A 140,363-nucleotide genomic window follows, 5' to 3' on the forward strand; every position below is an offset into this window, starting at 1 on the left:
AGGGTGTCCACTCTCACCCCTTCTTTTCGCCCTGGCAATCGAACCATTAGCAGAACAAATCAGACAAGATATAAAAATTGATGGCATCCGCCTACATGGCACTATCCACAAAATTGCACTCTTTGCAGACGACATCACAATATTCTCATCAGACCCCCTATCTTCATTCCCGAGACTGATAGAAATCTTAGACTCCTTTGGAGACATGTCACATTACAAGTTAAATCTAGATAAAACAGAAATCTTTACTTGGGGAATTCCACAGAACACAGTTGACACCCTCAGAGTCCGATATAGAGTCCACTGCGTCAATAATTTTATCTCCCATTTAGGCGTTAAGATATCGAATAACATCCCTCAGATGATCAAAGACAACTACCTGCCCCTTTTAACCGAACTGCGCACCCTGAAAGACAAATGGGACTACACTTATATCTCATGGATAGGTAGGTTAACAGCCCTTAAAATGTCTTTTCTACCTAAAATTACTTATTTATTTAGATGTCTACCTCTTCGTATCCCGGGATATCTCCTTCGCCAATTTCAGAGTGAATTTACAAAATATATATGGCAACACAAACCCCCCAGAGTGGCGCATAAAATCCTTCAAAGCCCCCTTAGCAGAGGAGGTAGCCTCCCCATCAATAACTAGGTACTATGAAGGAGCCATGCTCACCCATATCTCGCAATGGGGTGCGAAAGATTCCCCTAGCAAATGGAAAACCATAGAACAAGCCTCCCTCCCAAGCCATATATTTTTACCCGATTTAATTTGGATCCCTGCCCATCTAAGACGTACCTCAGACATTAGCAATAACATAATACGAGAATGCCTCACCACATGGGATAAGCTAAGACACTACCCACACATCGCCCCACATCCTTCACCTATTACCCCCTTGACAGGTCTCCTACGAGGCTTACCTGACTCTCATCCTAATACTTGGACAAGAATTGGATTACAAACAGTAGCTGACCTCTGGGTTACTTCACCTTCCCCGCACTTCGTGGCACTCTCAGAAATAAAAGCTAGCTCCAACTTACCCAGGTACATGACATATGAATACACAAGACTAAAGAGCTTCCTTATTAGCTGGGGATTCCGACCTGAGTTACACCGACCCCGTACACTCTGGGAAACGACTTGGCAACAAGGTAACAAACTTCACAGACCATTGTCAATGCATTATACCTTAATAGGAAACACAGACTCTGAGAATAAACTTCCTCACTTGCTCGCATGGGAATCAGTGCTGAACTTGACCCTGTCCCCACAAATATGGCATCATGTCATTTCCCTCACTAAAAAAGCACTACACTGTGTCACACTCTTCGAAACATACTACAAACTCTTAACGAACTGGTACCTTACCCCTGCGAGACTTAACAAAATGTTCGTCTCTACCTCACCTTTATGCTGGCGTAATTGTGGCAAAAAAGGAGACTCTCTACACATATGGTGGGAATGCCCCAGGTTAAAACCCTTATGGAGTACCTGCTTCCGTACACTAGGGAGATTAGGCATAACACTTCCTATAACCCCTTCTAGTGCCCTCCTACACATAGGCATTACTAAACTACCTAAACATCAAGCATACCTAACAATCTATTTGCTAACAGCTATTAAAGCGACAATAGCCAAGGCTTGGAAAACCGAGACGCCCCCAAAATGGTCATGCATCCTAAACTATATGGCATATATTTACAATATGGAGAAACCTATTTTTTACTCTCTAAATAATTCAGACCTATTTGAACTAGTGTGGGCAGACTGGCAATCTAATCACTCCATTACTTGGACCCCGAACTCCAGAGTAAACGCACACTAGGCAACCTTCTCCATGTATCATTTGCATATAAGCTAAACCTCTGCCTCTCATAACAACCCCTCCTTTCCTCCCTCCCCAGTCCCTCCCCCCACCCCAGTCAACTCACCTCATCTGACTCGAACTATATTTCGTTTACTTTCCTCATTTTATGAACACATTCTGATCTGGCACATTTTTAGTGTATCATTTTTTCTGTTCATACTTTCTGTAGGAGCCTGCGAGCTCCAAATTGTTTATTATGTCACTATCATATTTGAGAAATCTTTACTAATAAAAATTTTGAAACTTAAAAAAAAAAAAAAAAAAAAAAAAAGAGGTATTGATTAAAGGGAGGAAAGCATAATTCTGTCATTATATAAAGCCCTGGTAAGACCTCACCTTGAGTTTGGAGTGCAGTTCTGGGGACCAATTGCTAAAAAAGATATTGCAGAACTAGAAAAAGTTCAGAGAAGGGCCACAAAGCTAATAAGGGGATTGGAGAAATTAACCTATGAGGAGAGGCTAGCCAAACTGGGTCTGTTTTCTTTAGAAAAAAGGCGCTTTAGAGGTGACATGATTACTTTATATAAATATATTCAAGGCCCATATACAGAGATGGCAGAAGCTCTGTTTATTCCAAGAAAAATGTTTCTGACAAGAGGTCATAATTTAAGGTTGGAGGAAAGGAGATTTAATCTCCTGCAACGGAAACGTTTTTTCACTGTGAGAGCAATAAAATTGTGGAACTCATTACCAAAGGAGGTAGTGAATGCCAATACCATAGATACATTTAAAAATAGTCTGGATAAGTTTCTGTATACTAACAAAATTCATGGATATGATTGCTAGTATTAAATGGGTCACATTTTAATGGGGTTATTTAAGCTTAACTGGAGCTTTTTGTAAGTATTTTAGATTTGTATAGGTTGAACTCGATGGACTTCAGTCTTTTTTTCAACCTTATCTACTATGTAACTATGTAACTAAGGATTTCAGACAAACATCTTCCTTGTTTGTTATCTATTCTGGTAAGAGGAGAGGTCAGAAAGCGACTGCTACCTCTTTTTCCTTTTGGCTGAAAAGCATCATCCGTTTGGCCTATGAGACTGCTGGCCAGCAACCTCCTGAAACAATTACTGCTCATTCTACCAGAGCAGTGGCTTCCACATGGGCTTTTAAAAATGAGGCTTCTGTTGAACAGATTTGTAAGGCAGCGACTTGGTCTTCACTGCATACTTTTTCCAAATTTTACAAATTCGATACTTTTACTTCTTCGGAGGCTATTTTTGGGAGAAAGGTTTTACAAGCAGTGGTGCCTTCCGCTTAAGGTACCTGTCTTGTTCCCTCCCTTCATCCGTGTCCAAAAGCTTTGGTATCCCACAAGTAAAGGATGAATCCGTGGACTGGATACACCTTACAAGAGAAAACAGAATTTATGCTTACCTGATAAATGACTTTCTCTTGTGGTGTATCCAGTCCACGGCCCGCCCTGGCAATTAAGTCAGGTAATATTTTTTGTTTAAACTAGTCACCACTGCACCCTATGGTTTCTCCTTTTTCTTCCTAAACTTCAATCGAATGACTGGGGGGTGGAGCTAGAGGGGGAGCTATATGGACAGCTCTGCTGTGTGCTCTCTTTGCCACTTCCTGTAGGGAAGGAGAATATCCCACAAGTAAAGGATGAATCCGTGGACTGGATACACCACAAGAGAAAGTAATTTATCAGGTAAGCATAAATTCTGTTTTTTTCCTTTCATATCTTGACCAATGACTTTGTTGTAATCCTTAGATTTGTGTGTATGTTCACAACAAACACCATTTCTCCTGTAACACTTAAAAAAAAAAAAACGTCAGGGTAGCAGAGTGTATAAGACCCTTACTCACTTCCTTCTTCTCCTGCCTGATAATACTATTTCTTCTGAAAATCACTTCTGTTTTTTCCCAATTTTTTCTTTCAGAAGGGGATCTCTCATTAGTATTTCCCAATTAGTGTTATTGCTATATTCACTTTATTGCGGTGGGCTGGAACCGAACCTGCAATATATCCGAGGTACAGGTGTGTGTGTGTGTCATCAATTCACATAGAATAGAGGAAAATTATATAATCTTAAAAAAAACAGAATTTATGCTTACCTGATAAATTACTTTCTCCAACGGTGTGTCCGGTCCACGGCGTCATCCATTACTTGTGGGAATATTCTCTTCCCCAACAGGAAATGGCAAAGAGCACAGCAAAAGCTGCCCATATAGCCCCTCCTCAGGCTCCGCCCCCCAGTCATTCGACCGACGGTTAGGAGAAAAAAAGGAGAAACTATAGGGTGCCGTGGTGACTGTAGTGTATAGAGAAAGAAATTTTTCAAACCTGATTAAAAAACCAGGGCGGGCCGTGGACCGGACACACCGTTGGAGAAAGTAATTTATCAGGTAAGAATAAATTCTGCTTTCTCCAACATTGGTGTGTCCGGTCCACGGCGTCATCCATTACTTGTGGGAACCAATACCAAAGCTTTAGGACACGGATGAAGGGAGGGAGCAAATTAGGTTACCTAAACGGAAGGCACCACGGCTTGCAAAACCTTTCTCCCAAAAATAGCCTACGAAGAAGCATAAGTATCAAATTTGTAGAATTTGGCAAAAGTGTGCAGAGAAGACCAAGTCGCTGCCTTACATATCTGATCAACAGAAGCCTCGTTCTTGAAGGCCCATGTGGAAGCCACAGCCCTAGTAGAGTGAGCTGTGATTCTTTCAGGAGGCTGCCGTCCAGCAGTCTCATAAGCCAATTGGAAAATGCTTTTCAGCCAGAAAGAAAGAGAGGTAGCAGTAGCTTTTTGCCCTCTCCTCTTACCAGAGTAAACGACAAACAAAGATGAGGTTTGTCTAAAATCCTTTGTTGCTTCTAAATAGAACTTTAAAGCACGAACTACATCTAAATTGTGTAACAAACGTTCCTTCTTTGAAACTGGATTCGGACACAGAGAAGGAACAACTATTACCTGGTTAATATTCTTGTTGGAAACAACTTTTGGAAGAAAACCAGGTTTAGTACGCAAAACGACCTTATCTGAATGGAACACCAGATAGGGTGGATCACACTGCAAAGCAGATAATTCAGAAACTCTACTAGCTGATGAAATAGCAACCAAAAACAAAACTTTCCAAGATAGTAACTTAATATCTATGGAATGTAAAGGTTCAAACAGAACCCCTTGAAGAACTGTAAGAACTAAATTTAGACTCCAAGGAGGAGTCATGGGTCTGTAAACAGGCTTGATTCTGACCAAAGCCTGTACAAAAGCTTGTACATCTGGCACAGCTGCCAGTCGTTTGTGTAACAAGACAGATAAAGCAGAAATCTGTCCTTTTAGAGAACTCGCTGACAACCCTTTATCCAAACCTTCTTGGAGAAAGGAGAGAATCTTAGGAATTTTAATCTTACTCCAGGAGAATCCCTTGGATTCACACCAGCAGATATATTTTTTCCATATTTTATGGTAAATCTTTCTAGTCACAGGTTTTCTGGCTTGAACCAGAATATCTATCACTGAATTTGAAAACCCACGCTTGGATAAAAATCAAGCGTTCAATTTCCAAGCAGTCAGCTGCAGAGAGACTAGATTTGGATGTTCGAATGGACCTTGTACTAGAAGATCCTGTCTCAAAGGTAGCTTCCATGGTGGAGCCGATGACATATTCACCAGGTCTGCATACCAAGTCCTGCGCGGCCACGCAGGAGCTATCAGAATCACCGAGGCCTTCTCCTGTTTGATCCTGGCTACGAGCATGGGAAGGAGAGGGAACGGTGGAAACGCATAAGCTAGGTTGAACGACCAAGGCGCCACTAATGCATCCACTAGAGTCGCCTTGGGATCCCTGGATCTGGACCCGTAGCAAGCAACCTTGAAGTTCTGACGAGACGCCATCAGATCCATGTCTGGAATGCCCCATAATTGAGTCAACTGGGCAAAAACCTCCGGGTGGAGTTCCCACTCCCCCGGATGGAAAGTCTGACGACTCAGATAATCCGCCTCCCAGTTGTCTACTCCTGGGATGTGAATTGCAGATAGATGGCAGGAGTGATCCTCCGCCCATTTGATGATCTTGGATACCTCTCTCATCGCCAAGGAACTCTTTGTTCCTCCCTGATGGTTGATGTAAGCTACAGTCGTCATGTTGTCTGACTGGAATCTTATGAATCCGGCCTTCGCTAGTTGAGGCCAAGCCCGGAGAGCATTGAATATCGCTCTCAGTTCCAGGATGTTTATCGGGAGAAGAGATTCTTCCCGAGACCATAGACACTGAGCTTTCAGGGAATCCCAGACCGCGCCCCAGCCTAATAGACTGGCGTCGGTCGTGACAATGACCCACTCTGGTCTGTGGAAACTCATTCCCTGAGACAGGTGATCCTGGGTCAACCACCAACGGAGTGAGTCTCTGGTCATCTGGTCTACTTGAATCTGTGGAGACAAGTCTGCATAGTCCCCATTCCACTGATTGAGCATGCACAGTTGTAATGGTCTTAGATGAATTCGAGCAAAAGGAACTATGTCCATTGCTGCAACCATCAATCCTACTACTTCCATGCACTGAGCTATGGAAGGCTGCAGAATAGAGTGAAGAACTTGACAAGCGTTTAGAAGCTTTGACTTTCTGACTTCTGTCAGGAAGATCTTCATTTCTAAAGAATCTATTATTGTTCCCAAAAAGGGAACTCTTGTTGACGGAGACAGGGAACTCTTTTCTTCGTTCACCTTCCACCCGTGAGATCTGAGAAAGGCTAGAACAATGTCTGTATGAGCCTTTGCCTTGGAAAGGGACAACGCTTGAATTAGAATGTCGTCTAGATAAGGTGCCACTGCAATGCCCCTTGGTCTTAGAACCGCCAGAAGGGACCCTAGCACCTTTGTGAAAATTCTGGGAGCAGTGGCTAACCCGAAGGGAAGAGCCACAAACTGGTAATGCTTGTCCAGAAAAGCGAACCTGAGAAACTGGTGATGATCTTTGTGGATAGGAATGTGTAGGTATGCACCCTTTAGATCCAAGGTAGTCATATATTGACCCTCCTGGATTGTAGGTAAAATTGTTCGAATGGTTTCCATTTTGAACGATGGAACTCTGAGAAATTTGTTTAGAATCTTTAAATCCAGAATTGGTCTGAAAGTTCCCTCTTTTTTGGGAACTACAAACAGGTTTGAGTAAAACCCCTGACCTTGTTCCACAGTTGGAACTGAGTGTATCACTCCCATCTTTAACAGGTCTTCTACACAATGTAAGAATGCCTGTCTCTTTATTTGGTCTGAAGATAAGCGAGACATGTGGAACCTTCCCCTTGGGGGCAGTTCCTTGAATTCTAGAAGATAACCCTGAGAGACTATTTCTAGTGCCCAGGGACCCGGAACATCTCTTGCCCAAGCCTGAGCAAAGAGAGAGAGTTTGCCCCCTACTAGATTCGATCCCGGATCGGGGGCTACCCCTTCATGCTGTCTTGGTAGCAGCAGCAGGCTTCTTGGTCTGTTTACCCTTGTTCCAGCCTTGTATTGGTTTCCAAGCTGGTTTAGCCTGGGAAGCGTTACCCTCTTGTCTAGAGGCTGCAGAATTAGAAGCCGGTCCGTTCCTGAAGTTGCGAAAGGAACGAAAATTGTACTTATTCTTAGCCTTGAAAGGCCTATCCTGTGGGTGGGCATGGCCCTTCCCCCCAGTGATGTCTGAAATAATTTCTTTCAATTCTGGCCCAAAAAGGGTCTTACCTTTGAAAGGTATATTAAGCAATTTTGTCTTGGAAGATCCGCCGACCAAGACTTTAGCCAGAGCGCTCTGCGCGCCACAATTGCAAACCCTGAATTTTTCGCCGCTAATCTCGCTAATTGCAAAGCGGCATCTAAAATAAAGGAATTAGCTAACTTAAGTGCGTGAATTCTGTCCATGACTTCCTCATATGGAGTCTCCATATTAAGCGACTTTTCTAGTTCATCGAACCAGAAACACGCCGCCGTAGTGACAGGAATAATGCACGAAATTGGTTGGAGGAGGTAACCTTGCTGAACAAAAATCTTTTTAAGCAAACCCTCCAATTTTTTATCCATAGGATCTTTGAAAGCACAATTGTCCTCAATGGGAATAGTCGTGTGTTTGGCTAGGGTAGAAACTGCCCCCTCAACCTTAGGGACTGTTTGCCATGTGTCCTTCCTTGGGTCGACCATGGGGAACAATTTCTTAAATATGGGAGGTGGGACAAAGGGTATGCCTGGTTTCTCCCACTCCTTATTCACTATGTCCACCACCCTTTTAGGGATCGGAAAGGCATCAGGGTGCACCGGAACCTCTAAGAATTTGTCCATCTTGCACAATTTTTCTGGAATGACCAAAGAGTCACAATCATCCAGAGTAGATAACACCTCCTTAAGTAATGCGTGGAGATGCTCTAACTTAAATTTAAACGTCACAACATCAGGTTCTGCCTTTTGAGAAATTCTTCCTGAATCTGAAAGTTCTCCCTCCGACAAACCCTCCCTCACTGCCACTTCTGACTGGTGTGAGGGTATGACAGATAAACTATCGTCAGCGCCTTCTTGCTCCACTGTATTTAAAACTGAGCAATCACGCTTTCTCTGAAATGCTGGCATTTTGGATAAAATATTAGTTATGGAATTATCCATTACTGCCGTTAATTGTTGCATAGTAACAAGCATTGGTGCGCTAGATGTACTAGGGGTCACCTGCGCGGGCATAACTGGTGTTGACACAGAAAGAGAGGATGATGAACTATCCCCACTACCTTCATTTGAGGAATCATCTTGGGCAACCTTATTAAATGTGACAGTACTGTCCTTACTTTGTCTGGACGCCATGGCACAATTATCACATACATTTGAAGGGGGGACCACCTTGGCCTCCATACATACAGAACATGTTCTATCTGAAGGTACAGACATGTTAGACAGGCTTAAACAGGCTAATAATGCAAAAAAAATGTTTTAAAACAAAACCGTTACTGTCTCTTTAAATGTTAAACAGCGCACACTTTATTTCTGAATGTGTGAAAAAACTATAAAGGTAATATCCAATCTTTACCAAATTTGCACCACAGTGTCTTAATGCTTTAAAAGTATTGCACCCCAAGCTTTTAACCCCTTAAATGAGGAAACCGGAGCCGTTTATTCAAATAACAATTTTTAACCCCACTACAGTCCCAGCCACAGCGTTTGCTGCGACTTCACCTGTCCTTAGGAGTTATACGATACCAAATTAAGCCTTCCAGGAACGTTTTCAATGATCACCAGACCCTCTCATATGCAGCTGCAGGCACTGCATCCAAAAGAAACTGCGCAATTATGGCACAAAAATGAGGCTCTGCTTACAATAGTGAAAGGCCCTTCCTGACTGGAAAGGTGTCTAAAAAACTGCCTGGTGCCTAAAAACGTTCCCCCACAATAAAAGTTTTATAAATCACCTCAGATTTCATAAAAAAACTTAAATAAAGCAATCGATTTAGCCCACAAGAGTGTCAACCAGTGTATAGCCCATAATAAGCCTTCATTCTGTTAAGAGTCTAAGAAAATAGCTTACCGATTCCCAAGAGGGAAAATGACAGTCTTCTAGCATTACACAGTCTTGTTAGAAAATGGACTAGTCATACCTTGAGCAGAAAAGTCTGCTAACTATTCCCCCCAACTGAAGTTCTCTGGGCTCAACAGTCCTGCGTGGGAACAGCAATTGATTTTAGTTACTGCTGCTAAAATCATACTCCTCTTTTAAACAGAACTCTTCATTCTTTCTGTTTTAGAGTAAATAGTACAAACCGGCACTATTTTAAAATAACAAACTCTTGATAGCAGAATAAAAAACTACAACTAAACACCACATACTCTTCACCATCTCCGTGGAGATGCTACTTGTTCAGAGCGGCAAAGAGAATGACTGGGGGGCGGAGCCTGAGGAGGGGCTATATGGGCAGTTTTTGCTGTGCTCTTTGCCATTTCCTGTTGGGGAAAAGAATATTCCCACAAGTAATGGATGACGCCGTGGACCGGACACACCAATGTTGGAGAAAACAGTCAGACCATAAAGTACTCCATTTTGTTCCAAAACTGAAGCACACTGTATGCATCGTTAAATTATACATAGATGTCACACTGTGTGCATAGCTCAGTTATACATAGGTGTCACACTGTGTGCATAGCTCAGTTATACATAGGTGTCACACTGTGTGCATAGCTCAGTTATACATAGGTGTCACACTGTGTGCATAGCTCAGTTATACATAGGTGTCACACCGTGTGCATAGCTGAGTTATACATAGGTGTCACACCGTGTGCATAGCTCAGTTATACATAGGTGTCACACCGTGTGCATAGCTGAGTTATACATAGGTGTCACACCGTGTGCATAGCTCAGTTATACATAGGTGTCGCACTGTGTGCATAGCACAGTTATACATAGGTGTCGCACTGTGTGCATAGCTCAGTTATACATAAGTGACACACTGTGTGCATAGCTCAGTTATACATAGGTGTCACACTGTGTGTATAGCTCAGTAATACATAGGTGTCACACTGTGTGTATAGCTCAGTAATACATAGGTGTCACAACTGTGTGCATAGCTCAGTTATACATAGGTGTCACAACTGTGTGCATAGCTCAGTTATACATAGGTGTCACACTGTGTGCATAGCTCAGTTATACATAAGTGACACACTGTGCATAGCTCAGTTATACATAGGTGTCACACTGTGTGTATAGCTCAGTAATACATAGGTGTCACAACTGTGTGCATAGCTCAGTTATACATAGGTGTCACACTGTGTGCATAGCTCAGTTACACATAGGTGTCACACTGTGTGCATAGCTCAGTTACACATAGGTGTCACACTGTGTGCATAGCTCAGTTACACATAGGTGTCACACTGTGTGCATAGCTCAGTTATACATAGGTGTCACACTGTGTGCATAGCTCAGTAATACATAGGTGTCACACTGTGTGCATAGCTCAGTTATACATAGGTGTCACACTGTGTGCATAGCTCAGTTATACATAGGTGTCACACTGTGTGCATAGCTCAGTTATACATAGGTGTCACACCGTGTGCATAGCTCAGTTATACATAGGTGTCACACCGTGTGCATAGCTCAGTTATACATAGGTGTCACACCGTGTGCATAGCTCAGTTATACATAGGTGTCACACCGTGTGCATAGCTCAGTTATACATAGGTGTCACACCGTGTGCATAGCTCAGTTATACATAGGTGTCACACCGTGTGCATAGCTGAGTTATACATAGGTGTCGCACCGTGTGCATAGCTGAGTTATACATAGGTGTCGCACCGTGTGCATAGCTCAGTTATACATAGGTGTCGCACTGTGTGCATAGCACAGTTATACATAGGTGTCGCACTGTGTGCATAGCTCAGTTATACATAAGTGACACACTGTGTGCATAGCTCAGTTATACATAGGTGTCACACTGTGTGTATAGCTCAGTAATACATAGGTGTCACAACTGTGTGCATAGCTCAGTTATACATAGGTGTCACAACTGTGTGCATAGCTCAGTTATACATAGGTGTCACAACTGTGTGCATAGCTCAGTTATACATAGGTGTCACAACTGTGTGCATAGCTCAGTTATACATAGGTGTCACACTGTGTGCATAGCTCAGTTACACATAGGTGTCACACTGTGTGCATAGCTCAGTTACACATAGGTGTCACACTGTGTGCATAGCTCAGTTACACATAGGTGTCACACTGTGTGCATAGCTCAGTTATACATAGGTGTCACACTGTGTGCATAGCTCAGTAATACATAGGTGTCACACTGTGTGCATAGCTCAGTTATACATAGGTGTCACACTGTGTGCATAGCTCAGTTATACATAGGTGTCACACTGTGTGCATAGCTCAGTTATACATAGGTGTCACACTGTGTGCATAGCTCAGTTATACATAGGTGTCACACTGTGTGCATAGCTCAGTTATACATAGGTGTCACACTGTGTGCATAGCTCAGTTATACATAGGTGTCACACTGTGTGCATAGCTCAGTTATACATAGGTGTCACACTGTGTGCATAGCTCAGTTATACATAGGTGTCACACTGTGTGCATAGCACAGATATATATATATATATATATATATATATATATATATATATATATATAGGTCATAATGAGTTTCTAAAGGTTATTCTTACCCACCACAGCACACAATATAAAAAGAAGCCAGTGAGCTGTGACAAGGCAACAAGGTCTCTGGTTCTGAATGATGTACACATAAGGAAAACATGTTATTTTTGCCATAGAACTAGAATGGCTTTTTCCACCTGTGGGACATAATTACAAATATTTTACTCCACTGAACTAAAACAGAACTGTTTGGTTTGATCCTTTAGTTGCTAAAAGAGGGCGTCCATATTCTCCTCATTACAGTGGTTATTACATCTGTGGATCTAAATAGATAAATTCCTATAGATTAAAGGTCTTTGTTCTGCAGTTACACATTAAACACAGTCTAACTGCATAATCAGCAAATATATCATTAAAGTGACATAAAAAAAAATGTATTTTGTGATATAAATAGAGCATGTAGTTTTAAGCAATTTTACAAATTAATTATCTAATTTGCTCCATTCTTTTAATATTTTTTGTAGAATCTGCAGGAATGCACTACTGGGAGCTAGCTGAACACACTAAGTGAGCCAACCATAAGAATATAAGTGCAGCCACCAATCACAGTAGTGTGTTGTTGCTCCTGTGCCTACCTAGGTATCTCTTTTCAGCAAAGGATACTAAGAGAACAAAGGAAATTAGCTTATAAATGTAACTTGGAAACTTTTTTTAAAACTGTGCTAGATCTGAATCATGAAACAAAATGTTTGGGTTTTATATCACTTTAAATATCAATGCAATAATACTTACAGTAGTTTTTTTCTTGACAAATGTTGAAGGTTTCTTTTATTTCCCTACTCCTTGTATCATGTGGCAGCCATTAGCCAATCACAGACATATAGATGTATATACTGTCTTGCACATGCTCAGTAGAAACTGATGCCTCAAAAAGTGTGCACATTCCCTTATCTTATTACATGTGCTAAGGACAAGATAGATCACGTATGGTGCAAAATGAGGCTGTGTGCAGCCCTAAAGTAACTATTTAACAGGGATTTAAGGCTCTATTATTTTATAGACATTGTTTACACATTTTATCTGTCCATAAATATCCTCAGCAGAAGAGATTAGATAAGAAATACATCAGTTTATCTGTCCATAATTATCCTCAGCAGAAGATATTAGATAAGAGAGACATCAGTTTTAACATGTGAGCTGCCAATAGGGGGCAGAATAAATATAGTATATTGCGAAGTAGTTTAATACACATATTGAAACAATATTAAAAAGTGTTTAATGTTTATTCAACCCTTTAGCTGTTGTATCATATCACAACTCTGTGCAGTTGTTGAGTTTTTAGAGGCTGCTCACATTTAAGCACAACTGGAAGAGAAACCCACACAAACTATATTCAGCAGACCTAGCAGTTTAAACCTATAGTATTATTTTATGTATATATCCTACAGTGAGAAAGCTACAACAAAAGTGTGAAAAAATATTTTATTACAATTTTAAAAACAAGGTTGTATACAATACAGTAAGTTTTTTCCTCAGTTATAAAGTCAAATGTTTTGTGGTTCTATAATTATATTAAGTAGCCTTAATAATAAACAAACATTTGAGAATAATTTGATATTTTTAATAGAAATTAATAGAAATTAGCTAATGAAAATCAAAAGTAAAAAAAATAAAAAATGTATTTGTTATATTTTACCACAATGCACGTCAAGCAGCCCAGGGGACTATCCTAATACAGATAAAAGCATTTGGAGGCCTTTTACACTTATGTCCTCAACAATACCTACATTTCAAAAAAGGGTTTAGGTTTATTTATATAACTTTAATCTGTATATAGGGGCTCCCTCTCATGAAACTCTACTCAAATAAAGGCATATTTTGTGATTCTGGATGATTGCTTGGCTATTCTAAACTATATGAGGACCTCAGATCCCCTAGGAATGACACAAACACTAGGTAACAGCTTGTGGTGCAGACTAGGCTTTAAACAACTCTAAAAAGTGCAGCCCCCAGAGGATGACATGAAGTCATCATCAGCACTCTAGGTATTGTACGGATGACAACTAAGTGTTGCCCTCTGCACTTAACAGGTTAAGCTCCGATTCCGTTTTTTATGAATTTCCTAATGATAAATAAGACTTGAATTCTGAGTAAAACATTTCCCACTTTCAAAACATGAAAATTCTCTCTCTCCTGTATGAATTTTCTGGTGAGTAATATTTGATTTTAGAGTAAAACATTTCCCACAGTCAGAAAAATGAAAATGGTTTCTCTCCTTTTCAAATTTTCTGATGCTTAATAAGATGTGATTTCCAAGTAAAACATTTCCCAGTCAGAACATGAAAATTATCTCTTTCATGTGTATGCATTGTCAGATCACTAAAAATGTGATGTTTAAAACAAATTTTCCACGTTACTTTTTTGATATTGATGAAGATTGAAAGAAGAATCTGTAGTCTGACCATGACTAGGATTACTGTAGTTTGTAAATTCACCTGTTGATAAGAAATACAATGGGAGTAATGTTATTTATTAAATATATAATATTTTGAAACCATTTTAACTGTTAAAAATTCTTGTCAACTAAAAGCGGAGGGGACCGGCTATGACTGCAATACCTTTCCCCAACTTCCAAGCTAAAGCCTTAAAAGGGGCCGTCTACATCTTATTCATCTTACATTAGATTAAGCTGCAAATAGCCTCCTGCACCTCTTCTATATCATGCAGCAGGTATGGTAAAAAAGTTATTTTAAAATTAATATTGTTTCTGCCCACTTTGAAATGGCTGCCAAGCTCAGCCCACTGATGACATCACAATCTGGATAGCATATGGCATCCAATCACAAAATTTTCACTAGTTGGATTCAATAGAATGTTAATGTTATTCAGCAGAGTGCCTAGATGCAGCCCAGATCATGATGTCATCAGTGGGCTGACTTTGGCAGCCATTTCAAAGTGGCCAGAATCAATATTAATTTTAAAATAACTTTTTTTACCATACCTGCAGCATGATATAGAACGAGTGCAGGAGGCTATTTGCAGCTTCATCTAAGGTAAAACTTTAAGGTGACCAAGGTGTAGACTGTTCCTTTAACGGAGGCTAGCACATATTTTTAAGGGCTCACCAGAATCATTTATTTGTAAAAAATTAAAAAAAAAAAATCGAAATTAATACAGTTGTTTTTTTACATATATTCTTTGAAAATTTACAGTATTTTAGAGCTTTTGAAACTGTGTTCATAGACAATTTGAGTAATTCAATTATTTTAGTTCCAAAACTACTCTTTATAACTATTACTTGTGTGCACAAAGCATTCTGTTTTAATTTTTTGTATAATGTTGCATTAATATCAAATGTTCTTTACCTGTAATACTTTTTTCACATCTGATTACTATTACATATTTTAAAAAAAATGTTGTGTAATGTATAAAATAACTATGTATAAAATATATGCAAATAAATATTTCTGGAATTCAGTTTTTGTAATGTAATTTAAAAAGTAGCGCTTCTAAAATAGTGTTCACATAATATATCAGCATTAAAATTACAGCTACACTTTATAATTATTAATAAAAAACACACCAGCGCTAAATACCATCACATAAAAATATTCTTCTTAAACTAGAATGTGTGTAAATATTTTTTCATTATTAAAAAGGGTGGGGACTATGTGAACGCTCACACCCATGAAATAAATGAATTTATCAGATAAGCATAAATTATATTTTCTACCATACAGATGGTGAGAGTCCACAATTCATTATTTCTGGGAAACTAATACCCAAGCAGAGAAGTACATGAGTAATGAGGGTGGGACAAGCATAATATATAGAGAGAAATCTAGATATCATATTTAAATCTATTTTCTTTCTTTTTTTTGCTTTTTTCACAATACTTTTGTTTATGATAAAGTAATTTTTATTATTTTTGTAATAAAGGCATAATAAAAAAAAAAAAAAAAAGGGGGATAAAGAAACAGTCCATAATAACATGAATCTTGGTTTCCAAAAGTTACATGGTAAGTGGTGTAGAAAGGATTACAAAATACAAGATCAACAAATACCGTAAATTGTGAGTCCTCTTCAACATAGGAAGCCTATACACATCAACCGTTATAATAAAGGAATCAATGTAATAAAAAACTGGCATGAGTATAAATATTTAGTATTGCTAAACACAATAGATCACACTTTGACCCAGCAAAACAACATATTTCCAAGAAGAGGAACAACATAATAAAGGACTAACAGAAGGAAAAGAAATGGAAGTAAAGTAAAGAGGGGGAAACAAGATACAGAGAAGGGATTATCTCCTGACCACATCACTCCGAACATGATGTGTATTCTCCTGTCACAACGGAGGGCCAAATACGCATGAGGGAAAGGTGCCCTGTGGGAAGGACTCTGTTGACCTAGAATGGTATGTTAGGCCATATTGTGTAAAACCCAATAATACCAAACCTTCTGGAAGGTTTCTTGGGTGTCTAGGGTAAATGCTGCCTGTGCTGACATATTGTAGTAAAATTTGATCTTGAGTATGATTTCCTCCCAAGAAGGGGCACCCTCCTTCCAATGACGAGCTATACATACCCTTGTGGCTGTGCATGTTATCTTAATGAACAAGTTAATGTGTTTATTAAATTTCCTAAGTCTAAAGTGAAGTAAGGCTTGCTCCATGGATAAATTAAAATAAAACTTAGAAACCAAGATAGTTGGTTCCAGACTCTATGTGTGTGGGGGCAGTCCCACCACATGTGTTTATAATCCCCTTCCTCTCCGCAATCTCTATAACAAAGTCTGGATCTATTTCTAGAGGTGTGTGAGGTTATCTGTGGTGTAAGATACCAACGAAAGTTGGTTTTAATGCAGTTTTCCAGCATGTCTGCACTCAGTAATCCTTTCCCCGCATTATATAGAATTATGTGCCATTCCTGAATCTCTATTTCCTTATTAATATCCTTTTCCCATTTAGTCTGCAGAGTGGATTTAGAGTTTCCTGTGACGGATTGGATTGCGTGGTAAAGCCTTGAAATAGTGCTCTTTGGTCTAGATGTGACACTACACATATTCTCTAATATGGAGGGAGGGTTTTTAGCTATGGTTGGTAAGAGAGGTTGAATGATAGAGGTGAGCTTAGATACAAGAACCATTCTAGTTTAATTGGCTGTAATTTATCTTGTAACTGGGAGTAGCTCATCACTTTACCCCTTTCCAGGAGGTCTGCTATTCTATAGAGTCCTCTATTTTCCCATTTCTTTAAAATCGAGACCAGTTCCTGTCTGACTATGCATGTGAGTGGAGTTTTAATGGAGTGTTGGGGAAGTAGAGCCAAAGAGGTGGTCAACTTGGACCATTGTTTAATCATAAAATCTATAACAGGGAATTTGTGGAATTTTCTATTAAAGCACCTCTTTAGGTCCCAGAGAATCAGATTGCGTGGTACAAACCCCGCAATATCCGATTCAAGTTGTGTCCATACAATGTCCTCATCAGGGTCGTTGAGAAGGGCTGTCTGTGCCAGTCTAGCTGCTTGGTAGTAGTGTTTGAAGTTTGGTGCCCCCACCCCACCCAATTTTCTATTCCTATTGAGGATTGCCGTGGGAATTCTAGCTTTTTTGTTTCCCCTTATAAAACTATTTATACGTTTTTGGAGGTCATCTAGGTCTGGGGTTGGGATTCCTATCGGTAAGGTGCGGAACAGGTATAAAATCCTTAGTAACACCATCATTTTGACTGCCGATAGTCTACCAAACCACGAGAATCTTAGTTTACTCCAATTATTTAAATCTTGTTTTATAGATTTGTACATGGGGGGTAGTTGGCATGATATAATTCTGTAATTTTATTTTTTAACATGCAAAAAAGTAAATTTATGCTTACCTGATAAATTAATTTATTCTATGGTACGACGAGTCATCCTTTACTTGTGGGATATTATCCTCCTGCTAACAGGAAGTGGCAAAGAGGACCACAGCAGAGCTGTCTATATAGCTCCTCCCTTAGCTCCACCCCCCAGTCATTCGACCGAAGTTACAGGAAGAAAAAGGAGAAACTAAAAGGTGCAGAGGTGACTGAGGTTTAAAATAAAAAATTATAATCTGTCTAAAAATGACAGGGCGGGTTGTGGACTCGTCGCACCACAGAAGAAAACAGAATTTATGCTTACCTGATAAATTACTTTGTCCAACGGTGTGTCCGGTCCACGGCGTCATCCATTACTTGTGGGATATTCTCCTCCCCTACAGGGAATGGCAAGGAGAGCACACAGCAAGAGCTGTCCATATAGTCCCTCCCAGGCTCCGCCCCCCCAGTCATTCGACCGACGGTTAGGAGAAAAAAAGGAGAAACTATAGGGTGCCCTGGTGACTGTAGTGTATAGAGAAAGAAATTTTTCAAACCTGATTAAAAAACCAGGGCGGGCCGTGGACCGGACACACCGTTGGAGAAAGTAATTTATCAGGTAAGCATAAATTCTGTTTTCTCCAACATTGGTGTGTCCGGTCCACGGCGTCATCCATTACTTGTGGGAACCAATACCAAAGCTTTAGGACACAGATGAAGGGAGGGAGCAAATCAGGTTACCTAAACAGAAGGCACCACGGCTTGCAAAACCTTTCTCCCAAAAATAGCCTCCGAAGAAGCAAAAGTATCAAATTTGTAGAATTTGGCAAAAGTGTGCAGAGAAAACCAAGTCGCTGCCTTACATATCTGATCAACAGAAGCCTCTTCTTGAAGGCCCATGTGGAAGCCACAGCCCTAGTAGAGTGAGCTGTGATTCGTTCAGGAGGCTGCCGTCCGGCAGTCTCATAAGCCAATCGGATAATGCTTTTCAGCCAGAAAGAAAGAGAGGTAGCAGTAGCTTTTTGTCCTCTCCTCTTACCAGAATAAACGACAAACAAAGAAGAAGTTTGTCTGAAATCCTTTGTTGCTTCTAAATAGAACTTTAAGCACGGACTACATCTAAATTGTGTAACAAACGTTCCTTCTTTGAAACTGGATTCGGACACAAAGAAGGAACAACTATTTCCTGGTTAACATTCTTGTTGGAAACAACTTTTGGAAGAAAACCAGGCTTGGTACGCAAAACAACCTTATCTGAATGGAACACCAGATAGGGTGGAACACACTGCAAAGCAGATAATTCAGAAACTCTTCTAGCAGAAGAAATAGCAACCAAAAACAGAACTTTCCAAGATAGTAACTTGATATCTATGGAATGTAAGGGTTCAAACGGAACCCCTTGAAGAACTGAAATAACTAAATTTAGACTCCAGGGAGGAGTCAAAGGTCTGTAAACAGGCTTGATTCTGACCAAAGCCTGTACAAAAGCTTGTACATCTGGCACAGCTGCCAGTCGTTTGTGTAACAAGACAGATAAAGCAGAAATCTGTCCTTTTAGAGAACTCGCTGACAATCCCTTATCCAAACCTTCTTGGAGAAAGGAGAGTATCCTGGGAATTTTAATCTTACTCCATGAGAATCCCTTGGATTCACACCAACAGATATATCTTTTCCATATTTTATGGTAAATCCTTCTAGTCACAGGTTTTCTGGCTTGGACCAGAGTATCTATCACTGAATCTGAAAACCCACGCTTGGATAAAATCAAGCGTTCAATTTCCAAGCAGTCAGCTGGAGAGAAACTAGATTTGGATGTTCGAATGGACCTTGTACTAGAAGATCCTGTCTCAAAGGTAGCTTCCATGGTGGAGCCGATGACATATTCACCAGGTCTGCATACCAAGTCCTGCGTGGCCACGCAGGAGCTATCAGAATCACTGAGGCCTTCTCCTGTTAGATCCTGGCTACAAGCCTGGGAAGGAGAGGGAACGGTGGAAACGCATAAGCTAGGTTGAACGACCAAGGCGCCACTAATGCATCCACTAGAGTCGCCTTGGGATCCCTGGATCTGGACCCGTAGCAAGGAACCTTGAAGTTCTGACGAGACGCCATCAGATCCATGTCTGGAATGCCCCATAATTGAGTCAACTGGGCAAACACCTCCGGGTGAAGTTCCCACTCCCCCGGATGAAAAGTCTGACGACTCAGATAATCCGCCTCCCAGTTGTCTACTCCTGGGATGTGGATTGCTGTCTGACTGGAATCTTATGAATCCGGCCTTCGCTAGTTGAGGCCAAGCCCGGAGAGTATTGAATATCGCTCTCAGTTCCAGAATGTTTATCGGGAGAAGAGACTCTTCCCGAGACCATAGACCCTGAGCTTTCAGAGAATCCCAGACCGCGCCCCAGCCTAATAGACTGGCGTCGGTCGTGACAATGACCCACTCTGGTCTGCGGAAACTCATTCCCTGGGACAGGTGATCCTGGGTCAACCACCAACTGAGTGAGTCTCTGGTCATCTGGTCTACTTGAATCATTGGAGACAAGTCTGTATAGTCCCCATTCCACTGCTTGAGCATGCACAGTTGTAATGGTCTTAGATGAATTTGAGCAAAAGGAACTATGTCCATTGCTGCAACCATCAGCCCTACTACTTCCATGCACTGAGCTATGGAAGGCTGCAGAATAGAGTGAAGAACTTGACAAGCGTTTAGAAGCTTTGACTTTCTGACTTCTGTCAGGAAGATCTTCATTTTTAAAGAATCTATTATCGTTCCCAAGAAGGGAACGGAACTCTTGTCGACGGAGACAGGGAACTCTTTTCTACGTTCACCTTCCACCCGTGAGATCTGAGAAAGGCTAGAACAATGTCTGTATGAGCCTTTGCTTTGGAAAGAGACGACGTTTGGATTGGAATGTCGTCCAGATAAGGTGCCACTGCAATACCCCTTGGTCTTAGAACCGCTAGAAGGGACCCTAGCACCTTTGTGAAAATCCTTGGAGCAGGGGCTAGCCCGAATGGGAGAGCCACAAACTGGTAATGCTTGTCCAGAAAGGCGAACCTTAGGAACTGATGATGATTTTTGTGGATAGGAATATGTAGATACGCATCCTTTAAATCCACGGTAGTCATAAATTGACCCTCCTGGATTGTAGGTAAAATTGTTCGAATGGTTTCCATTTTGAACGATGGAACTCTGAGAAATTTGTTTAGAATTTTTTAAATCCAGAATTGGTCTGAAAGTTCCCTCTTTTTTTGGGAACTACAAACAGATTTGAGTAAAACCCCTGACCTTGTTCCACAGTTGGAACTGGGTGTATCACTCCCCTCTTTAACAGGTCTTCTACACAATGTAAGAATGCCTGTCTCTTTATTTGGTTTGAAGATAAGTGAGACATGTGGAACCTTCCCCTTGGGGGTAGTTCCTTGAATTCCAGAAGATAACCCTGAGAGACTATTTCTAGTGCCCAGGGATCCTGAACATCTCTTGCCCAAGCCTGAGCGAAGAGAGAGAGTCTGCCCCCTACAAGATCCGGTCCCGGATCGGGGGCTACCCCTTCATGCTGTTTTGGTAGCAGCAGCAGGCTTCTTGGCCTGCTTACCCTTGTTCCAGCCTTGCATTAGTTTCCAAGCTGGTTTAGTCTGGGAAGCGTTACCCTCTTGTCTAGAGGCTGCCGAGTTGGAAGCCGGTCCGTTCCTGAAATTGCGAAAGGAACGAAAATTGGACTTATTCTTAGCCTTGAAAGGTTTATCTTGTGGGAGGGCATGGCCCTTTCCCCCAGTGATGTCTGAAATAATCTCTTTCAATTCTGGCCCAAAAAGGGTCTTACCTTTGAAAGGGATATTAAGCAAATTTTTTTTTTTTTTACAATAATTTTTTTTTTTTTATTGAGAATTAAACATTACAACAGATGTCACAACGCAGGTGACTAACAGGTTTACATAGATATAAGTATTATGTCGTTATAATAACACAGTAGACATTGCTATTAATGAAAATGCTAAGCACATAATTCAGGTATGTCAAATATGAAATAAGATATCTATCATATAAACCTCTCTTTCAATTAATATGAACAAAAAAAATATTCACTATGGAAACCTCATTTTTGAACAGTATGTACAGGCTTTAAATACAAGGACTGAGTAATACTTCAGTCCTATATATTGACTCAACTTTTCTAGGGACTTCGTGAAGTCAGCCTAGGGATACTTGACCGTATACTTCATTTAGTAATTGCAGTGCGCATTTCCAGGCGGGGGAGGCCTGTTAAGGGAAGAGGGGGGGGGGGGGGGAGAGGAGGAGGCTGAGCTTCCTTATTATAGGAAGGGGGGGGGAGGGCAAGAGACAAAGAGGGGGGGGGAGGGGATCAGTTGGGTTTAGAAGTGGAATTATGATAATGGGAGTGGCCAGAACCATCAGTTCGGCCATAAATTTAGCTTTGATCTCCCTGATGGTTAAACCAGGTCTCCCAGATCCGCCAGTACAGCTCTTCCTTGTCCATATTGGAGTAGAAACTTTGTTCCATTTTGGCATAAACCCGCATTATGGATGTAACAGCTGTAATATCTGGGGGTTGGGTTTGTTTCCAGGCTCTTGCTATCGCTAGTTTTGTGGCCGCTAGGACAAAGATGACCAATTTAGAAACGTGGGATGGAATGTTCCTCAGGAAAATGTGTAGAAGGGCAATTGCGGGAGTGAGTGGAACAGAGAGCCCAAGGTTAGTACAGAGGGTTTTTACCTGAGTCCAGAGGGGTGTCAGCTTTGGGCAGTCCCACCAAACATGCATATCTGTGCCTCTTTGCAAGCAATCTCTCCAGCATAAAGGGGACGATGTAGGAAACATCTGGGACAGCCTCGTGGGAGTATAGTACCATTTCAGGAATAATTTCATGTAGGCCTCTAATGTATTTGCACAGTGTACCGTTTTTTTAGTTAACGTCATAGCTGTACATAGGTCTTTATCTGAAATAGGTCTGGATAAATCACCCTCCCAAGCCCTTAGCTGCCAGGGTCTGTCTTTGTTAGTGGACATCTGCAAGAGATCATAGTGGAACGATATGAGTCTAGGAGTCTTAATAGGAAGTTGCCATAGCTTTTCCCAGTTAGTCAGGGGCCTGTTTAGGGCTTTGGTGAAACCCCAAGATGTCATAAAAGCGTAAAGCCTCGAGTATTCAAAAGAGGCCCACGGGGGGGGGGGGGGGGCTCTGGGAGAATTGTACTTAAATTATGGGGTGTGATCAGGATGCCCGAGAGGTATATGTGCGAGACCACCTTCAGGTCCCATTCACTCCACTGTTGTATGTGCGTGTCGGGGAGGGCTGCCAGTAAGGCTGGTATGGAATGAATGGGGGACGGATGTGGGGCAATGTCGCGCAGATTCCTAAGGTTGTACCAAATTTTCAGATTATCTCTGATAATAACATTTTGTAGTCCCAGGCTGTCAAAGCAATGACTAGGGATCCAGGGTAAGTCTGCCAACTTTAGGCCCAGAGGGAGGGTCAATGCTTCTATGCATTTCCAACCCTGTTGTTCCCCTTTGTCTGCCCACGCTGTGATATGAGAAAGCCTGGCTGCCTCATAGTATCCACGTATGCAAGGCATTGCAACCCCTCCACGTTCATATCGTTTTTGAAGTATTTTCGCAGCTACTCGGGGCCTGGACTTATTCCAAATATAACGTTGCCCAAGAGATTGGAGCTTATCTATTAAAGCGTTGGGTACATTGAGAGGGATACATCGAAAGCAGTACAGAATTTTTGGCAAGATCGTCATTTTGAAGGAGACGATACGGCCCAGCCATGAAATTTCTTTAAGACTCCATGAGGAGGTAAGCTCAGTTACCTCTCTAATAAGATTTGTGTAGTTAACGGAAATAACTAATTTCGGGTCAGGGCCAAGTTGGACCCCTAGATGTCGAAGGGTGGTTCGCGACCATTGGAAGGAGTACGATGTTTGTAGGATATCCAGTTCAAATGTTGGGATGTATACTGGTAGAGCCTCCGTTTTAGTGACATTTACCTTGTAGTAACTATGAGCTCCGAACTCAGTGATAATATCAAAGAGCGCTGGTAGGGAGCCTATTGGGTTTGTTAAAAAGAGCGTAACATCGTCTGCGTACAGTGCGATCTTCGCAGTCGCTCCTCCAAGTTGGACCCCTCTCACTATATGTGATTGCCTAATAGCCTGGGCTAGGGGTTCAATAGCCATGGAAAAAATTAAGGGTGACAGGGGGCATCCTTGTCTGGTGCCATTGGTGATACATATTTCTGGAGAGGCAAACCCCATCCCCTTAACCACTGCAGTGGGGCAGGAATACAGGGCGCGGATTGCCTTAATCACGTCCTCTGGTATGCCAAATTGAGCAAGCGTGTGCCATAAGTATTCCCACCTGACCCTGTCAAACGCTTTTTCTGCGTCCAGTGACAGGGCCAGCATGGGCAATCTCAAACGGGAGGCTTCTGTAAGTATGTTCAACATTTTTCGGGAATTGTCTGGGCCTTCTCTACCAAACGTAAAACCGACCTGGTCCGTATGTATCACCTTCGGGAGTAGGCTATTAAGGCGGTTAGCCCATAGCTTTGCGTATAGTTTTACGTCACCGTTGATCAAGGAGATCGGTCTGTAACTCGTACATAGTGAGGGATCTTTGTTTGGTTTAGGAATGGGCAGAATTACTGCTTGTAAAAATTCTTTATGGAATGATCCTGCCTCTCGGGCTTCAGAAAAGACTCAGAGGAGGATCCTATGCAATTCCGGTTTGAACAATTTATAGAAGGCTGTCGGGTACCCATCTGGACCTGGAGCCTTGTTATTCTGAGTATGTTTAATGGCTAAATTAAGCTCATTTAGGGAAAATGGAGCTTTGAGTGCATCTCCATCTTCATCTGGGAGGGTTGGCAAACCCAGCGTCTGTAAGAAGTGTACTACCTCACGTGAGGAGGACTCATTGGTAGCCATCAAGGGCTTAAGATGGTACAGGTCAGAGTAATAATCCGCGAACGTCTCTCCAATTTCTTTAGGTGAGTAGACCGACATATTGCCTCTCTGGAGGGATAAGATCCTAGCTGCCGCTGTCCTGCTCCTTAATTTATGGGCAAGTAGGGTTGAGGCCTTATTACCTTGGCAGTACATCAGCTTCTTGAATCTAGCATAAGAGTCTTTAACTCTCTGCAGATCTCTATCCGCCAATTGCATTCGCAGTTCCTTAATTTTATCGGCTACGCATGTAGTTGGAGAGTTTTTATTCTCCTGTTCTACAGCACGAAGCTCGGCCATAAGGAGGCCCAAGGGCAGACCTGCTTGACGTTGTAGCATTGCTTGTCTTCGAATGCATATCCCTCTTACATACGCCTTCAAAGCAGCCCATACTGTTTGGGAGGACATATCCGGGGTTTCGTTTATTCTCAGAAACTCTACAATAGAGGCTTGTAAGGAGGTTCTGAATGTTTTATCTTGGAACATTTGTTTTGGAAATTTCCAGCTAGGTCTAGATTCTGTAGTTAAATCAGTAGAGAGAGTGAACATCAGAATATCATGATCCGACCATGGACAGACCCTGATGTGTGATGTGAGGACTCTGTTAAGTGTCCATGAGTCAGTGAAGAAATGGTCGAGCCTCGAGTAGGAATTATGGGGTCTAGAAAAATATGTATAGTCTCTGTCATTGTGGTGCAATGCCCTCCAGATGTCATACAGATTATGTTGGATAATGCATTGCCGGAATTTGTTAGCAGTAGTTATAGAGTATGTGTCTATTGTTTTCCCACTCTGAACCTTCTTGTCTAGCAGGGGGTCCCATATCATGTTAAAGTCACCCCCTAGTATGGTCGTCCCCGCTTTGTGTTTCTCAATTTTTGACAGTGCTTCTTTCAGGAACTTAGACTGCAATTGGTTTGGGGCGTATATGTTCACTAGAGTGAATAGTATACCGTTTAGTTTACAATTGAGTAGTAGGAACTGCCCCTGGTTATCTTTCACAGCGTGAATACGTTCAAAATGCATGGATTTGTGTATGGCAATCGCTACCCCTCTAGATTTCTCAGTATGAGAAGATAGGACTACTACAGGATATTCCAAGGTCCTATAGGGGGCCTGGGTGGACGCCAACCAATGTGTCTCTTGTAAAAACATAGCTTGTACTTTCAGAGACTTCATGGTATTGGTAAGCATACTTCTCTTTTCCTGTGAGTTAAGTCCTTTGACATTTAATGTTGCAAAGGAAATGTTATTAGGGGTTGATGCCATGTTGAGTTTGGAGGGGGGGGGGGTATTGGATAGGGAAAGGGAAGTTAGAGGGAAGGGTTTTGGTGGTAGACTCACCCCGCCTGGATCTGCGCACCGAAGTGTGGCCCTCGTCCCAACTTGTAAATCGTATTAACGATCAAGAGGGACCACTAGGGATTATTTCCTGTATGGAGCTTAATTTTACCTAGAGAATGATGAAAAAGGCATATATTGAATAAGTGAACAAAAGACACAACTATTCAGTTCAGAAAATATAATAAATGTCTTATAAATTTAAACCAAGTGTATCGATGTTAGTAAGTGAGGTTTTAAATACTTTATCAGGTATGGTGAACCGCTGGATCACCAAAGGGAGAAGCGTGTCTAGATACTAAACTGACTTCTCCAGTCCCCGTAAGAGGGGATAACACAAATAGAATTTGCGTATATGGGGGGGGGGGGAAGTGGTACAAGTATTTAACTTGTATGTAGAGATTGACTGTCATTGGGGGAGTGTGAATAAAAGGAATATACCAATGTTTTTCCATTAAACTAAATAAAGCAACACAATTCTGCAAACATAGTAACACGTAAGGTCAGTAATATAAAATATGTTAGAAACTTTAGTATTACACTAAACATTTTAGGTCATCAACATATAGGTGCCTGAGGGAGATTAAACCAACTGTGGGACTGAAAAGGAATGGGGAGACCCCGTAAGTCCCAACAGAGACAAATGGTTACTGAGGGAGTAGAGCAGGTGCTGCTGGGCAAGCGCCCGTTCTCCTATGGGAGGTTGCAGGTCTCCTCATATCCCTTTCATGGTAGATAGCTAATATCTAGGAAATACATTTAACAATACATACATTTTTTCTTTTTTTTTCTTCTTCTCTTTCCCTTTTTTGTATTATTAGCTATAGACCAAAACTGTTTATTTATCATTTGGTAATCTATACACCAGTGTATTCTTCTTAAAACTAAATAAAACATCACGTTTCTGTGAGCACAGTCATATTTAACATTAGTGGTAGATAATACGCTTTAACTCCATTAACTCTCAGAACAATTTAGTACTATAACCTGTGTATGACTAAGGGAGATCAAGCAACCTATAAAGCTAGAAGAAGAGGGGGGATCCCACGAGTCCCATCCAAAAAAAAATAAAAATGGTGGTTAGTGAGGGAATAGAGCGGGTATCGCTGGGCATGTGCCCATTTCCCTATGGGAGATCGTAGGCTTCCCCCTCTCCTTTGGGGAATACTTAACTAACACATGATAAATACATTTAACAGTATATACATGTTTTACTAGCCTCAGACCAGAGCTCTTTGTTTATCATTTGGTAGGCTTTTGTAGCCTAGGGGTAAAATCTGGGGCGCCCGCCCGTATTTCAGTGGTAAGAGGAACGTCCTTTACATTCGATCTTTGTAACGGTTGGGTCATATCCGTAATATCCGACCGGTCCCTAGAGAGCAAAGAGTCAGTGTCCTTCCGGGGTTTAGGAGGAGCCAGGCCCCAGTCCTGTAACAGGTCGAAACCTTCTTTAGGGGTAAAAATCGTGTGAGTCTCACCATTTTTAGAAACTATAAGCCTTGTCGGATATCCCCATCTGTATCTGATATTTTCCATTCTCAAAATTTGGGTGATGGCTCTGAAGGAACGTCTCTTTTGCAAAGTGTAGCTGGAAATGTCCGGGAACACCGCAATTTGTTGAAACTTATCAGGAAGTTGGGGTTTGTTAACCAGTTCTCTCATTATCTTCTCCTTGTGGGTAAAGAAATGGATCCTAGCTAGGACATCTCTAGGCTTTTCTTGAGAGACAGATCTGGGTCGGGCTACTCTGTGGACTCTGTCGAGTAGGAGACCAGGCGTCTCCGCAGTGGACAGTAAGATATTACAGAACTCCAGAACATAAGACTCCAGGTCTTGAGGGGCAACCTCTTCAGGTATTCCGCAGAATCTCAGATTGTTCCGTCGGGAGCGATCTTCCATGTCGGCTAGTTTTAGTTCTAGGTCAGATATTTGAATTGCTAAGTTTTGGGAATAGGCTTGTAGATGGGCATGGTCTACAGCTAGATCTTCTTGCTTACGCTCCAAAGTTTCGGTGCGTTCTCCCAATGCACTAATTTCTCTACGGAGCTCAGCTGTGGAACCCTTAATTTCCTTTGTCAGTGTCTCTTGAAGGAGGTTCATTCGCCTGGTTAAAACATCCACAATGTTTGCAGATAGAGTATCTGGTATAGGAGATTGGGAGTCTATACTGCCTTCAGATTCACTACCCTCCAATGCAGAGGTGGATTCCCTGTACATTTGGGCTTTTCCAGTATGATGGTTTTTAAAATGATCTGCAACTGTTTTTCCGGGAGGGTGAGACGGTTTAGTTTTCCTTTTGGAAGTTTGGGACATGGTTTCAAGCTTGTTCCTTCTGCCAAATCAGGTGTTGGAACCCTAGCTCTGTAGTGTAGAATATGTTAAAATAGAACAATGGTGAGGAGAGTGATACTAAAGTCCCCCTGACGTCAATCTTGGTTTAAGTAGCCATATTTAGCAGTGGTCTGATAGCCAAAGTGAAATTCTGCTGCTCCTCCCTTGGTATTATCAAATCTTGGTCAGTTCTCCTTACGGGTGGGTAAAGTGGGAATCTCAATAGACACCCTCTCCAGGGAAGCTGCCCTCACCTGGCCAGGACGGGAAAAGGAAATGAGGATATGACCTGCTGTCTCTTCGTACAGCAGGAAATGAATGGAGAGAGTGTCAGAGGCTATCAGAGGAGTTAGGCACTAATCTATAGTACCTGCTGAGTAGCAGCGCATCCAGGGGTTTGTGCTACTGTAGTATCCTAGAAATTGGGTAGTTCAGTTGCACTCTTAAATTATGGATAAACAGTCTTTTATACAAAAGTATCTCGCTCTGAATCTAATACACAAGGACAGACAAATGCAGCCTTTTAAATGACCAACCTGTAACTTGTAGATATTGGAAATATTATAGTAGGTAGGCCCTGTAGGTAAAAATAAGTGATAGACAGATATAGTAAGTAAATAACACTCCACTCTGGGCTGAGAGCTCAGAGACACATAGGCTGACGCAGCAGCAATAATATAACACAGTAATGCTGCAGGTTATTGTGAGAATATAATTTCCACAGTCTGAGGCTGTGCTGCATATATGTAACCACTGATAGAGGGCAGCTTCAGGCAAAGCGATTGGTGATGCCCCTGAGAGATACCAATTGGGGAATATTTGGATACCTAGAGCTCCTCTCTTAGATGGTACACTGAGGAGCCTCTAATTGCTCGTACTTTAAGGTGCTGCTCCCAGGGTCACTGGCAATATCAAGGTATGTGAGATGAAAATGTCCCAGAGAAGTACACTCTAAGTGCTTAGGTGGCTAATAGGATGCCTTTCAAACTTTCCCCCTTCTACTGCTCCTTCTTGTTTTGTTTGGGGGGTAATGGACCCTATGAGTGTTTTAATTTACGTTGGGGTTAAAATTGTAAGAGTGGCTTCACGGTAAATACCAATCCAATAGTTACGTGGGTAAACCTCTATATATATGTCCTAAGGGTATTCTCTCCCCTTTAGCACTGTGATAGAGCTCTATAGTTTCTCCATATAGTACAAGATGTTGCACAACACATGAACACAGTAGTTTACATATACATATATAGAAAATATTAATTGCAGCTGCAGTTTATAATGAGATTAGTGAGAGCAATATCCAGAACACAACAGTAGTAATATAACTTTATCAGGCTAAAACCTGTAAGAGACCTGTGAACAAGAGAATTGTTATTGTTAATGCAGGGTGTGAGATGAGACTACACCTCAGGTAGCAAACCTAAGGACTGTAACGCTGGTGCAGCAGCTCAAGTTTCTGATGTGAAATCTGGGTAGAAACCCACCGCTGCAGGGGGTGGATGTATATCTGGAATTGTTATGTCGCAGATAGTCTTTGCACTATGGTATCAGTAGTATCAGGCTCCGTGGGCCCATATATGGGAACAGCCCATGAACAAATGTAAGTTTAAGTATAAGTCACCTCAGGTTGGTAATGTATACCGTTGACTTAATGGGGCCTCCTGATAGTGGCAAGTTATATCTCTGGTGTGGCTCGAAAAACCCAGCTGTGGGACTAGTGGGAGAAGGATAGGGGGGAGTGTCTAGTAAGCTGGAAGGGTGTCTTCAAAGATGTGAAGCAAAGTGGCAAGGTGTAGGTTTAGAACTTTATAAGGTCAATACCTGTATGTCCGCGTGGGCCCAGCTATTATATCCAGGTCTTGTAGGCACAGGGTCTCACCGTTACTGTCTGGAGGCTACTTTCATAGGCCGGTCTGTTAGGCACCCGTGGGGGTGAGGAACTAGCTATCTTCGGTCGTCTGGTAACGACAGCAGCGCTCCTCCAGATAGACTCTATTCGGGCCAAGTCAGAGCTAAGTGAGGAAGCAAGGCCCCAAGATGGCGCAGGTTCGCGCCTTTTCCAGAAGACTGCGCAACAGGTAGGCCTGGCTACTATTTCTGTGGGAACCGGGAGCCTCGGCCTCTATATTTCCCTCTCCAATCAGGAAAGTGGTTGTCCTCTTGTTGATGTGCTGATCTTCAGAGTCCTTCAGCTACGGCAGGTTAGGATATCCAGTACCGACCTCTTCTAGACAGGTGTCCCGGCCTCTGGGTGCGCGCTCCGGAGCGGATCCCCGACCCTCCGGAGCAGAGTGACAGACAGCTGGGTAGTAGCTGGTGATAGCAGGGGGAAGTAGTTTCTGAGTCTCCGGAGCGGAGCCCCGACCCTCCGGAGATAAGGACTCGCAGTAGGTAGCAGCGAAGAGTGGCCTCAGTGTCCGCCTCACCTCCGGCGGCTCTTCTCCCGCAATCAAGCAGGGTTCTCTAGGGAATAGTAGGTGCACAGTTAATAGATTCTCCGGAGCGGAGCCCCGACCCTCCGGAGAACTGGCTCCCTTGTCAGTGTCGTCCGCAGCCTCTTTTAGGTAGGTCCCGCTGTAAGCAAATGCAGGGATAGTAGGAAACTGGCTGATTTTATAAGGTTAGTCTCATCAATCTCCAAATGCAAGGGAGAGTCCAGCTTAGCTTTAAAGTAGTGCTTGGGCTGATATTTCAGCAGTAGATTCACTATTAAACACTGTTTTGTCAGTATTTCAGAGCAGAGCTCCTCTCAGACATGCTGCTCAGTTCAGCGGTTAGCTCCGCCCCCGATATTAAGAAATTTTGTCTTGGAAGATACATCCGCCGACCAAGACTTTAGCCAGAGCGCTCTGCGCGCCACAATTGCAAACCCTGAATTTTTCGCCGCTAACCTCGCTAACTGCAAAGCGGCGTCTAAAATAAAGGAATTAGCTAACTTAAGTGCGTGAATTCTGTCCATGACTTCCTCATACGGAGTCTCCCTACTGAGCGACTTTTCCAGTTCCTCGAACCAGAACCACGCCGCTGTAGTGACAGGAATAATGCACAAAATAGGTTGAATGAGGTAACCTTGCTGTACAAAAATCTTTTTAAGCAAACCCTCCAATTTTTTATCCATAGGATCTTTGAAAGCACAATTGTCCTCAATAGGAATGGTCGTGCGCTTGGCTAGAGTAGAAACCGCCCCCTCGACCTTAGGGACTGTTTGCCATGTGTCCTTCCTGGGGTCGACCATAGGGAACAATTTCTTAAATATAGGAGGAGGGACAAAAGGTATGCCTCACCATCCCCGTGGAGATGCTACTTGTTCAGAGCGGCAAGGAGAATGACTGGGGGGGCGGAGCCTGGGAGGGACTATATGGACAGCTCTTGCTGTGTGCTCTCCTTGCCATTCCCTGTAGGGGAGGAGAATATCCCACAAGTAATGGATGACGCCGTGGACCGGACACACCAATGTTGGAGAAATTAATTTATCAGGTAAGCATAGATTTACTTTTCTTCTATAAGGTACGACGAGTCCACGGATTCATCCTTTACTTGTGGCTTTTCTCCCAAAAATAGCCTCCGAAGAAGCAAAAGTATCAAATTTGGAAAATTTGGAAAAGGTATGAAGCCAAGACCAAGTCGCAGCCTTACAAATCTGTTCAACAGAAGCATCATTTTTAAAAGCCCATGTGGAAGCCATCGCTCTAGTAGAGTGAGCTGTAATCCTTTCAGGAGGCTGCTGTCCAGCAGTCTCGTATGCCAAACGGATTATGCTTTTCAGCCTAAAAGAAAGAGGTAGCCGTAGCTTTTTGACCTCTACGTTTTCCAGAATAGACAACAAACAAAGAAGATGTTTGACGGAAACCTTTGGTTGCTTGCAAGTAAAACATCAAAGCACGAACCACGTCCAAGTTGTGCAACAGACGCTCCTTCTTAGAGGAAGGATTAGGACACAGAGAAGAAACAACAATTTCCTGATTGATATTCCTATTAGTAACAACCTTAGGAAGGAATCCAGGTATGGTACGCAAAACCACCTTATCAGCATGGAAAACAAGATAAGGCGAGTCGCATTGCAATGCAGACAGTTCAGAAACTCTTTGAGCCGAAGAGATAGCAACTAAAAACAGAACTTTCCAAGATAGAAGCTTAATATCTATGGAATGCATAGGTTCAAACGGAACCCCTTGAAGAACTTTAAGAACTAAATTCAAACTCCATGGCGGAGCAACAGATTTAAACACAGGCTTGATTCTAACTAAAGCCTGACAGAACGACTGAACTTCTGGAACATCTGCCAGACGCTTGTGCAGTAGAATTGATAAAGCAGATATATGTCCCTTTAAGGAACTCGCTGCTAGTCCCTTCTCTAATCCTTCTTGGAGAAAGGACAAAATCCTAGGAATCCTGATCTTACTCCATGAGTCGCCTTTGGATTCGCACCAATAAACTTTTTTCTATGTTCACTTTCCACCCGTGAGATCTGAGAAAGGCTAGGACAATGTCCGTATGAGCCTTTGCTTTTGACAGAGACGACGCTTGAATCAGTATGTCGTCCAAGTAAGGTACTACTGCAATGCCCCTTGGTCTTAGCACCGCTAGAAGGGACCCTAGTACCTTTGTGAAAATCCTTGGAGCAGTGGCTAATCCGAATGGAAGTGCCACAAACTGGTAATGCTTGTCCAGAAAGGCGAACCTTAGGAACCGATGATGTTCCTTGTGGATAGGAATATGTAGATACGCATCCTTTAAATCCACCGTGGTCATGAATTGACCTTCCTGGATGGTAGGAAGAATTGTTCGAATGGTTTCCATTTTGAACGATGGAATCCTGAGAAATTTGTTTAGAATCTTGAGATCTAAAATCGGTCTGAATGTTCCTTCTTTTTTGGGAACTATGAACAGATTGGAGTAAAACCCCATCCCTTGTTCTGCTAATGGAACAGGATGAATCACTCCCATTCTTAACAGGTCTTCTACACAATGTAAGAATGCCTGTCTTTTTATTTGGTTTGAAGACAATTGAGACCTGTGGAACCTCCCCCTTGGGGGTAGATCCTTGAATTCCAGGAGATAACCTTGAGAAACTATTTCTAGCGCCCAAGGATCCTGAACATCTCTTGCCCAAGCCTGAGCAAAGAGAGAGAGTCTGCCCCCCACCAGATCCGGTCCCGGATCGGGGGCCAACACTTCATGCTGTTTTAGTAGCAGTGGCAGGTTTCTTGGCCTGCTTACCCTTGTTCCAGCCTTGCATCTGTCTCCACCCTTGTTCCAGCCTTGCATCGGTCTCCAGGCTGGTTTGGTTTGAGAACTATTACCCTCTTGTTTAGAGGGTGTAGAATTTGAGGCTGGTCCGTTTCTGCGAAAGGGACGAAAATTTGGCTTATTTTTAGCCTTAAAAGACCTATCCTGAGGAAGGGCGTGGCCCTTTCCCCCAGTGATGTCTGAAATAATCTCTTTCAAGTCAGGGCCAAACAGCGTTTTACCCTTGAAAGGGATGTTAAGCAATTTGTTCTTGGAGGACACATCCGCTGACCAAGACTTTAGCCAAAGCGCTCTGCGCGCCACAATAGCAAAACCTGAATTTTTCGCCGCTAATCTAGCTAATTGCAAAGTGGCGTCTAAGATAAAAGAGTTAGCCAATTAAAGTGCTTGAACTCTGTCCATAACCTCCTCATACGAAGATTCTTTATTGAGCGACTTTTCTAGTTCTTCGAACCAGAAACACGCTGCTGTAGTGACAGGAACAATGCATGAAATTGGTTGTAGAAGGTAACCTTGCTGAACAAACATCTTTTTAAGCAAACCCTCCAATTTTTTATCCATAGGATCTTTGAAAGCACAACTATCTTCTATAGGGATAGTAGTGCGTTTGTTTAGAGTAGAAACCGCCCCCTCGACCTTGGGGACTGTCTGCCATAAGTCCTTTCTGGGGTCGACCATAGGAAATAATTTCTTAAATATAGGGGGAGGAACAAAAGGTATGCCGGGCCTTTCCCATTCCTTATTTATAATGTCCGCCACCCGCTTGGGTATAGGAAAAGCATCGGGGGGCACCGGGACCTCTAGGAACTTGTCCATCTTACATAATTTCTCTGGAATGACCAAATTGTCACAATCATCCAGAGTAGATAACACCTCCTTAAGCAGAGCGCGGAGATGTTCTAATTTAAACTTAAAAGTAATAACATCAGGTTCAGCATGTTGAGAAATTTTTTCTGAATCTGAAATTTCTCCCTCAGACAAAACCTCCCTCCTGGCCCCTTCAGATTGGTGTGAGGGTATGTCAGAACCATTATCATCAGCGTCCTCATGCTCTTCAGTATCTAAAACAGAGCAATCGCGCTTTCTCTGATAAGTGGGCATTTTGGACAAAATGTTTTTAATAGAATTATCCATAACAGCAGTTAATTGTTGCATAGTAAGAAGGATGGGCGCACTAGATGTACTAGGGGCCTCTTGTGTGGGCAAGACTGGTGTAGACACAGAAGGGGATGATGCAGTACCATGCTTACTCCCCTCGCTTGAGGAATCTTGGTCAACATCATTATCAGTGGCATCATTGTCCCTACTTTGTTTGGACACTATGTCACATTCATCACATATATTTAAATGGGGAGGAACCTTGGCTTCCAAACATACAGAACATCGTCTATCTGATGGTTCAGACATGTTAACAGGCATAAACTTGATAACAAAGCACAAAAAACGTTTTAAAATAAAACCGTTACTGTCACTTTAAATTTTAAACTGAACACACTTTATTACTGAATATGTGAAAAAGTATGAAGGAATTGTTCAAAATTCACCAAAATTTCACCACAGTGTCTTAAAGCCTTAAAAGTATTGCACACCAAATTTGAAAGCTTTAACTCTTAAAATAACGGAACCGGAGCCGTTTTTACATTTAACCCCTATACAGTCCCTGGTATCTGCTTTGCTGAGACCCAACCAAGCCCAGAGGGGAATACGATACCAAATGACGCCTTCAATAAGCTTTTTCAGTGGTTCTTAGCTCCTCACACATGCATCTGCATGCCTTGCTTTCCAAAAACAACTGCGCATTAGTGGCGCGAAAATGAGGCTCTGCCTATGACTAGAAAAGGCCCCCAGTGAAAAAGGTGTCCAATACAGTGCCTGCCGTTTTTTTAATACATCCCCAAGATTAAAAGAACTATTTATAGTTATAATCCACTAAATATACTTATAAAGTAATCGTTTTAGCCCAGAAAAATGTCTACCAGTCTTTAAAGCCCTTGTGAAGCCCTTTATTCTTATACTAAACTAAGAAAATGGCTTACCGGTTCCCATAGGGAAAATGACAGCTTCCAGCATTACATCGTCTTGTTAGAAATGTGTCATACCTCAAGCAGCAAAAGTCTGCCCACTGTTTCCCCCAACTGAAGTTAATTCATCTCAACAGTCCTGTGTGGAAACAGCCATCGATTTTAGTAACGGTTGCTAAAATCATTTTCCTCTTACAAACAGAAATCTTCATCTCTTTTCTGTTTCAGAGTAAATAGTACATACCAGCACTATTTTAAAATAACAAACTCTTGATTGAAGAATAAAACTACATTTAAACACCAAAAAACTCTTAGCCATCTCCGTGGAGATGTTGCCTGTGCAACGGCAAAGAGAATGACTGGGGTAGGCGGAGCCTAGGAGGGATCATGTGACCAGCTTTGCTGGGCTCTTTGCCATTTCCTGTTGGGGAAGAGAATATCCCACAAGTAAGGATGACGCCGTGGACCGGACACACCTATGTTGGAGAAAGCATGCTAATGCTATCAAGCTGCGCAGCGTTCAAAGTGAAAGTAAAATACCTGCATGTTCCGTTACCGCATAACAGTCTATGAGCCCAAAAATAAATCTCACAAAGCAGCATAAATCAAAGAACACATTTGATTAATCCCCACTGTTTAAAAACCTCCCTCAGGAGATATTAACCCTGTCTTCAGCAATTTCAACATAAGTAAAAATGTAAACTATCTTACCAGAATCTGTACTGGAACAGAAACACAGCCTCTCAAGTGTGACAGTCTTGTAGAATCGCTCCTGACATGGACTTGAGTGAAGAAGCAGACAGTGAAACTCGTCAACACTGGTTGCTTAAGGAGCTGTTAGCAGGCAGTCTGGATGGGTTTGCAGAAAGACTCTCACTGCAACTCCAGACTAACTTTCGTCAATGCTCTCACTGAGAGGCTGACAAGAATACTTAAAACTCCAGTTCCATAACAAAAGGCATATATCCCTCCTGAGGAACAACTCCGAAATCTTCTGACACTTCTCTGCCATCCTCCTGTGATGAAAGGCAAAGAATGACTGAAGGGATAGGGGAAGTGTCTTTGCCTCCTACTGGTGGCCAGGTTCAATATTTCCCAACAGTAAGGAATGAAGCAGTGGACTCTTCTTGTATTAAGAAGGAAATACCTTCATTCTTCCTTCAGCTGAGGTAAAGACAAGACTAGTTACTAGTAAGGTTGGAGGAGTTTTATAGAGCTCTTGGGGTTTTTGAATCTTTGCCTCCTCCTAGTGGCTAGGTAGAGTAAATCCCAAGAGTAATGGATCATGTATGAAAGAAAAGGAGTTAAGGGGATATTAAACTGTATAACAATCTCAGAAAAATGTGCATTATGTAAAAGTTAATATAAAACAAAATGGCAGTGATAAATATAAATGGTAAAAAACTACTACCCACAAATCTGGCATTTTTAATGTTCCACATAAACCACTTTTACCCAATAGTAGGGCAGCACCATATTGTAACCTAAGTTTACTTGCCCTCTACAGTGCATGAGCAAATAATTACATTTCATAGAATCACTGCTGGTGCACTGTGTAAGGTTGTTTACAGTGGCGACTAGCAACCAGTAAACCAGGAGAGTTGTTTGCATGTGGCCATAATTTTTCTTGGAACTACTGTTATCCATACTCACAGCACCAATTTATTATAATTATTATTTATTTATAAAGCGCCAACAGATTCCGCAGCACTGTCCATGGGTACAAAAAAGTACAATGGTGAAGCAATACAATAAAATACAACATTTTACAGACAAATACAGGGGGAATTGATCACACAGTAGTTACCTTTGGTTGCCAAGAACATCCATCGACAGAAATCCAGCCTCTGGTCACCCTAACCCACAGCAGTGGACACACAAAGGAATAAATTGACCTTTACCTCAGTGTAAGCATCTGAGAAACATAACTGCTACAAGAGACAAAATGTCACCATCAAAGAATCTTCCATTTACTTAATATGCCCTAATCACCTGTAGCCGTATTTATAGGAACTTCATCCTCCTCAGTCTTCACCCGATCACACACATACGGTTCTCCTCTGTGCTCAACCCCTGGACCATCTGAGGGCATCACATCCATACGCCCTGTACGGTGAGAACCCAGAAATTACTCTGTGCACATTATTTACTTTGCACACTTACCTATGAAACAGGCACTTCAGACACCATAAACATGTGCACACTTACTTGTGATTCATGTACCTCATACTCTAGATATGTACAGACTAATCTGTGATCCATATACCACATACACAACATATATACACATTCACCTGTAACCAGCTACTCAGACTGCACATATATGCAAACTTACTTGTACCAAGCGTCACTTGGACAGAACACGCACCCACTAACCTGTAACTTACACCATTGCCATATTTTAAAGGGACAGTTCACTGTAAAAGATTTTCCCTGAATGTGTTCCCCCTGACTTGTTATACCAGCTGTAGAGTATAAAATGTATAAGAAATCGCTAATTTATGCTTCTTTTTGCAAATTAAAGGGGCATTATACACCAAAATTATTGTAGCTAAAATTTGCAATTGGCATGCATTACCTATTTTGCAGCTAACTTTCCTACAAATGGGATACATTAAGCAAGGCGTTTCACTGAATATGTATACCTAAGTAATATACTCTAATGTCTGGTCTGCTGTGAAACTGTTTTATTTGTAAAGGAACATATTTCACTGAGAAGTGTGTGAGAAGTTTAGCTCCCAGTTAGGGAGTGAAGAGAAAACAATAGCTCAGTGATTAGTGTATAGTACTTAGGTATACATATTCAGTGAAACACCCTGCATGGTTTATAACATTTTTAGGTGAGTTAGATGCAAAATAGGTAATGCGTGTCAGCTGCAAATTGTATCTACACCTATTGCTTTATTTAAATAGCCTATAATAATTTTGGTGTATAATGCCCCTTTAAATAGTGGATTTGCTCTTTGAAACCACAGCCCATCAAAATAAGCTAAGCTTGCAGTGCGATCAGATATTGTTATAATCACTCAAATGCTTCCCTTTCTTATCTCTGAACAATACTAAGAAAGAACAATGGAAAATTAACATTTTATAGCTTTATTTCTTCCACCTGGCTGTGTTTACAGTTTCTCAATAGCCTATACCTAGATATAGACAATTCAGTATAGGTAGGGATACTACAGGCTAAATCAGCTATTTCAAATGCCAATATAAAGGCTAAGGAGCTATTTGTAAACAATTAAATACACTCCAGCAGGTAAAATGGATCATTGGGAACAAATTAAAGGAGAGAAAGTTTTTGGGTAAACTGTCCCTTTAATTTTGATAATAAATCATTAAGCTTTCTAGCATGCCGCTTGTGTATTGCACACTTACCTGTGATCCAGGTGTCTTAGCAACAACCTGCATGAACACTCACCTGTAACCCACGTCTCATTCATATTATACATGCACACTCACCTGTAACCCTTGTGTCTCATTCAGAACATACATGTACATTCACATGTACCAATCATTTTTTTGAAACAACGTACATGCACACTCACCAGTAAACTATGTCCCTCATGCACAATACATGTGCACACTTACCTGTAACCCTTATCTCTCCCACACCACACATGTGCACACTTACCAATAACCCATGTCCCTCATGCACCACACACATATACACTAATCTGACTCCTGCGTCCCTCTGACACGTCACACATGTACACTCAACTGCGTTCCTCAGACACATAACTAATGTGCACTTACATTCACTGATATTGTCACCGATTTCCTGCTTCACAGCTTCCAGATGACTCTTTACGTACAGATCATTTGTTTGTTCAGCATCAAGTGTGACTTCAGTCTTAACGTCACCTGCACAGATCATATATATATATATAAATATTTCAGTTTTTTAGAACTGCACAAGAAAATTGTAAAATTTGAATGTCACAAGTGTACACTCACCTGTGTCTTTCAGACACGTTACACACACCTGTGTCCTGCAACCCTCAGACACATTACACACATACACTCAAGTGTGCCCTTTATCACTCAGACACATCACACATATACACTCACCTGTGCCCTGCTCCCTTTAAACACATCCCACAATTACATTCAATGGGGTGTTGCATCTATCAGACACTCACCACTGACACATGCATACACTCACTTGTGCGCTGCGTCCCACTGGTATACTTTGCACACATACACTCACCTGGACACTGCGTCCCACAGACATGTCACAAATACAATCCCCTGTATCGCTCATACACGTAACACACGTACACACATCTGCGCCCTGAGTCCCTCAGATACATACACTCATCAGCATCCTGTATACTTAAGACACGTGCACTCACCTGCGCCTTGCGTCCGTCAGACACAAAACACACATGTACTTACATGTACGGATATTGACACTGTTTTCCTGCTTCACAGCTTCTAGTTGCTGCTTTACATACAAATCATTTGTTTGTTCAGTGTTAAGTGTGACTTCAGTCTTAACATCACCTGTATAGATCATATACACATTGTTACATTTCAGCAATGCACAAGGAAATTGTATAATCTGAATATCACACATGTACACTCACCTGTGTCCTTTAGACACGTCACGCATCACACACATACACTCAAGTGTGCCCTGTATCCCTCAAACACATCCCACAATTTCATTCACCGGTGTGCTGCATCTATCAGACACTCAACACATGTACTCACCTATGCCCTTGCATCCCTCAGGAACATCATACACGTATACTCACCTGTGCCCTGCATCCCTCAGACACGTCACACACATACATTCACCCGAGTCCCTCAGATATGTAACACACGTACACTTACCTACTACCCTCAGACATTCCCCACACCTACACTCACCAGTGCCCTGCATCCCTTAGACTGGTGCACATTAACTTGTGCCCTGCAACTCTCAGACATGTCACACACATACAGTCACCTGCATCCTACGGCCCGCAGACATGTCACACACTTACACTCACTCCAAGTAGATAGGATCAGCACAACACCTTAAGGCAATGGCTGCATAAACTGTAGGTATATAGGTGCAACACCTTCCAGGCTTCCCTCTATAAGCTTCCAATAAGTAAATCAAAAGAAGTAGCGAAGGTGGCACACTTTAAGGCAAGCAAACTTTTATTAAGATAAGCAACGTTTCGGGGCTCCTGCCCCTTTCGCAAGCTAACAAATAATGATATCAACATACATTATATAGGGTAAATGTCTAAAAATGTATCCAATCACCTGTTAATGGGAGGGGCTATATTACACATCAAACATATCAAAAGGTAAAGGTAATCAAATTTTTACCAAAGTTATCCTCCTCCATACTGGTTAAAATTGGAATACCTAATAAAAACAAAAGCAGCAAGATACTATATTTAGAAGGACATAATGCTACCATAATATTTTAAAAGGATACTTTTAATGTATCTGTATACAGAGAGGCCACATCCCAAGTGGATAACCATATCTCCTTATCTATATTATTACATTTTTTAGTTACGTTCAGAAAATGTGCAGTATCTTTTATGTATGGTTTGCCCTGTGTACCTAAAGGGGATAGAATTTTGTCTAAGAACTGAGCTGTAGGGCTAAGTAGTGACCCAAATCCCAACAACTATGGGACGCCTCCCCGGTGGACTCCCTAAGCTCTTATGAATTTTACGGACAACATAGAAAAGTGGAACAACAGGAAATGTAGGTAACAAAAAAATCATAATTTTTTTGTAAGTAGTTCTTTACAGATAGCATTAGTTGGATTTTTTTTACAACTTTTCATATGTTTTAACATCATTCAGTTGTCTATACACTTCTGCTTGATCGGCAGGCTTGATTTGATTACCTTTACCTTTGATATGTTTGATGTGTGATATTGCTCCTCCCATTAACAGGTGACTGGATACCTTTTTAGACACGTACCCTATATAAAGTGTGTTGATATCATTATTTGTTAGTTTGAGAAAGGGGCAGGAGCCCCGAAACATTGCTCATCTTAATTAAGGTTTGCTTGCTTTAAAGTGTGCCACCTTCGCTACTTCTTTTGATACACTTACACTCACTGGCACCCTGCGTCCCTCAGACATATCGCACATGTTCACTCACTTGCACCCTTTGGTTCTTCAGACATGTCACTTATGTACATTCACCTGTGTCCTACGTCCCTCAGATGTGTCACACAAGTACACTCACCTGTAGAGACGTAGCACACATTCACCTGTGCCCTGTGTCCCTTAGGCACGTCACATACACTCATCTATGGCCTGTACCAGAGGTCTTAAAATCTGGAATTTTAGCAAAACTCTTATAAAACAAAACAGAAAGATGAAAACTGACCATTCAGAGGGCAAACCCTAATTCAAACCTTCCTGCTGGAGCTTTATGATTTCTAAAACAATTCCAGTGGTATCCTTTGCGAGTAAACCAAGCAAAAAAGATTTTCCAAACCTGAAGATAAATAGGCCTGGTGACAGGTTTCCTAGACTGAATCAAGGTGTTAATAACCTTGTCAGAAAAACCTCTATTAGACAGCACAAAGCGTTACATTGCCAGGCAGTCAAATACAGTTCTGCTAAAAGAAAAAAACCTTGAGAAAGAAGAGGAGCCTCCAAGATGGGGAAATCAGAGCTGCTGAAGCTTGCTCCTACTTGATTCTGTCTATAGCTCAGGATAGCAACTGTCTCAAGGTTTTTTGCTGGGTTTAGCATTTGCAGAGAACACCATCTCTCTAAGCTGCCATCTCTCTAAGTGACATCTTTAAGTGGCAGCACTAAGAATTAGACAAGAATTGAACAAGATTTTAGGCAAGCTAAATATTTTCTTTTCAAAACCAAAATTTTTCACTTAATATTCTGCTATGTTTTAAGAACTGCTTTTCCTTTTAACGGTCTCTTGCCTATACCACAAGCAGGCTCACATGCTCATACCTTACCCTTCTCCACATGCAGCTTATATTGGCCCCTCTCTCCTTACTTTAGCTCTCATGAACTACTCTCTATTTTAAAATCTATGTCACTAAACTGCACCACCACCTCACAGAAATACCCCCACTGCTATAAATCTCATTCTCACCTACTTACTTTCCATCTTGCTGCTATTAGCATCAGGTGACATCTCTACAAATCCTGGGCCCACCCTCATTCCCATCATTCCCCAATCACGCACTCCTTATAGTAACTTTAATAAAAGCAACACACATAACCTCATTTCCATCCAATGCATCCCATACGCACACACTCCTTTCACTTGCACACTATGGAACTCTCGCTCTGTCTGCAACAAACTTACAACCATTCATGACCTGTTTATTTCAAATGCTTTTTCCCTCTTAGCAATTACCGAAACCTGGCTATCTTCTTCCGACACCGTTTCCACTGCTGCTCTCACACATTGTGGTCTTCACTTTAGCCATACCCCTAGGCTAGGTGAGAAACGTGGCGGCAGTGTTGGGATCCTGCTCTCCCCCTCCTGCACTCATCAGCACCTACCTCCAATCCCATCTCTCTCCTTCTCCTCCTTTGAAGTCCACTGTATTCGCCTGTTCTTCCCCAAAGTAGCAGTCATCTATCGCCCTCCTGGACCTACCTCCCAATTCCTTGACAACTTTGCCACCTGGCTTCCTCGCTTTCTCTTCTCTACAAATATACCAACCCTAATTCTTGGGGACTTCAACATTCCCATTGACAACCCATCTGCTTCTAAACTTCTTTCACTCACATCCTCCTTCGGTCTCTCACAATCCACCCTATTCCCTACCCACCGTGATGGACACTCCATCGACCTGGTATTTTCCTACCTCTGTTCTATATCTGACCTCACCTGTCGCCCTTTTTCCATTTCAGACCATCACCTGGTCACCTATAATATTAATGCAACAGCTAAACCCACTTCTCCATCCCGCCCCCCCCACCTGTAAAATCTACATGCTGTGGATCCGCTCCAATTTTCAAAAATCATTCAAGATCTCCTCCCTCACACTTCCACTATAAACTGCCCTGATCTTGCTACAGCCCTCTATAACAAAACTCTCTCCTTTGCACTAGACACACTTGCCCCTCCCCAGCTGCGCAAAACATCACACCGTCAGTTGCAGCCCTGGCACTCTCAGCAAACACGCTATTTGCAAAAATGCTCCCGTACTGCTGAGCGTGTCTGGAGGAAAATTCACTCTGAACCTGATTTCATACACTAGAAGTTTTATTCTTCGTTCATACACCTCTGCCCAAGCAAACCTACTTCTCTCATATCTACTCTTTCCTCAAACCCTAAATGACTCTACCCACCTGCTCCACCCCCCCATCTGTCTTTAGTGCTCAAGACCTGGCAGACTACTTTTTAAAACAAAACACGTACTATCTGAAGCAACATCCCAACACCAACCTGCAATATTCCATCAACAGGCCCAGTTACTCCCTCTGCCACCCTCTGCATCTTCCCTCCAGCCACTGAGAATGAAGTTTCCTCCTTACTATCTTCCTCACGCCTCACTACCTGCCCGCTCGACCCTATCCCTTCCCATCTAATACCCTTCCTATCTTCGACCCTCACTCCTGCTCTTACCCACATCTTCAACCTCTCTCTTTCTACCGGCTTATTCCCATCTTCTTTCAAACATGCAAAAGTCACTCCCATACTCAAAAAAAAAAAACCCCTCGACCCTAATTCCCTTGAAAGCTACCGCCCCATATCACTGCTTCCACTAACATCAAAACTCCTTGAAAAACTAGTTTACAATCGCCTAACCCACTTCCCGTCTGCCAACTTCTTGCTTGACCCCCTGTAATCTGGATTCCGCCCCAAATACTCCACTGAGACTGCCATTACCAAGGTTACTAACGATCTTCTCTCTGCTAAAAATATTGGCCACTACTCTATACTCATCTTACTTCACCTCTCAGCTGCCTTCGACACAGTTGACCACCCACTCCTCCTGCAGACCCTTGGCTCTTTTGGCCTCTGTGACACTGCTCTTTCCTAGATTCACTCATCTTTCTCACAGGTCTTTTTCTGTGTCATTTGCCGGCGACTCCTCCTCTCCAATGCCTCTGTCTGTTGGAGTACCTCAAGGATCTGTTCTGGGTCCTCTACTCTTCTCCATTTATACTTCTTCGCTGGGTAAACTTATCAACAGTTATGGCTTCAAATATCACCTCTATGCTGATGACACCCAGATCTACCTCTCCACCCTTGCTCTCTATACCTCTGTCCTTTCTCATGTCAGCAACTGCTTCCTGGATGGCCTCTCACCACCTTAAGATTAACATGTCCAAGGCTGAGCTCCTTCTTATCCCCCCTCAAGCTCTACACGGACTTGTGACTTCTCTATCCCTGTTGACAGCATCACCATTTCCACATCGCCCCAAGTCCGCTGCCTCGGAGTTACACTTGACTCAAATCTATCCTTCGTCCCCCATATCCAATAGCTTTCTACATCCTGCCGCAACCATCTACGCAATATTTCCAAGATAGACCTTTTCTGTGCACTAAAACCACAAAGCAAATAATCCGCTCCCTTGTTATTTCCCGACTTGACTACTGCAATTATCTACTTACTGGCCTTCCTCTTTCCATCCTCTCCCTCCTTCAATCCATCCTAAATGCCTCTGCCAGGCTGATCCACCTTTCCCATTGCTCTGTATCTGCTGCACCTCTCTGCGACTCCCTTCATTGGCTGTACATTCACAGCAGAATTAAATTCAGAATTCTCATCCTTGCATACAAAGCACTCACCAACACCGCTCCCCTCTACCTATCCTCTCTAATCAACAAGTATACTCCAGCCCGCCCACTAAGATCTAACAATGACCTGCTCCTTGCATCTGTGACTATCACCTCTTCTCATGCTAGACTGCAGGACTTCTGTCGTGCAGCACCTACCCTCTGGAACACTCTCCCTCGTGCGGTCAAACTTTGCCCTAATCTTTCTTCCTTTAAATGCTCTCTGAAGACTTTTCTGTTCAGAGAAGCCTACCACCCAACTCAATATTTCTCTTACCTAACAACATTTCCCTCATCTAACTCTGCATTAACATCTTTCTCAATCTTGCAGTCCTCACCTCCTGTTTCTCAACCTCCTACCCTTCTAGATTGTAAGTTCCCACGGGAATAGGGCCCTCAATTCCTCCTGTATGTGTTTGTAAATTTTGTCCTGTCTCTTACAAGTTTTATATTTAAATGAATTGTATCCATGGACAGTGCTGCGGAATATGATGGCGCTTCATAAATAAAGTATAATAATAACAATAATAAATGGAGGAAAGATGTAAATAAGGTTGAAGGACCAGTGATCCCCTAGGGCATCTATAAGGTTTTCCTGAGGGTCCCAAGAACTGGCACAATAATGGGGAAGTTTGTTATTCAAGTGAGAATCCATATGATCTATCTCTGGTAGACCCCAACATCTCATAATATGGACAAAATCTCCTAATTTAGATACTACTCTACTGAGTGAAGAGATTAGCAACTTAGAAAGTCTGCCTCCCAACTGTTCACACCAAGCATGTGGATGACAGAACTCCTGCACTGAAAATGTTCTGCCCAACTAATGATACGTGGAAACTTCCCTCATTGCTAAAGTCCCACACTGATGATATATGTAAGCCACTGCTGTGACATTGAATGATTGGAATAATAGAAAATGATTCCTATATGAGTGTGGACAAACTCAGGAGAGCCCTGAAGATTACTCAAAAAATGTTTATGGGTAACCACGTCTCCTGTGGAGACCACACCTCTCCAAAACCCCAGACACCCAGCCTAAACATCAACCTTAAAGGATTGTCTATAAAAACCTTAAAGTCTTAAATCCGAAGGATCCTTAAAAGAGGAACTATCATTCAAAAGGAATAGTAGAGGCCTGGCAAGAGTGGAGAAAGCTGCACCCACATTAGGAATAGCTTTCCAAATCTCTGTACTAGCAGAAGGGTAGAGGGAACATAGACTGAAACTTAACAAATGGAACAAAAGGAACACCTGGCTTCTGCCATTTCTTAGAAATTAGTTCAGAAACTCAATCATGCATGGGAAAAGAAGAGGTTTGTTTAGGGGCCACCTTAAAGTGACATTATACACTCATTTTTTCTTTGCATAAATGTTTTGTACATGATCTATTTATATAGCCCATAAAGTTTTTTTTTTTAAATAAATGTATAGTTTTGCTTATTTTTAAATAACATTGCTCTGATTTTCAGACTCCTAACCAAGCTCCAAAGTTTTATGTGAATACTGTCAGCTACCTTCTCCAGCTTGCTCCTGTTTGTGTAAAGGGTCTTTTCATATGTAAAAGAAGGGGGAGGGGGAGAGCGTCTTATTTGCCACTTGCAGTGGGCTTTCCAGCTGCCTTTTCAACAGAGCCAAACTGACAGCTTCTAAGTAAGTTTTTAAACAGTTTTATACTGGATTTTTATATCAGTATCTGTGCATCTTATTCTTTATAGTAGTGTCTATTACATGCAGTTATATGAAAATGAGTGTATACTGTCCCTTTAAAAAGGGACAATCAGGGGGCGGAGCTAACCGTCAAGCAGGAGAGACGTGTCTAGAGAGAGCTCCTTAATAACCACTTTAAAATAGCTATAAAACAGCCGTTTAAAATTGCTTTTTTATCTCTAGAAGAGTACCTTTAGCGATCCACACTCCTGCTAGCTAGAAATAACCTGACTATATCGACAGCTGCTGTACCTACTAGAAGATTTCAACTTCTCCATACCGGGGCCTGTCCTGACCGGAAACGTGTGACGATAACTAACAGATTGCAGCAACAAAGGCAAAGTACACCAGACAACCCGGCACGCAGACCTGCTTGTGAGTAAAAGAGAACTTGACTTACCCACCACTGCTGCCCGGAGGGTCGGGGCTCCGCTCCGGTGCAGCAGACTACAGGCAGTGACAGGGCTCCTAGGTGGGGTCAGAGATCCAGCGCACACAAACATCAAAACAACCAACGGGACTTACCCCTAACTGACCACCTCGCCTGAAGGTGGGAGAGTGACCTGCCTGGGACTGCCGGGGGAGAGCGTAGGAGACCGGAGACCCTGAATCACGCCACAGCTTTCTTGGCGCGAACCGCCGCCATCTTGTGCACCTGCGGTACGGGCCCAGTGACATAACCACAATACAGCGGTCAGGTGAGAAAAGTGATCGATACAGCCTGAGCCCTTGTTCCCCTGCCCAACTATACACCCCTGAACCGCTCCGCGCCTACCAACAATTAGAACGCTTCACAGATCCCTGCAGCATATCCCAGAATAAGGCCTCTCAACAGTTTATTAGCGCAGCAGCACACAAACTTACTCAAAAGGGCAACAAATTGAGCGACGCTCTATCCTATTGCCCCTAATTGTGGAAACTCATTTTGCCCACTACAGCATGGGCTCACTAAACGCCCATCAGCCCATCTACTTCACATTCAGCGGGCTAGGCCACAACTAGAGCAGGATCTTCTGAACCACTTTCTGGGGAGACAGCACATACCCACTTTGCTCTATCCCATCAAGACCCTGCAGAGACCAATAAACTTCTATCCATACACTCACTGGCTGCATGTGCTTTTGATCCCGGGACCCTGGGCATACCTTATAAGTACAATCGGACAGAGTGGCCCCTCTCACCGCACTGGAGGTGAGTCATATCACCATTCCCTTCCCCACTTCGTCAATAGGAGACAATTCCCCTAAGGAGGGGGGTATGTGATAAGAACTGAAACTGCCGTACATATCACCTTACACAGCAAATACTGTACTTGGAATTAAAACTTATCCCACAAAGGAAGGATCCCCCGAGTATTTACCCTTCTACTCTCACTAAGACCGAATACCTGAACTATAGGTGTGCAGCTTATACTATTTCTGAGAAGGCAAATTTTTTTTTTCTCTTTCTCACCCCTAGAAGATCTAGGTTATGACAATATGTAAATAACCCCTAAGAGTCTGTGTCCCCGCCGGCCGATCAATGCTACAGTACTAGCACACAGATAATAAGCAGGTACTCAGCCATAGAAGAAATTTGCCAATAGTTAGTTTCATCTACACCCACTACAAAATGTCGCAGGCCCATAAACGCAAGCACAAACCCCACTCCACACTCAAAAGAACGGTGGTTGACCACTTTCAACACCGTCCAAAAACTACCCAAACAAGATCTGAGGATGAATACTCCGACACAGGCAGTGTCTCTGATACTCACACTGACTCAACATTAGTTAAGAAAGCCTCTCAGATCCTGGAGACAGATACTTGCACGAATAACAATATGATGGACACCATGAAAGCCTTGCTAGCATCACACCATGAATCTTTATCGAAAAAATTTGACAGATCGCATGCGGATCTGAAAAGAGATATTGGCCTCATTGGCGAACGAACAGACGCGCTAGAGCGCAGGCAGGAAGATCTGGCAATAGACCACACCAACCTTCTGTCCTACTCCCAGTCCTTAGCCATCCAAATTACAGATCTAGAATTGAAATTGGCGGACTTAGAGGATAGGTCACGCCGCAACAATATACGAATTAAAGGCATCCCAGAATCTGTTTTACCACAAGATCTTGAGAAGTACCTACAGAAGTTATCTGAAGCTATACTGGGCCCTGCGACAAATAATGAACACTTGATAGATAGAGTCCACAGAGCCCTCAGGGCACGATCTGCAGATGGTGGCCAGCCAAGAGATGTGATAGCCAAATTCCACTACTACACGTACAAAGAGAAAATACTCAAGGCACTTGCCAGAGACAAGCGTCTCCCTGAGGAGTATCTGGGACTACAAATCTATCCAGACCTCTCCCCCCATACGTTACAGATCCGGAGACATTATCAACCGTATACCAAAATACTGAGGGAGCGAGATTTGAAATACAGATGGGGGTTCCCTGTACGCCTTATTATCACCAAAGATAGTAACCAATATATAACCTCTACTCCCCAGCAAACGAGAGAACTACTTCAAAAATGGGAACTCCTACCACCAGATAAAGAGGCCCAATCTACAAGTACAGAACGGGGATCTGGCCTAAGAGCATCAGCACCACCTTGGAAACCATTACCACAGAGACCCTCTGGAACGGATGAAAGACTCTCTGGATCCCTTAAGAAACTCAGAGACACTGTTGGCACACACCCAAATACAGACCCATAGAGTACCTGCTTACGTAAGATACTTTGACTGTATTCCCTCAGGGGGATATTCCTCCTTTGGGAGGTATGTCCCTCACAATTTATGAAGGTCTCCAGGAGATGAGCAGGAAGAAGATGGGTGAGATCATAACAGTTTTATATGTTAATATTTGTTTGTTTTCCATGCTGTTAGATACTAGCCATGGACTTTACATTTCTCTATCTCTTGGCTAGATTGGCAAAAGTGACTTGAAACCATTGTGCTACACTATACATCTACCTAGCCAATTGTGCCATATATGTTTTTTGCTCTTAAATGAATATGTCATGTGTTTTTTTTTGTTATGATGCCTCACACTATGTAACTGTTCAACCGACTGGTTATAGATTCTGTTGTAATATTTTTATTGTCCCTTAGAAACATGAAACAGCGTGCCTCACGCCCAGAAGAGTAGGCACTGGCCATACCCCCTTGATAGTATTAGCTCCCCCTACTGAAGGCCTCTGTGTCGTTATAATCTTGTTACATTGTAATATACGGTTACTAATCAAATGCTCACCCACCATGCTGCAAAGTGATTAGAATCCTAGAAACATAAAGGTGAGGATGTAACCAACAGAATCAAATATATACTTAATCTCTCCCGTTGATAACTTAAAATTGAAGCACTACTATTTTAGAAAATACCCTACCCTTCAAAATTCATATAGATTATACTCTTTAATAAACACTCACATTATCTGGTGAAGAGCCATAAACCCACCACTTAACTCCCCTTGAGACCCTTAGTTCTCGAACATAGACATAGTTTGTTGCTCTCCCCTATTGCTTCACAGCCAATAGCGAGTGAGGGAAATCAAACCTCTGCTCTCTTGAGGGGAAAATGCTGAACCCCCCACTAGTAACCCAACTTACTATGAACGTCACATTGTAACCCTAATGGGGAGATATTAAACATTGAATGCTATATAGGCCCTTGTTTTGATACAACATAGCCTATGGCCATACAATGGGAAGTAATAGATGTTTTGCCTCCAATCACTTCCTGTTACATTGTTTTATTTTGTTTCGTGTTTCTCCTGTTGAGATTACTGTTTTAACCTTTGAGATATACAGCATTGAATATCTTACTCCATATACAAGCAACTTATTGATTGATATATTACATATGCCTTATGTTTACTTCATTTCATTTCATTTTTGTATCTATTTACTTATGTTTCCTTTTATTTTTCCTTCTTTTTTTTTATCTGTGGCTTTATAAACTCCACACTGGGCCGGCGGGGCCCTGGACCCCTCTCCGCATAGCACCCCCCCCAACAATTTAGTTGTGTCTCTCTGGCATTGACCAGACGGAACACTCATTGCGAAAGTGTACATATATCACTTTTAGACAGTCATAGAGGTCACCCACCTTAATACCCCACGCTCAAAGCTGTACGGCAGACTTGCACTCCCTTAAGGAAAAAGTGACTCCTACACCCCATCTTCAAGCTAACCCTTTAATCCTAGCGATCCCGATAGCCCCTAGACCATTACTATAATGGCCCCAATACGTGTAGCTACGTTGAATGCGCAGGGCTTAAACTCCCCCACTAAGAGAAAGCTGTTGCAGAACTATGCTCTAACACACAAATTACATATCTTATTCCTGCAAGAAACCCACTGGTCCGGAGAGCCCCGACTCCCTGGGATCTCCAAACACTACCCGACCTGTGAGATCGCCTCTAATTCCGAAAGCAAAAATAGAGGTGTTGCCATATTAATTAGTAAAGACCTATCCTACAAACTGGAATATATCGAAAAAGATAGTGAAGGTAGATACCTGATACTTATCTGCACACTCAATGACACCTTATTTACCTTAGTTTCCCTATATTCACCTAATGCCAAGCAAATCCCCTTTCTCCGTAAGCTCCTGATACATGTTGATCAGCTCAAAAGGGGAAGTTTAATAATAGGGGGAGATTTCAACATGGTATGGGACCCCTCCAAAGACAAACAATCCACCCTCACGACACACTCAGATAGGACTCTTTCATCCACCTCCAATGCTTTTCGAAAACTCATCTACCAACACAATTTATATGATGCATGGAGATGTCTAGCGCCTCTAGAAAAAGACTTTACACACCATTCTAAAGCCCATAACTCATACTCTCGACTTGATTACATATTCTGTGACTCTTGGTCCCTAGATCACTTTACAAACCCCAACATCAGGCCTTGCACGTGGTCCGACCACGACATGGTTTATCTAGACTTTTCTAAACTACAGTCCCTTTCTGGTAGACCCCCATGGAGACTCCCAGAACAATGGCTGTCTAATGTTGAACTCCCAGCACTACAAGAGACCGTTAAGGAATTCCTAACACACAACGACATAGGGAATACTGACATAGACATTGTGTGGGCAGCTCTTAAGGCATTTCTTCGGGGACATTTCATTAAAAAAACAGCTCGACTTCGTAAAGAGGGAAGTCAGTCTTTGGCGAAGCTCTACGGTGACCTACGCATACTCGAGCAGACTAATAAAACACATCCCAGCCCCCAGATGGCACGCCAAATAGGAATTATTAGAGATGAAATAGCCAAACGAGATTTGATAAGGGTCCAAGAGAACCTGCACAAACTCAAACAACTCTATTACTATAAAGGGAATAGAGCAGACAAACTGCTCGCTAACAAACTCCGCAAGCGCACGCAACAAAAGAGAATACCCCACATTGAGACACCTAGAGGAGCAGTACACGCGCCCAAAGACATAGGCGCTGCATTTGCAGCTTACTACTCCTCCCTGTACGACATTGAGGCAACTGAAGGGATGGCTAAAGCCAACCATAGTGATATCCAGGGGTTCTTAAAAGGACTGTCTATCCCCACCCTTTCTGAAGAAGCCAGGACGGAACTAGAACAACAATTTACACTAACAGAGATTAAAATAGCCATAAGCGAACTGACACCTCATAAAGCCCCAGGCCCGGACGGTTTTACGGTAACATTTTACCGTGCACTCAGCCCAATTGTAGCTCCGATACTACTCCGATTGTTTAGTGATGCTGCATCCAGAGGTAGCTTTCTGGCCGAACTCTTGGAGGCCAGCATCACAACAATCCCCAAAGAAGGTAAAGATCCCCTACTGTGCTCTAGTTATAGACCCATCTCCCTTATCAATGTTGATGCCAAAATCTACGCTAAAATGCTAGCGAATAGACTGGGGAAGCACCTGCAGACGCTCATACACTTGGATCAAGTGGGCTTTGTCCAGGGCCGACAGGGCACGGATAATACCCGACGCCTCCTAAATATATTCTCGGAAGCTGCGGATATGGACCTCCAAATGCTCACCCTGTCACTAGATGCCGAAAAGGCGTTTGACAGGGTGAGATGGGACTACCTGTTCCAGACCCTATCGGCGTTCGGAATTCCGGATTCCTTCGTCAAGGCGGTCAAAGCTTTATATTCCACTCCCACAGCAGTTATTCGGGGACAGGGATTCTGTTCGCCCAAAATAATGATTCGAAATGGGACCAGGCAGGGGTGCCCACTCTCCCCTCTCCTATTTGTCCTTGCGATCGAGCCTCTGGCGCTCGCCATTAGAGAATCTAGAGAGATCCAAGGTGTACAACTACATGATACCCCTCAGAAATTGGCACTCTTTGCAGACGACCTTACAGTCTTTCTCTCAGACCCCATTAATTCTCTACACCCATTAATGGCCCTATTCCAACAATTTGGGGAAATCTCATATTATAAATTGAATGTGACTAAAACGGAAGCATACTCCATTAATATTCCACAGAATGAAAGTGCCTCTATCCAATCCACCTATTCTTTTAAGTGGTCCTCCAAAGGAATTCGTCACTTGGGAGTTTTTCTGTCCCATGCTAAAGCCACGGTGATAAAAGAGAACTTTGAAAATCTCCTAACAAATATCACTGCAGAGCTTCATTCCAAACGATACGACGAGATTTCTTGGTTAGGTAGGATAGCAGCTCTTAAAATGATGATTCTTCCTAAACTTACGTATCTGTTCCGGTGCATTCCGCTACCAGTTCCATGCACCTTACTCAGAAAGTTCCAGGCTCTTTTTAACACCTATACTTGGCATGATAAGAGACCTCGGGTAGCAGCACATATTCTACACATGCCACTGGAGAAGGGAGGCTTGGGCCTTCCCAATGTCAGGAAATATTATGAAGCGGCAATGATAACACATGTTACAGCCTGGGCTAAAGAACTCCCCCCGACAAGATGGAGAGAACTAGAACAGGCATCACTGCCAGCATACATTAACTTGGAGGACTTGCTTTGGCTACCTCCACATTGGCAAATTAAAGTACACACTGCAAACAACATCGTGAAGGGCTGCCAAGAGACATGGTTTAAACTAAGACATAATAAACTGATAGCCCCACACCCCTCACCAGTGCACTCCATAAGAGGCCTCTTGATAGGATTACCCAACGCCCATCTTAACACCTGGACTGACTCAGACATAAAGACTTTACAGGACTTTTATAATAATGCCAAGCTACGACCACACCAGGATATGTTAGATTCCCCTACCTTGACCCCCAACCTGAGATTCGATCTATTAAGGTTGCGCACATTAATGAAATCCTGGGGATTTCTAGACGACTCAATGAGAGAATTGACTATGTGGGAGGCAAGATGGATGGCCAATCTTCAACAGTTTAAACCTCTCTCGATACACTACCACTGCCTCATAGAGGAAACAACCTCCCAAAAGACAACGCATATGGATGCCTGGGAGAGAGACTTACAGCTAACATTCACAACTGAGACTTGGCACAAAGCCATTAGCTTAACGAAAAAAGCAACTCACTGCATCACCTTATACGAACTATACTTTAAAGTAATTACCAGATGGCACTTGGTGCCCACAAAGCTACAGAAGCTCTTTCCCGGGCATTCACAACAGTGTTGGAGGGGATGTGGAGAACCTGGGTCTCCCCTACATATCTGGTGGACGTGCCCTAGATTGACGGATTACTGGAAAAAGGTAGAAAAGGTCTGTAGAGATTTGGGATTAACGACGGACTTGAACCCCGCCCTAGCCATATTACATTTAGAGCTTGATAGCATACCCAAGATTAAACAGAACCTTCTGATCTATATACTCATTTCTGCCAAGCTCCTTATAGCTAGGAACTGGAAGAAGAGCCAACCCCCAAGATTACAGAGTGTACTGGAAGGTGTAAACTACATTAAGACTATGGAAAATTTTGTAGCCAGGGAAAGAGGGCAACTGCAAAATTATTGCCTTACTTGGGAACCTTGGGAGTCCCTGTTCAACCGCCCAGCCGACACCTAGATATCTATAAAACCCAAAGTATACCCCCTTCGGCCTCTCCCTTGTGCCCCCTAACATTGCCCCCCTTTTTCTCTTGAAACAGTGCGATCACTTCAGAGTTTCACCCCTACCCCAGATACCCCCCTGTTGAGACAGGCCTGCAATAAGACAACATAGAAAACGGAACCTACGCTGTAAACCACAGATAGGCGGAGAGGGGTCCGGGAGTCCCCTCCACATTAACGACCCAATATTATGGGGAGTCTGCAGTTTAATTTAATTTAATATAGTATAGCATAGTGTAACACCATCTCTCAACCCTATTGATGTGTGCCCTCTATTGACTGATTTATTACCTTAAAAATTACACCAGTGTAGATTGTTGTTATGAGATTATGTTTTGGAACAACTACTGTATATACACGAGATACCTCTGTAAAAACGAGGACTTTCATGTTGGGAAAGATTGCTGATCTCATCTGCCCATCAATCCAACCAATCCCCATGCACATATCCATATCTTTCATGTAAATTCATTGTATGTATACTGTTATTGCCTTAACTTGGAAAGATTGTTTGTTGAAATTACGTCCTTAATAAAAAGCTTTTGTTTAAAAAAAAAAAAAAAAAAAAAAAAAAAAAAAAAGGGACAATCAACACCAAAAATGTTTTTGTTTAAAAAAAAAAAAGATAGATAATCCCCTTATTTACCATTCCCCAGTTTTGCATATCCAATACCGGTATATTAATATGCTTTTTACCTTCCTGATTACCTTGTATCTAAGCACAAAATAGGGACAATACAAGTAACACGTGCACACTAACCTGGGCTGATACAGTCACTGGTTTTCTCATCTGTGGCTCCCAGCCTCACGCACAGATCTTCTGATATCTCAACTTTCACTTTATTCGCATTATCTTCGCCTGCACATATTAAATTTAGATTTTATATCCCATGATCTCGTTTTATAACTTTAGCATGAAAAAGTTTGTGTATTTCCCAGACATTCAATAACACAAATACACACTCACTGCAGTACTTTTCCCTCACATCTCTTCTTTGCATCATTTAAGCTAAAAGGAAGTTAAGAAACATGCGTGCACACTCACTTGTAACCTATGTACTTCATACAAAGAACAAGTGAACACTCACCGGTAACCTAAGTGCCTTAGACACAGCAAACTCCCCTCTAACCTGGGTGCCTCAGACACAACACGTGCAAACTTGCTTGTAACCTTGGTGCCTCAGACACAACACACATGCAATAGTAACAAGATATTAGGTAAAGTAGTACTAATGGAAGTACCTATAGGTGCAAAATATTTTGTAATCAACAAGCACCTATTAGGGGGTCAATATAGCACTAAGGAGACTCAGAAAAATGAGTTACAAAAATCTGTAACAAAAAAAAAAAAAAAAAAAAAAAAAAAAAAAAAAGAGTGCTTTACCCCTACAATTATATAGGAAAATTCTCACTGAATAATACAGGAATGATTCATACTTTATCTTTATTGGTTTAACTATTCAATCATACATGTTTAAAAACAACTAAACTCTATAGATATCGATATATAGCATAGGTGTGTGAATAATACCTCTGAGAATCATGTGTCTAGATGTGATCATTGTAATCGGTTTGTATAATATCAAGCAGTCAGATATAAACAATATCTTTTGTAGCCGGCTATTAATGAATTCAGAAATAACGTAAAAAAAAAAAGAGGACCTGGTAATATGTGGGATGTCAGATTACGAAATTAAAGCTATCTAGCTAATACTCTCTGTAATTATAAAGTCCTTGCTTACACAAAACTTTAGCACAGCTGTTCAGTGTAATAGATTCTGTCTGCTTAAGCCCCATCTATAGCGGGGGCTAGATAAACATTTAACTGACTTGTTTCACTATCATAGCATAATGTCTGATCTCAGAATAAAAAACACACATTTACAAGCTATTGGCAAAAATTATTGCAAAAAAACAATTTATCATAGGGAGTAAGTGGTCAAAAAGAAAAGACGAGAGTATGTACTCTCTGAAGCCAGACCCCTGACACGTGTTTCGCTCACGCTTCCTCAGAGGGATTACACGCCGGCTGTTTAGTAAATCTATTTACTGGTTCATAAGTCCCACCTTGTGTGTGGGATTGGATGATCATGAGGAATTATCTTGATTCTGAATGGTGGGATTGCATGTCAATCATGTTTAGGCATCCAATTAGGCATTTTTCATTCAAAGCCTTATGATACATTCTGTTACATGTTGCGACTTTATGCAAGTTAGTTATGATAATATATGTTACTTTATCAGGGAGTTCTTTATTTTGCTGCTGAAGAATAAGTTTTAAATTTTCTTGTTGTACATACTTTCACTTGTTGTGTGTACTTGGTATTATACCACAGAGATATTATTTGATAATAGTACCATATGCAGGATTTTCGATCTATTTATTACAGGTGGTATTATAATGAAAATATTAAATACATCAGTAGCATGACAATCATGACAGATGTTTTAATGACAGAAGCAAGATTACGCAGAACACTGTGTATACCATTTCTGACTTTTTTTTTTTTTTTTAAACATACTTTTTTTTTTTATTGAGGTCATTAGTATCAATACATCATCAAAAGGTATTATGCAATACAAAGAATAGTACAAAACAAGGATAAAATAAACTCTTAGAAGCCTTGAATTACACAAGATAAAGATGACAAGATATATGCAAAAGTCCAAAATATCTATCAAATTGAGACCTATTTTTTTTCATTTGCAATCAGCCAATAGGTGTCAGGGTTTTTTTCCCTCCATTGTTTGCCATGTGCTGCTGGCAGCCATTTTACTCACCTCTCTTGCTGACTCTGGTGCAGACTGTGTGATGCTGCTCATTTCCTGCACTTCCTTTTATGGCCAGACTAGTGTTCATCATCAGTGTGAGACAGGATGCAGTCTCAGAATTGTGATGTCATCACTTATTATTTAAAGGGCCTCTGTTCAGTATGCTTTTCCCTTGCGTTCTCAGACCAGTTTGTAAGAGCTCCTGTGTATTACCTGGCTGTCTGACGTCTCTCCTGGTTCCTGATCCCTGGCTTGTTCCTGACTCTGCTGTTCTCCTTGTTCCTGATTCCGGCTCGTCTGACTATTCGCTTTTGCTCCCGACTCGGCTCGTCTGACTATTCGCTTTGGCTCCTTACTCGGCTTGTCTGACTACCAGCTCTGGTTTTGATTCCTGGCTTGTTATTTGTTTTGTGGACTTTTTATTATTTTTTTGCGATTAATAAAGGTGTTATTTTTGCACTTCTCGTCTGAGTCTGATTCCTGGCACCCTGACAATAGGATTGAGCATTTAAAAGGGAACCACAACACCTGACTGACATATACTAAACTAACTTGATCTAATTGTGCAAAATAAACTAACAATGTCTTTTCATCTTACTGCATTCATCTTTCATCTTACTGAATTCTGTAAAAAGCTTTATGATTTAAACGTTGATCTGCAGCATTGAATGTGCTATGCTAGCTGCCATTTTTTTTAAAGTACATTCCACAACACTATGTCACATGATGCACACGGCACCAGCTATTACTAAATCATAGTGAGCCCTGCAGTGTCTGACAAGAACGGCTTCAGGCACTGTTATGTTTATAAATAGAACGAGCAGGGAAGGAAGTGTGAGGGGGAGGAGAGGCAGAGAGGGAGGCACATGGGGAAGAAAAGCTTCCGTAGATGAATGTCTCTTGTTACAATTTTTTATGCAGGGTGAGTTTGCTTTCTTTCCTTCCCCTGTGCCCCCCTCTCCACCTCTCCTCCCCCTCACACTTCCTTCCCTGCTCGTTCTATTTATAAACATAACAGTGCCTGAAGCCGTTCTTGTCAGACACTGCAGGGCTTACTATGATTTAGTAATAGCTGGTGCCGTGTGCATCATGTGACATAGTGTTGTGGAACGTACGTTACAAGAGGGCAGCTTGCATAGCACATGCAATGCTGCAGATCAACGTTTAAATGGTAAAGCTTTTATCTACAACAGAATGCAGTAAGATAAAGACTGCATACAGCATTACAGTCATTTTTTTTTTTGGATAATCAGAAAAAGTTAGTTTAAAACATTTACAGCAGGTGTTGTGGTTCCCTTTAAATTAGTTTAAATATCTGATAATTTGTTTTTTATTTTGTGTAATTCAGTGTTTGTTTTTTTTGTAATTTAGGTAATTGTATTTTATTTAAGTAATTTATTTAATTGTAGTGTAGTGATAGGTGTCAGTGTAACTCAGGTTAGGTTTTATTTTACAGGTAAATTTGTATTTATTTTAGCTAGGTAGTTAGTAAATAGTTAATAACTATTTAGTAACTATTCTACCTAGTTAAAATAAATACAAACTTGCCTGTAAAATAAAAATAAACCCTAAGCTAGCTACAACGTAACTATTGGTTATTTTGTAGCTAGCTTAGGGTTTATTTTATAGGTAAGTATTTAGGTACTGATAGTAGGTTTTATTTAGATTTATTTTAAATGATATTTAAGTTAGGGGGTGTTAGGGTTAGACTTAGGTTTAGGGGTTAATAAATTTAGTATACTGGGGCGGAAGATTAGGGGTTAATAAATGTAGGTAGGTGGCGGCGATGTTAGGGACGGCAGATTAAGGGTTAATAATATTTAACTAGTGTTTGCGATGCGGGAGTGCGGCGGTTTAGGGGTTAATATGTTTATTATAGTGGCAGAGACGTTGGGGGCAGCAGATTAGGGGTTAATAAGTGCAGGTAGGTTGCGGCGACATTGGGGGCAGGAGATTAGGGGTTAATAAATATAATGTAGGTGCCGGCGATGTTGGGGGCAGGAGATTAGGGGTTAATAAGTATAATGTAGGTGTTGGCGATGTCCAGAGCGGCAGATTAGGGGTTAATAAGTGTAAGAATAGGGGTGTTTAGACTCAGGGTTCATGTTAGGGTGTTAGGTGTAAACATAAATTTAGTTTCCCCATAGGAATCAATGGGGCTGCGTTACTGAGCTTTACACTGCTTTATTGCAGGTGTTAGGCTTTTTTTCATCCGGCTCTCCCCATTAATGTCTATGGGGAAATCGTGCACGAGCACGTAAAACCAGCTCAGCTGACTTAAGAAGCGCTGGTATTGGAGTGCGGTATGGAGCACAATGTTGCTTTAGCTCACTTCTTACCTAATAACGCCGGGTTTATGAAAACTTGTAATACCAGCGCTGTAGAGAAGTGAGCAGTGACAATAACTTGCAAGTTAGCACCGCACCCCTTATAACGCAAAACTCGTAATCGAGCCGTTTAGTTGTAATGTACTATGATTATAGGTATACAAAGTTATTGTTATATTCATTGAGTCATTTAGGTTGTATGGAGTCTAATAGATTTATCCATCTACATTCTAAATTTAAAAAAGTGCTTCTTCCAGATTTTCTTCTCTTATGCCCAGAGAGATTTTCTGTATCATGGCATATTTCAAGCCAATGATTCCACTTGTGAATTTTTAGAAAATGTTGTGCCACTGATGTGATAGTTTTACCTTTGGATATATCCTTTGTGGCATTTTTGATATTATTGGCATGCTCCAAAATTCTTACCCTGGCTTTGCGGGTTGTCATGCATACGTAAACTATCTAGCATGAACAAAAAAGAACATAGATTACTCCTGTTGACTGACATGTATAGTGTTCTAATTTGTGAATTTTGCGTGTTTTGTCAGTGATTTGTTTGATTTTAGTTACATATGTACATGCTGAACAAGAACCACATGGATACATTCCTGGGTCTTTTGGTGTTTATTTGGGATATGAATGTAGTGGCTTTGAACCAATTGATCTTTTAGATTTCTGGGTCTTTGGTACCCAGTGGTTATTTTATGCCCTATCATATGTGCACGTGTGGTATCATTTTGAAGTTTGTACTAATTTGTATTCATAATCTCAAATATCTGTTGCATTTGGGGATGATATGTGGTAAATAATCTTGGACATATTTCTTCTTGATTTTTGGCTTTAGGTTTTAATAAGTTGTTTCTATCTTGTTTTAAAGCTGCCATTCTGGCTGATTTTAATGATCGTTTACTATATCCTCTTTGGATTAGTCTTTCCATCATTTCAGTGCTTTCTTGTAAATATGTTTGTACATTGTAACAATTTCTTCACAGTCTTATGAATTCCCCTTGTGGTATTGTTTTGAGTGTACTTGGAGGGTGGGCACTGGTATGGTGCCATAAGGTATTTGTAGATATTTCTTTTATACATTTGTGTGTCAATGCTGCCATCTTCATTTTTTCTGATGGTAAGATCTAAGAAATTCACTGTACTTAAATTTGCTTGATATGTCAGTGATGTTTTTATCACTAATATTGAGTATTTGTATGAATTTTTTCAATTCTGTTTTTGTGCCTTCCCATATGAAGAGCACATCATTGATATATCTAACCCATAAGGGTATTTGCTGTGTATATCAATCTATTTCCCCAGTAAATACATTAAAGGATTCCCAAAATTCAAGGAACAGATTTGCATATGTGGGCGCTGATGCTGTCCCATGCCTGTTCCTTGGACTTGGAGATAATATCTATCCTTAAACGTAAATACGTTGTGTGTTAATACAAATTTTAGGATTTGCAGAACAAAGGCATTATGTTGTTGGTTGTTATTGGTATTAGTGGATAAAAAAAAAAATAACTGATTGCTTTTAAACCATCATTATGGCGGATGCTGGTGTACAATGATTCAACATCCACAGGTAGTATATGTTACTTTAAGATCTCATAGTACTTGTAACACTTCCATTGTGTCACGAATATAAGAAGATAACATAGTTAGGTATTCTCATAGTCTCAAATCTATGAATTTACATTTGCATTTCCTGATACTATGGGACTTCCCGGTGGCTCAGATAAGTTTTATGTACTTTTGGTATGGAGTAAATTGTGGCCATTTTAGGATTGGTTTTGGTCAGATACATTTTCTCTGTTTTGGTAATAATACCTTCTTTCCAAGTTTTTAGTACCATTTTGTTATATTGTTCGGTATACGTTTCATGTGGATTGAACATTGTTTATAACATGTTGTATTATTCAGTTTTAGAGCTTCTGCTAAATATTTTTCTTTAGGCCATAGAACAATATTTCCGCCCTTGTCAGACGGTTTTATTACTACATCTGACCCCGTTTTGATTTCCTCAAGTGCTTTTATTTCTGGTTGGAAAATATTATTACTTTCCCTCTGATTGATGGTAGTTTTTCAATCTGGTTACATACAATTTTGCAAAATGTTTAAACTTCTGGGGAAATTGTTGGAGATGGTACAAAATTTGATTTTGGTTTTATACTTTCCTTTTCAATATCTCTCTGGGCATAAGAGAAGGAAAACTGGAAGAAGCACTTTTAAAGTCAGAATGTAGATGAATATATCTATTAGACTCCATACAACCTAAAAGGACTCAATGTCTAACAATTACTTTGTATACTTATAATCATAGTACATTACAACTAAATATATTTAATTTTGCACATTGACAGCAGCTACTACTTACTTAATGTTTGATTAAGGATTTCATCCCTTTCCTAGACACTTTTCACTTCTTCTCTTAATAATTATTTGTGTTAATTACTTAACACTTTATTACCCTAGTATGAATTATTTGTAAGCAACAATACACAAAATGTAATAATGCAATTCATTCGTGACACTCAATCACTACGTTTTTCATATACTTCACATCCACTTCCCTTTATTAAGATAATTTTTACTTATGTGACCTTTCTCTTTAACTATACGTGCACACAACCACTCTTCTCTTCAACAAACTTTTAAGTAACTAATTCATAGAAAGTGACTTTCACATAATATTTAGAAACATCTATACCTGCACCTTTTAAAATTTACACGCACCTAATGTGAACCTAATTAAACCACTTTCCTCTTCAAAACATTACTGGTATCTACTGCCCTAAAAATTTAGAATAACCCATTTGACTCTAAAGAAATACTAACATTAATAGACACCAAACCCCAATGACACTATTAAAATATGTCAGAAATGGTGTACACAGTGTTCTGCGTAATCTTGCTTCTGTCATTAAAACATCTGTCATTATTGTCATGCTACTGATGTATTTAATATTTTCATTATAATACCACCTGTAATAAATAGATCGAAAATCCTGCATATGGTCTTATTATCAAATAATATCTCTGTGGTATAATACCAAGTACACACAACAAGTGAAAGTATGTACAACAAGAAAATTTAGAACTTATTCTTCAGCAGCAAAATAAAGAACATATTATCGTAACCAACTTGCATAAGTTCGCAACATGTAAGAGTATAGCATAAGGTTTTGAATGAAAAATGCATCCTCATTGGATGCCTAAACATGATTGACATGCAATCCTACCAATCAGAAGCAAGATAATTCCTCATGATCATCGAATCCACACAAGGTGGGACTTATGAACCAGTAAATAGATTTACCAAACAGCCGGCGTGTAACCCCTCTGAGGAAGCGTGAGCGAAACACGTGTCAGGGGTCTGGCTTCAGAGAGTACATACTCTCGTCTTTTCTTTTTGACCACTTACTCCCTATGATAAATTGTTGATTGCAATAATTTTTGCCAATAGATTGTAAATGTGTGTTTTTATTCTGAGATCAGACGTTATGCTATGATAGTGAAACAAGTCAGTTAAATGTTAATCTAGCCCCCGCTATAGAAGGGGCTTAAGCAGACAGAATCTATTACACTGAACAGATGTGCTAAAGTTATCTGTGTAAGCAAGGACTTTATAATTACAGATAGAGTATTAGCTAGATAGCTTTAATCTCGTAATCTGACATCCCACATATTACCAGGTCCTCTTGTTACGTTATTTCTGAATTCATTAATAGCCAGCTACAAAAGATATTGTTTGTATCCGACTGCTTGATAGATACATGATTCTCAGAGGTATTATTCACATACCTATGCTATATAGTTAGAGAGTTTAAGTGTTTTTAAACATGTATGATTGAATAGTTAAACCAATAAAAATAAAGTATAAATGGATGGGAGGAGCTAGCCAGCTAATGAAGCAGCAGCACTTGTGGAGAGCTCTGTGTTATATACTCCATTAAACTGATAAAAAGTGCTTTTTGAGACCTAATAAAGCCTTAAAAGGATAAGGAGCAACATCCCCAAGCAGAGGATTATCAATACAAGGAGCCTTTTTTAAGATTGGGAAAAACTGAACTCAATCCGGTTTTGAGAACCAGAACAAAACCAGGAAACCCCCCGGCTTCGGTCTGCACCGGATCGAAAGGCCTCACAAAAAGTTCTTTAAAGATCACCAAACTACCTAAGGTCAGTGTAACAGATGTGGTCAAGCACTAGTAGGGCTAATTGACATCATAGCTAAGAGAAAGGGGCACTTTATAAAGCAGAGAAAGGGCCCTGGGCCTATCCACATTTTCAGCTGAAGCTGGGTGGGGGAGAGACATTCAAGACCCTGCATCATAACTCTTTAATAACTGGAGAGGTGTCCCAAGGTGGGCCTTCCTTCCATAACAGGAAGATCTGCTCAATTGAAAAAAAGAAAAAGCCCATTGTGATTTAGCCATTTTAAAGACACTTTTTCTCTTCTTTTTTTTTTTTTTTTTTCTTCATTACCACTTTTCTCTCCTTTTGCATTTTTTATGGAGTGGAAAAGGTGGGGTTGGCACATTATATATTGAGGGGGCCAGAGAGGTTTAGTGCAGCAAGAGCCATTAATAACAGCACAGCATCCTAATTGCAAGTGTGGAGAAAGACTTTTGAACTAGGTGCATTTCCATGCTGCAGCACAATAATATCTCAGCTACCATCCCCCACTCAGGCTTTCATTTAAAAGAGTATTTGCAACTTTGCTCCCCAACTTTATCAGGCAGACACATCTAGAGACTATAAGGAGAGACACTGAATTAATCAGTCCTGGAGAGTTGAGGCGGTCAGAAACTGCTTTGTTTGGCTACTACTGATTAACAGTTTTGGAGAAATATCTACAGCAGACACTAGCACTCTCTCCCCACCCCTTTCCTGCCAGTCCCAGTACTGGTGGGTCATATCCAAGATTCCCTCTCCGTGATGGTCCTGTGAGGACAGCTTCCCTGGGGAGTTGAGTGCTTTATTTTTGCAACTGCTCATATTTTGGACTAAAGTGAAGCATAATTACCATCCTACATGACGATCATCTAACAGATGGTCCACAGATAGGGTAATACAGTACTCACAGGGGCTATTTCCACTCGCTGATCTTTCATCCTCTAGCCTAAAGGCCTTTGGGCAACAAGGAATACAGGAGAGGTATATTTAGCCGGCCCTGACACACAATACCCTATTCAGACCCTCTCCATCAGTCCAGATAATTCGCCCACTATTGCAAGTTTTTGCAGAGGAAGACATGATGTGGGACTAAATGGTTAATGGATGAACCTTTCGGACATGACTGAGTAGATAATAATATAGGTGGATATCTAAAAAAGATTTCGGGCTGTGAGGCTGCTATATTGGCAACAAAGTGGTATTGTTCTATGCAACAGAAGCTACAAAACCACTAAGCAGGTTCTATACAGAATAAATTTCAGTTTTTCTGTTTGTTTCTCTCTTCTCTCTATTAATACATCATTCCTAACAGTGCCCTCAATATGAAAAGCCGTACACAGTCAGTCAAAGAGTGTTTATCAAAATCACAACAGAAAAAGAAACTAGCTATGTTAGATTCCTCTCAACAGATGGAACCAGTTGAAGATATAGCGGATTCCTCTCCGTCTCCGCCCAAGTCAAATACCTCAAACGAGGCCCTTTTAAAGCAAATAAAACAAATGTTTCATGAGGAAATGAGATCAGCCTTATCAGAACTAAAGCAAGATATCGCAGACATAGGTGAAAGAACTTCAGCTATAGAAGATAAAGTTGATGAAATAGTAGAAGAAATCCCGGAACTACAGGCCACAGTAAGCTCCCAACAAGCTCAAATACAGAAATTGGAAGATCATCTGGAGGATCTGGAAAACAGATCGCGCAGATCCAACATCCGCATACTCAATTTACCAGAAAAATATAACAATCTCTCTGATACTGTAACTCAGATCTTCCAACAGTTATTGCCGGATGCGGAGACATCATTTCTCCTTATGGACAGAGTACATCGGGCTCTAACCAAGCCTCCAACTCCGGGAGCTCACAGAGATGTTATAACAAAACTCCATTATTATCACATCAAAGATAGAATCCTGCAAGTTGTCCGAGGAGTTCAAGAAATCACCTATGAAGGCCACAAAATACAAATTTTTGCTGATTTATCACCTATTACTTTGAGGAAAAGGAGAGAATTCAAACCAATAGTAGCAGCCCTAGCCAATGCCCAAATCAAATATAGATGGGGATTTCCTTTTCGATTGTCCTTCACAGTAGACAAAAACATCTTTTTCCTGTGCCACAGTTGAGGAAGGACAGTTGATTTTGAACAAACTTCACATCGGTAGAGGAACGTCCCCTCCAGCACAATCGCCCAAACCTCAGCGAAAAGCTCTGACACGTACCTGGACACCAGTTCTCAAAAATGGGAAAACTCCAAGGAGAAATCATGATTCGGAAAGCCCAACCTGAGTCGAAGAGACAACTTATAAGTATTCTTTCATGTCCCCAAACGGGGGAGTCAGAGACTTCATTGGATTTTTCTTATGGGGGTTAACTCAAGAATCTTGTCACAATTGATGAGATCTGACTCAGAACTCCTGTGTGTCATTGTTTAAATAGTTAGTAAGGATTAGTCAGAAAGAGATCCACCTTTCATTCATTCATTCATTCACTCATGCATTTGGGTCATTCCAATGATTCAAATGTTGGACATTTCTGAGACATGTATCTAATGTGCTGATATTATATGTCCGAAGTTCATACTGTTTTTCATGTTCTTTATTATTTTTCATGATGTTTTGTTCTTTAACTTTACAGGATTCCTATTGCTAGTTATGACCAATACTGGTTCATTGTTGTTTGTTTTCTTGTTGTTTGAACTAATTGACAAATGTTTTTCCACCTCGACTACTTGTGCACTACAAGCAGGTAAACCTATGCCTTCATGTACATTGCAAAAAGTGGCTGATAGATCTGTATTTGCCGGGGGAGGGAGACCCAGCCGTACTGCAGTTGGTGAGTCTTTCAACATGTGTAATAAGAACATCTTTCACATGACTAAGAAATGTCTATAAATATAGTCTCTCACAATGTTAGAGGGTTACACTCAAATGTTAAGAGACGTAAGGCTCTAGACACATATAAATCCCTGAAGGCCCACATAATCTTATTACAGGAAACCCATTTTACAAAAGTGAAAACCCCGAAGTATTGGGATAGAGGTTTCCCCACCCAATTCCATGCCACATGCCAATCTAAAAAATGCGGAGTGTCCATCTTAATCCACTCAGACCTAAATTTCAAAGAGGATGAGGTAATAATAGATAAGTCAGGTAGATTTATTATTGTTAAGGGCAGAATACATGACTCACATGTAATTCTTGGCAACATATATGCTCCCAATGAGTCTCAAGCCCTTTTTATGTCTAAGATATGTAAATTGCTTACTACTTGGAAGAAATCAAGCCTAATCATAGGGGGAGATTTTAATTTGGTACTTAATTCAGAATTAGATAAATCATCGATCCCACACAAACCTTCTTCCCAAAACTCTAAAAAACTCATGTATGACTTTCTATTAGATCATAATTTGGTGGACAGCTGGAGATACATCAACCCGAAAACCAGAGATTACTCATTTTACTCTAGTGTACACAATGTGTATTCTAGAATTGATTATATTCTACTTAGCCAGATCATGACTCCTTTGATAATGGCTTCGGATATTTTGCCTGCAACATGGTCAGACCATAATATAGTGTTGACAAGAATATCTGGCTTGATTGACCCTTACAGGGGCAGAAGCTGGACAATAAACCCAACTTTATTTAGAGACAAAGTTTTCAGACAGAAATAGCACACTTTTTAGAGACAAACCATGACTCAGTGACTAATCCTATGCATATATGGGGGGCACTAAAGGCCTTTGCGAGAGGCATCTTGATAAAAGAATCCAATAAGCAGAATAGGGGTTATGTAGCACAGATTGAGCACTTAAAACAAGATATACAGAATCTGCAATCCCAACATCATTTAACTCATGATGACAGGACACTCAGATTGTTGAAAGACAGAAAATATTCACTAGATAAGTTGCTGACAAGCGAGGCAACCAGATCCTTGAAACTTGTGGATGCTCAATATTTTATACAAGCTAATAAACCGGACAAGATGTTGGCTTTTAAATTAAAAGAAATATCTAGGATAACTTCTGTCCCACAAATTCAAACATCGAATGGACAGGTTTCTAATCACCCGCAGATCATTGCGAATACTTTTGCCCAATATTATCAAAAACTATACACTATACCGACACAAGGTAACCCACTTGATTTAGCCTTAGATACCAATATTTTTTGCAGGCCTGTAAACTACCTAAAATTGAGGAGGGAGACTTAGATAAGTTGAATGCGCGAATAACTACTCAAGAAGTGAAACAAGCAATCCGTAGTCTAAAGATTGGAAAGGCACCTGGTCCTGATGGCTACTCGGGTATTTTTTATAAAACACTTATGCAAGATATTAGCCCCATCTTAGTTACAATATTTAACCATATGCTAGAAGGTGGAGAGATCCCTAAGGAACTTCTAGAGGCTCGTATATCAGTGTTGCCTAAACCTGGAAAATGCAAGCAACTTTGTAAAAATTACAGACCTATCTCGTTAATTAACTTAGACATTAAATTGTTTACCAAAATCCTGGCAGTCAGGCTAAATGATATTCTCCCAAAACTTGTCCATCAGGACCAGGTGGGATTTATTCGCAACAGGGAGGCTCCAGATAACATTCGGAAGGTAATAGATCTCATAGATTACTCATCCAAGCAGGCTGTGCCTTCTCTGTTTCTTTCCCTGGATGCAGGGAAGGCATTTGACCGTGTAAGATGGGGCTATTTGGACTTAGTATTAAAACATATGGGCTTTACGGGAAATTTTTGTGCGGCTATTTCTACAATATATTCTAACCCTTCTGCCTTTATTAAAATAGCTGGGTATAAGTCTTCATCTATAACAATTCTTAATGGAACCAGGCAGGGCTGCCCTTTATCACCACTACTATTTGCACTATGCATCGAACCATTAGCAGCCAGCATCAGGCAAAACGTAGATATTACAGGCATTAAAATACAAGACCAGGAACATAAGATCAGCCTGTTTGCAGATGATGTTATTCTGTCTGTCACTAAACCTATGATCTCTCTCCCCCTAATATACTCGACTATTGGCAAATTTGCCAATATCTCGGGTTACAAGATTAATAATGATAAGTGTGAGGCTATTAGTGTACATCTTCCAGAACACACTAAAAAACTTTTAATACTGAATTTTGACTTTACTTGGTCTGACAGGGGTATGAAATACCTGGGCATTAACATTCCAAGCAATCTGGATTATCTATATAAACTAAACTACATACCTTTGTTCACGCACATTAAAAATTTACTATCCAGATGGAACAAGCTTAATATCTCCCTATATGGCAGATTGACTTCGGTCAAGATGACAGTTCTGCCTAAAATTCTATATCTTTTTCGGTCATTACCTATAAATGTACCCACCTCAACACTACAGAAAATACAAAAAGACATAATAGCTTTTATATGGAAATACCAAAGATCTAGAGTAAACAAACAAACCCTTAGTAGACATAAGGTGGGAGGAGGGATGGGGCTGCCGGATTTAACATCCTATTATTACGCAGCTAGAATGGCGCAATCCACCCTGTGGCATAATCATTTAGATAAAATCCAATGGGTACAGATAGAATCAGACATGATGAAGACATACCCTATTTATAAACTCTTGTGGTCTAAAAAAAAAGATAGACCCACTAATTGGAGATCCTTTATCACCATAGCACATACATTGATAATGTGGGACACCTTGACAACCAAATACCCCTTGCTTCAGAGGGGATCGAAAGCAACCCCACTGGTAACGTTATCCACTAGTTATGACCAAGATACACAAGAGAAATGGGCAAACAAGGGACTATATCGAATTGCAGATGCTCTTGAGGGGACTAAGGTTATAACTTTCCATCAGTATGCTGAACTCAAAAGGTCGGGGGTTGCCAGTTGGTTTCACTACCTTCAGTTGAGAGCCAGGGTAGCTGAAGTTTTAGGTAACGATAAGATGTCTGCTAGTTCTTATGTAGAGAGGTTGTGCCTGGCCACCAGTAGGATTAGAGGAGCAATCTCCGACCTTTATATTCAATTCAATACACCTCCTAAGTTAAATAAATTACCATTCATGATAAAATGGGAGTCTGAATTAAATTTCACCAGGTCAGCAGAAAAGTGGTGTGACACTCTTAGGTCTGGTACTTCTTTTTCGATATGTGCCCATTTAAAAGAAAATTTCATAAAAGTGGCATTCCGATGGTACTTTCACCCCTCCAGAATACATAAGATTCAGGCTAACACAAATTGTTTACGAGGTTGCAATGAAAGAGGGACATACTCCCATATGTGGTGGCATTGCTGTCATGTAATTAATATATGGTCCCAAACGTCATCTCTTCTGAGTGAAATTTTGGAAAGACAAATTAATTTATCCCCTACTCAGGCACTGCTACATGAACCCCTACCAGGTCTGAATTCAAGAGTTAATAAATTAATAGCACTTATCTGTACGATAACTAAACTAAACATAGCTAGATACTGGAAGACATCTGTGCCATCATTTTTGTTAATCAAGAATAAGATTGATTTCTACTATCAGATGAGTAGTGCTTCTGCAGACATACTAGACAATAAGGAGCAATTTTTGAGGATATGGGAACCCTGGATAATGTACTCCGAAGCTAGAAATAGACAGCAAAGATTCAGAACACCTGACTAAAACCAAAAGAGTTATGAAGTGGGTGCCCCCCTGCCTCTCCTGCTCCTGCCCAGCTTGTCTGGGTGGGTCACATCCCATTACCCTTCCCCTCCCTTTGGGATGTATCCAGTCTCCCCCGGGGCTTTTGTATATGAGGTATGTGTAACCATGTTCAATGACTTAAAATTTAGCAGAGATGGAATTCTTTGTCAAATGTAAATTATACACTGTAAAACTCAATAAAAACTTTTGTTCATTAAAAAAAATAAAGTATAAATGGTTAAACAATCGCTCCTGTTTTATTCAGTGAGAATTTTTCCTATATAATTGTAGGGGTAAAGCACTCTTTTTTGTTAGACTTTTGGAACTCATTTTTCTACAACACACATGCACACTCACCTAGTAACCAGCACCTTTCACACAAACACACACACACACCTGTAACCGGCCTCTCTCAGACACAACACACGTGCACACTCACCTGAGCTGATACTGTCATTGGTTTCCTCATTCGGGGTTCCAAGATGACGTGTTACACACAGATCTTCTGTTATCTCAACTTTCACTATATCAGTGTATCCATTGTCTGTACAAATAAAGCAGATTCCGTTTTTATATCACATGAGCTAGTTTAAATAACTTTACCATAAAATAGTTTGTGTATTTACCAGGCAGACAATACACACATGATGAAACCAAAAAAAACGAATTTATGTTTACCTGATAAATTTCTTTCTCCTACGGTGTGTCCGGTCCACGACTTCATCCTTACTTGTGGGAATATTCTCTTCCCTAACAGGAAATGGCAAAGAGAGCACAGCAAAAGCTGCCCATATAGCTCCCCCTCTGGCTCCGCCCCCCAGTCATTCGACCGATGGTTAGGAGAAAAAGGAGAAACCATAGGGTGCCGTGGCGACTGTAGTGTACAGAAACAAAAAATTTTTAAACCTGACTAAAAGCCAGGGCGGGCCGTGGACCGGACACACCGTAGGAGAAAGAAATTTATCAGGTAAACATAAATTCTGTTTTCTCCTACATCGGTGTGTCCGGTCCACGGCTTCATCCTTACTTGTGGGAACCAATACCAAAGCTATAGGACACGGATGAAGGGAGGGAACAAGTCAGGTTACCTAAAACGGAAGGCACCACGGCTTGCAAAACCTTTCTCCCAAAAACAGCCTCCGAGAAGCATAAGTATCAAATTTGTAAAATTTGGCAAAAGTATGCAGAGAAGACCAAGTCGCTGCCTTACAGATCTGATCAACAGAAGCCTCGTTCTTGAAGGCCCATGTGGAAGCCACAGCTCTAGTAGAGTGAGCTGTAATTCGTTCAGGAGGCTGCCGTCCGGCAGTCTCATAAGCCAATCGGATGATGCTTTTCAGCCAAAAAGAAAGAGAGGTAGCAGTAGCTTTCTGCCCTCTCCTCTTACCAGAGTAAACGACAAACAAAGATGATGTTTGTCTGAAATCCTTTGTTGCTTCTAAATAGAATTTTAAAGCACGGACCACGTCTAGGTTGTGTAACAAACGTTCCTTCTTTGAAACTGGATTCGGACATAGAGAAGGAACAACTATTTCCTGGTTAATATTCCTGTTGGAAACTACTTTTGGAAGAAAACCAGGTTTGGTACGTAAAACAGCCTTATCTGCATGAAATACCAGATAGGGAGAAGTACACTGCAAAGCAGATAATTCAGAAACTCTTCTAGCAGAAGAAATAGCAACTTAAAACAGAACTTTCCAAGATAGTAACTTAATATCTATGGAATGCAAAGGTTCAAACGGAACCCCTTGAAGATCTGAAAGAACTAAGTTTAGACTCCATGGAGGAGTCATAGGTCTGTAAACAGGCTTGATTCTGACTAACGCCTGTACAAACACTTGAACATCTGGCACATCTGGAAGGAGTGATCCTCCGCCCATTTCTCCAAACCCTCTTGGAGAAAGGAAAGAATCCTAGGAATTTTGATTTTACTCCAAGAGAAACCCTTGGATTCGCACCAATGGATATATTTGTGCCATATCTTATGGTAAATTTTCCTAGTCACAGGCTTTCTGGCTTGAACCAGAGTATCTATAACTGAATCTGAAAACCCACGCTTAGATAGAATCAAGCGTTCAATTTCCAAGCAGTCAGTTGCAGAGAGACTAGATTTGGATGTTCGAATGGACCTTGTACTAGAAGATCCTGTCTCAAAAGGTAGCTTCCATGGTGGAGCCGATGACATATTCACCAGGTCTGCATACCAAGTCCTGCGTGGCCACGCAGGAGCTATTAGGATCACCGAGGCCTTCTGTTTGATCCTGGCTACCAGCCTGGGAAGGAGAGGGAACGGTGGAAACACATAAGCTAGATTGAACGACCAAGGCGCCACTAATGCATCCACTAGTGTCGCCCTGGGATCCCTGGATCTGGACCCGTATCGAGGAACTTTGAAGTTCTGACGAGACGCCATCAGATCCATATCCGGAGTGCCCCATAGTTGAGTTAACTGGGCAAAGATCTCCGGGTGGAGTTCCCACTCCCCCGGATGGAAAGTCTGACGACTCAAATAATCCGCCTCCCAGTTGTCTACTCCTGGGATGTGGATTGCAGATAGGTGGAAGGAGTGATCCTCCGCCCATTTGATGATCTTGGATACCTCTGTCATCGCCAAGGAACTCTTTGTTCCTCCCTGATGATTGATGTACGCTACAGTCATCATGTTGTCCGACTGAAATCTTATGAATCTGGCCTTCGCTAGGTGAGGCCAGGCCAGGAGCGCATTGAATATCGCTCTCAGTTCCAAAATGTTTATTGGGAGAAGGGACTCTTCCCGAGACCATAGACCCTGAGCTTTCAGGAAGTCCCAGACCGCGCCCCAGCCTAAGAGACTGGCGTCGGTCGTGACGATGACCCACTCTGGTCTGCGGAAACTCATTCCCTGAGACAGGTGATCCTGAGTCAACCACCAGCGGAGTGAGTCTCTGGTTACCTGGTCTACTTGAATCTGGGGAGATAAGTCTGCATAATCCCCATTCCACTGTTTGAGCATGCACAGTTGCAATGGTCTTAGATGAATTCGAGCAAAAGGAACCACGTCCATTGCTGCAACCATTAGTCCTATTACCTCCATGCACTGAGCTATGGAAGGCTGAGGAATAGAGTGAAGAACTTGACAAGCGTTTAGAAGCTTTAATTTTCTGACCTCTGTCAGAAAAATCTTCATTTCTACAGAATCTATTATTGTTCCCAGAAAGGGAACTCTTTTCTACGTTCACCTTCCACCCGTGAGACCTGAGAAAGGCAAATACAATGTCTGTATGAGCCCTTGATCTGGAAAGGGACGACGCTTGGATTAGGATGTCGTCTAAGTAAGGTGCCATCGCAATGCCCCTCGGTCTTAGAACCGCTAGTAGGGACCCTAGCACCTCTGTGAAAATTCTGGGAGCAGTGGCTAAACCGAACAGAAGAGCCACGAACTGGTAATGTTTGTCCAGAAAGGCGAACCTTAGGAACTAATGATGATCTTTGTGGATAGGAATATGTAGGTACGCATCCTTTAAGTCCACGGTAGTCATGTATTGACCCTCCTGGATTGTTGGTAAAATCGTTCGAATGGTTTCCATTTTGAATGATGGAACTCTGAGGAATTTGTTTAGAATTTTTAAATCCAGAATTGGCCTGAAAGTTCCCTCTTTTTTGGGAACTACAAACAGGTTTGAGTAAAACCCCAGACCTTGTTCCGCTGTTGGAACTGGGTGTATCACTCCCATCTTTAATAGGTCTCCTACGCAATGTAAGAATGCCTGTCTCTTTATCTGGTCTGAAGATAAGCGAGACATGTGGAACCTTCCCCTTGGAGGAAGTTCCTTGAACTCTAGAAGATACCCCTGAGAGACTATTTCTAGTGCCCAGGGATCCGGAACATCTCTTGCCCAAGCCTGAGCAAAGAGAGAAAGTCTGCCCCCTACTAGATCCGGTCCCGGATCGGGGGCTACCCCTTCATGCTGTCTTGGTAGCAGCAGCAGGCTTCTTGGCCTGTTTACCCTTGTTCCAGCCTTGCATTGGTTTCCATGCTGGTTTAGGCTGGGAAGCGTTACCCTCTTGTCTAGAGGCTGCAGAGTTAGGAGACGGTCCGTTCCTGAAATTGCGAAAGGAACGAAAATTAGATTTGTTCTTAGCCTTGAAAGGCCTATCCTGTGGGAGGGCATGGCCCTTTCCCCCAGTGATGTCTGAAATAATCTCCTTCAATTCTGGCCCAAAAAGGGTCTTACCTTTGAAAGGAATATTAAGTAGTTTTGTCTTGGACGACACATCCGCCGACCAAGATTTTAGCCAAAGCGCTCTGCGCGCCACTATTGCAAAACCTGAATTTTTCGCCGCTAATTTAGCCAATTGAAAAGCGGCATCTAAAATAAAGGAATTAGCCAACTTTAGTGCGTGAATTCTGTCCATGACTTCCTCATATGGAGTCTCCTTATGGAGCGAATTTTCTAGTTCCTCGAACCAAAAAGACGCCGCCGTGGTGACAGGAATAATGCACGAAATTAGTTGGAGAAGAAAACCTTGCTGAACAAATATCTTTTTAAGCAATCCTTCCAATTTTTTATCCATAGGATCTTTGAAAGCACAACTGTCCTCAATGGGAATAGTTGTGCGCTTGGCCAACGTAGAAACTGCCCCCTCAACCTTAGGGACTGTTTGCCATGCGTCCCTTCTGGGGTCGACAATGGGGAACATTTTCTTAAATATAGGAGGTGGGACAAAAGGTATACCTGGCTTCTCCCACTCCTTAGTCACTATGTCCGCCACCCTCTTGGGTATCGGAAAGGCATCAGCGTGCACAGGGACCTCTAAGAATTCGTCCATTTTGCACAATTTCTCTGGAATCACCAGAGTCACAATCATCAAGAGTAGTTAGCACCTCCTCAAGCAGGGCGCGGAGATGTTCTAACTTAAATTTAAATGCCACAATATCAGGTTCTGCCTGCTGAGAAACTTTTCCTGAATCAGAAATTTCTCCCTCAGACAGAACCTCCCTCACTGCCAATTCAGACTGGTGTGAGGGTATAACAGATAAATTATCGTCAGCGCCCACTTGCTCATCCTCTGTATTTAAAACTGAGCAATCACGCTTTCTGGGAAATGCTGGCAGTTTGGATAAAAGATTTGCTATAGAATTATCCATTACTGCAGTTAATTGCTGCATAGTAACAAGCATTGGCGCGCTAGATGTACTAGGTATCGCCTGCGCGGGCATAACTGGTGTTGACACAGAAGGAGAGGATGATGAGCTATCCCCACTACCTTCATTTGAAGAATTATCTTGGGCAACCTTATTAAATGTGACAGTACTGTCCTTACTTTGTTTGGAAACCATGGCACAATTTGAACATAAATTTAAAGGGGGAACCACCTTGGCCTCCATACACACAGAACATATGCTATCTGAAGGTATAGACATGTTAGACAGACTTTGGCAGGCTATTAATGCAATAAAACCGTTTTTAAACAAAACCGTTACTGTCTCTTTAAATAATAAAAAGAGCACACTTTATTTCTGGATGTTTGAAAAACTATGAAGGAAATATCCGATCTTTACAAAATTTGCACCCTAGTGTCTTAATGCTTTGAAAGTATTGCACAACAAATTTTAAGTCTCGAACCCCTTAAATGAGCAAACCGGAGCTAATTGTTCAATTTACCAGTTTAAACCCACTACAGTCCCTGCCACAGCCTTTGCTGCGGCTTTTACCTTCCTTGGGGGTTAATCACCACAGAAATAAGCCTTCTTGAAATCGTTTTTATGGCCACAGGAACCTCTCACATGAAGCTGCATGCACTGCTTCCAAAAGTAACTGCGCAACTGAGGCGCGAAAATGAGGCCTCCTCCCTCTGCATACCAGAGTGAAGGGGCCTTCCTGACTAGATTAGGTGTCTAAACAACAGCCAGGCGTAATAAAAACGTTCCCAAAAGTGTTTCAAAGTCACAAAACACACCAAAAGTCATAAAAATATTATATAAATCAATCGATTTAGCCCACAATAGTGTCAACCAGTATAGAGCCCATTTATAAGCCTTCCTTCTGTTGTGAATCTAAGAAAATGGCTTACCGATCCCATAAGGGAAAATGACAGTCTTCTTGCATTACTATGTCTTGTTAGAAAAGAGACTGGTCATACCTGGAGCAGAAAAGTCTGCAAACTGTTCCCCCCAACTGAAGTTCTCTGGTTTCAAAAGTCCTGCGTGGGAACAGCAATGGATTTTAGTTACTGTTGCTAAAATCATACTCCTCTTTTAACAGAACTCTTCATCACTTTCTGTTGTAGAGTAAATAGTACAAACCGGCACTATTTTAAAATAACAAACTCTTGATAGAAGAAATAAAACTACAACTAACACCACATACTCTTTACCATCCCCGTGGAGATGATACTTGTTCAGAGCGGCAAAGAGAATGACTGGGGGGCGGAGCCAGAGGGGGAGCTATATGGGCAGCTTTTGCTGTGCTCTCTTTGCCATTTCCTGTTAGGGAAGAGAATATTCCCACAAGTAAGGATGAAGCCGTGGACCGGACACACCGATGTAGGAGAAAGGAAAAACGGAAGCACCTGGTAGTAGCCGTTTCAAAGTATTTAATGAACAGGGTAACAAATTGTAGCATAAATTGTTACAAAGAATACACAGGGAATGAATCCCTTTTAAAATACAATGCCTTCAGGGAGAGAGGAACTCTGTAGGACAGGATTGAACTTGGGCTGTTCACTATCAGAAGATCTTTATTAGGTGGGTTCAGGCTGTTTGAAGCTTTGTGCTTTTTCCACTGCGGATTATGTTTTTAACCACCATTACTGACAACTACACATTTTCTGTTACATATGTAAACACCCACTTTTCTCTATTCCTCTATTTTTGATAGACAATACACACACTGTGGTACTTTTCATCTGTTAAACAGTCACATAGTTTTAGTATTACTGGCTGATAAAAGTCCATTAATTTCAACCTTTCACACACACTTCTGTTACTACTGTTAATAAAAAAGAAGGGGTGAAAAAATAAAAAAACATTCATTCTTGACTCCAAACTGTCAGTACTGTTATATCCCTGTATACCCCGATTTGATAAAAAGCAAACAGTTCGGTTTTTTTTTAAAAGAAAAAAAACCAAAAAAAAAACCATCTACTGAATTTACTAAAACAATAATAAAATGTGACAGAACCCAATACACAATATATATAGAAACCCAAATAAATATCAAAACTAATCAGATGTTAAAAAGATTGTTTAATGAGGTATAACCATAGTCTGCACATAACGGATCCATAGAGAAAAAAACAGATCCATAACGTGAAACTGTTTGTGAGAAGAATAGCTCAGTTTTACAAATCACAACCTCATTATCAGTTATTAGAGCTTCAACAGCTCTAGAAATTGCGCTCAATAGAACAATCTAAAAGTTTAACAGGATACAGTAGTCACGGATACTGGATACAAATTGCAATTTATTAAAAACAATAGTATAATAGGCTTAACAATGATCACTAAGTGTCTGAGTACTTCCAAGCAATTACACTATATCTTTCCACAGAGAGTTTAAGCCGGTGCCATACTTCAACTCCGCCCCTCTTCGTGATCAGCCGGTATTACTAAGTATACTCTGATGTAAGTTTCTATTTCCAAAAAAAGCTATATGGAAAAATCCATGTAACATTAAAACCGAAGTAAATACATCCTGTATCAGTAAATTGAGTTAGCTGGGAATCAGTTACATTATGCTTTACAAATTCAAACAGCCCCTATTCCTAGCATTGGGAAAATACAGCACTAGTATTCCAATATTCCCTATACCTGGCATGGGGACAATACAGCACTTTTATTCCAACATCCCCTATACCTGAAATCGCAACAATAAAGCACTAGTATTTCAACAGCCCCTATACCTGGCATGGTGACAATACAGCACTAGTATTTCAAAATCTTCTATACCTGACATAGGAAAATGCAGCACTAGTATTCCAACATCCCCTATACCCTGACATCTGGATAATAAAACACTAGTATTTTAAAAGCACAACAATGAGGAACTAGTTTTCCCAACATCCCCTATACCTGACAAGAAGACAATACAGCACTAGTATTCCATCAGCCTCTATACCTGGTATGGGGACAATACAGCACTAGTATTCCAACATCCCCTATACCTGGCATTGGTGTAATACAGCACTAGTATTCCAACAGTCCGAATAACCGACATGGGGACAATACAGCACTAGTATTCCAACAGTCCCAATACCAGACATGGGGACAATACAGCACTAGTATTCCAACAGTCCCAATACCTGACATGGGGCAATACCTCACTAGTATTCCAACAGTCCCAATACCTGACATGGGGACAATACAGCATTAGTTTTCCAACAGTCCCTATACCTGAAACAGGTACAATACAGCACTTTTGATTAGATATCATACACACTTGATAACCCAAAACAACATGATGTGATATCATGAAGACTCATCTGATATTTAAAAGGGACATGAAACACGCTTTTGATCTTGTATGATTTAAAAAGAGCATGCTATTTTATTTCAATTTACTTCTATTATCTAATCTTCTTCATTCTCTTTGTTGAAAAACATATCTAAATAGCATATTCAACATTTAAAAGGGACAGTAAAGTCAAAATGAAAAATTCATCTTTCACAAAGAGCATGCACTTTTAAACAACTTTCTAATTTACTTCTATTATCAAATTTGCTTTGTTCTTCTAAAAGTCTTTGTCGAAGACTAAACCTAGGTAGGCAGATAGGAGCTCTGAGACTGGCACTATTTATTTGCCCATGGGTCCATATGACACTTCTTATTGCTGTGTAAGCTCTGTGCATGTGCTTGACTGACAGATAAATGGGCACATAATGTGTATGTAACAATAAGATGCTTGATATGCCCTGAGACTGGCACCATGTGTGTTTGAGCTCCTGCACAGATCTCTCAGAGATAAAATAAAAGCTAAGCAGCCATTTAATATTGAGTACATTACAAACTTCCCTTTCAGTATATATGGAGGCTACAGAACTATAGGATAGTTTGTTCTATAATATCCCTTAATCTCCTGAACAAAGTCATGTAATATACCCTTTTATTTAAAAGGACATTAAACACGTTGAGATGGTAATTTAAAATAATAAATTGTATATATAATAAAAAGTCTGCAATATACTTTCATAAATAATTTTGTCACAGTTTCCTGCAATTCAATTCTGAAATTGTGAGCTTTTTAGTTTCTGTTAGAAATGGAAGTGCAGAACACTGTTACATTCCACACATCCATTGGCTGCACACTCTAGTGACCTATTTATAACCGTTTATAATTGGCCACAGCAGAGAAGGTAACCTAAGTTACAACATGGCAGCCCCTATTGTTTTATAGACACTAAAACTTTACACTTATTTTATCAATATTCAAACAACTAATGAAACAAAAAAAAATACATCTACATGTTATTCTCAGACTAATCTTTTGTTTGAATGCATCATTATATCTAGCATTTATTTAGTGTTTAATGTCCCTTTAATTCTCATTCACAGCTCACTGAGCCCCAAGTTATATTTTCTCCCTTTATACAGTGAGTACACAATTCTTTTGTTCTTAAAGGGACACTGAACCCAAATTGTCTCTTGTGATTCAGATAGAGCATGCAATTTTAAGCAACTTTGTAATTTACTCCTATTGTCATTTTTTCTTGGTTCTCTTGCTACCTTTATTTGAAAAAGAATGCATCTAAGCTATCCCTTTAATGTGGGTAAGGGGTCGATTTATTTAACCCTTTCGGCAGGCGAAAGCCTGCCTACGACTGCAGGTTCTCACAAGAGAACCTGCATGCCGTATTTAACAAGCAGTGGTCGTAAGACCGCTGCTTCCCTACCTTTTTGCCACCTCTTAGGTGTCAGATTTCAATCTCCCCGGTCTAGTCCGACCTGGGAGATTGAAAGCTCCTGCCCGCGCGTGGTTGGCTGTGCGCGGGCAGGATTGCACACGAGCACAAAATAGCACTTTTGTGCAATGCTGAATTCCGCCAGGGGAATTTAGCCTGCCAAAGGCAAGCTGCGGCGGACAGTGGCGCATTTGTGCGCCCCTGTCTGCCTCAGCTTGATAAAGCGCCCCCTTAAGTACTTCGTTATAAGATTCACTCAGATATCCTCAAAAAGCTGAAAACACCACAGTATGAACCCAACAAACTCACAGCTGCATGGTGAGTTACTCATATAGTATAGAGCTTCAGCAGCTCTAGATAACAGCACACTGAAGTGAATTAACCGCGTCAGAGCAGGGACTCTTCCTTATACAACGGTTTATTTCACAGACACAATAATAAAAACATTAAAACACTGCAAGCCCAGAACAGTCACTCAGGTTATGTATATGAAACCCAAAATGTTTCATTTATGATTCAGATAAAACTTACAAAATTAAAGGGACATTAAACACTTTGAGTTGGTAAAAATAAGATGATAAAACGTATATACAAAAAACTTGTGGTTTATTTTGTCTCTTTTTCCTGTAATTCTATTCTGAAATTGAGGTAACCTAAGTTACAACAACATGGCAGCTCCCATTGTTTCATAGATACCAAAACATTTCTCTTATTTTTCAAATATTTAAACGGCTAATAAAACTTGAAAAAAAACATCTACATGTTATTCTCAAAACTAATCTTTTCTTTGAATGCATCATTCTATCTGGCATTTAGTGTTTAATGCCCCTTTAAACATATTTTCAATTTACTATTATCTAATTTGCATTGTTCTTTTGATATCCTTTGCTTAAAAGCATACCTATGTAGGCTCAGAAGCTGGGAGCCAGCTTTGGATTGGTGGCTGTACTTACATGCCTCGTCATTGGCTTACCAATGTTGTCAGCTAGCTCCCAGTAGTGCATTACTTTTCATTAAATAAAGGTTACCAAGAGCATGAAACAAAACGTATAATGGAAGTACACTAGGAACTGGTTTAAGAATGTATATTCTATCTGAATTAGAAAAGAAACATTTTGGGCTTCATGTCCCTTTAAGAACAAAAGAATCATGTGTGGACTCATAAAATTAAGTATCATTTTTTATTTATGAGCACAGAACTATATTCACACATTGTTAATCTGAGTTTCATAATTATTAACAGGAATTAAATCATTTCACATTGTAAATAAATAACAGCAGCTTCTGCCATAGAGCCCTCACCTGTATCCACTCGCAGCACCTGTTCTGCAGCTCCTGTGTCTAGATTTACATCACTGTGACCTGTTGGTTCTAATAGAGAATAAAATTAGTTTATTTTTTTTTAATCATGAAACACTTTTTGCAGTATCGAAAAAATATATATATAAATTGCTGTAATATTCCTGACAAAATGTCTCTTACACCCCTTTAAAAAATGTTCTTGTATTTATATTAATACAGACACAAAGTGGCACACGGTATAAAGGCTATACCTTTTTATTAGAGATTGTATTTATATTAGATACAAAGCTTGTTTATAATCAGACAGCTCATTAGATCACAGATGACAGATTCACTGTAGATTTTCTCTCTGTCAGTCACGTCAGTAGTGTTTGTGCATTTCCTGAGTAAGATATTTATTACTACACAGGGTTACCTGAGCTCTCATTTCCTGGGATCTCCATAGCCGTTAGTGCTTGGCGAGTCTCCATCATGAAGTCCGTGTAATGCTCCTTGTGTCCCTCTATATAACCGGACTCCTCCTTAGAGAAATACACGACAATATAGGGTGGAACAAATCAATGTTTTAAAAACAAATTAAAAAAAATCAGATTTTTTTTTTTTTATTTAAATCATTTTTTAAAACTTAAAATGCTTTATGGAGGAAAAATCTATTTAAAGATAAGTTCTATTTAAGGATACGTTCTAATCCTAAACGTATTCATCCCGAAATATAAATTATCTCGATAAATAGAAGATTATTTGTAGTGGATTACATCTAAACAAGGACCTAAGGGTAAGAATGGAGGGGCAAGCATTAAAAAATAAAATATTTTATTGTTTTAGTTAAATAAAACCATTTCAATTGTTATTAAGGTAATAATGTTTCTCTTTACAATAAAGTACAGCTGAAAAGTTGATAAAATATGTACGATTAAGCTATTAAACCGAAGATAGCTCACCTCCTAATAATTTCAATGATCTACCTATGCATAGCTAATGATATATAACCAAATCAGTAATGGTCTGATATAACTGGAAAAATTAATCTGATAAGTTATTATTCTAAAAATGAAAAATATGATTTAAATTGTTATAAAAATAGGTCTTAATGGCTAGTGATTTAACTCACAATTTAAATCAAATCCACCCTGCGGCAACATCATCACACTTTATAGGCACCTGAAACACACACAACTTATTCAGCGCTGACACAGGGACTGGTTTTTTGTCAAAATGTTTACCGACAGAGCCAGGGTAATGGCATTGACAACATGCAGTGACACAGACCATAGGTAGGGAATACACAAAGGGCCAGATGTGTCAGTAAAGAGAGTCACTGTGCCCTGACACTGGTATAATGTTATTCACCAGTACTGCTAACCTCTATGATCAGTCAGTGATATGATATGGGGGGGGGGGGGGGTCCTGTAATTGGTGCATTTCTATAGACCTTTAAACTAATCTATATGACACAACTTATCTGAACTAAATTACATTGGTCTGTGCTTCAGGCAATCAGTATTGCTCGATTTGCTATTAGAAGTCAAAGGGTAAAATATGTAACAAAATACTTGTTTGCTGTTTGTAGCTAAATTATTGCATCACATGCAGTAATTACAGGTTCCCTAAACTGCCAGGCCCCCACAACAATAACCACCACTAAGATCCCCTAAATAATCTAACCCTGTTTTTCAGGTGATTATAGCTTTTTTTTTTAATAAACAAATTTCATGAAATAACATGTAATGTGGCCCTTAGTGTGAAAAGGTAGTATAGCCTATGTACAGGATGAGCGAGGGTATGTCAGGCTTCAATCAGCCTATTCTATTTTCAAACATTTAGAATGTATGTACACTAAAAATAAATGTAAATAAACAAATACAGACGGTCGCATGGACATGCGCTGTTATTATGACACATATTCCATCAGCTCTCACCTCCCCTGTCAGCAGGTACACGATCTGCAGGGTGTGGGTCAGTATTTTCTCTGTTGTCATCTTGTCCCCGGTCATGTGACTCGCTGTCAGTGAGTTAGTCACACGCTGCAAGAGTGAAACAAAAACATTACTGACCCCTCTCACATCACCTGTGTGTATCCTGTTATCATATTCTCCATCTCATCATGGTCACATAACAAGACAATCCACTTGTGTAGCCAATCTGTGCACTTGTGTAACACTTAATGAGTCTGGCATAATAGAAGGCCAATGTGATTGCTGAAACACTCTGGTTAAAGGGGAATAAGTCATTGTTTTATGTGCAAGGCATATATCAGAAATTAAGGACAGCATTACAAAATATCTGTGTACACAATAAATGTTTTACGTATGCAAAGTATTTATCAGCAATTAAGAGCTGCATTGCAAATCTCTGAATGCAAAATACATGTTTACAAGCATTTAAACAGTTAAGCAATATTCACATTGTTTTGCAGTACAGAGGCACAACCCCTGAGCAACTTCTTCAATATCTCCTTTGCTGAGGTCGATTAAAAGGACACTGAACCCAATTTTTTTCTTTTGTGATTCAGATAGAGCATGCAATTTTAAGCAACTTTAGAAATTTACTCCTTTTATCAATTTTTCTTTGTTCTTTTACTATCTTTATTTGAAAAAGAAGGCATCTAAGCTATTTTTTTGGTTCAGTACCCTGGACAGCCCTTGTTTATTGGTGGGTGAATTTATCGACCAATCAGCAAGAACAACCCAGGTTGTTCACCAAAAATGGGCCAGCATGTAAACTTACATTCTTGCTTTTCAAACAAAGATACCAAATGAAGAAATTTTGATAATAGGATTAAATGAGAAAGTTGCTTAAAATTGCATGCTCTGAATCACGAAAGAAATTTTTTTTGGGTTCAGTGTCCCTTTAAGGAAAAAAATAAGTAAGCTTCTGCAAAGATCAAGAAATCACTGTGTAACATGTTGCAACGTCTATTTCTGGAAACTGCAGGATACATTCCTGTATTTTTGGGCACAATACAATGTACAGAGATAAAATGACCAGACAAAATAAACTGTATAAGTACCTCTTGTTCATTGAACATAGGGAGCTGAATTTTGAGTGTAGTGTGGCTGTGATTGCTGATAACACTAATTGATTAAACTTATTGGAGGCAAATGGAAATGAAGGTAATTGGAGTCACTAAGTAATAAGTAAAAATACACCAAGTGATACAGAAATAACAATAAATATAAAATGTAAACTATAAATGAACCAGAACATATGGAACTAGTCCTAAAGCCCGTTCACACGGGCCATGTTTATATATATATATATATATATATATATATATATATATATATATATATATATATATATATATATATATATATATATATATATATATATATATATATATATATATAAAATCTCGCTGCTGGCCCTGCACGTGCGATCAGCCCTCTCCCCCTCCACTTGCCGGGTCCTCGCGCTGCTGTCATTCACCCCTGCGCGTGCGATCAGCTGCTGTCTAAGGCCAAGTGTTTGTCTGAACTGCGCATGACGGCTTCAGACAAACTCTTGTCTTTTATAATATAGGATGTAGTTTTCAGGCACAGGATGTGAGCAAACTAACCAGCTAGTTGGTGTATGTGCAGGTATTATCTATATATGGCATATTATGTACACATGCTTAGGGCCATTCTATACAATAGCACTTCCTCTTCTGCACATATTACTACTTGATTATACCATATAAATAACAGTTTATTCTTTATTAGCCTAAGCCTGACATCACTTCATAAGATAGCAAAAAAAGGGGGTTAAATAAACTAGCGCTTAAAGGGACATGAAACCCAATTTTTTTCTTTTGTGATATAGAAAGAGCATGTCATTTTAAACAACTTTCTAATTTACTTCTATTATTTCATTTGCTTCATTCTCTTGATATCACTTGCTGAAAAGCATATCTAGATATGCTCAGTAGCTGCTGATTGGTTGCTGCACATAGAGGCCTTGTGTGATTGGTTCACACATGTGCATTGCTATTTCTTCAACAAAGGATATCTACAGAACTGAGCAAATTAGATAATAGATGTAAATTGGAAAGTTGTTTAAAATTACATGCCCTATCTGAATCATGAAAGTTTAATTTTGACTAGACTGCCCCTTTAAGAGTTAATATCCCTTGCCTTATTCTCCTACTATCTACTTCCCAGATAGAAAGGTGTATAAAGTGAAAAAGTTATGGAAATTAGGCGCTTAATCTGCAAAAGGGATAAAGGTGTGTATGGAGGTCGTTAGCTAAATATGTAGAAAAAACTGGACCTTGGACAGAATAAGTGAAAAATTCTTCTACAATTTATTTTCAAAATAAAAACATGATAATACCAAGATAAAATAAATCACAATCCCCAAATGTTGCAACACTATATCGATCAATTCATAAAATTTCTAAAATTCAGATATACATTTGTTTCATACACAAATAAAAGGATTTATCTGCTCTTTTGTATCCTTTGTTCAAAGATTTTAGATAGAATGTATTCTTTTATTTCAACACAATTAATAATATTTGTCTCTATTTGATATTTTATATCTATATTTCATCAACTTTAAAATTACAAATATGTAGCAAAAACGAACAATTAGTTAAAACAATTTATATGCAAGACTGATTATAAATGGTGTCCCCACAATGGCTGTTTACTTATATTGGTTGTAATTTTGTGTATCTAAAAAGTTCATCAAAGCATTTGTAAGTAATTGGAGATAAATTACTGAGGGCTGTGTTCTTTATCCTTATATTTATGTTGTAATATATTACGGTTTCACAGTTACCTCTTTGTATCCTCAGTGAGCTTAATTTGTAGAAAAGGAATGTTACAAACAGTGTTTAGGGGTGATTTTCTTACCCTCTCTTGTGAGCTGTTACTACTCACGGCTTCCCGGCAGTTCCTATGTGTCCTCAGTTTGACTCTCAGACAAGGGGTTCCGGTAGGTAATTTTCTTTGTGTTACCTTGTCACTGGTCTTTGTAGAAGTGCTCTGATTACAGCACCAAACTGTAGACAATCCTTTTGTTTCTGTAACTTGCGCAAGTTAGCTTTTGTGTTTGTAGTTCCTCAATCTCCTGCACTTAAGTACTTCTGTACGCAGGAAAAAAACAGGCTTTTTCTTTCTTGGTGTTCACACAGATATCAACATGTTTCGCCAGCAACCCTGGCTTTATCAAGAAACTGCTTGGCTGTGAAACCGTAATATATCACAACATAAATATAAGGATAAAGAACACAGCCCTCAGTAATTTATCTCCAATTACTTACAAATGCTTTGATGAACTTTTTAGATACACAAAATTACAACCAATATAAGTAAACAGCCATTGTGGGGACACCATTTATAATCAGTCTTGCATTTAAATTGTTTTAACTAATTGTTAGTTTTTGCTACATATTTGTAATTTTAAAGTTGATGAAATATAGATATAAAATTTCAAATAGAGACAAATATTATTAATTGTGTTGAAATAAAAGAATACATTCTATCTAAAATCTTTGAACAAAGGATACAAAAGAGCAGATAAATCCTTTTATTTGTGTATGAAACAAATGTTTATCTGAATTTTAGAAATTTTATGAATTGATCGATATAGTGTTGCAACACTTAGGGATTGTGATTTATTTTATCTTGGTATTATCATGTTTTTATTTTGAAAATAAATTGTAGAAGAATTTTTCACTTATTCTGTCCAAGGTCCAGTTTTTTCTACATATTTAGCTAACGACTTCCATACACACCTTTATCCCTTTTGCAGATTAAAGGGCCACTGTAAGTAAATATTTTCTATGCCTGTTACTAACTAACTACCCCAAATACGCTTTTTATCAATAGCATTTCATTAACATATCTCTACCGTATATCAGAAATCTTGTCTGCAAATGTAATTGTTTTCCAAACCCACTCCGTGGGTATCCTTTGCTCTGTACCAATCCGTTTACAGTACCTAGGTTTCAAAATGGCGCTTTAAACACAAAGTTATTGGTTTATGTATTTTGAACATGCAGTGCTGAAAATAGTGGGCAGGATAACGTGACATCATCGGCGAATAAAAGATATAACTTTTAGAACGTTTTGAAACTTTGTTTTGGAGAAAATATAGGTCAGTAGGTTTTAATTAATGTTTATTAACTTTAATATGTTAGTTGTTTGGCTTAAAAATTATAACAGAAAGTAATCCTTTAAGTGCCTAATCTCCATAACTTTTTCACTTTTCACTCATCACTTCATAAGATGCCTATTGCTGGTCTGTGTATGGGAATGATCGAACAAATAACAAAAGGCTGCTGGGAAATAACTGTCTCCGCATGTGAATTTCTACAACAGAATATTCTCAGAACAATTCTACACTTTTGTATTTGCACAAACACCTTAAACACAAGCTCTTCCTTTACCTCTGAGCATCTGACACCTCTTGTTGCTAAGCAACTAATACACATTAACTGCAGGAGGTTACCGTGGTGTTATGAAGTTTTCTCACCTCTCCCGTCAGCAGGTAGAGAATCTCCAGGATGTGATCCAGGATCTGCTCAGGCAACTTCTTCATCTTGTTCGAGGTCAGTGATTTTCTGTGACACTGAGACCTGCTACAGTGACACATACATGTCAGATATTACAGATATGAGAATAACGGTCATACACACACATATTATATATATATATATATATATATATATATATTATAAACAAAAAAACGGACACATAAAGAAGCTCAACCAATAATGCTGTAATATAATAATTATAGAGGGAATGCTACCTGGTGTTCACTATATTACCATACACTTAGAAAAAGAAAGAAAAGGCTGTACCAGTATAAGGTGCAGCCCAAAAGACCAGGATAACAAGCAATCACCTAACAAAAAATAATAAATGAATGAATCAAATACCAATAAATATAAAAAAAGTTGCAATTTAATCTAAATGAACAAAAAAGTGCAAAATTCATTAATCAAAAATAAAACACATAACATAAAGACACACATAGAAGATAAACAGACAAATCACATGGGCCCCTCATACAGCTCCTAAACTGAAACCTAAGCCGGCAACACAGTCCAATGTCAGATTATTTTCATTCAAAATGATGGAACAATCCACATCTGCATGCATTGGAAATGAAATGGACACATAACATGTATCAAATGAATGAAGATGATGATAGATGGCTGTATGCAGTGTCGCGGCAGTGATGGTAAGACAATAAACAAATGAAGATGGTATATAGGATGAAAGATGACACCAATCACTTAGGCCAGTTTTAGGGCATTCAAACATTCACAGCAAACCTGTACGTCTAAAGGTCTAGATGCTCAGTGTGGGGGATTCACATGAGAAAATTAGTATAGGGGGCGAGTTAACCCGATATTTGCAAATCCATATAGGATACTAGGCAGTTCATACCAAACTTTACGCCCCTAAATGCAGATCACACATGCGAACAATTCAGGATGTACTCACTACCCCTCCACACAATGGCTGTCTGACTGGCAGATTTCATGCAGTTCCACAGGTGTTGCTGCTCCAAAAAGCAAATTGGGGGGATCCCACGGACAAAAGCGCTGCTCACCGACGCGTCCTTTTGCGCGTTTCACTCCTAACTTGCAGCATGGAGCTTCTTCCGGGTTGTGACGTAGTAAGTGCAGACGTCTCATTTATTGGTGGTAGGCAAGTCATCTGACGATTTTGTCATGAATCCTTAAAGCGGCACTTCGTTCATACTTAATGCAGCCATTGTAAGTCCTTAAAGGGGCAATGAATGTGCCATTCATGGTCAGATGACTTGCCTACCACCAATAAATGAGACGTCTGCTCTTACTACGTCACAACCCGGAAGAAGCTCCATGCTGCAAGTTAGGAGTGAAACGCGCAAAAGGACGCGTCGGTGAGACTATGTTTGAGTGAAGAAGAGGATCATACAAAGAAATATATACAAACAAGTAAAGTAACATAATTACAGAGCTAGTTGCACTGCCCAAAACCTATTTAAAAGGACCACTAAAAACAGTAAATGCATAATAAAGCACTTGGTTTCAATTTCTATTTTTCCTCTTACTGCATCATGTGACAGCCATCAGCCTATCACATAATGCATATATCTAGATACTGTGAATACTTGCACATGCTTATTAGGAGCTGGTGTAAATAAATATATTATGCACATTTAAATAATTGTAATGAATTGAAAAGTTGTTTATAATTGTGTGCGCTATCTGAATCAGTTTAATTTTGACTTTAGTGTCCCTTTAATGGGCACACTATCCAGCTGATTTTTCTAACTAGAGGCAACGAAAGTACTCCCAGGCATCACAGGTGTATACGCTTATCAGCAAATCCAAGATATCCAAAGCAGCAGTTATGGTAAAAGTACTCACAGAGTCACCACCAATATGATTGTAAAAATAGCGCTCTTTATTTGGGTACGTTAAAAACAAAAAGGAGCCTCAGCCCCATAAGTGCATGGTAGAGGTCACAGCAAGAAAACGGCAGACATGATTTGCATGGTATTCCACGCTTGATCACTGCTATCTGACTGCTGTGAGCATGTTCTCTTCTTAAAGAGACATCAATTAACAACACTAAAAACAACAAGTTAACCCCTACCTGCCTGAATTTATATTTTGCTATGCACATATCAATTTAAAGGGGAAATTATTTATAAGCCTCCAATTATCAGTGGGTAACCCTTTATTCTTGAATATGTTTTCAACCATTACGTAAAAATACAGATTAAAGTATATATATATATATAACTATTTTGAGATTTAGTTAGTGGCACTTAATGATCACCATGTGAGATACTAAAAATATTTATAGAAGTAAGCCTCATATTTTTCAATATATAAACGAGAATGTGTAAGAAAAGTAGGAAAAATAAAAGTATATAACTAGAGATATTAACAATCCCTAAATGAATAGGTTCACATCACTTTCTTTATTAATCCCTAGTGGGTGCCTGGTGTGTGTTCAGTAGAAATATCCATTTTGCCTCTTTATAACCAAGTTTGTATTCTCTGTCACCCCCCCTTTTATGTTTAGGGACATGATCTATTGCTTGGATGGAAAGTAATGATGCGTCACCTTGGTGCATATATTTAAAATGTTTAGATACTGGTGTCAGAGTATCTGGATCTTCTATGTTCCGTATATGTTTGAGAGCACTTGTCTTTTAGGAGGCGTTTAGTCCTACCTACATATTGTATATGGCACCCCCTACATGTTAGGAGATAGATTACATGGTTAGAATTACAGTTTAATTTGAACCTGATGTCATATTCTCGGTTTGTAATTGTAGATCTTAAATTTGTACCTTCTACAACAGTTGCATGTTTTGCACCGTTGTGCTCTACACTTGAAAAATCATAATCTGCTAGGTAGCCATGTCCTGCTGTTACTGCTAGGTAAATCGGATGGTGCTACTATATTACCTATAGTTTTACCCTTTTTGGCTACAAATTTACAACCTCCCATAGCTACCTGCGATAGTCCAGAGTCTACCGCTAATATAGGAAGGCTTTGTTTTACAATATCACAAATTCTAGTGTATACCAGACTATATGGGGTACTGAATACTACTTTTTCATTCACTTTTGTATTGTCTTTTCTTTTGTAAGAATTTTTGTATTTCAACAAATCCTCCCTTGATATTGTGTCTACCTTGTTTTTGGTGTTATTTAGTAATAACTCTGGGTAACCCCTATCTAGGAGTCTTTCCTTGAGTACCAGGCATTCTCTTTCATATGTTTTTTCATCCGAACAAATTCTTCTTGTTCTTATAAATTGGCCTTTCAGTATAGCTTTTTTTGACATGGCCAGGGGACTAGATCTGTAATTTAATATTGCGTTACCTCCTGTGGGTTTCCTGTATACCGTTGATTTAACTGTGTGGGTCTCTATGTCTGCAGCTCCAAATCCAAGAATTTTATGTTTGGTTTGTGTTGTTCAGCTGTGAATCCCAGATTCATGTCATTGGAGTTAATGGCCTCCAAGAAGCTTGCCACAGTTTTTTCATCTCCATCCCACCAACAGGTCATCAATATATCTTCCATAATAAACAATATGTCTCTTGTGGTGGTTTCCATCTGCATAGACGTGGCAGGCTTCCCACCAACCCATAAAAAGGTTGGCGTAGGCAAATTTTGCCCCCATAGCCGTGCCACGCCTCTGGAGATAGCAACACCCACCAAACATAAAAAAATTATGTTTCAGAAGGAACTCTATGGCAGTTAGTAGAAAATATAGAACATCCTTTGTGTAATTAGAAAAATTGTTTAGGAAATATGCCACAGCCGCTAGACCCTGGTTTTGTGGGATGGAGGTATATAGAGACGTAACGTTAACTGTCAAAAAACAATATGATTTGTGCCATTGTGAAATTTGTTAAGAACCTGTGTGGAATCTTTAATGTAACTGATTAAATTGCCCACTAGTGGTTGCAAATATGTGTCCACTAGTTCAGATAGAGGTTCAAGGAGAGAACCTACCCCAAATATAATTGGCCTACCAGGGGGAGTTTTGCTGTCTTTATGTAGCTTAGGGACAAAGTAAAAGATGGGAGCAAAGGGGGTTGATGGGAGTAGCGTATCAAAAAACGTTTCCTTGAAAGCCCCTACTTGTCATCCTAGTTCTAATAAGTCCTTTAATTGGGCTTTAAATTTCTGAGTGTTATTGAAGGTCGATTTGGAGTACACCTCCTCATCATTTAGCCGTCTTTCAGCTTCTGTGATATAATATTCACGGTCCATAATGACCACATTCCCACCCTTATCTGATTCTTTGATCATGATTTCAGTGTTAGATTGTAAGGTCTTTAAAGCTTTGTTTTGAGCATAGGTATTCTGTTATTATGGATTAAATGTATGTCTTTTTATTCATTATACTCTCTGAAAGTTCCTGTAATTTCAGCTCAACAGTACGCTGAAAAACATCTATGCTCTTGCTTCGCTTTGTATAGGGTAAAACTTGCTTTTGTTCATGCTAGGTTTGAACATCACTGTATCACGGTATTCTTCTTACCTCCACGCTGTCATTCAGCATGGAGGTGAGATCTAAAACCAGGCATTGTTCATTAAACGTTAGGTCATGGTTATCATTTACCTGCATTTGTATTTCAGCACTTATGTCTTGCTTGGCACCATCCTCAGGTTTTGAAAAATGTTGTTTTAAAGTTAATTTTCTTACAAATATATTAACATCATGGATGGTGCCAAACAGGTCAAAATGTGCAGTTGGAGTATAATTTAGACCTAATCCAAGTACTTCTTTCTCTCCCTCTGTAAATTCATGCTTAGATAAATCACATTTCTTATACATATTTCTTTATTTGTGTGCGTGTTTGATATCTGGTTCTGCCCCCCATTTACGTTTACTTCCCCCCCTACTGCTCCTTCTTGTTTTTTTCTTTTTGGCTTTGTGCCTGTGCGCACTTCGTTTTTTTACATATTGTCTCATTTCTGAGGGGGTGTGCTGACATGCCAGTTGTATCTACCAGTTCATCATTTGAGTCGTGTTCAGAGGTGTCAACGTCATACTCAGTTTCTGAAAATTGCCCTTTTTTACTGTTTTTATTGGACAATGTATCCATTTTGTTTTTATGGAACCGATTTGTATGACGCTGACTCCTCCCCTCACTCTGCCATCTATAAACTTTATTCAACTCATAATCTCTTTTGTTCCTTGGCAATTTTTGCTTTTTAAAGTACCATAGCTCTTTTGTAAATCTTGCCATATTCTCTTCAAATTTCTTATCATAGGATTTGGAGTCCTTATCCGTCTGGAACCCTTGCAAGTCCATTTGCACGATTTTGATATATTTGATTGATTCCAGTCTTTGTTGTTTTTTGAAAGTTATTAATAAGTCCATTAGTGCAAATGAGCAGTCATCCAAAATGTATTCAATTTTTTAATGAAATCAGGGTCAGTGACTAAAAATGAGGGGAACTTTCTAATTCTTAACCCTCTAGGTATTCTTTGCTGTCGTTTGTATAGCAAAAAAGTCTTGATGCCAAGATCCAATTTGATGTCTTTACGTCTGAGTTCATCTATTTGAAAAAACAGTCCATCTAATGAGTTTTCATTCTCTAATAAAATAAGATCCACTTCCTGATCATATCCCTCTAATGAGGCTTCTAAGTCCTTAAAGACAAATCCACTAGGAGGGTCAGACACAATTTCCCTAGTATGTGGCGTATCCCAAAGTAGTAATAATAATAACAAGCGCTATTGTACTTAACAATGTAGGAGTTCAAATATTGGTGGTGTTTTGTTAAGTTAGATATTCTTGAAAATACAGCATGTCACTGTTAAAGGTGAGTAACAAAGTCAGAGAAATCTGTATACAAATGGCTGCTGTAATCAGGCGGAGCTTCAGCCTCGCACTTTTAAAACGCTAAGTAAGTGCTCCACAGTTACTTCATATGCCCCCATCAGTCATGCCACTACCAGGCCAACATTTAAATATATTCAAATTGGCTTAAAACTAGCTAATGTCTTGTTTTCAATGCTTGTTGCACAATTTATAATTAAATCAATTAACCCTTTAAGGACGCAGCTTTCAGTTGGCTCAATTGTTTTATGACGGAAAAATTCCGTCATATGTCCTTAAGAGGTTAATGTTAAATTATGCAAGTAATTTGTACTTTGGCTAGATTAAATAACAGTAAAATATTATCCCATTGCAATATATTGCACTGCCCCCACCTGGCTACTTCATAATGCCACATGGCTGGCAAATGTTTCTGTGAACAGTCTAGACAGATATATACGATTATAGAAAGGTTCCCTCTGTCACACACATTCCCTCCCTAGTAGGTTATATACAGGCATATAATATTATAGAGAGGTTCCTTCTGCCTCATAAACAGACAGCCACCACCCCAGTATGTTATATACAGCTATTTAAAAGACTATAGAGAGGTTCCCTCTGTCCCACATTCATGCATCCCCTCCCAGTATGTTATATACAGGTATGTAAGATTATAGAAAGGTTCCCTCTGTCCCACACACATGCATCGGCCCCCGGTGTGTTATATACAGATATATAGGATTATAAATAGGTTCCCTCTGCCTCACTCACACAGACTCCTCCCCAGTACCTTATATACAGTTATAAGTAAATCTTAGTTTTTATAGCCCTCATTTTTACTCCCATACTAAATTTCTAAAGTAATACAAACAAACAGACCCTTCCCAGTACCTTATATACAGATATATAATATTATAGAGAGATCCCATTTATCTCACACGCACACAGCTCCTCCCCAGTATGTTATATGCAGGTATACAATATTATAGAGATGTTCCCTCTGCCTTATACACACACACAGATATTACACCAGTGTTCACCCCAAGGCCATTTTAGTGGGAAAAAAAACAGGATAATTTTACTGACCAACTGGTTAAAATGTATGCCAGTTTTTAAACTAACATTTGTTAATATTAACCTCTTGACATATGACAGAATTTTTCCGTCATAAAACAACTGAGCAAACTGAAAGCTGTGTCCTTAAAGGGACACTTAACACCTGCCTGCTAAAATCCTTAAAACAAACTCCTTCTGATTAATCAAAATCAAGTAAGCATAGATGTCTATGCCATCTTGTCAGTTTACCCCAAATTGTTTAGAAAAGTGTTTTCAATTACAATGTTGTACCTGTGCTTGATGTTTGTATGCATGCCACCATATTGTAACTTGCGTTACACGCAGGCACAGCTGTCACATGATACGCACGGCACAGTGTTTAATTATGTATGTTGTTTAGAGAGCAATCACATCTGCAGTACGCACTAACTGTGAGGCATGCAGAGCGTGTTCTGCAGTGTGTGAAGATATTATTATTTATGTGTGCCTGATGTATATTACATAAGTGAGTGAGAGCATGGCTTTAGACACCACAATTAAAAATAGTAAGCTCTGGGGAGGGACAAGAGAGAGACCAGTCCTGTAAATAATGGGTAAGCCTTGGCTAGGGAAATCCTTATTCCGAGGTCTGGTTATATCTAACCCTGGAGTACATAATATGGCACCAGAAGATCCTTACTTTTCCTGCCCAAACGTTACATCCATCCTTGGTCTCAAAGCGTGACTCCCACTGCTGCCTAACACAAGGCAGCCCAGCCTGTCATTCTTAGGAAGTGTGTGCAAACGCAACTGAAGCCCGTCACCCACAAGGAAGCATCTGGCAACTCTACAAACCGGAGTTTTGTTGCTGAGCACTTCTGACCCTGCAGTGCATAATACTGCACCTTACTTTTTCAGTAAAACATCAGATTACTCCATGGGCTCAAAGCGGGACTCTGTCTAAACACCGGCTAAGTGCTTGACATAGACAGTAGTTTGAAGATACTCTCCGTTTTGTAGAGTTGCCAGATGCTTCCTTGTGGGTGACGGGCTTCAGTTGCGTTTGCACACACTTCCTAAGAGTGACAGGCTGGGCTGCCTTGTGTTAGACGGCAGTGGGAGTCACGCTTTGAGACCAAGGATGGATGTAACGTTTGGGCAGGAAAAGTAAGGATCTTCTGGTGCCATATTATGTACTGCAGGGTTAGATATAACCAGACCTCGGAATAAGGATTTCCCTAGCCAAGGCTTACCCATTATTTACAGGACTGGTCTCTCTCTTGTCCCTCCCCAGAGCTTACTATTTTTAATTGTGGTGTCTAAAGCCATGCTCTCACTCACTTATGTAATATACATCAGGCACACATAAATAATAATATCTTCACACACTGCAGAACACGCTCTGCATGCCTCACAGTTAGTGCGTGCTGCAGATGTGATTGCTCTCTAAACATACATAATTAAACACTGTGCCGTGCGTATCATGTGACAGCTGTGCCTGCGTGTTACAATATGGCGGCATGCATACAAACATCAAGCACAGGTACAACATTGTAATTGAAAACACTTTTTTTTAAACAATTTGGGGTAAACTGACAAGATGGCATAGACATCTATGCTTACTTGATTTTGAGTAATCAGAAGGAGATAGATTTAAGGCTTTTCAGCAGGTGTTTAGTGTCCCTTTAAAGGGTTAACGGCTAGATTATAAATTGAGCGCAAAATATTGCTTTCACAAAAGCAATATTTGAGCTCAACTTAGTAATACATTTACACGCAAATGTGCGCTGGTATTACAAGGTGCATGGAAGCATTGCGTTCAAGAGAGCGCAGTTCCATTGGCTCCAATGGGAGCCTTGTTCTCAAGCTGATAGTCACGGCATGAGAACCTAGTGCAGTGAAGGGGGTAAGTTGCGCAGCACTTAAAGGGACAATGAAGCGAAAAAAAAAATATTTTGCGATTCAGATAGAGCATGCAATTTTAAGCAACTTTCTAATTTACTCCTATTATCAAATTGTCTTCATTTTCTTGGTATGTTTATTTGAAAAGCAAGAATGTAAGTTTAGATGCCGGCCCATTTTAGGTGAACAACCTGGGTTGTCCTTGCTGATTGGACAGCACCTTTAAACAAGTGCTGTCCATGGTTCTGAACCCAAAATTTGCTGTCTCCTTAGCCGAGATGCCTTCTTTTCAAATAAAGATAGCAAGAGAACGAAGAAAAATTGATAAGAGAAGTAAAATTAGAAAGTTGCTTACAATTACACGCTCTATCTGAATCATGAAAGAAAAAAAATTTGGGTTGAGTGTCCCTTTAAACACAAACACAAAATTATATACACACACACATATAAATACATAGCAGGCTTGCACTCACTGGGCTTTAACAACAGATGCCTTTTAATGTGACGTTTCAGACTGAGGTCTGAGGAAGGCGATATGTTCCCTGAAACGTCACATTAAAAGGCACCTGTTGTTAAATATATATATATATATATATATATATATATATATATATATATATATATATATATATATATATATATATATATTTACTGGGAACACACAGTTCCCATAGACCGCACAATGTAAAGGCACTTTTTAGTGCCTTCTTTTCTAACAAACCAAACCCGCCATCTTTAGCCCCCAAAAACTGCCTATGTATAAAATATACTTTATTTTGGGGGCAATTGGGTAATTTTTTGAAAATTAACCAGAGATCTGATCTCTGGTTAATTTTCTAAAAGCCAATTGCTACCGAGGCCTCGCTGTAGCAATAACCAGCCACTTGTAATGGCTGGTTATTGTGTGCTCACTAACGGACAAATTTGCCAGTTAAGGGGGAGTGATAAATTAGTGTTCCACTTGTAATATAGCCCTAAATGTTTTAGATATTTGTTGCTGAAATGATCATTTAATTAAATTATGCAATTAATTTGTGCTTTGGATTCACTTAAGATATCATCCGCTATTGAAGAGGATGTATCTAATGGAACATATGTTATTATCAGCTGGGTCTTCATACAAACATCAACTTGTCTTATCTGTAATTATGGAGACCCCAGAAACATTGGTATTGCTTCCCACTTCAGTATCATTTTTAACTTGCCTTGTAATGGGGCTAGGCACTGATGATGTTCTAGGGTCGCTTGTTTGCAGTTCACTTGTAGAGGTTGGTTGGATGTCTGGAACTTTCAAAGGACTATTTACTATATTGCATGTTTTCTTCTGTGTCGTAGTGTTATAACTCCTCATTGTCTGTAATTCCACGGACAACTCTTCAAAAACTTCTGATATGAGACCAGTCCAGGTTCCTATAGACCTTGTTGTTATTAGACCATGTGTAGAAGTGTGTCTAGTTTTGTGTGACCATTCCCTTTTCTTTTTGGGTGGAGGTTGAATGCTTTCTGTAGATTGTGGTTCATTTATGTTTAAAATGTCTGGATTTGTTAAGGGACTGTCAAATATGGTTGGTATTGCGTCCTTCTTTAGGTATTTGCGTACGCCAATCATTTCATAATCATTTTCCGTGAAATGCCTTGAGCACATTCTGAATACAGAGTTTTTCTTTGTTTCTATTATTTTTTCAACCAGATTATCCATGTCCTCCACAGCTTGTCCAGAGCTCTGTATCCATGACCTTATTCTGTTAGGCGATGTCGGAAAGCAATGCATAGTGGTATCCCTTTTTTTCCCCCACATTTGTTTTTTAGAGCAACCATTTACAAAACAACGTGGCATCTATGAAGAGTAGAAAACAAAAATGTGATAACTATAAATTGTACATGTAAAATTGTCAAAGAACCATGAGAAACATTGTTCATACTTACTATTAATAATATGTCTTTGTTCCTATTGAAATAAATGAGGTTCTCCCCCCCAAGGTAAACTTACACTCAAATGTATCTTTTTAAAAAAATAATAACATATCTACAGTATATACAGTGCTTTCTTTGTAAAAGTACAGGTGCCAGTACTCATTGATTATTGATTGATATATTCTGCTAAGTAACTGAGAAAAGCAAAAGGTACAATATTATTTACAATGCCTGATGTATTTTGAAGTCCCCTCTTGTGAAAACTAGTATATTTACATGATGATTACAAATATTACGTCTTATGAGTTGGCAGAGGTGGGGGTACTCAGTACCTGTGAGTACCCCCACAAAGAAAGCCCTGTCTATATATAAAAGAAAACAGTATTGTTGCAACAATTTAGATGTAATGATAATTAGAGAATATTACTATTTGTTTTTTTCTCCATTACACAACATTATAAAAGCACAGTATTAGTGATGTTTACACTACTATTATGATGCATGTATAAGGTGTATTATGGCACCTGTAGAAACTTATGAAGTCTGTAGAAACTTACAGTCCAATGACGACTCCTTGTCAAGAGTGAAAGCAAATAGACTCACAGTAAACTGTGGATTTCGTACTAAAAAAAATAAATAAAATAATTTAATATCAATGACAAATCGAGAGAGCGAGAGAGCGAGAGCGATTTACAATAAGTAATATTTACAGATTGAAGTATTTATATAAACCTATAATAGTCAGTACACATAATGCATTCCTAAAGGAATAGGATTTATGTCTGACTTAATCAATGTATGTGTATCACTGAACAAAAACCTACAAACGTGTGAACAATCCTCACATTGTGAGACATGAACAATAAAAACAGACGAGAAGTCAGACTAAAAGAATGACACAATAAATAGATGATTACACACACACACAATACCAATACACATTGTCTAGCCTGTAAATTATTTGTGCAAGAAACCCTACAGGACAAAAATATGTAAATTTAGTAATAAAAAAAAAAAAAAAAAAAGTAGTTAAACTGAACTTTGGTATATACATAAATAAATGTAAATGAAAGTTCACTGAAGTATATATATATATATATATATATATATATATATATATATATATATATATCATACACCAGAATACTGATAGAATCTGTAGGCGCTCTACAAATAACCGATAATTTAAAAAAAATATATATAAAAAAACAACAACATTAGTAATCGTTATGTAATGATATACTATAATAATAGTAAATTATAATACAATTGTATATGCTATTATAATATTGTACTACAAGTTATATTATATCAAACACTGAGTATATGTTTATTTGTATTCATTTTTTTTTTTTTAAAAGTGAATTTATAAATGTGTACTCCATTTCATACCAGACCTCATAATCTAGAGCACAAGGGGGATATTGTACATCCACCATAAAGGGAAGGTTCAGACATCTAGCATTCAGGGGGTACTCCCCATACTATACCACAATTCAGCACCGGCACTATAGCAAAACCCCATATACAACTTACATTGTTATTCACCATATATAATTTATATGTTTCATATATTACACCAAAAATAGTATAATCCTCTCATTGCTACTAAACTAGGTACTAATGCAGCCGTTATTAGGATTTTACAAGTTACACAAACTATACAATATGTTGTTCATCCTTATCTGTATCATCCACATATTGATTAATCTGTATGGAGTATAAATTAAACAATATAGAATATGAAAGGCAGTGTGATAGTTTTTTTTATATACATTTTCAATAACCAGCAACAAAGATGGCACCAGTGTACAGCTCTTGCGTTCATTTGCCCCCCCCCCCCCCCCCCCCCCCTCTTATGAATAAACATATATACCAGCCAGAAGTGGAGTAACAAAGTTAGTTCAATTTAAAAAAAATATATATATTATTGCCTGCTGCTGCGGCTCCCACTGTACATACGATCCAGCACTGAGAGCTCTTCAATGTAGGGAATCCAAGTCTGTCAATAATCAGCACATAGGAATGAAGCGTTCCAGCCTTAACAGATAAGGATAGTATGTACAGTGGGAGCTGCAGAGACAGACAATATTATTACCAGGGTTTTTTTTTGTTTTGTTTTTTTAAATAAAGTTTTACATTTCCAACTTATAAATGAAAAGAGAGCGCTGCACAGGTGCTACACAACAGTATATGAAGGCTAAGTTTGTAAAAGCATATTACCTGCTGCTGCAGCTCCCAGTGTACAGACGATCCTGCACTGTCAGCACTTTAACGTAGGGAATCCAAGCCTCAGCATGTAGCAATCTGGAACAAAGCCAAACATTTTATGAGGGACTATCGCTGTGAACAAGCTTTTATTCAGCTGCTCGCAGAGTTCCGTCCACTTTAAAAGTAATATTTTCTGTGAGCCAACAGTTTGAACTGTTCTGCAATTAGTGCTCTATCCCTGTGGAACTTTTATTGTAGCTAGAGCGTTGATTGGAGAACAGTTCAAACCATTAGCTCACAAACAACATAACTTTTGATGTAGGCGGCGGGAACGTGCGGTATTTGAATAACATAGCTAGATTAAAAAGTAAGTTACAGCGCATCTTCATTAGAAGTGATCAATTAAAGCCCATCTAAAACATCACTAACATTCAGGATCTGATTTAAAAAAAAAAAAAAAAAAAAAAGTTGAAAGTTTACCATTACTTTAAAGTGAATGTCAACTTTCATAATAAGTACCCAGGTTTTTAAAAAAACTATTAAAAACAGGGGCACTTTTATTCATGAAAGTTTACATTGCACCGGATTGTACAAATACTTACCTTCTTCTCCTGAAACGCTGGATCGCCGATCCCCGTGCCTGCTTCTTCCTGCTGTACTTACACAGCAATGACGAAACTGGCTTCCTCCTATCACGGCATGGCCTCACCAGATGGACGCTCCTGGGGGAAGTCGTGATTGCAGGAAACTGGTTTCATCATTGCTGACAAAGTACAGAGGACCTGCAGGCCTGGGGCGGTGACCCGGTGTTTCAGGAGAAGGTATTTGTAAAATCTGGTGCAATGGAAACTTTCATGAATGAAAGTGCCCCTGTTTTTAATAGGTTTTTTTTTTTTTTTTTTTTAAACTGGGCACTTTATCATGAAAGTTGACATTCACTTTAAAGGGACAGTTTACTCAAAAATGTTCTCTTCTTTAAATGGATAGTAAACCCAAAAAATATTTTTAACTCATTAAAAACTTCTTAAAATAAATAAATACATTTGTAATTGGTACCTTTGTAAAGTTTTCTGTTTTTTTGTAATTTCAATTAGAAACTTGGTACTGCGCCAAACCCATTTTTTAAACATTATATGGGCCCTGTTACGATGTTCTACCTAGGTAGATACATCATGGCGGCCCGCATGCGCAATGAAACTATTTTATTAGCAACGCATGCGCAGACTCGCCCCCCAGGCTACTGAGAGTTCTTTCAAGCAGGCACCGCACCTGACAGATTTTGTTCACAGATCTCATCTCCTGCATCAAGAGAGTCACAGAGTGCAAATCTTTACATAAGCATCGCTTGGAGGGGAGGCTTCACACTTACAAATGAGAAGAGACCATTAGGAGAGCAGCGTGTATACTAGAATTCTTCCCTTCCTGTGATGAAGTCCATCTGTCTTTTAAACGTTGAATACGGCAGTGAGTTTGAGAGCTATGCTTATTTAACTGTCGGGCTCATCTCCCCCCCCTCCCTCTGGCTGTGTTTGCTTTAATGTGGAAACGGAGCCCTCATCGTCATTAATCAAGCAAACACAGCCAGAGGGAGGGGGAGATGAGCCCGACAGTTAAATAAACATAGCTCTCAAACTCACTGCCGTATTCAACGTTTAAAACACAGATGGGCTTCATCACAGGAAGGGAAGAATTCTAGTATACACGCTGCTCTCCTTAGTGTAGGACAGAAGCAGCTTGTAAAGTGTTGTACAGCTCGCAGCCTGAAGCGTGGGTAATAGAGTTCCTGTTTATATTGTTCCCTATCTGTCTCCACTCAGTTGCTGGTGTGAAGCTGCCCCTTCAACCAATAGGATGAATAAGCTGTGAACAGCTGTGATTTAATGTCAGTACTGCGCATGCGATGCTGACTGAATGGAATATTTAAATTAAGGGGCCCAGCAGCTTTGCCATTGGATGGGGGGCGGATGATGGATTATATGAGCCATGCCTCATTTTATGGGCGGTTATTACCGCACATTTCATGACAATTGAACCTTTAAATTTAAGGTATGTAAAAAGCTTAATTTAATTAAAAAACTATTTTAAATTATTGCATTTATAATAGTAATTATAAAAATATATTTTAATTAGGTTCACATGGGAATCAATTTCTAACCCTTTAATTTGTTCCCAATGATCTACTTTACCTGCTGGAGTGTATTAAATTGTTTACAAGTATTTACATTGCCCTTATATTGGCATTTGAAATAGTTTATTTAGCCTGTGGTATCCCCACCCATCCTGAAAGTTTTTGGCCTCGAGGCCAAACTGTTAAAGGGACAGTCTACCATAGAATTGTTATTGTTTTAAAAGATAGCTAATCCCTTTATTACCTATTCCTCAGTTTTGCATAACCAACACAGTTATATTAATATACTTTTACCTCTGTGATTACCTTGTATCTAGGAACCTTCTTCCAGCCCCCCTGATCATACGACTGTTTGTTATCTATTGTCTGAAATTTAGCATTGTTTTGTGCTAGATCTTAAATAACCCCCTGTGCCTGAACACAGTGTTATCTATATGGCCCACGTGTACTTTCTGTCTCTTTGTGTTAAAAGAGATTTAAAAAGCATGTGATAAGAGGCAGCCCTCAAAGGCTTAAAAATTAGCATATGAGCCTACCTATGTTTAGTTTAAACTAAGAATACCAAGAGAAAAAAACAAAATTTGATGATAAAAGTAAATTTGAAAGTTGATTAAAATTAAAAGTCATATCTGAATAATGAAAGTTTAATTTATACCAGACTGTCCCTTTAACACAGCCAGTAGAAGAACTTACACTCCCAGAGGGCTATAGAAGAGAAGGTAATAAAATGTTAATTTCGCATTGTTCTATCCAAGTATTGATGATTGGTTTACAGACAGATATAAGATAAAGAAGCTTGTATATGTACACAATGTATTAAAGTAATGAGATCTGATTATACCTACAAGCTCAACCCATTTTATTAGGTTGTGGCCTCAAAACACAAAATCAGCTAATTCATATACACCAAAAAACCTACATACATTTTTATACTCTGCAGCTGGTAAAAAAAAAGTAATTGGAAACACATTAAAGGGACACTGTACCCAATGTTTTTCTTTTGTAATTCAGAAAGAGCATGCAATTTTAAGCAACTTTCTAATTTACTCCTATTATCAATTTTTCTTCGTTCTCTTGCTATCATTATTGGTGGATGAATTTATCCACCAATCAGCAAGGACAACCCAGATTGTTCACCAAAAATGGGACGGCATCTAAACTTACATTCTTGCATTTCAAATAAAGATACCAAGAGAATGAAGAAAATTTGATAATAGGAGTAAATTAGAAAGTTGCTTAAAATTTCATGCTCAATCTGAATCACGAAATAAATTTTTTGGGTACAGTGTCCCTTTAAGGAAAAACTATTTTATAGTATACTGTCCATTTAAGTAACATTTATAAATGACAGAATATGTTACAATATTGCAAAGAATTAGACTGCCCCCACCTGGCTACTTCATAATGACACCCGGCTGGCAATACTTTCTGTGAGATACAATGATAAAGGACGTGTAAATGCGCTGTACAGCACGGGGATAATTAAAAATACAATGGCATACTATGTATGGCTATAAATTAAACCTTTCTGAGAGTACTGAATAATGTTGAATTATATCCTATAGATAAAGAGTCGCATACTATGTATGAATAAATGGATTATACCAACCCCTAATTGGGAGTGAAGAATCAAAATGCTACGTATCTATAATATAAATACAAGCTAGATTGAAAAGTAATAGTACGTTATACCAAAAGAAAGAATTTGCATACTATGTATGAATAAGTTTTCCCATGTCCCTACGCTGGATTGAAAACAGTGTTCCGTTATATCAATATATATATATATATATATATATATATATATATATATATATATATATATATATATATATATATACACATTCAATTAAAACGCATATATAAACTAAAAATGGACACAATATATCAGCTATATTAACACAATTTATTTGATTGGCGTATACTCAAAAAACATATATAAAAAATTGATGAATCAAGTACTGTAGTGACCGATCACTGTGGATATAAAATACTAAAACGTCTTTTAAAAAAGTCGTCTTTAAAAAATTCTTTTGAAACTGTGCGTCTGAATTCAATAAACGATTCCAATAAGAAAGGTGATTAAGTTTGCAGGGAACAAGCTTTCATTACTGCTTGATAAAAACTATTGTGAGACTTTTTTCCTTTTGGCCCAGTATCGTGATGAACGTTATAATTCTTTAAATACCGTGAATAGTCTTAATAGCAAACCGTGTTAGTCTAACCACACTGCCGGGCTGATACACTCTTAAGTGCTTAACCCCTTAAAGACTGAGGACGTGCAGGGTACGTCCTCAGAAAAAAGGCAGTTAACGCCTGAGAACGTACCCTGCACGTCCTCAGTGTGGAAAGCAGCTGGAAGCGATCCTGATCACTTCCAGCTGTTTTCCGGTTATTGCAGGATGCCTCGATATTGAGGCATCCTGCAATAACATTTTTTACCCCTCCGGTGCAGAGAGAGCCACTCTGTTGCCCTCTCTGCACCGGACATCGATGGCCGCATTCGTTGGTGGGTGGGAGCTGAAGTGGGAGGTGGGTGGGCGGCCATCGATGGCTTCTTGGTCAGAGAGGGGGGCGGGATCGGGGGCGGTATCGCCGGGGGCGCGCACGGGCGTGCGCGCGTGCACGGGGAGGGAGCGGGTGGGAACCACTTACACTACAGAAACGGTTTTTTTTATTATGGGGAGAAAGGAGGGATAAAATCCCTCTAAAGTCATCTAAGGGATCTGGGAGGGGGTGGGGGATTAGTCTTGGGGGGGGGGAAGCTACACTGCAGAAAAAACAAAAAAAAATAAAAACATTTTTACATGCAAACTGGGTACTGGCAGACAGATGCCAGTACCCAAGATGGCCCCCAATAAGGCAGAGGGGGAGGGTTAGAGAGCTGTTTTGGGGGGGGATCAGGGAGGTTGGGGGGCTAAGGGGGGGAATCTTTCACAGCAGCATATGTAAATATGCTATATATAAAAAAAGGATACCTTTTATTTTAGTACTGGCAGACTTTCTGCCAGTACTTAAGATGGTGGGGACAATTTTTGGGGTGGGGGGGGGGGAAAGAGAGCTCTTTGGGAGGGATCAGGGGGTCTGATGTGTCAGGTGGGAAGCTGATCTCTACACTAAAGCTAAAATTAACCCTGCAAACTCCATACAAGCTACCTAATTAACCCCTTCATTGCTGGGCATAATTCACGTGTTGTGCGCAGTGGCATTTAGCGGCCTTCTAATTACCAAAAAGCAACACCAAATCCATATATGTCTGCTATTTGTGAACAAAGGAGACCCCAGAGAAGCATTTACAACCATTTGTGCCATAATTGCACAAAATGTTTGTAAATGATTTCAGTGAGAAATCTAAAATTTTGAAAAATTTAACGTTTTTCTTTATTTGATCGCATTTGGCGGTGAAATGGTGGCATGAAATATACCAAAATGGGCGTAGATCAATACTTTGGGTTGTCTACTACACTACACTAAAGCTAAAATTACCCCAAAAAGCTCCCTACATGCTCCCTTATTAACCCCTTCCCTGCTGTGCATAATACACGCATGGTGCGCAGTGGCATTTAGCGGCCTTCTAATTACCAAAAAGCAACGTCAAAGCCATATATGTCTGCTATTTCTGAACAAAGGGGATTCCAGAGAAAAATTTACAACCATTTATGCCATAATTGCACAAGCTGTTTGTAAATAATTTCAGTGAAAATCCTAAAGTTTGTGAAAAAATTTGTGAAAAAGTGAACAATTTTTTTTATTTGATCGCATTTGGTGGTGAAATGGTGGCATGAAATATACCAAAATGGGCCTAGATCAATACTTTGGGATGTCTTCTAAAAAAAAATATATACATGTCAAGGGATATTCAGGTATTCCTGACAGATATCAGGGTTCCAATGTAACTAGCGCTCATTTTGAAAAAAAGTGGTTTGGAAATAGCAAAGTGCTACTTATATTTATTGCCCTATAACTTGCAAAAAAAAAAGCAAAGAACGTGTAAACATTGGGTATTTCTAAACTCTGGACAAAATTTAGAAATTATTTAGCATGGGTGTTTTTTGGTGGTTGTAGATGTGTAACAGATTTTGGGGGACAAAGTTAGAAAAAGTGTGTTTTTTTCCATTTTTTCCTCATATTTTATATTTTTTTTTATAGTAAATGATAAGATATGATGAAAATAATGGTATCTTTAGAAAGTCCATTTAATGGCGAGAAAAACGGTATATAATATGTGTGGGTACAGTAAAAGAGTAAGAGGAAAATTACAGCTAAACACAAACACTGCAAAAATGTAAAAATAGCCTTGGTCCCAAATGGACAGAAAATGGAAAAGTGCTGTGGTCATTAAGGGGTTAAAGGGACATTAAACCCAAATTTTTTCTTTCATGATTCAGATAGAGAATAACATGTTAAACAACTTTCTAATTTACTTCTATTATCTAATTTGCTTCGTTCTCTTTCCTGAAAAGCATATCTAGATAGGCTCAGTAGCTTCTGATTGGTGGCTGCACATAGATGCCTCATGTGATTGGCTCATCCATGTGCATTGCTATTTCTTTTACTAAGGATATCTAAAGAATGAAGAAAATTAGATAATAGAAGTAAATTGGAATGTTGATTAAAATTGTATTCTCTGTCTGAATAATGAAATAAAATTTTGGGGTTTAATGTCCCTTTAAGTCTCATAAAAGTCTCACAATAGTTTTATCAAGCAGGAATGAAAGCTTGTTCCCTGCAAACTTAATCACCTTTCTTATTGGAATCGTTTATTGAATTCAGACGCACAGTTTCAAAAGAATTTTTTAAAGACGACTTTTTTAAAAGACGTTTTAGTATTTTATATCCACAGTGATCGGTCACTACAGAACTTGATTCATCAATTTTTTATACATGTTTTTTGAGTATACGCCAATCAAATAAATTGTGTTAATATAGCTGATATATTGTGTCCATTTTTAGTTTATATATGCGTTTTAATTGAATGTACCAATCTATATATATATATATATATATATATATTTATTTTAGTTTTATATTAAGGATAGTGCAATAATTATATTCATACATAGTATGCAAATTCTTTATCGATTGATATAACGGAACACTGTTTTCAATCCAGCGTAGGGACATGGGAAAACTTATTCATACATAGTATGCAAATTCTTTCTTTTGATATAACGTACTACCACTTTTCAATCTAGCTTGTATTTATATTATAGATACGTAGCATTTTGATTCTTCACTCCCAATTAGGGGTTGGTATAATCCATTTATTCATACATAGTATGCGACTCTTTATCTATAGGATATAATTCAACATTATTCAGTACTCTCAGAAAGGTTTAATTTATAGCTATACATAGTATGCCATTGTATTTTTAATTATCCCCATGCTGTACAGCGCATGTACACGTCCTTTATCATTGTATCTTTTCTACACTGTATTTTGGGAACAGAGTAGTGTTTATGCAGGGGTAAGACTTGCGCACCAATACCTTCTCACTTTTTAATACTTTCTGTGAGCACTATCTATAATATTATAGAGAGGTTCCCTTTTCCTCTCTCACACACACTATAAGCCCTCATCCCAGTATGTTATATACAGCTATATAAGATTATAGAAAGGCTTCCTTTGCCCCACACACATCTAAACCGCAGTATGTTATATATACTGTAGGTATATATTATAGAGAGGTTCCATCTGCATCACACACACACAGCCCCCACACCATTTACTTATGTACTTATGTACAGTCATATAAGATTATAGAGAGGTTTGCTCTGTCCCACACACACAGCCCCCACCCCAGTACGATATATATAGCTATATAAGACTTTAGGGAGATTCCCTTTGTCCCACACACATCCCCTTCCCCTCCCCGGTATTTTATATAAAGGCATATAAGATTATAAATAGGTTCCCTTTGCCTCACACACACAGACCACTCCCCAGTACTTTATATCCAGTGCTACATAATTTGGTGGTGCTATACAAATAAATGATAATAATAATAATAATAATAAAAGTAAAATCTGTGTTTTGGTAGCCCTTATTTGAACCCCCTTACCAATTTCTAAAGTAAAATAATGGCGTATAGGCAAAAAATATTAAAGAACGCTAAATTCAAATTTTAACAAAGATATTTAATATTTATAGAGAGGTACCCTCTGCCTCACACACAACCCCTCCCTAGTACCTTATACACAGATATAAATATTATAGAGACGTTCTCCCTACCTCTCTCACATACACAACCCCTTCCCAGTACCTTATGTACAGATATATAATATTATAGAGATGTTTCCTTAGCATTACACACACATCCACCACCCCAGTACCTTATATACAGATATATAATATTAAAAAAGAGGTTCCCTCAGCCTTACACACACCCCAGTACCTTATATACAGATATATATTAATATAGAGAGCTTCCCTCTGCCTCACACACACATTCCACACCCTAGTAACTTATATACAGATATTTATTATTATAGAGGTTCCCTCCGCCTCATACACACATATCCCAATTGCAGCACCTTATATACAGATATATATATATACACACACAGATATATATATATATATATATAAAAATAAAAGTTTCCATCTGCCCCCCCCCCCACCCAAGTACCTTTTATACAGATATATATTATAGAAAGGTTCTCCCTGCTACGCACATACATTCCATCCCCAAGTACTTTATATACAGACATATATTAGAGGTTCTCTCTGCCTCAAACAAACATCCCACCACACCCAGTACCTTTTTATACAGATATGTAATATTATAGAGGTTCCCTCTGCCTTACACATTCCACATTCAGTACCTTATATACAGATGTTTAATATTATAGAGATTCCCTCTGCCCCACACACACACACATATATATATATATATATATATATATATATATATATATATATATATATATATTTATTTTGTAAAATCTGAGTTAAGCGTTCTAAATTATTTTCTCAGCCATATCTTTTACCTATTTTTTTTTTTATAGGGAGCTTCGCTTTGCCCTCACACACAGCCCCCTCCCCATTACCTTATACATAGATTGTTACTATTAAAGAGAGGCTCGTTATGACATACACACGTCTACCCAGTACTTTATACACAAACACATCACCGATTTAAAAGTCACTTACCTGAAACCACCGTACTGAGTGCGTAGACAGTGTTCTGTAAATACTTCCCTAAATCCCTACCTTTGTTACGTTGTCCTGCCTACGTAACGCGTACGCAAATAAAACAGAACAATGGCAGCAGCCTGTTCCGTACAAAGGTAAATAAATGAGTGCAGTGCAGAGATCACATGGTATAACTAGCATTACACTTGCCACACAGATACTTCCTGTAGTTCTAGTTCACAGCAGCCATGTGACTTGTGACGTTACATGCTCTTCTGCTGGGAAGGAACTAGCTTCTAAACTATCTTCACACATGGCAGGTTCGCAAAGGTAAACCGTGAGCAAGACCTTGCTGTACAGCGTTATATTTCCGCAAATTATGTAGTAAAGAATGTACAGTGTAAGGCACCATCTACCAGTGAGGGAGCTAATTGTGTATGTGTGAAATAGGTGTAGCAAGTTTTGTAGGAGTATATAGCTTTGTAAAAGATACTGGGCAGGAGACTGTGTGTAAGGCAGAGTGAACCTCTATAATATTATATATCGTATACATTGCTGGGATGGAGCTGATTGTGTGAGGCAGAGGTAATCTCTATAATATTATATATCTCTATATAATATTATATATCTCTATATAAGGTACTTGGTGGTAGCTCAGCTGATTGTGTGTGAGGCAGAGGAAACCCCTCTATAATATTATATTTCTGTATATAAGGTACTGTCTGTGAGGGAGCTGATTGTATACGTCTGAGGTAGAGAAAGAAGCTCTATAGTTTTGGGTAGGGGGCTGTGTGTTATATATCTGTGTATTAGGGAGGGAGCTGTGTGTGTAAGGCAGAGGGAACCTTTCTATAATAAATATCTATGTATATGGTAGTGAGGAGGGAGCTGTGTGTGAATTAGAGAGATACTCTTTAATAATATAAATCTGTATATTAGGTGATGGGGAGGGGGCTGTGTATGAGGCAGAGGGAACCTCTATAATATTGTATATATTTGTATAAGGTACTGGGAGTGGGCTGTGTGTGTGTAGAGCAGAGGAAGGCTCACTTTAATATTATATCTGTATTATTAAATAGAAAGGATCTCTGTTTAGTTATTAAATATTTCTATTTAAGGTGCTGGCGAGGGGGCTGTGTGAGGCAGAATGACTCTCTATAATAATTTACATCTGTGTATAAAGTGCTAGGGAGGAGGTTGTGTGTGATGTAGAGGAAACCTCTGTCTAGTATTAGAGGGACATGAAACCCAACATTTTTCTTTCATGGTATAAGTATGGCATACAATTTAAAATGTCTTTCCAGTTTACTTCTGTTATCAATTGTGTTTCATTCTCTTGGTATCATTTGTTGAAGGAACAGCAATGCGCTACTGGTTTCTAACTGAACACATTGGTGAGCCAATGGCAATCGGTATATATATATATATATATATATATGCAGTTCCCAATCAGCAGCTACAACCTAAGTTATTTGCTGCTCCTGAGCTTACCTAAATAAACTTTTCAACAAAGGTTAACAAGAAAAGGAAGCAAGTTAAATAATAGAAGTAAATTGATAAGTTGTAAAAAAATTGTATGCAATGTCCTAATCATTAATGTCTAATTATGACTTTACTGTCCCTTTAAGTATTTCCATTTAAGGTCCTGGGGAGGGGACTGTGAGTGTGTCAGAGGTAACCTCTCTATAATATTATATATCTTTATAAGGTACTGGGGAGGGAGCTGGATGAAAACTTCTTTATAATAATATAGATCTGTATATAAGGTGTTGAGAGGGGACTGTGAGTGTGTCAGAGGTAGCCTCTCTATAATATATATCTGTGTATAAAGTACTGGGGAGGGATCTTTATGTGTGAGGCATAGAGCTTCTGTTTATAGATCTGTATATAAGGTGCTGGGGAGGGGGCTGTGTGTGAGACAGAGGTAGTCTTTTTGCAATGTTATAGTCCTCTATATAACACACTGGGCAGGGGCTGTATATAAGGCAGAGAAAACTCCACTACAGTATTAAATGAGGGGGGGGGGGGGAGAGTGTTTAAGACACATTGAACATATAATGTCTGTATATAAGGTGCAGATGATGATGCTTGGGGTGAAATAGATACATGGGGTGTAGAACACTAGTGGCAATTGAAAAAAAATGAATTAATAATCACATAAAGCTTAAAGGTACAGTATACTATAAAATAGTTATCCCTTAATGTGTTTCCAATTACTTTTTTTACCAGCTGCAGAGTATAAAATGTATTATATTTGCTTTTTTAAGGCTTATTTGTGTATATGAATTAGCTGATTTTGTGTTTTGAAGCCACAACCTATAAAAAAAGTGTTGAGCTTGTAGGTATAATCAGATCTCATTTCTTTATCACACTGTGTACATATACCTGCTTCCTTATCAGTCTATAAACCAACCACCAATACTTGGAGAGAACAATGGAAAATTAACATTTTATAACCTTATCTCTTCTATAACCCACTGGGAGTGTAACTTCTTCTACTGGCTGTGTTAACACAGCTTGACCTTGAGGCCAAAACTTTCAGGATGGGTGGGGATACCACAGGCTAAATAAACTAATTCAAATGCCAATATAAGGGTAATGGAAATACTTGTAAACAATTTAATACACTATAGCAGGTAAAGTTGATCATTGGGAACAAATTAAAGCGCAGACATTTTTTGAGTAAACTGTTGCTTTAATTACACATCTTCTACAACTCTACATATAGATTTAGCTCTTTAGTGTAATGCTTAATATTTAGACAATTTACTGCAAAACCAACCATAAAGTTCTGTAATAAGTGGCACAAAAATAAGTATTGTTAGAATAGTTTATTTATCATGTGTGTTTTTTGTTTTGTTTTTATAATCACTGTCCTCTGATTTATTAGTTGTATTCACGTTAATCCCTCTGTGATTAAGCAGAGTGACAACTGAATCCTTATCTCTTTATGATGCTCAGATACAGGCGTTGGTCACACATAATTCACACTATTTCCCCCTATTGACAATAAACTGAACCTAGATCTCTCTCTCTCTCTCTCTCTCTCTTTCTCTCTCTCTCTCTTTCTCTCTCTCTTTCTCTCTCTCTTTCTCTCTCTTTCTCTCTCTCTCTCTTTTTCTCTCTTTCTCTCTCTTTCTCTCTCTTTTTCTCTCTTTTTTCTCTCTTTTTTTTCTCTTTTTTTTCTCTTTTTTTTCTCTTTTTTTTCTCTTTTTTTTCTCTTTTTTTTCTCTTTTTTTTTCTCTTTTTTTTCTCTTTTTTTTCTCTTTTTTTTCTCTTTTTTTTCTCTTTTTTTTCTCTTTTTTTTCTCTTTTTTTTCTCTTTTTTTTCTCTTTTTTTTCTCTTTTTTTTCTCTTTTTTTTCTCTTTTTTTTCTCTTTTTTTTCTCTTTTTTTTCTCTTTTTTTTCTCTTTTTTTTCTCTTTTTTTTCTCTTTTTTTTCTCTTTTTTTTCTCTTTTTTTTTTTCTCTTTTTTCTCTTTTTTTTTTTCTCTTTTTTCTCTTTTTTTTCTTTTTTTTTTTTTTCTCTTTTTTCTCTTTTTTTTTTTCTCTCTTTTTTTTTTTCTCTCTTTTTTTTTTTCTCTCTTTTTTTTTTTCTCTCTTTTTTTTTTTCTCTCTTTTTTTTTTTCTCTCTTTTTTTTTTTCTCTCTTTTTTTTTTTCTCTCTTTTTTTTTTTCTCTTTTTTTTTTTTTTTTTTCTTTTTTTTTTCTCTCTTTTTTTTTTTCTCTCTTTTTTTTTTTCTCTCTTTTTTTTTTTTCTCTCTTTTTTTTTTTTCTCTTTTTTTTTTTCTCTTTTTTTTTTTTATCTTTTTTATATTTTTTTTTTTTATATTTTTTATATTTTTTTTTTTCACTCTTTTTTTTTTCTCACTTTTTTTTTTCTCTCTTTTTTTTTTTCTCTCTTTTTTTTTTTCTCTCTTTTTTTTTTTCTCTCTTTTTTTTTTTTCTCTCTTTTTTTTTTTCTCTCTTTTTTTTTTTCTCTCTTTTTTTTTTTCTCTCTTTTTTTTTTTCTCTCTTTTTTTTTTTTCTCTCATTTTTTTTTTTCTTTTTTTTTTTTTTTCTCTCTTTTTTTTTTTCTCTCTTTTTTTTTTTTCTCTCTTTTTTTTTTTTCTCTCTTTTTTTTTTTCTCTCTTTTTTTTTTCTTTTTTTTCTCTCTTTTTCTTTCTCTCTCTCTCACAGTAAAGGAGAAACACTATAAGAATATCTGACAAATTCAGTTGCTGAACAAGGCAATGTCTGACATGACCGAGAACCAAACCTCAGACCTTCCTGATGCACACAGAGGTAAGCAGGATGTCATGTGCATGTTACTTGGTTTTGTCATCAGAATGGAATATTATTTACATTAACTAACCAGTGATCTAATTGATTAAATAGACATAAGTCAATAGTGAGCTGGTGATATACAGAAGTTTATACTAAGCAGCATTTAAAAACCTTTACCCTTGTTAACAACAAGATTGTCACTAGGTTCAGTGTCAGTCTGTGATTAAAGGGACAGTCTACACCTTAGTCATCTTAACGCCTTACCTTAGATTAAGCTGCAAAATAACCTCCTGCACCTTTTCGATGTCATGCAGCAGGAATGGTAAAAAAGTTATTTTGGAATTAATAAGGTTTATGGCCACTTTGAAATGGCTGCCAAGCTCCACCCACTGATGACATCACGATCTGGGATACATCTTGACACTGCTGAATAGCATTGACAGTCTGTTGAATCCAACTAGTGAGTCTTTTCTGATTTGATGCCATATGCAGCCCAGATTGTGATGTCATCAGTGGGCAGAGTTTCGCAGCCATTTCATAGTTGCCAGAAAAAATATTAATTTTATCATGTTTTTGTTTACCATTGAATTAAAGAAAAAAGGTTATTGGCACTACTCTAGTATAGGTGGGAATTCCCTGTAATATATTAATCTGGGTAAGCTCAGGAGCCGGCCCATTTCTGGATCACTTTATGGCAGCAGTTTTGCAATAATGTTATCTGTTTGCAAGAGCACTAGATGGCAGCAGTATTTCCGGCCATGTAGGGCTCCAGCTGCCTTCCTAGGTATTTCTTCAGCACAGATTATAATAGGAACAAAGCAAATTTGATTATAGAAGTATATTGGAAACTTTTTTTTAAAAAATAAATAAATTGTATTCTCTGTCGTAACCAGAAATGATTTTTTTGGGGTTTCATATCCCTTTAAAATAAGAGATCGGCATTGAAGAGAGCAGCAGACACAGCAGGATGCTAAATATATGGCAGTAGTATTTGTCATGAGAGTATCCTTAGGAAGGCACAGGAGTGTGCTGTATATATGGTAGCAGTGCTTGTCATGAGAGCATACTGAGGTAGGCACAGGAGCAAACTTTCTATTTGGCAGCAATGTTTATCATGAGATTATACTGAAGTAGGCTGGGGAGTGTGCTGCACATACAGTGCTCCAGACACATGCATACTTAGGTATTTTGGCATGGGAAGGAGCTAAATTTGAACAAATGATACTAAGAGAAAAAGGTAAATGTAATAACATAAGAAGTCTTGTTTGTTTTTACCCTAGCTGTGTGCGCCTACAGACTGCAGCACTGAGGCAGCTAATATTCTGTTACCGCTGGTTACATAAACTTATTATATACAATATGGTGCAGCGCTTCAGTGTGTAGCTGGGGCAGAAGTATGTGCAGCACTGAGGCAGCTAATATTCTGTTACCGCTGGTTACATAAACTTATTATATACAATATGGTGCAGCTCTTCAGTGTGTAGCTGGGGCAGAAGTATGTGCGGCACTGAGGCATCTAATAATCTGTTACCGCTGGTTACATAAACGTATTATATACAATATGGTGCAGCTCTTCAGTGTGTAGCTGGGGCAGAAGTATGTGCGGCGCTGAGGCAGCTAATATTCTGTTACCGCGGGTTACATAAACTTATTATATACAATATGGTGCAGCTCTTCAGTGTGTAGTTGGGGGCAGAAGTATGTGCGGCGCTGAGGCAGCTAATATTCTGTTACCGCTGGTTACATAAACTTATTATATACAATATGGTGCAGCTCTTCAGTGTGCAGCTGGGGCAGAAGTATGTGCGGCGCTGAGGCATCTAATATTCTGTTACCGCTGGTTACATAAACTTATTATATACAATATGGTGCAGCTCTTCAGTGTGTAGCTGGGGCAGAAGTATGTGCGGCGCTGGAGGTGATGGTGTCTAGCCGGTACTTCCTGTCACTAGTATCCTGCTTGTCTGTCTGATCTTTCTGCTGCGCACAGCACGCTGCTTCCTATTTACCAGTTTTATGTAGTTCTGAGCTGGACTTTCCTCCTTCTTGAATGGCACTAATTCTCATACCGTGTTATTAGCTATCCAGGTTCCCGGGTTTACTGCATGCTGACACCTCTATTAGATCACCTGCTTAGCCCTGTATTGTGTATATCACAAACCACAACTGTTACGTGTGTACAGATACAAAAGTAAAGCAGGCGGCAAGCTTTTCCTTTAGGTTTATTTGTGTAGCTTTTATTATATCAGTCATGTAAAGCCTCACAGTGCGCTGGTATAGACTCTCTCATATAAGGTCATTTACCAGACAGTGTGAGATCAAGGAGTTGCATACAAACAAAATAATTACACTTTTCCAAGATGCTGGTTCCTATTCACCTTTTAAAGGGATTGGAAAGTCAAAATTAAACTTGCATGATTCAGATAAATCATGTAATTTTAAGACACTTTTTTTAAATGTACTTCTATTTTCAAATGTGCTTTGCTCTTTTGGTATCCCTTATTGAAAAAGAATATGCACATATCCAACACTAGATAGAGCTAGCTGTTGATTGGTGCCTACACACATTTGTCTCTTGTGATTGGCTAACTAGATGTGTTCATCTAGCTGCCAGCAGTGCAATGCTGTTCCTTCAACAAAATATATCAAGAGAATGAAGCAAATTTGATAAAAGAAGTAAATTGGAAAGTTGGTTAAAATTGTATGTTCTATCCAAGTCATGGAAGTAAATTTTGGAGTTTCCTGTCCCTTTTTTAAAGGAACGTGAAACCCAATTTCTTTTCTTTTGTGATTCAAATAATACGATTTTAAAAGGTTTCCCATTTATTTTGTTCTCATGATAGTCTTTGTTTAATAAGATACATAGGTAGGTGTTTGGAGCACTATATGGCAGGAAATAGTGATGCCATAAAGTGCTCTTGCAAATGGATAACATTCTTGAAAACTGTTTCAGACACATGCACACTCCTGATTTTTTTTTTTTTTTTTTTTTTTTTTTTTTTTTTTTTTTTTTTATACTATTAGCTAAATTATTAGGTTTTTGTTACATGGAATTGTGTAATAAATTAAATCAGAAAGTACAAACTTCTGTTTTATAAGTTTATGGTTTAAGTTTATAAGTTTAGGTAATTTCCTGCTGTAATTACAGGGCGTCTAGAGGAAAACCCAGGCACTGGGCTATTAAAGGGACACTAAACACCTGATAAAAATCATTAAAAATAAGTGTTTTATTATGAATTAAAATCAAGTAATCACTACTGTCTAGTTTATTTGTTCACCTTACCCCTAAGTGTTGAAAAAAATCGATTTGAAGATGAATGCTAATAAGGTGCATTATTCTCCCATGTAAGGTGCCATATTAGAACGCACGTTACACTGGGTCACAGCAGTCATGTGACTTGTGCATATGAAAAACACAGCAGCAGCAGCACTCAATGTTATGCAGACAGAGCTTTGTCCTGCAGTTTATGTTATAAATCTGTTACAGGAATAAAAGATTTTATTATGTTTTTCTATGCAAACAAAGCTTACTTTTTCAAACGTTACCACTGACATTCCCAATGTGTGTGACTGTACATAGCACTCGGCAGGGTTATAAATGTAAATCATTTTTTTCTCTGAGTCTGACAAGCTCCGGTCTGGAGAGGGAGGGGCCGAGGGGGGAGAGAGAGCAAAGAGACTCCGTGAAGAAAATAGACTAAATAACTCATGCTGCAAATACTTTTTACTGGAGATTTGTTCTATGCAATATTTCATTTTCATACATCTGCATTACATATATTACTGTATATATGTGATGTAGATGTATGAAAATAAAATATTGCATAGAACAAATCTCCAGTAAAAAGTATTTGCAGCATGAGTTATTTAGTCTATTTTCTTCACGGAGTCTCTCTGCTCTCTCTTAGTGATGTGCAGTTCATGAACGAATCGTTCATTTGAACTGGTTCTTTTTACTGAACTGTATGAATCCGTTCACCAGACTGAACTGATTCGTTTGTAACAGTTCAGTTCCTGAGTCAGCTTGTAATATGATCCTAGAGTGAGTCTCAGGCCGCGTTCGGGCAGCGCTCAGGAGCTAGTTGGGGATGCTTCACTCCCAGCGATGACGTGGCGCTAGGTGACGTCACAAGCAAGGGAGCTTAGAAAAAACGTTTGCATGCGCAAAGGGATCTGCTGCACAATAATGGACTGCGCATGCGAACGTTTTCACTAAGCTCCCTTGTAGCTGTCACACAACACCGGTGTTATGCCGATAATGATTTCCCCAGTCTCTTTGCAAACATCGGAACTCTGACCCACCTCCATTCAGCTGCTCTCAGCTCAGCCCCTGTAGCTTATGCTGCACTGAATAGAGGTGGGTCAGAGTTGCGATGTTTGCCAAGAGACTGGGGAAATCATTCTCGGCATAACACTGTATAAGTCTGACAGCAGCATTTAGTACAGGGCAAAGTGGGGATAGGTTATGTAGCCTATCTCCACTTTGTCCTGTACTAAATGCTGCTGTCAGACTTATCCGCCTCACCTGTCCCTCCTCTGCAGCTTATAAAAACATGGCAGCCTCCACAGCAACACGTGTGTGGAGGCTGCCATGTTGCCAAGCGTCTGAGCTTGCTCTGAAAAGTCCCAGCTTTTCCAGCACGCTGGAAGCGCTGGGACTTACGTCATCAGAGCGCTCAAAAAACGCCAGGCATCTCACTTGCAAGTGTGAGAAAAACGCTCCAAGCGAGTCCCAGTTCGCTTGGAGCGCTGCCCGGATGCGCCCACAGTGATTCATAGCAGAACACACAGTTGCTATGAATCACTGAGTTAACAGTACACAGTACACTGATGCAGTACACTGATTCAACAGCATGTAATATGATCCTAGAGTGAGTCTCAGTGATTCATAGCAGAAGCAGAGTTATAACACAGTTGCTAATGAATCACTGAGTTAAAGTGAAGGTAAATTTTACTCTATCATAAGACATAAATGTGTCTATTTTTACTATAAGAAGCTGATCGCTAACTTTATTTTTCAATTTTTAATCAATATGATTATTATATTTATATTATTATACTCCTACCGTTTCCATGTATGCTCCTCCCCACCTATATTTCCGGAGTTTCAATGCTGTGACGTATAGAGCGGTCCCACCCGCTCTATACGTATCTCCCAAGCGCGTGCACGACCTTCATTTATACTGCGCATGCGCGAATCGGCGATTCTGACAACTTTTGCGCATGCGATAGTCTAAACTTTCCTGCACCAATGCGCATGCGTAAGCAGACACTCATACAAGTCCTAATGACATGGAATACGCTTGCGCAAAACGGGAGCGCGTATCGAGTTTAAGATTGACACTCTAAATGTAACGCATGCGCAGTTTAAAAGGGAGACGGGTGACGTGGATTGACGGGCACCTAACGGCCAGAATTGCAATTGGATGTTAGGAGAACGTGATCTGGAGGTAAAAAAAAAAATAGAAAACGGGTTGAATCGGATCAGCTAAAAATCGTTATTTATTACAGTGATAACTTTTTACATCGACATTTGTGTAAAAGATGATGAATGAAACTCCTACTAATTTTGGTCAATTAATCTAATTCAGGATAAAGAAAAAGGTAACTTAACCTTCACTTTAACAGTACACAGTACACTGATTCAACATCACAGCACTCATATATATGATCCTAGGCTAGAGTGAGCATTGCAAATTAACCCTAAGGACCCCCTGTAAACAATGTCCAAACTAACAGCTCTGTGATACACACATTTCATTACTGTGGAATACATTGGCACAATACAATAATAAAAATAAAAAAAATACCTTGAGTGTAATGGCTAACTGCCCGATTCCCCCCCCCCCCCCCTAGGTTTTATTTTGGTTCCTACACAATAATGACACGGTTACAAACAGGGTTTGATTTAAAAATAAATAATGCTTTAATAAAATAGTGTCAACTTATTTTAAAGAACATAAATAAATGTAATAACAAGAAAAAATTGCACTTACATATTTACTTAACTTAAACAATACTTTATTCTATCTTGATACACCAATGCAATGTTAAACAATTTACTTCTATTGTATAATTTGTTTTGTTCTCTAAGTATCCTTTGTTAGCATACCTAGGTAGGCTCAAGAGCTGCTGATTGGTGTCTGCATATATATGCTTCATGTCATTGGCTCTCCCATTTGCAATTGCTGTTTTTTTTTTTTTTGCAACAAAGGATACCAAGATAATAAAGCAAATTAGATAACATAAGTAAAGGTGTTTAAAATTGTATTCTCTATCTGAATAATTAAATAACATTTTTGAGTTTCATCAGTAATGTCCCTTTAACAACAGAGATAAAGAAAACCTAAATAAACTGAAAAAAGTGCAAGTGTAGTATTACAGACTCAAGTTTTCAAACAAACTTACAATCATTTGCACCTCTCTATGTTGATTTTTCTTCAGGAGAGGTGATATTAGCATTTAGAAAAATGAGCTGTCTAACTTTATTTGGACCCAGCCTGTTTCTCCTTTCAGAAATGATCTGCCCAGTTTTTGAAAAAATCCTCTCTGCAGGTACAGAGGTTGCTACTATGCAAAGTCTCCTTTTCATAATATCAGTTAGTCCTTCATAGATCCCCTTCCTTGATTTCCACCAAGCCAATGGGTCTTCAGACCTTGGGATCAAAGAGTCGGCAAGATAGCCTCTCATTTCTGACATAGCAGTGGAACTAGAGTTGCAGAAGGTGACAGCATCAGCCACTCTCTCATCGAAGTCTTCCCAGAAAGAAGACTGTCGTGATCGAGGAGGGGGTGGGGCATCTGCAGGGCCAGCTTGCGGTTGTCCCCCTTGGGGAAGATTCAGTAGTCTTGCAGCAGCTGCAGTTATATATTTTTTTTTCTGCTGCTGTTCCATCGTGGCAAGCCCTTTGTTTAAATCTAGGGTCCAGCAAGGTTGCCTCAGCCAGCAGATGGAAGTGTTCAATTTGGTGGAAGCGTCTTTGCATTTGTTCTTTAAATGCCTCCACCATTGCGATAACTGGGCCATGAGTGGACACAGCGTCCCGTGATCGCTGAACAACTTTTTTGCAGTCCCCTTGCGATTTAAAATAACTTTTGAAGCAGTCACATATCTGTTATAAGAGAAAGAGATGACACAACTTACTAAATGCAACATTTACAATCAGACCTATTGTAATACATATGGTTTAAACTATGACAAAATAATACTTTAAGGTCCAACTCCAAATTAAACGTTAATTATTCAGATAGGGCATGTCATTTTAAACAACTTTCCAAGTCACTTTTATAATCAAATTTGCTTTGTTCTCTTGGTATTCTTTGTTGAAAGCTAAACCTAGGAGGTTCATAAGTTAATTTCTAAGCCCTTGAAGGCCGCCTCTTATTTCACTGTCTGGCTGTGAATAGCTAATACAATGCACTGCTTTTTCATGTGGCCATATAGATAACATTATGCTCACTCCTGTGGAGTTATTCATGAATCTGCAGCACTCATTGACAGAAATGCAAGTTTGTAAACCACACTAAGATAAGTAACTGGTGAATGGGTATTAATAAAGAGATTATCTATCTTTTCTAAACAATAACATTTTTAAGTAGCCTGTCCTTTTACAATTTGCACAAGCTTAAAGGGACAGTCTACAATAGAATTGTTATTGTTTAACCCCTTAAGGACCAGCGACGTACCCTGTATGTCGCTGTCCTTTTTTTGGGACTTGATTGTTTTATAGCGCGGTCTTGCCACCAGCGTTGAGACTGCTCTATTCCACAAAGCCTGCTGGAGGGAGTGCATTAATAGCGTGTTCTTGCTAGACTTGTGCTATTATGTCCTGAAAAACCTCTTAACAACCAGTGACATACATGGTACATTGTGGTCATTAAGGGGTTAAAAGATAGATAATCCCTTTATTACCCATTCCCCAGTTTTCCATAACCAACACAGTTATATTAATATACTTTTTACCTCTGTGATTACCTTGTATCTAAGCATCTTCTAAATAAAAAGTAATGTGATTCAGATAGAGCATGAAATGTTAAGCAACTTTTTAATTTACTCCTATCATAAATGTTTCTTTGTTCTCTTGGTATCTTAATTTGAAAATCAGGAGTGTAAGCTTAGGAGCCAGCAGATTTTTGTTTCAGCACCTGGGGGTAGCTCTTGATAATTGGTGGCTAAATGTAGCCACCAATCAGCAAGTGCTACCAAGGGTGCTGAACAAAAATAAATGGGCTGGCTCCTAAGCTTACACTCCTGTTTTTTCAAATAAATAAACCAAGAGAATAAAGACAAATTTATAATAGGAATAAATTAGAAAGTTTCTTAACATTTCATGCTCTATCTGAATCATGGAAGAATACATTTGGGTACTATCCCTTTAAAATTGTTATGGTAGATTAAATTCATACACACCTGTCTGCCCTGATTTCAACAGTTACCTCTTCAAAAGGCTTCAATATTTCACAGACTTCTTTTATTATTTCCCACTCATCAAGTGTCAGGGTTGGAAGGCTGGAGTTGACTAATGCAAGTGTGGCGATAATGGCTTCTTTCTGATCCGAAAATCTTATCAGCATGTAATATGTGGAATTCCACCTTGTTACAACGTCTTGCTTTAGCTTCAGTTCTGCAAGTCCCATTTGTTTTTGTGTGGCTTTTAGTCTCTCAGTTGCAACAATGCTTCTGTTCACAAACTCTACAACACTCTTCACCTTTGTCACTGTCTCCATAATATGTTTTAAGCTTTCCCTGACAATTAAGTTCAAAGTGTGGGCAAAGCAGGCCACGTGATTCCATCCAGTCTGCCGGATCGCTGCTTTTATATTACTTGCATTGTCGGAGACACAAGCAACAACTTTATTTGTGATGCCCCACTCTTCACAAATTTTTTGAAGTTCAGCTGCCAAGTTGTCCGCTGTGTGCCTGTCTGTAAATGAAAAACAGTCCAGCAGAGATGATACCAATTTAAAATTATCATCTATATAATGGCAAGTGACTGCCATATAACTGGTAGTAGTCCGTGATGTCCAGCAGTCAGTTGTTAGGCAAACAGCAGAGGCATTACTTACTTTAATCAGTTCTGCCTTCATTTTGTCATATAGCTGTGGCAATAAAGTTGTTGTTAGTGTCTTTCTATTGGGGAGAATGTAAATGGATCAAGTACCTTTAATAAATCCCTAAATCCCTTGTCATTGACAATTGAAAAGGGTTGCAAGTCTATAGCAATCATTTTAGTTAACTCCTCATCTACTTTTCTCTGCCTGATGGGGCTAATTGGTGGTCTCGCATACCTTGTAATTTGGCTTTGCGTATGCCTTTGTACACTGATGCCCCTTCCAGATGTTGTAGAGGCTTCAGTTGTAGGGGTCGGTGATGGTGTGCTGATGATGGTGACACCTGAGGTTGATGCTTGTGTGGTTTCTGCTGAATCTTCTTGTCTTACTTGCATAAGCAAGGCAGTAGGATGTTTGTTCTGCAAATGTCGCCGGCAATTTGAAGTTGTTCCTCCTTGGCCTGACAAAATATTATTGAAGAGCTTGCATTTAGCCTTCTGTCGACCAACCTCATCAAAATGAATCCAGCTACTGCTTCTTTTTCTTGAAGCCATCCTTACTACTAAAATGCTTGTGATAAGTGACAGCGAAAAAGTTTTATCAAAGCAGTTAAAGAGCTTTATAGAAATAGCTATAGTTATAAGCAAACCAGCAATATTATTATTAGTATTAGAATGGTCAATGGGGAGGAACTATTGTTAGAAGAAAAAGATTTGGGAGGAGGGGCAGCCAGGTCAATCAGAGGGGATGGGGGGGAGGAAAGTGGCTAAGAAAGAAGAGCCAAAGTTTTCTGCCTGCCAACAGTGACATCACTAGTTGTCAGGCAGAACTTGGGTATACATCATGACACCTGCTTGTTAAAAACAACAACTTTATCATGAACAATCTTAAAAATCAAACAGTTCTCTTTTACTTTAAAACAGAAACTGAAAAACTTATAATGGATGCTGCTATATATATACTTTTTTTTTTCTCTCCCATTCCCTTCCCAGTGCTTGTTATTTACAACAGTGCCTGAAGCCCTCAGTCTCAAGCTTATATTTATTTCTGAACCATACAGAGTGTGGGGCTGTTTAAACATTAAGGACTAGATTACAAGTGGAGCACAAAATTATTGTGTGCATGCAAATGGGTAAATTTACCCATTTGTGGGCATGTGGCAATTAACCAGCCAGTAGTACAGTACAAGAGGACATTATAGTTTTTTAAGGGACTGGTCCCTCAAGTAATAACTTTATTAAAGATGTGTTGCCACTGTTTTTTATTTAAAGGGACACTAAACCCAAAATATTTATTTCATGATTCAGGTACAGATACAATTTTAAACAACATTCCAATTCTAATATCTAATTTGCTTCATTCTTTATATATTCTTTGTTGAAGAAATAGCAGTGCACATGGGTCAGACAATCATAACAATAGGCATCTATGTGCAGCCACCAATAAGCAGCTACTGACAATGAGCCTTTCTAGCTATGCTTTTCAGCAAAGGACATCAAGAGAATGAAGCAAATTAGATAATAGAAATAAATTAAAAAGTTGTTTAAAATGGCAAGCTCTGATGCTCTTGGTTTCCGGAGGAGGAGCTAACTGCACACACCTGTGTGTGATTACCTTCCAGTCCTGAAGCTGCTGGCGGAGTTTCTCGTGCCGAACCCAGGGACCTGGGTAGCTACTTGGATAGCCTGTATCAACGCTCCTGGAGCCAGACAGTGGACAGACATCCCACTGTGCTGACATTACTAGTCAGCTTGCAAAAAGCCTGTACTTTTGTCTCTTTCTCTCTTTCTCTCTCTTTCTCTCTTTGTCTTTCTCTCTATTTCTCTCTCCAAACTCTCTCCAAACTCTCTCTCTTTCTCTCTCCAAACTCTCTCTCTTTCTCTCTCCAAACTCTCTCTCTTTCTCTCTCCAAACTCTCTCTCTTTCTCTCTCCAAACTCTCTCTCTTTCTCTCTCCAAACTCTCTCTCTTTCTCTCTCCAAACTCTCTCTCTTTCTCTCTCCAAACTCTCTCTCTTTCTCTCTCCAAACTCTCTCTCTTTCTCTCTCCAAACTCTCTCTCTTTCTCTCTCCAAACTCTCTCTCTTTCTCTCTCCAAACTCTCTCTCTTTCTCTCTCCAAACTCTCTCTCTTTCTCTCTCCAAACTCTCTCTCTTTCTCTCTCCAAACTCTCTCTCTTTCTCTCTCCAAACTCTCTCTCTTTCTCTCTCCAAACTCTCTCTCTTTCTCTCTCCAAACTCTCTCTCTTTCTCTCTCCAAACTCTCTCTCTTTCTCTCTCCAAACTCTCTCTCTTTCTCTCTCCAAACTCTCTCTCTTTCTCTCTCCAAACTCTCTCTCTTTCTCTCTCCAAACTCTCTCTCTTTCTCTCTCCAAACTCTCTCTCTTTCTCTCTCCAAACTCTCTCTCTTTCTCTCTCCAAACTCTCTCTCTTTCTCTCTCCAAACTCTCTCTCTTTCTCTCTCCAAACTCTCTCTCTTTCTCTCTCCAAACTCTCTCTCTTTCTCTCTCCAAACTCTCTCTCTTTCTCTCTCCAAACTCTCTCTCTTTCTCTCTCCAAACTCTCTCTCTTTCTCTCTCCAAACTCTCTCTCTTTCTCTCTCCAAACTCTCTCTCTTTCTCTCTCCAAACTCTCTCTCTTTCTCTCTCCAAACTCTCTCTCTTTCTCTCTCCAAACTCTCTCTCTTTCTCTCTCCAAACTCTCTCTCTTTCTCTCTCCAAACTCTCTCTCTTTCTCTCTCCAAACTCTCTCTCTCTTTTTCTCTCCAAACTCTCTCTCTCTTTTTCTCTCCAAACTCTCTCTCTCTTTCTCTCTCCAAACTCTCTCTCTCTTTTTCTCTCTCTCCAAACTCTCTCTCTCTCTCTCTCTCTCTCTCTCTCTCCATACCCTTTCCTCCCCCACCGGTGCTGCGTGGGAGGACAATGCTATCTACATATATCAGTACTGCTGCATTCACAAAGGACCTGCTGTTTCTGTCCTGACTTCTGCCCTGAGTACCCACAGCGGCGCGGCGGACCCCCCACATACCTTCTCCTCCCCCACCGAAGTTGCGAGGGAGACAGAGACCATCCGCGAGGCTGGGTTGAAGTGTGGTGGTGGAGTCGCATCTTCAAGCAAGGAGCGATAAGTACTCAAAGCGGCTCTGTTTGGTGCTGGACTGAAGGCTTGCTGGAGATTCCCCCCTCCCCCACCAGTGCTGCGCGGGAGGCCGGGGTTGTGTGTTACTAGCCTGGTAATTGCCGCTGAGACTCCCCTGCACAGCGCCTCTAAGCATCTCCATTCTGGTTTCTCGAGACGCTGTGGGTAAGCGCTAGATCAAGAGGCGGTCATTTTGGGAGCATGTTTTCCTCTCTTCACCTTTTCTTTTGGAGATATCAACCGAAGCTGTCTGTCCTGGTGAACACTGTGTGGATCCTGGTAAAAATGCTACGGAAGATGGCTGTATAACTAACCCTTCTAACAGGTATCAGCAATTTTGGCATTTTCTTATTTGAAGGCTCTCTCCGCTCACCTACCAGGTTATTAGTTGAACGTTGATGCATGGAATGACCCAGGTAAGGTGGCGAGCTGCACACACACAGGAACTGGCTGAACTTTATTAACTATTTTTTTTCTCTCTTTTTTTTACCCTTTATTGGCTCTTTATATGATTCTTTTTCTGCATATGATTTTTTTGGAGCATTTAACTATATTATTTGTTGGTACAATTTTGTCATATCAATGTATTGAGCATATCTAGGCAAAAATGTTAATGCTTAAGAATGTGTAAAATGTGTATAGCATGTAAAAAGACACTGTACTTTTTCCTCTAAAAAGTGAAACGTTCTCAGGGGAAAAAAAATCAAAGGTTATTAAGTGTAAATAAGGAATTAATAATTCAATACCAAAGGAGTATAGGAATTTCCTATAATCCTTATCAGGATATACTACCCCTTATTATTGCTTGGAGGAAAAGGCTATATAGAGATATAAAAGATCCTCAGCTATATCATCTAATAACTTTTTCCTAAGAATACATTTCCTACGCTCCCTGAAAATAAAATACTATCCCTTACTATTGGACAGGGAGAAAGTCTATATAGAAATACAAAGATTTTTAGTTAAACTACCCAATAAATCTTCTTTAAAGAAGAGATATTTTTACTTCTCTGAAAATAAAATACAAATGAAACTGAGTGAACCAGGCTATAACTAGGTCACTGTGTATATGTTTGCTTACCTGTAAGACATACTGTATATAATTGCTGGAATAATATTTTCTTGGATATAAATTTAACTGAGAAACTGCTATTGCTGCTTTCAGAGATACCATTCCTTCTACTGTATCTTTTGAAGATTAGCAATAGTAAGATAACTAACAAATTGACACAAAATTGCCTAACATTAATAACGTCCCTGATCTCTGCATCCCTGGCTGGATTTAAATAACACAATTTAATTCACAGTTTATTATTTTTCCTTTTTTTTTTTTTTTTTTTTTTCTCTCTCCCTTTTTCCTTCACTTGGCCACTATAGTGCACATCCCTATCCTCACTTGCCCATTTGAGAACGCTTCACCTTCTCAAACTTAACTCTAAAATTAAGTTCACCCCCTGTATTGATTTTCACCCAGATAAATTGCTTCATCTCATTTTTTTTTTTTTTTTTTTGGCACATGGACAAATTCCTTCACACCTCACCCGGAATATTTCTCCAGCCATGGCAGCAAGACAGAGAGACAGAAAACTGAAGGGCAATCAGGAGCTTCCAACAGAAGCACAACCAACTATGTTAAACGTACCAGCTGTACAAGAAATAACCAATATCCACAGCTTAGTCGCCAGTATATCAGATGCGCTCTCTCCTAAATTTGAGGCTCTTAGAGCTGAAATCAAACAAGATTTTCTTTCTCTGACACAAGAGGTTCGTCAATTCTCTAATAGGCTGCAGGAAGCCGAACAAAGAGTTTCGGACCTGGAAGACCTAACAATAGCACATAGTTCTAATCTAGAAGGTATAAATAATAACGTACAGAAAATTCAAAATAGATTAGAAGATCTAGAAAATCGTTCTAGAAGAAATAATATAAGAATTATAGGCCTTCCGGAAGAACAGCAATATGACAACCTTGTTAATTTTATATCAGAAACCTTGCCTACAATTTTAAAGATGCCATCTACCCTATATCCCATCCCAGTGGAGAGAGCGCACAGACTTGGCCTACCTCGCCCAGGCAATAAAGATAGAACTAGGCCTAGGCCTGTTATCACTAGAATATTAAATTTTCAAGATAAACTTACCTTTTTCCAGCATTATCGCAAACAGCCTGTCAAGGCTGGAGACGCTACAATCCTTATGTTTCAAGATTTCTCCACTGACACTGCAGCAAGGAGAAGGGTCCTATTTGTTCCAAACTGATACAAAAAGGGTATCAGGCAACCATAATGTACCCCTACAAATTAAAGGTTAAAGTTGGGGAAGTCACACACTTCTTTGAAGAAGCTCAATTGGCTGAGAGCTTCTATAACACACTGGGTTCTTAAGTTTAATAACAGCAATATTGAATATCTGATTATTAGACTGAGTGTAAATTACATGTTTTTCCTTATGGGGAAGACCGTGTCTCTTCTAGACGCGAGTCTTAGGATCCAACTCCCACCTGTGCGGAGAGAATTTAGGTGTCTAATTTTAAATTGTAAAATAGTGTCTTGGAACGTAGGTGGTATATCTACCCCTATAAAGAGAAAAGCAATCCTTAATCACTTGCGAAAGATCCAGACTGACATAGGTTTTATTCAAGAAACCCATCTATCAGCTGAAGAATCTTTAAAACTTAAATCAACATGGGTAAAAGAAATCTACTTTGCACCCAGTGTTAAGAGGAAAAGGGGGGTAGCAATTTTAATAGGAAAGAAAATTGATACCGAAGTCATACATTTTGAGGCTGACATCGGGGGGAGATATGTACTACTGAAAATAAAGATTGCCCCGAAGATGTACACATTATGTAATACATACGGCCCTAATGTATTTGATCCAAAATTTTGGAACACTTTGCAGACCAAATTATTATCCTTCACGGAAGGCTCTCTAATTATGGGAGGAGATTACAATATGACGCCACAATGCCCGATTGATAGGCTAAGACACAATGTCAAACAGTTAAAACAAAAAAAAGATAATCTAGAGGGTAAGATGTTTAAAAAAATAATGCAGAACTTAGCGTTGCGGGATATCTGGAGACCGCAAAATCCTTCTACTCAAAATTTTACCTGTCTTTCCAAGGCGCATAAGACGCTCTCTAGAATCGACATTTTTTAAATTGATGAACGTATGGTGATGAGAGGGGTAAAAAAATCAGATATAGGATCAATCTTTCTTTCAGATCATGCGCCGATTGTACTTGAGTTTCAGCTTTCACATTTACATTCTACTGCAACACGTTTTTTTTCCCCCTACTATCTGATGACTGAGGTAAAATTCAAGAACTGGCTTATAAATAGATATAAGGAATTTGCACACTTTAATAAAGACTATTTAAACCGCCCTGAAATATTTTGGGACACTGCAAAAGCAGTAATGAGAGGCGAGATAATTTCATATAGCTCAGCCCTGCATAAGAAAATTCGATCTAGAGAAAGAGAGTCATGCCAATGTTTAACTAACACTTATAATCATTATCTGCTCGACAAAACCCCCTTAAATTGGGCAAAATATGTTAAAGCAAAAAATGAAAGGGATACTTTTGTTTTACTGCAAGAAACTCAAAAGGAATTAAAAATGCAAGCTAAGCTATATAAATATGGTAACAAATCAGCTAAGATGCTGGCCAAATTAATAAGAAATGAGAAAAAACGACCAATCATAGACAAATTGTATAATAAAGGCCTTCAGCTTTCCAAAGCCGAAGACATATTAGCTGCATTCAATGAATATTACCAGGAATTATATTCATTTAAAACAAGTGATACACATACATCTGATGACTTTTGGAGAGATATCACGTATCCTACTGTTTTTTGTTTTTTTTTTATAACTTTTTTTATTGATACATATAGAGGTAAAAATACATATCATTCACATAATTTTACAGTTCGTCTTATACAGAATAATAATAAAGGAGATACAAATCCAAATAAGCATTCTCCCCAGTGGGTATATAGATCACTACTCAAGCTATCTACTTCATAGCCTGTTAACACATAAATAAAACATGTAAACAGCCTCTCAATCGGGCTTACCTTTCACCACACAGGGTGTATACCTGACCATTGAAAAAAAACTAAAACCCTTCCTTTAATCAGTTCCCCTCCAAGGATATGCTGACCTATTACTATCACATTCTAGAGCTCTAAAATTCTATTGACACCTATACCAACCTATGATTATTATGTATTTTACCCTTATATTATCCTCCAAATTAACTACACACCATAGGCGTGTCAATCACTCAAACAAACCACGCAAAACAACAACCAAAAACACTGACAACGACAATAAACCAACATAATACACAACAAAACTAAAAAAAAGAAAAGGGGTATCCTCCCCCTCCCCATTCCCACAATTCTCTCAGATAGCCAAATGTTGGTACTTATTTTGCAATGTTAACTGGTGAAATGTCTGAGATTCTTGTAGTGGAGCTATAATTTGTTTTTGTATCTCCCGCGGCTGTGATAGTAGAAATTTCTCCCATTTCATCATAAGTTTTTCTAATTTACTCTCTAAGAAGATCTGCGGGTCCTTAATATCTAATGCTAATTGAATGAGCATATTTTTGTTAAATGTAGATATACTTGGTGCTTTATTCGCTTTCCAGTTTCTCAAGATTAATTGTCTCGCTACCAGGATTGCTGTATTAGCTAGCTTCTTATTTTGTACCTCTTTCTCTTGAATGAGAAATATAACCTGCTCTTTCTTTAACTTAATCTTATTTGGAAGAAATCTATTGAGCCAATATTCTATTTTACACCAAAACTGATAGATCTTAGGGCAGGAATAGAAGGCGTGAATCAGATCTGCTTCTAATAAACTGCATCTTGTACATTTCATTGCTATTGCCTTTTTCCATCTTGACATAGAGAGCGGAGTCAAGTACGCTCTGTTCAATAACTTAATATGAGACTCTCTAAATGAAATTTCCTGCGAATACTCTGAGATCAGTGATAGACTTTTTATGAAATGCTCCCTACTTAAATAACTAAAATTTCCACACCATTTATCAAATAACAGTGATACTTTATCTTTAGCTTCAAAAGAGACAATATTTCTATATAGTAGGGAAATAGAATGATTCCCTGACCGGTAGATATTAATAATCGCATCTAGATTACTCAGGCTCGATTGATTAAATTCTGCTAATTTATTTGTATCAATGAAATGTCGAATTTGTAAGTAGGCAAAAAAGTGTTTGTTCTCCAATTTAAATTCTTTGACCAACAAATTAAAGGGTTTAACCATGTTGGTCTGTGTATCCAGTAACTGCTTGACCCAAATTAAGCCCTTCTGAGCCCATTGACAAAAAACATATGGTTCCATTCCACTTATAAAATATGGATTCCCCCTTATAGGCAGGTATTGGGATATCTTAAAGTCTATTTGTAGTGACTGACATATTTTTTTTCCATGCTATAATTATATTATGGATTGTATATTTAAAGCTAGATCTATCAGCTGATTTTAATATTGGGGAATGTAATAGAGCTTTGAGAGATATTGGCGCTATTGCTATTTCCTCATTTTGATAATTAGATAGATATTCTGCACCCGTTATCCAATCCAAAGCTATTTTTGCTAAACATGTCCAGTTATATACTTTTAGATTAGGCAGGGCGAACCCCGCATCAGACCTTAAATAAGATAATTTTTTTAAACCTATTCGTGGTTTTCCTTTCCCCCAAAAAAATATGGTACGTTGCGAATTAAATTTTTTAAGATCCTTTGCCATTATGAAAGCTGGAATGTTCTGCATAAGAAATAAAATCTTTGGAAAAATCATCATTTTAATAAGTAGTACTTTAGCTGACAGAGAAAGAGAGGTATTTTTTCCCAATTTTTCAGATTGTCAATACATTTTTGCCATACAGGTGTATAATTCAGACTATACCAATCCTCTGGGTTCTTGGACAGAAATATCTCTAAATACTTAATTTTTCCTAATGCTATTTTAAATGGATTATTCAACAAGCTATTCCTTTTTTAATAATCCAAAGGATCTCAGACTTATTTAGATTGATTTGGTATCCTGAGAATTTACTAAATTCCCCAATTAAATCGATGATACGTGGAATGTTGACCCTAGAATTGATTATATAGAGGAGAATGTCATCTGCGTATATTGAGAGTACAACTTTTTTATTTCCCAATATCACCCCTTCCAATCTGTCCCTACAACTGATGGCCAGTGGTTCTAGTGAGATATTGAAGAGTAGTGGTGATAGTGGGCAACCCTGCCTTGTTCCTTTTTGAAGTGTTAGACCTGGAGAACTTAGTCCATTTACAGTAATATATGAAATAGGGTCTTGATAAATTAATTTAACATAATTGTTAAAGTTGCCCACTATCCCAAAACTATCCAATGCTGTAAAGAGATGATCCCTTGTTATACTATCGAAAGCTTTTTCCGCATCCACTGTTAACAGAGCAAAATCTAAATAGTTCTTTATTTTGTTACAACTCCTCACCTTTGCAGCTTGTTCCAATAGAAACATGGCTGTTCTAATGTTTTTTTGAGAAGTCCTGCCTGGGATAAATCCAGTTTGATCTGTATGTATGATTTCTCCTATGATTTTCTTGAGTCTGTTCGCCATAATGCTTGCAATAATTTTGTAATCCACGTTTAGTAGGGAGATTGGGCGATATGCATCCATAGATTCTATGTCCTTATCTTTTTTATGTATTAATGTAATATTTGCTGAAGCAAAGTATTTGGAAGGTTTTTTTCCATCTAGAAAGTAGCTATTATATAATCTCTCAAGTACACAGACAACATCCTCCTGCAATATCTTATAGAATTCCATTGGAATTGAATCTGGACCAGGGGCCTTACCATTTGGAGATTTTTTAATTACTGCTATTATTTCCTCCTTTGAGATCTCTTTATTTAAGAGTTCGCGTTGCTCATTATTGATCTTGGGAGTTTTAATATTTTTCCAAAAATTTTCTTTTGCCTCTACATCAATTTTCTTGGGGGAATATAATGTTTGGAAAAAAATTATGAAACTGTGTAGTTATATCCTTGGGGGAGGTATATCTTATATCCTTGACCTTGATAGCTCCAATAAAATTATTCCTCTTTTTACTTTTAGTTAACCCCTTAATGACAAGTGACGTACCAGGTACGTCCTGCAAAAACTTGCAGTTAGTGACAATGGACGTACCTGGTACGTCACTTGTCTAAGAGAGTGCTGGAAGCGATCGCAATCGCTTCCAGCAGCTCTCAGGGTATTGCAGTGATGCCTCGATATTGAGGCATCCTGCAATACCCTTTAGAAACATCCGATGCAGAGAGAGCCACTCTGTGGCCCTCTCTGCACCGGTAGCGATGCGGCCGGTTCGTTGGTGGGTGGGAGCGCAACAGGGAGGCGGGTGGGCGGCCCATCGCTACCCGGCATCCGGCTCCTGTTAGTGCAATGTGCACGCCGGGTGCCGGGAGCGTGCGGGGGCGCGCATGCGCGTGCGCGGGTGCGCGCGCATGCGCGCGATTACCTACCCACACTGACACCAATGAGTGGGAAGAGGGGGGGGGAAAGTAATAATAAATATATGAGGATCTGGGAGGGGGAGGGGGTTGGGGTATTGTGGGGGGCTGCTACACTACAGAAAAAATTAAAATGGAAATAAAAAATAATAAAAAAACCACTTTTTTGGGGGGCAAATTGGGTACTGGCAGACAGCTGCCAGTACCCAAGATGGCGGCAATTAGGTAGGGGAGAGGGTTAGAGAGCTGGGGGGGGGATCATGGAGGTTGGGGCTAAGGCAGGAGTCCATCACAGCTAAAACATTTTATTTTTTTTTATTAAAAAAAAGAAAAACTCCTTTTATTTAGTACTGGCAGACTTTCTGCCAGTACTTAAGATGGCGGGGACAATTGTGGGGTGGGGGAGGGAAGAGAACTGTTTGGGAGGGATCAGGGGGTGGGATGTGTCAGGTGGGAGGCTGATCTCTACCCTAAAGCTAAAATTAACCCTGCAAGCTCCCTACAAGCTACCTAATTTAACCCCTTAACTGCTGGGCATAATTTACGTGTGGTGCGCAGCAGCATTTAGCGGCCTTCTACTTACCAAAAAGCAACCCCAAAGCCATATAAGTCTGCTATTTCTGAACAAAGGGGATCCCAAAGAAGCATTTACAACCATTTGTGCCTTAATTGCAGAAGCTGTTTGTAAATAATTTCAGTGGGAAACCTAAAGTTTGTGACAAAATTTGTGAAAAAGTGAACTTTTTTTTTTTATTTGATGACATTTGGCGGTGAAATGGTGGCATGAAATATACCAAAATGGGCCTAGATCAATACTTTGGGTTGTCTTCTAAAAAAAAATATATACATGTCAAGGGATATTCAGGTATTCCTGACAGATATCAGGGTTCCAATGTAACTAGCGCTAATTTTGAAAAAAAGTTGTTTGGAAATAGCAAAGTGCTACTTGTATTTATGGCCCTATAACTTGCAAAAAAAGTAAAGAACATGTAAACATTGGGTATTTCTAAACTCAGGACAAAATTTAGAAACTATTTAGCATAGGTGTTTTTTGGTGATTGTAGATGTGTAACAGATTTTGGGGGTCAAAGTTAGAAAAAGTGTGTTTTTTTCAATTTTTTCCTCATATTTTATATTTTTTTTTATAGGAAATTATAAGATATGATGAAAATAATGGTATCCTTAGAAAGTCCATTTAATGGCGAGAAAAACGGTATATAATATGTGTGGGTACAGTAAATGAGTAAGAGGGAAATTACAGCTAAACACAAACACTGCAGAAATGTAAAAATAGCCATTGTCATTAAGGGTAAGAAAATTGAAAAATGGTCCGGTCATTAAGGGGTTAAATTCGCTAGTGATTTAGCTAATTTTGGTGAGAATCTATTGAATTTTGCATGATTACTTATATCAGACTTTGATAATTGTTGGTTAAAAAAAGATTCTCTCTCTGTTTTAGCTTTCTGATAGTTAGCCCAATTTGACTTATTCGGATTTTCGAAGTATCTTGCATATTGATTTTTTAACTGATTGGCTAATTGGGTTTCCCTTCTAACTAAGCTCTTTCTTCTAGCTATCATGAAGGCTTTAATTTGGCCTCTGAAAAAAGCCTTTGCTGTTTCCCAGAAAATATCTGTTTTTGCAAGGTAGTTCTTATTAAAATATAAAAATTCCCTCCATTTGGATTGCATCCAATTTCTAAATTGTATATTGGAGACAAGATATGAGGGAAAAAAGAACCCTGATCTCTTAAGTTGTTTTGATCTATCTTGCTTGAGTTCTAATGAAATAATTGCATGATCTGAGAATACTATATTGGCAATATCTGTCACAATTTCGGTACCCAGAAGGGATTCACTAATTAAAAATATATCTATTCGTGAGAAATTTTGATGTGTCTTGGATTCGCACGTAAACGCTCTCTCGTCAGGATGCTGGAGTCTCCATACATCCTTCAATTTCAGACTATTAGCGAATTTAGCTAAGCTTTCTGCTTCTTTTCTATATCTGCTCGTTTGAGAATATTTCAAACGGTCTAAATATGGGTTAAATACACTGTTAAAATCCCCCCCAACTACTAATTCAGCATCTATAAAGTTAATAAGTTTAGTAAAAAGATCCTTCCAAAAAGGACAGAATTCGTTCGGAGCATAGATATTACAGATACACAGATTATGATCTTGAGTAGTTACATTAAGTATTAGATATCGCCCTTCTTTATCTGTTAAACAAGATTTTATCTTATATTCCAATTTTTTATTAAAAAGACAGGCCACTCCTCTTTTCCTACCAACTGCCGGAGCAGCTACCACCTCACCAATTCATCCCAATTTTAGTTTGGCACCTTCATATTCATTCAAATGTGTCTCTTGTAAAAGAGCTATATCTGGGGTGGATTTTTTAAGTTGATATACTATTCTTTTTCTTTTGATGGGTGAGGTTATGCCCCCCACATTCCACAATAGAATTTTAACTGAATTTTTCATTTAACCAGAAAATAAAATATCCCATAATACACAATGTACTTTATAAAATCAGAGATATAGCGTGGGAGGAGGAAGGGGAGGAGGAAAAGAGAGAAAAAAAAAAAAAAAAAGACACAACAATCATACAATGACTCATACACATATAATATCAGCTTGTTTTTTTTCCTGATTATTACCTGGCTTTACTTAACGTTCTTAATTTCACTATTCCTTGGCTTTTTGAATAAATTGCCTAGCTTCTTCAATATTATCTATTAATATAGTCTCAGAGTTCTGCCATATCTTAAGTCTGGCTGGATAAATCATTGTGGCCTTAATCCCTAGCTCAATTGCCTGTGTGCATAGAGGTGACATCTCCCTTCTTTTGTTTACAGTTTCAGAGGAGAAGTCTTGGAATATTAAAATCTTATTATTATTCAGTGTAAATGGGGAGGCTTTACGAAACAGCAGGAAGAGTTTGTTTGTCCTGAAAATCTAAAAATTTCGCTATAATTGGTCTCTTTGCAATATTTGGGGCGTCTTTTTTGATTGATCCCACTCTATGCACTCTCTCAATTTTTAAGGGGAGTTGATCCTCGGGAAACCCCAAGGCTCTAGGTATAATAAGTGAAATAAGTTCCATAATATTCACATATTCCTGAGATTCTGGTATACCCACAAACCTCAGATTGTTCCTTCTAGCTCTGTCCTCTAGATCATCAATTCGCATTTGTAGGGTGTGAATTATTTTAGATTGAGACTCTAGGGTGGTTTGTTGACTAAATTGTAGGTCATCAATATCAGATATCCTATTTTCCATTTCTGTAAGCCTATTGGCAAACTGTTTGACTTCGTTAGATAGAGAAGTTATCTCTTTCTTTATATTGTCAAATTGGGGCAAAACAATGTCAGAGATTTGCTGGACTAAACTTTCTGTGTTAATCTGTTGTGTTCTATTAGGGCTTCTGTCCCTTGCTTCTAAATCTGCAGTGCCTATACTGCTACGAGGTTTTCTCTCTTTAAGTTGCTTGGGTGGCATATTTTCTCCCGTATTTTTAGTACTAACTAAAAATCTATCCATTGACTATAAGGGGAAATGCCCAGTGTAATTATTGTGATCGTGAGACAGAGAAAAAAAAAAAAAAAAAAAAAAAAACCTTTTTCCTCTTCCCTTTTAAAGTTTTAAGAGGGGTATATACCCCCTGACAGTGTAAAAAATATACAGTGAGTGATTAACGCAAAAAAAAAAAAAGATCTGCAATTTGCCAAGTGTTGTTACTTATGATAATACGTGACTGACTAGTGATATTTGTGAAACGTTATATTAAAGTGCTCTTTCTACACACAAAAAAAAAAACCAAAAAAAAAAAACCAACAATCCCCTTAATTCCTACCACCTTAAGGAGCAGTTAGCTTTGCCCCCTAATACTTATAAAGTTGATTAACTTTAAAGAACTGGACAGTTAATCAGATTCAATCTATATCCAAAGTAATATACAGATTCTGGATTATTAAACCAATTCAGACTTTTATACTTCTAATCAATATAACTACTGCTCAGACTTTACCAACACACTATCCTGACGTTGTTTTTGACAATTTTTATGCTTGCAGAAGATGTTTGCAAAAAATTAAAGTAACACTATTGGAGATTACCACCAATATCCCAATAACATGCTTAACGAAAATGAAGTCAGAGTTTAAAATTTGTATAAACAATCACTTGACCTGGATTAACATGAGTTAACATGACATAAATGTTGTATACTTATATAACATGAATAACATGGATTAATATAATTGACTTTCTATAATTCTTATCAGGTAATAGAGCCTATTATACCTTTATATATACTCAGCAGCTGCTCTTGGTTATCCCTCACCTAACTTGCTGCTAGAGATCTTAGGCTGCATACATCTTCTACTTAAATATAAATATATCCTTAATAGCCTTTTCTATATTGGGACTATTACATAGACTTATACTTTTTATTTATATACTATGCCGCTTAATATATCAAGGTACTGTGGGCATTTACACAGAAGAAACAGTATATACAGTTCAGCTCAACAAAGTATACAGTGCCTCAGTAATAACAGATGCTGGCTTAGACTCTAGCCAGGTTTTAATCTCCTTTCTCCTGAAAATTTAGCACCTTTTATAATTAGTCCTTGTGAGGAAGGAAAAAAAAATGCAAATGACATTGTCCATATTGCACAGCCACAAAACAAAAAAAAGAAAGAAAAAAAGTCAGTGTCTTGATATGTAATATACCAAAAAACAGTCCTTCTTTAATCCAGCTTGTAAATTAGTTATGATTATAATGGTGGCATAATCCAGCCCAAATAGCTTTTTTTTTTTTTTTTTCCAGCTGTCTTTGCTCTCGGCCTCACTTAACTTTACCACATCTACCCCCTTTTTTCTTTTAAAAGGAGCCTTGCCAAAAAACTCCCTACAGGGGGGATAACATAAAAAGTCAGCCATAGAGTAAAGTGACCAAAGAAGAGGGTACTTATCTGTCTTGATCACAGTCCTGTATAGAAGTCGGCCTCTGACTGCAACACCTGTAGCCTGAAATCCCTTGCGGTTGGTTACCTCTGGTACTACAATGTTTTTTTTGCACGCAGCGTTTTTACTCCTACCCCTAGCGATCCAATCCGAAGGGGAGCGGTATAACCCGCAGCTCCTCAGAACAGGTCGCCTGGGGATCCTGGGAGCGCCTCTGCAATGTCGCTATAGTGCCTTTACGCACGTTGCCTCTGCAGCCTTCTCCCAACCGGGTATAATTGCCTTTTAAAGCCTCTGTAGCCTTGTCCTGTAGTTATAGTTGCACCATATAGTGAGCCATTTAACAAGCTGTGGCCCCAGTGAATGAGCCAAAATGGCTAAGGGAGAGTTCCAGTGTCTGCTGCCGTGTCTTTGCAGCACCAGGCCGGGTGCAGGGTATCGCTCCTCACCTATGGCCGTACGAA

At 39.3% G+C, this 140,363-nt stretch overlaps 2 protein-coding genes across 4 annotated transcripts; both read right to left on the reverse strand.

The window, feature by feature from the left end:
- Positions 1-13,398: 13,398 nt before the first annotated feature.
- On the reverse strand, positions 13,399-111,084 carry LOC128657322 (uncharacterized). 3 transcript variants are annotated; one of them, XM_053711622.1, is made up of 14 exons: positions 110,956-111,080; positions 101,687-101,770; positions 100,021-100,086; positions 98,755-99,386; positions 88,793-88,898; positions 84,250-84,354; positions 82,746-82,851; positions 82,331-82,399; positions 71,588-71,692; positions 55,957-56,055; positions 40,086-40,193; positions 39,444-39,551; positions 37,683-37,796; positions 13,399-14,425 (listed from the first exon to the last, which is right to left on the reverse strand). In XM_053711622.1, exons 4-14 carry the CDS (start codon positions 99,384-99,386, stop codon positions 14,325-14,327), a joined length of 1,653 nt encoding a protein of 550 aa, XP_053567597.1. In that variant the 5' UTR covers positions 100,021-100,086; positions 101,687-101,770; positions 110,956-111,080; the 3' UTR covers positions 13,399-14,324. The 3 variants fall into 3 exon arrangements, with proteins under 3 accessions (XP_053567597.1, XP_053567598.1, XP_053567599.1); XM_053711623.1 differs by lacking the exon at positions 101,687-101,770 and having other exon boundaries at positions 110,956-111,084; XM_053711624.1 differs by lacking the exon at positions 40,086-40,193.
- A 10,539-nt stretch (positions 111,085-121,623) lies between these two features.
- On the reverse strand, positions 121,624-124,286 carry LOC128658000 (E3 SUMO-protein ligase ZBED1-like). The gene is made up of 2 exons (XM_053712440.1): positions 123,610-124,286; positions 121,624-122,311 (listed from the first exon to the last, which is right to left on the reverse strand). The coding sequence occupies exons 1-2, from the start codon at positions 124,284-124,286 to the stop codon at positions 121,624-121,626; spliced, it is 1,365 nt and encodes a 454-aa protein (XP_053568415.1).
- Between the last annotated feature and the right edge of the window lie 16,077 nt (positions 124,287-140,363).

The sequence above is a fragment of the Bombina bombina genome, chromosome 4 (genome assembly GCF_027579735.1).
Source record: "Bombina bombina isolate aBomBom1 chromosome 4, aBomBom1.pri, whole genome shotgun sequence".
NCBI classification, from domain to species: Eukaryota; Metazoa; Chordata; class Amphibia; order Anura; family Bombinatoridae; genus Bombina; species Bombina bombina.

What these genes read in the sequence shown, in the direction of transcription:
- LOC128658000 (XM_053712440.1), bottom strand. Translation starts at nt 124,286, where the DNA reads ATGAAGGCAGAACTGATTAAAGTAAGTAATGCCTCTGCTGTTTGCCTA. An exon ending in GTTGAAATCAGGGCAGACAG is followed by an intron (nt 122,312 to 123,609) that starts GTGTGTATGAAT and finishes CTCTTATAACAG; the next exon opens with ATATGTGACTGCTTCAAAAG.
- LOC128657322 (XM_053711623.1), bottom strand. Translation starts at nt 99,386, where the DNA reads ATGCCACGTTGTTTTGTAAATGGTTGCTCTAAAAAACAAATGTGGGGG. An exon ending in CAGTGACTGTATCAGCCCAG is followed by an intron (nt 40,194 to 55,956) that starts GTTAGTGTGCAC and finishes TGATCTATACAG; the next exon opens with GTGATGTTAAGACTGAAGTC. An exon ending in TCCTATAAATACGGCTACAG is followed by an intron (nt 14,426 to 37,682) that starts GTGATTAGGGCA and finishes TCTTATCAACAG; the next exon opens with GTGAATTTACAAACTACAGT.